This window comes from Panicum virgatum, chromosome 3N (assembly GCF_016808335.1).
Source record: "Panicum virgatum strain AP13 chromosome 3N, P.virgatum_v5, whole genome shotgun sequence".
NCBI classification, from domain to species: Eukaryota; Viridiplantae; Streptophyta; class Magnoliopsida; order Poales; family Poaceae; genus Panicum; species Panicum virgatum.
Window position 1 is genome coordinate 26346015 of NC_053147.1, and position 140334 is coordinate 26486348.

A 140334-nucleotide genomic window follows, 5' to 3' on the forward strand; every position below is an offset into this window, starting at 1 on the left:
TTATAACCGCGGACGGTCCGCCCCTAGGGCGCGGACGGTCCGCCAGGGCTCCAACGGCTAGTTCTGACACACAATCATTGCACTCTGACTCACTATTTTATAAGGGCGGACAGTCCATTTTTTGAATCGCGGACGGTCCGCGGTTACACAGAAAAGAGTGTAACGACTAGTTTTTGAGGGGATATCTCTATATACTCAATGCCCGGCCATTGGGAGGTCCTCTTGGCCATTTGGACTACATTCTTGACACTTCCGAACTGAGCCATCCCTCTCTCACACATTCTTGCTTAGAGATTGCATTCTTGTGAGTGTGAGAGCATCCTAGTGCATTGCATCAAGTGTTTGAGCTTTGTGCCACTAGGAAAACTTCAAACAAGCGTCATCGACTTGTTACTCTTGGGAGTTGCCGCTCCCTAGACAGCTTGGAGAAGTGGATTTCGTGGAGCACCTCCAAGGAGATTGTTGAGGAGCCCCGATTTTGGTTGTGAGAGGTCTTGTGCTCACCTCACCGGAGTGGTGAAGAGCAACTCTAGTGGAATCGAGGTGTGGAGTGGTTCCTTGATTCAAGCCGTCTCAAGATCAAGAGAGTTCTTGATAGAGGATCGGTTGATTCTTGGAATCCACCTCAACATGGATTAGGGGTGACCGGCAAGTCATCGACACCACGGGATAAATTCTTGTGTCAAGCTCGGTCATTTCTCTTGCTCAATTCAATTCTTGCATTTACTATGTGCAATTTACTTTCCTAGAGATTGTATTTTATCTTGTCATCCTAGGTTGGAAACCCAAACTAGAGGTAGTAGTAGTAAGACATAGGATTTTTCTTGTTTTACTAATTAAATTTATCTAGTGTTTGTGGCTTCAGTTTTTAAACCGCCTATTCACCCCCGCTCTAGTTGGTGTTCTTGATCCTACACTCCCGAGAATTATAGGAGTTGGATGCTTACTATACACTGCAATATAAGGTTGGGTGGGGTTGTGGTATTTGTGATACCCCGTCTGTTTAGTGAAAATGGATAAGGTCGCGATGTGTGATAGTGGTGGTTAAGCGTTTGAACGTACTAACCACATGCCGAGAAATATGGTAATCGGTAAGCTTAAGTACGGGATTGAACCGAGGCCGGAACATACTCCCCACTATCTTGAATTTGTTCTCATCTAGCTAATGACAAGTGCCGGGCCGGACGCGAGCCTTGTACTTGAGGGCGGTGGGTCTATTCCGTGAAGTGGGAATTGAAGGGAAAAGTTGCGTGGGTGACTTGATTCCCATGCGTGTGTTTAGGTCTGCCTTGCAAGGTTAAGAAACTCTATTCGAATCATCTGTTTCTCACGGTTTGGAACTGTTTAACCCTTTTGCCACATAGAGTAACAAGTGGAACATGTTGATGATGAATATTGTTGGATGATGAAAGATAATTGTTTTCCACCATGTATGCTATTGGATAGACGCTAATGTAGAAGGGTTAATTGAACTAGAACTTGAAAGCTAAAATCTGAAAATAAAGACTTACTCCTTGTTGCTTTTCGGCAAAAACAAACCCCTCAAGCCAAAAGCCTTGCATGTCTAGTTAGAGGACTAAGTATATCCTAGTCGGGTAAGCCTTGCTGAGTATTAGTATACTCAGTCTTGCTTGTGGCTCAATTTGTTTCAGGTGATGCATTCAAAGATATGGTTGCTAGCTTGACTTGGCCATGTACTCTGCCTCCTAGTTGGTCAGTTGAGTGGGATACGACACCGGCCAATGATGATAATAGCATGTGATGTCATGTACGGGCTTTATCATGATGTTTATATCGACATTTAGAACTATTGTTTATTTTTCGCGGTAAATCTGAACTCTGAACTACTTTATGTTTAAACTTCAAGTACCTTGCTGAATCTCGAACTTGGTTTCTAATATTTCCTTTCCGTTTTTCTTCCGCTGCAAAACCAAACTCTGTTGTACTTGCTGAATTTCAGAACTTGTTGAACTACCTTTTATGCACTTTAAACTTGGTCTGTAAATAAATTCAGTATACGACTCTGTGTTGTAAGAAATGATGAAATGTTGTAATCTCTGGTCCCGCCCTCGTGTGGGCTATGTTTGCTTTGCCGATCCTAGAAGCTAAGTGGTTTTTTATCGGGATTTTACCCGAGGGACTGCCGATATGAGCCGTCTGAGGTGCGAGTTAAACCCCATTTGCCTTTGCGATGATGGTTAGCGCACTTAAGCCGGTTTTGTCGGGCGGTTCTGCCACAATTACAAAGTTTTAAAACAAGAATCAAAGAGCAAAACCAGTCTTAAACAAGAGAAAATGAAACTAAAACAAATGGTAATTGTGCTTCCACCCTCCTTGAGCTTGTTCTAGAGCGACCATCTCAATCTTTGTGCTCAGTGAGGGGAGTGTGTTCCTGGCCTGCTCGTTACGCTGCAGTTGCGTCTAAAAATGTAACCAATACGTTCCCCTGAAAATAACCTACATAATCAAATTAAAAATAGTTCTGTTGAAAACAATGTCGTTCCGACTACGCCAGATAGCCCAGCAAACAGCAGCAACCCCTACCCAAATCTATTGTCTAGTCTTAATATGCTGATTAGAGAGTGAGAAACTAAACATCTGGCTGATTGATCTAGGCGGTGTTAAACCGGTAGCAAAAAAAGATAACCCTCCAAACCATCCTCGCATAATGGCAGTCCAAGAAGAGATGATTGATAGTCTCATTACTATTACATCCACAATATTTTTGACTTCCTGTCCAATTTTTCCTAGCGAGATTATCTTTAGTTAAGATTATGCCCCTTTGCAGATACCAGAGGAAAATCTTGATTTTTAGAGGGATCTTTAATTTCTAGATGATCTTATGTCTAAAAGGTGGTTGTCTATCGATAAGATGCAAATACCAAGATCGAATCGTGTATAATCCAGATTTGGTTAGGGTCCATCTAAAGGTATCTGATCCATCCACCAGATTTACATGAGCGATCTAGGCTACCAGATCCTGCCATTCGACAAGTTTATTATCCACCAGTGCCCTCCTGAAAGAAATATTCAGGGGTTGTGTAGCCATAACTTTTGCCACAGTAGCATGAGGATCACGTACAATATTATACAGGGATGGATATCTAACTCTGAATGGCAAAGTGCCTACCCAAATATCGTCCCAGAAACGAGTGTTGCTCCCATCTTTGATATCAAAGGAGCCGCTAGCCAAAACCTCATCTTTAATCATCATAAGACCCCTCCAAAAATGTGAGTCATAAGGTTTGGCCTTGACCTGAGTCAGAGATTTGGATTTTAGATATTTATTCGTCAGTAACTCTTGCCACATCCCATTGGTATTAAGCAGGTTCATTAGCCATTTAGCAAAAAGGCATTTATTTTGTAAACGAAGATCTAAAATCCCTAGCCCCCCTGTTCCTTTGGGCGACACAGGATGTCCCAGTTGGCAAGTCGATACTTATGATTTTCTGAGGATCCTTGCCAAAAAAATCTTGATCTAAAATGGTCAAAATTCTTAAGCACCCCTTTGGGGATCTCAAAAAAGGACATCATAAATATAGGTAAGCTACTAAGTACCGAATTCAGGAGAACAAGACGACCTCCACATGAAAGGTATTTAGCTTTCCAGCAAGAGAGCTTCTTCTCAAAGCGTTCTTCTATTTTGTGCCACTCAGAATTGAGGAGTTTTCTACGGCTACTATAAAAAATCTAGAGATTGATAAAATGGTTTTTTCTGCTAACCTTAAGAAGAATAAAAAATCTAGTAAAGTCCAAGAAATGAGTGATGACGAAAAAGAAGCTAGACTTGACGCGGTTCTCGGCCACATTAGTGGTAATCTAAATGAGAACTTGCAAGACCAGGAGATCGACCAAATCATTGATCTTTCCCCTGTCCATAGAAAGAAAAAAAACAATCTCTGTCAAGAATCTAAAGAAAGGAAAGCTTCCGAAAAAGCCAAAAACCCCTTCCAAAGTTGTTTTACAATGAAAGGGATATTCTGGAATAGAGAGGTCTTGCTGACTTGGCTAAGCATAGATTTTTGGCTGATTTGGTTAAGGAAGAGCAAATTAATTTCATAACTCTTTCGGAAACAGGTAGAGATGATTTTCCAGATCATATCCTAAAAAACTTGTGTGGAGGCGGAGATTTTCTCTGGCATAGTGTGGCTCCACATGGGAGATCTGGTGGCATTCAACTTGGTGTTGACTTGAATGTTTTTGATATTGGAGCCATTGCGGAGGGTGATTTTTATGTCAAATTTACCTTGCGCATTAAAAGTGATGGTTTCAAATTTGCGCTTTAGGTGGTCTATGGCCCGGCGCAGTATCAAAACAAACAAGCGTTCCTAGCAGAGATGGCCAATACGTGCTCAAAGGAATCTCTTCCTTATGTAATTGGAGGAGATTTTAATATCATGAGATATCCAAAGGATAAGAGTGCTGGAGATTTTGAGTATAAATGGCCGACTCTGTTTAATGCTGTCATAGATTCCCTTGACCTTAGGGAAATTGTCATGATTGATTGCCAATTTACCTGGGCAGGACCAGGTGACGATCTGACTTATGAGAAACTTGATAGGGTGATTGTTAGTACTGATTGGGAGAACAAGTTTCCTCTATCGACAGTTGAGGTAAGAGATAGGAACATTTCTGACCATACTCCATTAATCCTCAATACGGGAGCGTCCACACATCAGAATGGACAACATCCCTTTAAATTTGAGAGAGGGTGGTTAATCCGTGATGGTTTTTATGATATGGTTGCGAATATCTGGCAATCAAAAAATTCCGGACGAACACCGCTAGAGAGATTGCAGAATAAATTAAGAAGGCTCAGACAACATCTTCGAGGATGGGCCAAACATACAACAGGAACTTATAGGAAGGAAAAGAAGAAGCTATTAACTCTTTTAGAAAGTCTTGATAAAAAGGCTGAAAGTGTTCCTCTCTCTGACCAGGAGATTAATTTCAAACACTATCTAAAAGAGAGGCTGGTTCTTCTCTTGAGAGAAGAAGAGATTAAGTGGTATGAGAGAGCTAAAGTGAAGACTTTACTAGAAGGAGATGACAATACTAGGTTCTTCCATCTAGTGGCTAATGGGCGGCATTGAAAACAACATATCTATTGACTAGAAAATGATCATGGTGATGTAGTTGGAGATGCCCAGCTCAAAAGCCATATCACTCAGTACTACAAAAGTCTCTTTGGGACTCGAATACATGACGTTCCTCAAGTATCTCAAGAGGAAAATGATATTCTCATTTCAGTGTTTTCGGAGGCAGAAATCAGGGAGGATGTATTCCAGATGGAACACAATAAAGCTCCAGGTCCCGATGGTTTCCCTGCGGAATTCTATCAACTTTTCTGGGAAATCTTAAAAGAAGATCTTTTGGCTCTTTTTAGGGACTTCCATAGAGAGGATTTGAATCTCTTTAGCTTGAATTTTGGGATTATTACTCTGATTCCAAATGTCAAGATGCTACTAAAATTCAGCAATATAGACCATCTATGTTCTGAATGTTAGCTTTAAAATCATCACTAAAGTTGGCACGAATAGGTTAAATAGAGTAGCACAAACAATAGTAAGTCCTACTTAGACAATCTTCATACCAGGTAGGAATATCATGGAAGGTGTCGTAATTTTACATGAGACCATCCATGAACTTCATTTGGAAAAAAGAGACGGGTCATTATCAAGATTGATTTTGAAAAGGCCTACGACAAAGTTAAATGGTCATTCCTTCAACAAACCCTACGTATGAAAGGCTTCTCACCTAAATGGTGTAGGTGGGTTGAAGCAATGGTTTCTGGCGGGAGTGTGGGGATCAAAGTCAATGACGAAATTGGACCCTACTTCCAAACAAAAAGGGGGCTTCACCAGGGGGATCCTATGTCTCCAATCTTATTTAACTTTATTGCTGATATGCTAGCTCTCCTTATTAAGAGAGCAAAGGCAGATGATCAAATAAGAGGAGTCATCCCACACCTGGTTGATAATGGTCTCTCTATTCTCCAATATGCAGATGACACCATTATCTTCCTTGATCATGACCTGAAAAAAGCAAAGAATATGTAGTTGTTGCTTTCTGCTTTTGAGCATTTATTCGGGCTCAAGATCAATTTTTCATAAAAGTGAAATATTCTGCTATGGTGCAGCAAAAGAGATGGAGGAATCTTATATCGATCTTTTTGGATGTAATGCATTACTAGAAGGTTGATTAGAACTTGTGAAATTATAAAGGAAAATAAACAGTGAAACTAGAAGTCTAAACCTAGAAATCTAAGTATCCAACATAGTCACGAATTAACAAATTACTAGATTAGTTACTCACTGATTTGTTGTTGTTGATGGCAAAGTATTGTTGCGATGCAGGGGACGAGCCACGAGTGTAGAAGAAGGCCAGCAGCAGGCGATCACCACTTCACCAGGTACCAGAAACCAATCGCCGGATGCCGGGCGGGCAGGCGGGCGGCGGCGGCAGCCAAAAAAGGCAGGAGCGAAGTCTGCGATGATGCGATGACGGAAGACGCGGTGTTTCAGTTCTTTCCCCGTGTACGAGCCAAGCGATCGCTGATCGAGCCCCCTGCATACTGGAACTTTTTTTTTGAACGAACAAGCACGAGATTGTGCTTATTTCATTGATAGAGAAGAGTGAATACAAAGCTGGCTAGCCAGTATTTACAGCTCAAAGAGTTATTCTCTCATTAGGAAGGACGCAAAGCGGCTAGCCCCAGCTTGAGTCCAAGCAGTGGCCTTGTTTTTTATTTTGGCGAACAGGGAAAGCGCGCTGGACTCCTGCCGCTGGAAAACTCTAGAGTTTCTCTCCTTCCAGATCTCCCAGAGAATGAGCATGGTCAGTGTGCGCATTGCCTTACGCGGAATGGCTGGCGTCGTCGTGATGTTGTTCCACCACTCCAAGGTGGTGTTGCTCGGCCTCCAGTTTGAAGGTCGTAAACCCGGCTGTGCAGTCCAAGTGGTGACTAGGTCCCAGATGCGCCGTGTGTACCGGCACTCCGATGTTAGGTGAAGCGAAGTCTCGACTGTGGTTCTACAAAGTGGGCAGGAGGGGCTGTGATCCCACCCGCGACGGGCCAGCCTGTCCGAGGTCCAGACGCGGTCTTGCGTGATGAGCCAGGCGAAAAATTTGTATTTAGGCGGTGCCCAAGTCTTCCATATTGAGCCAATGCTTGGCGCTTTAACACATCCTAGAAATTGCGCTCTGTAGGCCGATGCCGCAGTATATTCCCCCGAGGGCGTGAACTTCCAAGTAATAGTGTCCTCCTGGTGGGTCTCCAGTCGGACATGGCGTATCAAGTTCCAGGGTATTGCGAACTGCATAAAAAGGTCAGTAGTGAAGCCCGTCCTGTGGTCAAGATCTCTGATCCATGTGTTATTATGCATACTGGAACCTCGTGCGCTAGCTAAACCAGGACGTGAGGCCGATCCCCGCACGACTCAACCATCAAAACACGACCTGCCGTCCCAACCCCCACACGCCTGCCATTCGGCAGCGTACAATGCATGACTGCCTTCCAAGTTCCAGCTGGAGGATCCCCCCGGTCTCGTCGCTGGCCGGCCGGCCTGCAACGACGCAAATGGGCGGCTGTTCATCAGCGACAGACTCATGATGGTGAGATCCCCGTCGTCTCATCATCCTCCACTCATGGTGGACGACCGACTCTCCTAGTCTCCTACCCTAGCTAACATACCACGTTTGAAGGGCGCGCATCTAGAGTGTCATTTGCACGTGTATATGATGGGGTGGCATTGGCACCGCCATGGTAAATGCTAAGTGCTCTGCCTCTGTTGTAAAGGAATGGATTGTGCAGACTGGACTCGGTGACCTAACAGAAAAGAAGAAGAAGAAGAAGAAGAAGAAGAGCAAACTGAAATCTCTAAAGAGTAACACAGAATAAAACTGGCAGACTGTAGCAAGTCGGCGGGCGTGCAAAAGCAAGAGTGACAACCAGGTATTCACAGGGAAAGAGTTATGCACCCTTAGAATTACAAGTGCGCCTCGCTGGAGGAGGGTGGCAGTTTGAGATGATGTCAGCATGCACCTTGCTGTCACATCCCCATCATCAGCGCCGTTCCTTCCAAATGTTCCAAGCGGTATGTATATATAGGTAACAATTCTGGCCAGTTCCTGCTATTTCCGAGCCAAGCACCCCTGACCACCATTTCTCTTTTCAGAGTGATGCCCGCTGGAGTTTTTAGATATCCTGTTCATCTTCCATGTTCATCAGACAGACTCAGAGAGGCAATCTGGCAAGCTTTGTATGGTCTTTTTAATTCATCTCTGGGATCTAAAAATGTTCACTCAACAAAACCATTAATCCCATTAATTACATTTGTCATCGATCACCAAAATCACTCAAAATGTGATGGATGATGCCATGTTCGTTGCACCCGGCCGTTAGTTTCTTCTGCTGCCTCCAGCTCCAGCCGGCAGGCAGGTACAACTGTACTAGTACAAGTAGAGCGAGCGGAAACCGCAAGGAACTGCCTCGGCGGGAGGGTCACAGCAGCCAGTCACCGGATCATTGAGGTTCGAGTACACCGAGAGAGAGTGAGCTAGAGAGATGGGCGGCGTTGCGGAGACGGCCGCCGCCGTGGCGGTGGTGCTTGTCGGGCTGGCGGCGGCGTGCACGGCATCGGCGACGGCGGCGGGGAGAGGACCGGCATGGAGCGAGGAGGGCTCGGGCGTGCCAGGGGAGGTGACGTACGACCACCGGGCCATGGTGCTGAACGGCACCAGGAGGATACTCTTCGCCGGGGAGATGCGCTATCCGAGGAGCACGCCTGAGGTACGGTAACGCGAATCCTCACCTCCATCTCGATCCGTCGCTAGCTTGCCCTCGTACATGCTGGCACGCTGTTGTTTATCTTTCTCGCGTGATCTTGATTACCTGAGCTGAGACGACGATCGATTTCATTTCGTCCCGTTGCGCGCGTGCCCTTCGTATTTGTCCCGGGCCATGGAGAAGGTACGATGGGTCCACAGGTGGTGAAGCCGATCGAAATGATTAGCAGATTGTGCTGGTGCCGGTCGCGCGCGTCGCGTCACGTTCACGGTTGGTCGTCGACTCGTCGGAGCAGCGACCGACGTGGTGACGTCGAAGCACGCTGAAGTGCATCTAGGCCGATAGATGTAATGGTAAGTTTCGGTGATTAATGACAACCATATGCGACTAACGTGTGTTTTGAAGAAAAAATTATTGTTTAATTTAGTCTCATATGAAATGTGAAAAGAGACCCCTCAATTCGGAACAATCATACGTGCCAAGGACTCAATTTCAAAGATTAAGGACTTTTCTAGCCTCAAGTGTCACAAGGAGATGAAGAACACTTAATTTAGATAGGGTTTATAGTTTTTAGTTCTTGACCGTACTATTAAGAGGGGTTCATGAGTTAGTAGCTTGATCAAAATTGAGTTGGCCTTAAAATCTTGCACACTCACTCAAAAACAGCTCAAGATGGTAAATAGAAGTTAACACAACACTTGGAAGAAGAAACAATCGAAGTTACTTTGAAATCCAAGTCAATCCATCTGAAAACCAGAAAAAAACAGCAGCACCGGTTGAACCGGTGCCCTAGCGTCGGAGCATCCGATGCTTGGCGGAAGGACCGATGCCCTATCGGTCTATCTTCTCTGGATGAAGGCACAAATCAAGTCTAGCACTGGTTGAACCGATGGTCAGAAAAGTAAGCACCGGTGCAATGGAAGTTCTTTGTTCCAGAGAGCATGTTTTGGTGGACTTCAACTTCTCTTAAGCACCGGTTGAACCGACGCTTCGGAATCAAAGCACCGGTGCATTAGAAGTCCTATGTTCCAGAGAGCTTGTTTGAATTGATCAGTGAAACTCTTCAGCACCGGTTGAACCGAAGCCCCTACGGAGCATGCACCGGTGCATTGAAGCAAGCCTGGACACTGTGTCAGAACCCCAACGGCTACAATTTGGACAAAGAGACCGGTTGAACCGACGCCTCAACACTGACACCCATCGGTTCTTCCGGTGCTCACGGTTTTTCTGCAGTGGACTTCCAACGGCTATGCAACTCCCTCCACTCTATATAAGGGCACCCCATGGCTCATTTCAGTTGCCTTTGACACCCTGAATACTTGAGGCCACACTTGAGAAGAAGAGAAAGTGCTTTGAGCAAACAAGAGAAGATCTAGCATTTTGTTTGTGCTTCAACCTTGAAGAATCCATCCTTTGCAAGTGTAGCAAGTGTGCTTGAGCTAGGGCCAACTGAGTGTAGGTCAAGTGAATGCTTAGGAGCTTGTTACTCTTGGTGTTTGATGGCACCTAGCCGGTCTTGGTGATTGGGAGGTTCTTGGTGAGCTCTTGTAGTTTGTGGGAGCCCCAAGACGAGAAGTTTGTTTACCTAGTGTGCATCCATCTGGGCAAAATGATCAGGATAGTGTGTTTACCTACCTAAGGACCCTTTGCTAGCATGCTCTAGTGACTAGGTTTCGAATTTATAGATTGGACAATACTAGTCTAGGTTAAGGACTAGTTAGAAATTCGAAAAAGTCCCAATTCAACCCCCCCTTCTTGGGCCACGATCTTTTCAATTGGTATCAGAGCGAGGGCTCTCTTTGTAGGCTTAAAATCCTAGAGAATGGCCGGGGGAAGTGGTGGTCCACCCAAGCTCGATGGGAGAAACTATGCTTATTGGAAAGCTCGCATGGCGGGTTACCTTAAGGCTATAAATCCCATCGCTTGGGCGGTCACGGAAAAACCTATTGTTGGTCCGTGGAATGAGGATCAAGTCAAATATGGTGCTAGAGCTAAGAATGCTTTATTTGATGCTCTTAGTGAGGAGATCTTTGCTCGTGTTCATAGCAAGAAGACCTCTCATGAAATTTGGGAAGCACTTGAAGCTATCTATGTTGGTTCTAAAAAGCTTCGTGAAGAAAAATATCAAGTGCTTAAGGAAAAACTTAATGAATTCAAAATGCTTCCAAATGAGTTGGTTGAACAAATGTTTGCTCGATTAAATGTGCTTATTGAGGACATTAACGCTCTTGAAATTTCTCCCTTGTCTAACAGTGACATCATACGGAAGATCCTACATTGTCTACACAAGCCCAAGTACAACATCGTCACCTCATTGCTCTATGAGAAGGATCTTGAAACGCTCGAAGTGAGTGATGTTGTTGGGAAGATTCGATCTCATGAGATGTTCCTCTTGGGAGAAGTTGATCCACCGCAAGACAAGAGAGATCTTGCACTCAAAGCTAAAAGTGATCACAAGTCCAAGAAAAAGAACAAGTGCAAAGTTCCATCACCAAGCTCAAGCGAAGATGAAGCTAATGAAGATTTAAGTGATGAAGATGGTGATGTTGAGCTAGCACTTCTCATGAGAAAGACCTCCAAGATGATGTTAAGATTGAACAAGAAAGGGTACAACTATGACCCTAAGAAAAATAAGTTTCGTACCCGGAAGAGCAAAGACAATGTCAAGAAAGTTTGTTACAATTGTGGCAAATATGGTCATCTCTCATATGATTGTCCGGAGCCTTCAAAGCTCAACAAGAAACAAGAAGATGGTGACAATCAATACAAGACTTCAAAGAAAAATCATGAGAAGAAGGACCACAAGAAGAAAGGGTCTTTCACAAGAAAAGAGAAGGTCAAGGCTTTTCTTAGAGAATGGATCACGGATGGTGAATCCTCAAATGATGACTCAAGTGATGAAGAATCAAATAAAAAGATTGTGGGGATTGCCATGCATAATGATGAAGATGATGGTGATGAGGCACCTCTACCTCCACCACCCATGTGCTTCATGGCAAGAGGTAACTCCAAGGTGAGTGATAATGATGACTCCTCTAGTGATGAAAGTGAACATTGCTTATCTCCTATTGAAGTGCAAAACATCCTAGAAGAGTACCAACAAGTGATCAAGAAGTACAAATCAAAATGTAAAGTTCTTGAAATTGAATATGCCAAACTTAAGGCCTCAAATAATGAGTTAATTGTTAGGCACAATGAGATAATAGAAACTCATGATACAAGCATTGTTCCTAGCAAACAACTTAAAGAGGAGCATGACAAGCTACTTGTTAAGCATGATGAATTAAATATTAAATATGAGAAAGTAGTTGTGCTTAACAAGTCACTTACTTCATGCAACAAAAAGCTTAAACTTGATTATGCTAATTTAAATATGAAGTATCAAGAACTTGACCTTGCCTTTGATGCTTTGGATGCAGAACTAAAAGAAACTCAAACAAAAATCATCAAAGTCAATATAGCTACTTCTTGTGATGATTTTGTGAAGTTGCCTCACCCTACTACTTGTCATCATGCTTCTCCTTCTTGTTCAAAGACTAACCATGATAGGGAGAAACAACTTGAGGAGGAACTTGAAAGCATGAGCAAATGCATGTTCAATGTGACAATAAGAGAATACTTGCATAAGGAGATTCTCTTCCACAATGAAAGGCACTACGGGACAAATGGACTTGTATCATTTCCCAACCCTCCAGAAAATTGTCCCAAGTCGGCAGAGCTCATGGCATGCTTCAACAAGGAAGTTGGCTCATATTGTCAACATTGTCAAGTCACCGGTGTAAGCATCTAGGCCCTCAAGGTATGTTTCGGTGATTAATGACAACCATTATTGTGACTAATGAGTTTGTGCAGCTTAATAGATCATTATCGCTCATTTGGTCATATGTCAAAAGAGGCCCCTCAATTTCATTATTCAAAAAGGCGATCTCAGTATTCAACTCAATTTTATGTCAAGACTAAGGATCTTTCTAGTCCTAAGTGTCATAAGGTTGAGAAGGACACTTAGGTTAGTATAGGTTTTATAGTTTTGTAGTGATCGCACTATTAAGAGGGGTTAAGGCTAAGTAACTTGAGCATGGACATGATCATTTGAAAATGGATGCACACTATGGTCACTCAGGTTTCTAGAAGTTCAAATAAGTGGTTCTCAAACTATATCTCAAGAATATTTGGATTTCATTCAAAACTCAAATCAGAAAAGACAAAATCAGAAAAAGTCTATACACCGGTTTAACCGACGCTCTCAATTTTCTATACGTCGGTTAAACGAAGTCAGCAGAGTCTGGACAAATTCAATACACCGGTTAAACCGACGTGTTTGAAATTAACGTCGGTGCATTAGTCCAGAGTTGGTTTTTCCAGGGTATTTCAAGTTCTATACACCGGTTAAACCGACGCTGTTTAAATCAAGACGTCGGTGCAATTGACCAGTGAGATGGTTTTTCAGAGGAATTCAAAAGTTGTACTCACCGGTTAAACCGACGATAGGTTTGAGTTAACGTCGGTGCAGTTGTCCAGAGACTTGGTTTTTCAGTGGATCAGTGGACAACTACACTCACCGGTTAAACCGATGGTACGTCGGTCAATCTGCTCAAGTTGTAACGGCTAGTTTTCAGAAGAGCCAGTTTACATTCACCGGTTAAACCGACGATGACAAATGGAGGGACGTCGGATTAACCGGCGCTACGCAGTTTTCTGGCAGCTTTTCTCCAACGGCTCTATTTGTGTGAGCTGCCTATATATACCCCTCCAATGGGTCATTTCGCCCACTCTTGACACCAGGCAACATCCATACACTCATACTATAGTCAAGAGCCACATTGAGCTTCATCATTCACATACTTGTGTTTTCAATCAATCAAGAAGCAAGATTAAGGACTTGAGTAGAGAGAAGCTAGTGTGCATTCGTTCTTGGTGATCGGTTCTTGCTCAAGTGGAGGCCTTAGCTTGTTACTCTTGGTGATTGGCATCACCTAGGCGATCTTGGTGATCGGGGTGTTTCTCGCGGAGCTTGCCAAGGATTGTGGGAGCCCGGAGAAGAAGATTGTACGTGGCTTGATCTCCACCACGCCGGGATGGTGAACGGAGACTCTTAGTGAGCGCCCTCGTCTCGGTGACTTGGGAGGTGACAAGACTCTTTGAGAGTGTCACAATGTGGATTAGGGGTGTGTGCCAACACATCGATACCACGGGAAAAAATCCGGTCGTCTCTTGTCCACTCTCTTTATTCAAGCATTTTCTTTCTTGCAATCTACTCATGTGCTTGACTTAGAGATCATAACTTAGCTCTACCTTGCTAGGCTTTACTTTGTTTTTATCTCTCTTAGCTTGTGTAGGTAGCTTAGTTATCCGGTTGGTGAATTGGTGCCCTACTAGCTTTGTATAGGTTAAGATTGCTTTACTTTGTTTTAGAAATTGAAAAAGGCCCAATTCACCCCCCCTCTTGGTCCATCGATCCTTACAATTGGTATCAGAGCCTCGTTGCTCATTTGGATCATTAGGCTTCACCGCCTAGAGCTATGGCCAAGATGGGTGGTTCGCCGCCCCACTTCGAGGGCAAGAACTTTGCTTATTGGAAAGTTCGCATGGCCGCATATCTTGATGCGATTGCCCCCGAAGTGTGGTTGGCCACTAAGACCGGATTCACCGGAACTCCCACCGCCGAACAATTAAAATGGAATGCCAAGGCTAGAAATGCAATTTTCGAAGCCATTAGTGAGGAAGTCTTTGCTAGAGTTAATGGCATGGACTTAGCAAGTGATATTTGGAAGGAGCTCATTGAAATTCATGAAGGCTCCACTAAAGTTCGTGAGCAAAAATATAATTTGTTTAGAGCTAATTATGATTCTTTTAAAATGCTACCTCATGAAAATTGCAATGATATGTACTCTCGCTTGAATGTCATTGTCAAGGACATTAATGCACTTGAAATATCCAAAATTGACAGTTCCTCCATCAATCGCAAGATTCTCATGCTCCTCCCGAGGCCCAAGTATAACATCATCAATGCTATGCTTCAAAAGGAGAATCTTGACACAATGTAAGTAGGAGAACTTGTGGGCGAAATTCGCGCTCATGAGATGAGTATCCTTGTTATGTCCGAAGAGCCAACTTCAAGCAAATCAATTGCTCTAAAGACCAAGGCAAACAAAGCCCGCAAGCTCAAGATGATAAAGCAAGATTCAAGCTCAAGCAATGAAGAAGATGATCATCATGAAAACTCATCCGATGTTGAAGATGATGGAGAGCTTGCTCTCATGATGAGGAAGTTCACCCGCTTGAATGACAAGATCAACAAGAAGGGTTTCAACTTTGACTCAAAAAAGAGAATGTTCCGGCCAATGGATGTAAAGAACAAAATTTGCTACAATTGTGGAGAAAAAGGTCACATCCGTCCAAATTGCCCCAAGCCGGACAAAAGAAACAAAGACAACAAGAGCAAGCATCGCCATGATTCAAGCGATGATGAAGAAGAAGAAAGGAAAAACAAGAACAAGAGACTTGGGAAGAAAAAAAAGCCATGACAAGAAGACCAAGCTCTTCCCAAAGAAGAAAGGGCACACCAAGAGAAGCTTCTTGGTGGAAAAACAAGAGTGGGTGACCGATGTCTCGTCAAGCGAAGAGTCAAGTGATGAAGAAGACATAGTCACCATCGCCCTCACAAATGAAGAACCATCACTACCTCCACCTCCAATGTGCCTCATGGCCAAAGGTAACTCTAAGGTATGTGAGAGTGAAGATGATAGTGATGATGAGCTTGACCCTAATGAGTTTGCTAACCTCATTAATGAGTATACATCCGTTATCAAGAGGGAAAAGGGCAAAGTCAAGGTTCTTGAGAGCACTCGTGCCAAGTTAGAGCTTGCCCACTCCGATTTGCTTAGCAAGTACAATGACTTGCTTAAAAAGCACAATGAGTCACTTGTACTTGCTAAGCAAGTTGAAGAGAGCCACAAAAAGCTTAAACAAGAGCATAGAGAGTTGGCTCACAAGTATCAAGAACTTGAATTTGCCTATGAAGCAATTGACCCAAGTCTTGAGAACTTTGCTCATGAAACTATTGAGAAGGTCAATGCTTCTACTTCATGTGATGACCTACTCATTAATGCAAATACTACTAATGTTTTGCCCGAGCTTGCACCTTCTAGGGAAAAGGAATTGATGGATCAAGTTGCAAGCCTCAAGAGTAGTGTGGAGAAGCTCTCAAGAGGAGAATACATCCACAAAGAGATTCTCTTCAACAATGCCTGTGACTATGGCAAAAGAGGTCTTGGTTCATTTCCGGAGCCAAATATAGCCACTACTCCTTCTCCGGAGATAAAGATTAGCTTCATCAAGGAAGTTGGATCATATTGCCAACATTGCCAAGTCACCGGGCACCACACTAGGGAGTGCACTTTACCATCACGTCCTCTTCCTAAATTACCCAAGAATTATTCTTCAATGTTTCAAAATAACCATTTTCTCTTGAGTAAAGTGAAGGGCAAGGTGAAGGCCAAATTCATTGGCAAACTCACTAAGGAGTCAAAGAAAAAGCTCCCCAAGCAACTTTGGGTCCCAAAAGCTCTTGTCACACATGTGCAAGGCCCAAAGCTTGTTTGGGTTCCTAAAACTCAAAAGTGAATTCTCATGTGTGTAGGTGAACTACAAAGCCGGTGGAAAACATTGGGTACTAGATAGAGGTTGCTCTCAACATATGACCGGCAATGATAGCATGTTCACCTCCCTTGAAGACCCCGGCGATCATGAACATGTCACCTATGGTGATAACTCAAGGGGAAAAGTTTTAGGTTTGGGTAGAATAGCTATCTCTAAAGATTTATCCATTTCTAATGTCTTGTTTGTAGAAGCACTTAGTTTTAATCTTATTTCTATTGCTCAATTGTGTGATCTTGGACTAACGTGTACCTTTGACAAGAATGGTGTTGTAGTAACTCTTGAAGAAGACAAGTCAATGGTATTCACGGGGTTTAGGCATGGCAACATCTATTTAGTGGACTTCTCTTCAAAGCAAACAAGCACCATGACATGCCTCTTCACCAAGTCTTCTCTTGGGTGGCTTTGGCATAGAAGAATTGCTCATATTGGCATGAGCAACCTCAAGAAAGCCCACAAGAGAGGGATGATCACCGGCTTGAAGGACGTCACCTTTGACAAGAACAAGCTATGTAAAGCATGTCAAGCCGGGAAGCAAGTTGCAACACATCATCCCATCAAGACGATGTTGTCTACCTCCAAGCCGCTCGAGCTACTACACATGGATCTCTTTGGTCCAACTACATACAAGAGCATTGGTGGTAACCTCTATTGCCTAGTAATCGTTGATGATTTTTTACGTTACACTTGGGTTATGTTTCTAGGCGATAAGGGTGAAACTCCGGAACTCTTCAAGACATTTGCAAGAAGAGCTCAAAGGGAGTACAACTCCCCAATTGTGAAGATCCGGAGTGACAACGGCACCGAGTTCAAGAACATGAAGATTGAAGAATGGTGCGATGAAGAGGGCATCAAGCATGAGTTTTCCGCCACCTACACGCCTCAACAAAATGGAGTGGTGGAAAGAAAGAACAAGACTCTCATCACCCTAGCTAGAGCAATGTTGGATGATTATGGCACGTCCGAGAAGTTTTGGGCGGAAGCAATCAACACGGCGTGTCATGCATCCAACCGAGTATATCCTCACCGACTCCTCAAGAAAACTCCATATGAGCTCATCACTGGGAAGAAACCAAATATATCATACTTTCGAGTCTTTGGTTGCAAATGCTTCATCTACAAGAAGAAAAGGCTCGGTAAGTTTGAAAGTAGATGTGATGAAGGTTTCTTTCTTGGTTATGCATCAAACTCCAAAGCATATAGAGTATTCAATCAAACCTCCGGGTTAGTTGAAGAAACATGTGATGTGGAGTTTGATGAATCTAATGGCTCCCAAGAGGAGGTTGTTGGCTATGAAAATGTAGGTGATGAGGAGATTGATGAAGCTTTGAAGAAGATGTCCATTGGGGATATCAAGCCGGAAGAGGTGCATGAAGGCAATGATCAAGGGGGAGGACCTTCCTCATCTACACCAAGCACCTCCACGGCGCCCCAAATGGATGAAGATCAAGAAAAAGATGATACACAACCTCAAGAAGATGTGCCAACGCCAACACCCCAAGTTCAAGAACAAGAAGAGCAAAGTGTTCCACCACAAGCACAAGTCACACATGATCCACCCCAACAAGCATCCACGCAAGTACCGCTAGTGAAGCATGGTCGCATCTCCAAGGATCATCCAATTGGTCAAATCATTGGTAGTCCATCAAAGGGAGTAAGAACTCGCTCTAAACATGCTTCATTTTGCGAATATCACTCGTTTGTTTCTTGTATTGAACCCACTAGAATAGAGGAAGCGCTTGAGGACTCGGATTGGGTGATGGCCATGCAAGATGAGTTGAACAACTTCACCCGCAATGAAGTTTGGGTCTTCGAAGCTCCTCCGAAAGACAAGAACATCATCGGCACCAAGTGGGTCTTTCGAAACAAACAAGATGAACATGGGGTGATGATACGCAACAAAGCAAGACTTGTGGCAAAAGGGTTTTCTCAAGTCGAAGGTTTGGATTTTGGTGAAACTTTTGCTCCGGTCGCAAGACTTGAAGCTATCCGTATCCTTCTTGCTTACTCTTCACATCATAACATTAAGTTTTATCAAATGGATGTGAAAAGTGCATTCTTAAATGGCGTTATTAACGAACTTGTTTATGTTGAGCAACCTCCCGGGTTTGAAGATCTGAGGAATCCTAACCATGTTTATAGGTTGCACAAGGCACTCTATGGGCTCAAACAAGCTCCAAGGGCTTGGTATGAGAGGCTTCGTGACTTCCTAATCATGCAAGGCTTCAAGATCGGGAGGGTGGACACCACGTTGTTCACAAAAGACGTCAACGGGGATCTTTTCATTTGTCAAATTTATGTTGACGATATTATCTTTGGCTCAACTAATGATTTACTAAGCCATGAGTTTGCTACCATGATGTCTAGGGAATTCGAGATGTCCATGATTGGCGAATTGACCTTCTTCCTTGGTTTTCAAGTCAAACAAATGAAGGAAGGGACATTCATCCATCAAGAAAAGTATACTAAAGATATCTTGAAGAAGTTCAAGATGGATGAGTGCAAGCCAATCAAGACACCCATGGCAACCAATGGGCATCTCGACTTGGATGTGGATGGTAAACCGGTTGATCAATCCCTCTATCGTTCTATGATAGGGTCTTTGCTTTACCTTACCGCATCTAGGCCCGATATAATGTTTAGTGTGTGCTTGTGTGCCCGCTTTCAAGCTAACCCAAAGGAGTCACACCTTTCGGCTGTGAATAGGATCCTTCGGTATCTCAAGCACACTCCTAGCATAGGCTTGTGGTACCCCAAAGGCGCTAGTTTAGATCTCTTGGGATACTCGGATTCGGATTTTGCCGGAAGCCGTGTGGATCGCAAGAGTACCTCCGGGGGTTGCCACTTGCTTGGGCGTTCTCTAGTTTCTTGGTCGAGTAAGAAGCAAAATTCCGTGGCTTTGTCCACCGCGGAAGCGGAATATATAGCGGCCGGTGCATGTTGTGCCCAAATCCTATATATGAAGCAAACCCTTTTGGACTTTGGTGTGAAACTAGATAGGATCCCACTCCTTTGTGACAATGAAAGTGCCGTAAAAATTGCCAAGAATCCGGTTCAACACTCTCGCACAAAGCACATTGATATTCGCCATCACTTCTTGCGTGATCACGAAGCCAAAGGAGACATATCTCTTCAAGGTGTGAGATCCGAGGAGCAATTGGCGGATATCTTCACAAAACCATTAGACGAGAGTACCTTTGTTAGGCTAAGGAATGAGCTTAATATGTTAGATGCGGCAAACGTCATGTAAGTTGCCATGTCATATAGAAAAATGCATACATATAGGACACTTGTCTAACTATGGTAAGATAGTGATGAGCAAGGGTTTAGCTAGAGGTGGTGGTCCACTTGTTTTCCTCTAGGCTTGTTGAAAGGCTCATCATGAAGAAGCTTCCCGTGGGTTCAAACTTGACAAGTAGATCTTAATTTCTTGTTATGCATTTCTTGTCATATAGATGTGCACTTCATGTTTATTTTACTTTCGCATGTGGTTGTAGTTTGCATCATCATTGCATGCGTAAGGGTCACAAAGGAGATCACTTGATGAAAATGAGACTTGTTTCATATACAAGATCTTAATTCATGAAAAGTGAAAAGAGCAAAGTGTTAGGTGCGTTATTGCCTAGTGAGCAATGTCATGATGAGTTTGAAGTTTTCTATCTTCAATATTCCTATGACATGGCTCATACATTTTATTTGGCGTTTTGTCTCTCTTGCGGCTTTTCCTTTTGTTTAAAAAGAAAATTATTTAAGCAAGTATGCTATCCTATTTATTTTGAGGGGTAAAGTCGCCTATGCAAGTCCATTAACTTGAGTTTATTTGAGTCTTATAAGTTTATTGGACTTAGCATAGAAGAGTGAGCTGAGTGTGGGGTTTTTGCCTTCACCGGTTAAACCGACGTTCAAAGGATCTATACCCATCGGATTAACCGGCGTTACTAAAGTTTGTCTCAGCTCAGTCAAGTTTCATGCGTTCAACCGGCGTATACAAAAGTCAGATCATCGGATCAACCGGTGATAGTAAATGCAAATCAGACCTAGCAATCAACCGGTGTTCTGATCAATCAACCGACGAGTACACTCTTGACAGCATCGGTTCAACCGGCGTTCAAAAACAGATCTGGTAGAGTCTCGGGTGAACTGCACCGACGCAATCAACCGGCGCTCAAACCCTAGGCGTCGGATCGACCGGCGTTAAGGAAAATCGCGGGTCCCACCTGTCATATATGAGTCGTGCACGAGCCGCCGCCTCTCTTTCCTCTCCGTTTTCGCCCGCATCCATCTCGAGCCGCCGCCGCCTTCCCTTCGCGCCGCCGCCGTCTCTCCACACTGCCGCCGTGCGCCCGCGCTGCCACCACCGTTCCACCTTGCCGCCGCCGTGCGCCGTCACTCCAAGTCGCCGCCGCGCACCCTCGCGCTCACCCAGCGCCGCCTGCGCGCGTAGCCGCCATCACCGCCACACTACACCTCGCCGCCGCCTGTGCCTCACGCCGCCACCACCGCTTTCCTCACAGCCCACGCAGCCTCGCCGCCGCTCCCACACGCCTTGCCGCCCACGCAGCCGTGCCTCCTCACCATTCACGCCGCAGCCGCAGCCGATCAGTGCACGCCAAGTGTTCGATCGTTTGTCTGATTGAGATGGGTCGCGAGAAGAGGAAGGGAAAGGAAGTTGTGGTCGACAAGCCCGCTCGGAAGCGGACTCGTGCAGAGAAGGAGGCCGAGAGGGCCGAGATGGTGGCCAAGGCCGCCGAGGAGCAGGCATCAGGCCGTGCTCGTCCGTTCCAGATCAGGGAGGACCCCAGAGGCAGAGGCAGAGGCAGAGGCAGGGGCATGGGTAGAGTGAGAGGTGCCAGGGCCACCAGAGCCGCGACGGCAGCAGCAGCAGAGTCAGATCAGTCAGATACAGCTGCAGATTTTGACTCAGAGGCAGCACAGTCAGAGGGGCAGAGTTCTCCACAGCAGTCGTCTGAGAGAGGTTCCCCGGCAGCGATAGAGCGTCACACTGGACCGAGGACTCGGGGAGGACACCAGCCACAGGAGCCCCGCAGGTCAGCAGCAGCAGCAGCAGCAGCTCGCAGAGCCGAGGCCCTAGAGGCCGAGCGCGCAGTGTTCCGTATGGACACTGTTATGCGTCTGGAGCCAGGTGTGATGCTCCAGAACTTGACCCGAGCCAATGCGGTCAAGGTCAAGAGGCTCAGGTGGAGTGTTGACGAGGAGGTCTGGTTCCCAGTGACCCGAGACAGCAGAGTCGACAGGAGGTTCTGGACTTTGCTACAGGCCAGCTTCTACGAGACTTTCCAGCGGAGGGGCCACCGGATCTTTCAGCACAGGGTTCTTGACTGGGTCTCACTGAGGACAGCCGCAGGGGGAGCAGATGTGAGAGCACACTTTGCTCACTTCAGAGGTCTGCCCAGACTGCTAGAGATGGAGCAGAACTGTTATATCGAGGACTGGGTCAGAGTGTTCTACGCTATAGCTTGGATAGCCCCCGAGCGCAGAGCCGTGCACTTCATGTTTGGAGGGCAGGACTTTGGTTTGTCGAGGGCGACCATTGCTGGTATTCTTGGAGTTGACCTGGTCGACGTCTCGCTGCACGAGAGGGTTTACGGGGACTCAGATCCACCCCGCAGGGCGATGGTTGGCGGGATTGCTCCTTCTCACGAGGCGATCACTCAGTGCTTCCGCCAGCCGTTCCCAGCCTCTTACGCCAGAGTGCCGAGCTTGCTGACCCCAGAGGCTTACGCTGTTCACATGGCACTCCGGAGGACTCTGTTACCGAGGAGTGGCTACCCAGAGGGGTTCACAGGTTTGCAGCAGCTCTTGCTCCTACACATTCTCACTCACGAGCCATTTGATATAGTTGACTTTATTCTGGCTGAGATCGAGGATGTGATCACTGATGGGATGGGTGTGGTGCGACAGTTTCCCTATGCGCACTGGATCAGTTACATTTGCTCTATGATAGTGCCAGCAGAGTCACCCATCAGTGCCCCTTACCGTCACGACGAGGCTCCCAGGTTCCCTGTCTACCGACCCACAGCTCCACAGGATAGGAGGAGGGGCAGACACGCAGATAGAGCAGCGATGGCTCGACTGTCACCGGAGGTTCAGGCACGAGTGGCAGAGGAGGATGAGGCACTCCTAGCAGCAGAGGCACAGTTTCCCGGGGGAGATGATGAGATTCCCTGGTCTGAGCTTGAGTCAGACTCCTCCGACGACGTTGAGTACTTTCCTTCAGCTGCCCTAGCCAGTCACGATCACGAGGCAGGAGGTTCAGGAGAGCCAGCTCCTCCGACTTCAGCAGCTGCTACAGTATCTGAGTCTCAGGTGACTCAGCCGTCCGAGCTCACTTCACTACTACAGCAGCTCGTGACCCAGCAGAGGGAGGACAGACTTGCTCAGTAGGAGGCCAGGAGAGCCCATGAGGCCCAGATTGCAGCTATTCAGAGAGAGGCAGCCCGAGAGCGTGCAGCGACAGAGGAGCGTTTTGTCGGCCTCATTGACAGAGTTTCACAGAGGACAGACGCTCAGTTCCAGCAGATGCAGCAGGGCATGATGGCGATGTTCGGGATGATCTCACAGCTTTACTCTCACTCCGGACTCGCCCCACTGCAGCCAGGACAGCCAGGCCTTCAGGGTGTTGGAGCACCTCAGCTTGCCGTTACACCAGCTCCAGCCCCTACTGCAGCTCCAATAACCTCAGCGACACCGGAGACCACGTTCTCGATGTCCGCATTACTTGGGTCTGCCGGTCGTCCACTGTTCTCTCCACTGCCAGCGACCACACTCTTTCAGGACTCACCGTCAGCGGTTCAGACGGTCGCCCTCCCTTCCTCACTTCAGGCAGCACCTTCAGGGGGAGGAGCAGTAGAGGAGTCCCTGCTTCCACAGTCGACGCAGCCGGCAGCTTCAGCGGTCACTTCTTCGGATATTGATACTTCTTCCGCTGGCCCGGTTACGACTTTTACGGATCCTCTACCAGGCAGTGCCAGCACGAGAGCCTCCACGACAGTTACTCCCCCAGTGAGCTCAGACCCAGACCAGCAGCTTCCGTCTGTCACTGAGGGTGAGAGTTCTCCGTCCGACGACGACGACCCGGACCGCTTCGTCGCCGTACCACGACAGCACGACCCGTAGCTCGCCTTTTGGTGCTTTGATGCCAAAGGGGGAGAGGTGTTAGGGGGAGCACCAGAGTTAGGGGGAGGGTAGAGCTAGAGAGAGCTCGTAGTTATCAGGACTTTGATTCTTTGTATCACATTTGGTGTTAATTCATGGATATGTACATTTGTCGCTTGAGTATGCCGTTCTTTGAGACATATCTATGGATTTCGTTTGAGCCGTTGAGCTCTTTGGTCCTTCTTTTCGAGTTCGCTTGTGTTTATCTTGCTTTATCTTTCTCGCTCTCTCGTTATTTATGTTTGTGTTGTCATCAATCACCAAAAAGGGGGAGATTGTAAGCATCTAGGCCCTCAAGGTATGTTTCGGTGATTAATGACAACCATTATTGTGACTAATGAGTTTGTGCAGCTTAATAGATCATTATCGCTCATTTGGTCATATGTCAAAAGAGGCCCCTCAATTTCATTATTCAAAAAGGCGATCTCGGTATTCAACTCAATTTTATGCCAAGACTAAGGATCTTTCTAGTCCTAAGTGTCATAAGGTTGAGAAGGACACTTAGGTTAGTATAGGTTTTATAGTTTTGTAGTGATCGCACTATTAAGAGGGGTTAAGGCTAAGTAACTTGAGCATGGACATGATCATTTGAAAATGGATGCACACTATGGTCACTCAGGTTTCTAGAAGTTCAAATAAGTGGTTCTCAAACTATATCTCAAGAATATTTGGATTTCATTCAAAACTCAAATCAGAAAAGACAAAATCAGAAAAAGTCTATACACCGGTTTAACCGACGCTCTCAATTTTCTATACGTCGGTTAAACGAAGTCAGCAGAGTCTGGACAAATTCAATACACCGGTTAAACCGACGTGTTTGAAATTAACGTCGGTGCATTAGTCCAGAGTTGGTTTTTCCAGGGTATTTCAAGTTCTATACACCGGTTAAACCGACGCTGTTTAAATCAAGACGTCGGTGCAATTGACCAGTGAGATGGTTTTTCAGAGGAATTCAAAAGTTGTACTCACCGGTTAAACCGACGATAGGTTTGAGTTAACGTCGGTGCAGTTGTCCAGAGACTTGGTTTTTCAGTGGATCAGTGGACAACTAAACTCACCGGTTAAACCGATGGTACGTCGGTCAATCTGCTCAAGTTGTAACGGCTAGTTTTCAGAAGAGGCAGTTTACATTCACCGGTTAAACCGACGATGACAAATGGAGGGACGTCGGATTAACCGGCGCTACGCAGTTTTCTGGCAGCTTTTCTCCAACGGCTCTATTTGTGTGAGCTGCCTATATATACCGCTCCAATGGGTCATTTCGCCCACTCTTGACACCAGGCAACATCCATACACTCATACTATAGTCAAGAGCCACATTGAGCTTCATCATTCACATACGTGTGTTTTCAATCAATCAAGAAGCAAGATTAAGGACTTGAGTAGAGAGAAGCTAGTGTGCATTCGTTCTTGGTGATCGGCTCTTGCTCAAGTGAAGGCCTTAGCTTGTTACTCTTGGTGATTGGCATCACCTAGGCGATCTTGGTGATCGGGGTGTTTCTCGCGGAGCTTGCCAAGGATTGTGGGAGCCCGGAGAAGAAGATTGTACGTGGCTTGATCTCCACCACGCCGGGATGGTGAACGGAGACTCTTAGTGAGCGCCCTCGTCTCGGTGACTTGGGAGGTGACAAGACTCTTTGAGAGTGTCACAACGTGGATTAGGGGTGTGTGCCAACACATCGATACCACGGGAAAAAATCCGGTCGTCTCTTATCCACTCTCTTTATTCAAGCATTTTCTTTCTTGCAATCTACTCATGTGCTTGACTTAGAGATCATAACTTAGCTCTACCTTGCTAGGCTTTACTTTGTTTTTATCTCTCTTAGCTTGTGTAGGTAGCTTAGTTATCCGGTTGGTGAATTGGTGCCCTACTAGCTTTGCATAGGTTAAGGTTGCTTTACTTTGTTTTAGAAATTGAAAAAGGCCCAATTCACCCCCCCCCCCCCCTCTTGGTCCATCGATCCTTACAACCGGGCATCACACAAGGGAGTGTCCAATTCCTACACGTCCACCTCCTACCTTGCCTCCTAATTACAAGTCTCAATTCAATGAAAATCATTTCTTGTTAAGCAAGCTTAAAAGTGGCAAGGTTAAGGCAAAGTTTATTGGCACTCAAATTAAGGGAAAGCTACCACACCAACTATGGGTTCCTAAAGCTTTAGTAACTCATGTCAAAGGACCCAAACTTGCATGGGTTCCCAAACCTCAAAAGTGATTCACTTGTGTGTAGGTGAACTACAAAGCCGGTGGCAATCATTGGGTGCTTGATAGCGGATGTACACAACACATGACCGGCTATGTAAAGATGTTCACCTCACTAGATGAAGATGTGGGCGATTATGAACATGTCACCTTTGGTGACAACTCAAAACGAAAAGTGGTAGGTTTGGGTAAGGTAGCCATAACCAAGGATCTCTCTATCTCTAATGTGTTGCTTGTTGAGTCGGTTAGTTTTAATTTGTTATCTATTGCTCAACTTTGTGATTTAGGACTAATATGCACCTTTAGTGATAGTGAGGTTGTAGTGACAAGAAAGGAGGATAAGAGCTTAATATTTAAAGGATTTCGACATGGTAACATCTACCTTGTTGACTTCTCATCTAATGATGCAAGATTGGCGACATGTCTCTTCTCCAAGAACTCCATGGGTTGGCTTTGGCATCGCCGCATTGCTCATATTGGTATGAGTCAACTCAAGAAGGCTTTCAAAAGAGGAATGGTGGTTGGTGTTAAAGATGTTACATTTGACAAAAACAAATTGTGTAGTGCTTGTCAAGCCGGGAAGCAATTTGCATCATCACATCCCATGAAGGCTTATTTGTCAACATCAAGAAGCTTGAAGCTACTACACATGGATCTCTTTGGACCAACCACCTACAAAAGTCTTGGCGATAACCTCTATTGTCTTGTAATTGTTGATGACTATTCAAGATACACTTGGACTTTCTTTTTAGAGGACAAGAGCAAGACTATGGGGATCTTCAAGATTTTTGCTTGATTTTTGTCAAGCAAGCTCAAAATGAATTTGAGTCAAGTGTTGTGAAGGTCCGGAGTGACAATGGCACGGAGTTTAGAAACACTCAAGTAGAAGAGCTTTGCAACGACTTGGGGATCAAGCATGAGTTTTCATCAACATACACACCCCAATAAAATGGAGTGGTGGAGAGGAAGAACAAGACATTGATCACTCTTGCAAGAGCAATGTTGGATGACTATGGCATCTCACAAAGATTTTGGGCGGAAGCCATCAACACCGCATGCCATGCATCCAACCGAGTTTATCTTCACCGCTTCTTGGGAAAGACACCCTATGAGCTTCTCATTGGGAGAAAGCCCAACATCTCCTACTTCCGGGTGTTTGGTTGCAAATGCTACATATTCAAGAAAAGGAAGCACCTAGGCAAGTTTGAAAGTAGATGTGATGTTGGTTTTCTTATTGGTTATTCATCAAACTCCAAAGCATATCGAGTATTCAATAGTGCTACAAGCAAAATTGAAGAAACTTGTGATGTGGAGTTTGATGAGACTAATGGCTCCCAAGGGGAAGTTTTCTCTTGTGATGATGTAGGTGATGAACCACTTCGAAAAGTTATGAAGAACCTCGCTATTGGGCAAGTCAAGCCAAAGGAGGAAGTAGAAGATCTACAAGTCTCATCCACTCAAGTTGAAGCCACTTCCAAGGATGACTCAAAGGATGAAGACAAGTCTACACCATCACATCACCGTGATGAGTCATCCGATGAAGAAGATGATGCCTCACCTCCTTTTCATGATGCCCAAGATGAACAAGTGGTTGAAGAACAACTTTCATTTGATGACACGCACATCACAAGTGAACAAGCCCAAGCTTAAGATCAAGATGATGAATCACTAGAAGAATCAACGTTTCAAGCACAAGAGAGGCTTACAAGAACTTCAAGGAATCATCCCATTGACTTGGTCATGGGTAACCCCTCTAGTGGAGTAAGAACTCGTAGACGTCAATATGCCTCTTTTTGTGAATATTACTCGTTTGTTTCTTGCTTGGAACCCACAATTATAGATGAAGCTCTTGAGGACCCGGATTGGGTGATGGCAATGCAAGAAGAGCTCAACAACTTCACCCGCAATGAAGTTTGGGTTCTTGAAGAACGTCCTCAAGACAAGAATATCATTGGTACTAAGTGGGTCTTCCGCAACAAACAAGATGAGCATGGTGTAGTGATTCGCAACAAGACAAGACTTGTGGCAAAGAGCTTTGCACAAGTTGAAGGGTTGGACTTTGGTGAAACATTTGCCCCCGTTGCAAGACTTGAAGCCATTCGTATCCTTTTAGCGTACGCTTCACATCATAACATGAAACTCTTTCAAATGGATGTGAAAAGTGCGTTCTTAAATGGCTTGATTAATGTGTTGGTTTTTGTTGAACAACCTACCGGGTTTGAGGACCCTAGATATCCTAATCATGTTTATAGGTTGCACAAGGCGCTCTACGGGCTCAAGCAAGCGCCAAGGGTTTGGTATGAACGCCTTCGTGACTTCCTTATCAACAAGGGCTTCAAGATCGGGAGGGTGGATACAACTCTATTCACAAAAATCATCAGTGAAGAGCTATTTGTATGTCAAATTTATGTTGATGATATCATTTTTGGTTCAACTAACCCCACTCTTTGCAAAGATTTTGGAGAAATAATGGCTAGGGAATTTGAGATGTCCATGATCGGTGAGCTCAATTTCTTCCTTGGGTTTCAAATCAAGCAATTGAAGGAAGGGACATTCATCCATCAAGAAAAGTATACAAAGGATATTCTCAAGAAATTCAAGATGGATGATTGCAAGCCGATCAAGACTCCAATGCCAACTAATGGACATCTTGACTTGGATGAGGGAGGTAAATCGGTTGACCAAACTCTCTATCGTTCTATGATTGGGTCACTTCTTTACCTAACCGCATCTAGACCCGATATCATGTTTAGCGTATGCATGTGTGCCCGCTTTCAAGCTAATCCTAAGGAATCACACATTAGTGCCGTTAAGAGGATCCTTAGATATCTCAAGCACACGCCGAGCATAGGCTTGTGGTACCCCAAAGGCGCTAGTTTTACACTTTTGGGATACTCGGATTCGAACTTTGCCGGATGCCGTGTGGATCGCAAGAGTACATCCGGTGGGTGCCACTTGCTAGGGCGTTCTTTAGTCTCTTGGTCGTCAAAGAAACAAAATTCTGTGGCCTTGTCAACCGCGGAGGCGGAATATATTGCCGTCGGGGCTTGTTGTGCTCAAATCCTTTACATGAAGCAAAGCCTCTTGGACTATGGTGTAGTATTAGATAGGATCCCGCTCCTTTGTGATAACGAGAGTGCCGTTAAAATTGCTAATAACCCGGTTCAACACTCTCGCACCAAGCACATAGATATTCGCCATCACTTTCTAAGAGATCATGTGGCAAGGAATGATATACTACTTTGTGGTGTTCGTTCCGAAGATCAATTGGCGGATATCTTCACCAAACCTCTAGATGAGAGCACCTTTTGTAGGTTGCGAAGTGAGCTTAACGTATTAGATGCTTCTAACGTCATTTAATTGCCTTGTCATACAGATGCATTTCATATGTACATGTGCTAGGGGCTTGTCTAACCTTGTCAAGATAGTGATGAACTTGGGTCTTGCATGAGCCGGTGGTCTTGGTTTTGCTCATGGCATGAAGAATGGTTCATCATGAAGAAACTTGCCGAGGGTTCAAACTTGACAAGATAGATTTAAATTTTTGCAATGCATGTGCTTGCCATATAGAATGCATCCATGTTTAATCTCTCGCTTTGCATTGGCATTGCATCACGTAAGTAGCATCACAAGGGAGCAAATCACACTTCGAGAAAGATATTCATGCTAAATATGATATATCATCTCCACAAGAGTGATAAGATCAATTTTGCGCTTTCATGCCTATTGAGTCACGTCCTATCGAACTTAAAGTTTCTATCTCTAAGTTCATAGGCAAAGTGGCTCATACATTTGGTTTTTGTGTTTAAACCTCGCTTGGATCTTATTTTGCCTATGTTAATATAAAAGCTTGTGAGCACTTAAAATGAGTGTTTGAGGGGTGAGGTTGTCTCTCGAAAATGATCCAACTTGAGTGTTTATGGCTTTGGTTTTGAAAATTTGGATCAGAAGTAGAGTTTGTAGTTCAGCAGAAAATTTCCTTAACCACCGGTTAAACCGACGCCTGGTTTTTCTCTGCATCGGTTCAACCGGTGCTTAAAGTCTTCGTGGCTCGGTTTCTGCATCGCCTCTGGAACAACCTCCGACCGTTACACCGATGGCCACCGGTGCTTCCGATGGTTGGCGGATGAACCGACGCCTAAGCATCGGTTCAACCGGTGCTACTGCGTGGAGTAAATGGCCCTTGCATAGCCTCTGGACCTTACTCCTGCCGATGCACCGACGCCCGTCGGATGTTCCGGTGCCTCATTAGCGGATCTTCCGGTGACCCTGTTGACCACGTTTCATTTTCGTTCAGATCCGGTCAACGTTGCTCCGATGGTTACACCGGCGCTATTTTCTCTGAACCATCGGACCTTCCGGTGCTTTAGGGTTGGCGGGCCCGCACGTGCTGTTTCACTTAACCGTTCCGCGGGCCCCGCGAGTCAGTCTCACGCTCATCCCCCTTCTTCCTCGCGAACCGCCGCTCCGCGCCCTCGCTCCGCCGCCATGCACCCACTCGCCGCCGCCGCTCCACACGCTCCGCCCCTGCGCCGCCGCACGCGCATAGCCCCTCCTCGCCCGCGCCTCGCCCGCTCCGCGCCTGCGCCGCCTGCTCCACGCCCTCGCCGCGCCTGTGCACCCGTGCTCCGACTGTTCCTCACCGCGCCGCCACTCATCACCGTCGCCAACGGACTCTTTTACGCGCGTAGCCCCTCCTGCTCCACTTCTTTGGAGTTTCCACCGCGATTCGAGCCCTGATTTGAGTTCCTTGCACCTTTGGTTCAAGCGCGCTCAAGGTGTTCGAGCTTTTGCTCCAAAGGGGTTTTCTTCAATCTTTGTCGAGTTCTCTTCTCTGATCCTCCAGGGTATGATCTTCACACTTCCTTGGCATGTGTCATATTTCCCTTTTCATATCTTTCACACATGACCACACATGATCTTAGCCTCTCACTCTCACACATAGGCTCTTAACTTGATGAGATCTACATTAGTGTGTTCCTTCTGAAGTTATCCACTAGAATTCATGTCATAGGCTCAAATCGAATTCTTGTTTTGCCTCTCTTTGTCAGATGGCCGGTGACAAGAAGGGCAAGGGTAAGATGGTTGTGCAGAAAAAGAAGAAGCGCACCCGTGAGGACCGCGAGCGAGAGCAGGCTGAGGCAGTTGCAGATGCAGCAGATAGGCAGGGATCGCTCAGGATCAGGGATCCTCAGGTTCAGGGGGAGCCACAGCAGCAGTTACGTCGCTCAGGACGTACTCAGACAGCTCAGGCCACACCTGAGTCCCGCTCACGTCCACGGACTCGAGGTGGTGGCACTCAGAGGGGAGCAGGTCATGCACCGCAGCAACACACCGACAGTCAGACTCAGACAGGAGGTCAGGACAGTGGTGAGGAGCTGCCCGAGGTTGAGCTCTTTGATCTCAGGGGTATTCCAGGACCGAGGGTCAAGCGACTGAGATATGTCACCCCGGAGCAGTGGTTTCCCGAGCAGAGAGATGTTGGAGTTGATCGTCGCTTTTACACTCTGCTTCAGGAGTCTTTTTACCACACCTACTGCCAGTTGGACATCAAGATCAGTGAGCACAAGATGCTCCACTGGGTAGCTATGCGTGTAGCAGCAGGTGGGACTCCAGTGCTTCCTCTCTTCGAGAGATATGTTGGATTGCCTGCTCTACTCAGTGAGAGGTCCAGATACATTCAAGAGTGGGTTCGAGTTTTCTACGCCACTCTGTTTATAGAGGAGGACCGGCAGTTTATTGACTTCATGTTCTAGGAGAGGCACTATCGTTTGACCCGAGCACGACTGGCTACCTTTCTTGGAGTTCAGATTGCCGAGGAGCCACACTTCATTCACTATCAGGCTTATGGCAGCACGGTACCTCCTCGACGTCGTCATGAGTCTCACGTTCCATCTGACGAGGAGATCAGTATTCTTTTTCAGCAGCCCTTCCTGCCTGGCACACCGAGGACTCCGGACAGGCTGACTCCCATGGCACACTCTATCCACCTAGCTCTGAGGAAGAGTCTGCTGTTCCGGATTGGATACAACGAGGGGATTACAGCTCTGCAGCAGTGGCTCTTGTTGTATATCATGACAGGACGAGACTTTGACCTCGTAGACTTCTTTATCTGCGAGCTTGAGGATGTGATTCTGGATGGGATGACAGTTCACCGTCGTCATCCGTTTGCTCATTGGATCTGTTGGATTATGGCTCAACTAAGTCAGAATGAGCATATGGATGAGCTAGAGCACTCGAGGACACACTTCAGTTTTTACTCACCAGCTACTCCTCGAGATGGTCGTCGTGGCTCGAGAGGCCAGCGCCGAGCACAGCGGGTTCTGAATGAGCGTTTCTTGGCTGAGGGCAGAGTTGCAGATGATCCGACAGCAGCCGAGGACGCTTCACTAGCAGCAGCAGAGGCCCAGCTCCCACACTACCTGATCACAGACTCGGAGGACTCGGAGGATGACGAGGATTTCATTCCCACTGTCACTATTCCTCGAGGTGCTCATGATGATGAGGCAGGATCTTCCGGTGCAGCACGTGCCCCTGCTCCTCCAGTTACCACTGCACAGGTCACACAGCCAGATTCTCTTGCAGCCATTCTTACTCGGCTATCAGATCAGCAGGATAGATTTGCTGCAGCTCAGCTGAGCATGCAGGCCGAGCAGGCTCGTCAGCAGGAGGCCCAGACACTTGTACTTGAGGGCATTCGGCAGCAGCAGGAGGCCATGAGGCTACAGCTACAGCAGCAGTCCCAGATACAGCAGCAGATGTTCACATTCTTCTCGGGATGCTTCGGTCAGCTGTATCGTCACACTGGACTGCCTGAGCCTCAGCTCCCTACACCCCAGCAGCTCCAGTTCGATCCTACTGCTCCCGCTCCTCCTGTTGGCGGATTTGTGCAGACACCCTTGTCATCTTTCCCGCTGTCACCATTTCTTCAGACCGGGTTGTTTGCCAGTCCTGTACCTACTGCTGCTCCGGCTCTGGCTCCACAGCCTAGTGTTTGGACTGCCGAGCACCGTGCAGAGTTTCTTAGACAGCAGCAGATCTTACACCAGCTCCAGCACCCCTCGGCTCAGTCACTCACGTTCGAGTCACCTTCACAGCCTGAGGTGCTCCGTCCGTCCGTCGTGCGCACCACTCAGCCAGACCTGACTCCTGTCACGTCTGCTCCTCCGACGGACTCCACGATCGTCGCCGCGCCAGCTTCTACCGCTACTCCAGCTATTTCTGCTACTCCGACGACTCCGGTCGAGCAGAAGTCTTCTTCGGTCGACGACGACTGGACGGACGACGACGCCGACGACTCCGCCGCTCAGTTTTCCACCGAACCCAGCAGGAAGACCCCGCCTTCTCCAGCTCAGGATTAGATCGCCTTCCTTTTTGGTGCTTTGTTGCCAAAGGGGGAGATAGATAGGGGGAGTAGAGATAGGGGGAGCTTGGTGGTTTGTGGCGTGATTGGATCTTCATGGATTTTGTGTATGGACATGTTATTTGGATATTATGTATGCTCTGTGTTGACATGTCCCTACATGTGCTTTCAAGTAATGCATGCTTGTTTATCGCTTTCAATTTCATATCTTGTGTATCTCTACTTTGTGTTGTCATCAATCACCAAAAAGGGGGAGATTGAAGTGCATCTAGGCCGATAGATGTAATGGTAAGTTTCGGTGATTAATGACAACCATATGCGACTAACGTGTATTTTGAAGGAAAAATTATTGTTTAATTTAGTCTCATATGAAATGTGAAAAGAGACCCCTCAATTCGGAACAATCATGCGTGCCAAGGACTCAATTTCAAAGATTAAGGACCTTTCTAGCCTCAAGTGTCACAAGGAGATGAAGGACACTTAATTTAGATAGGGTTTATAGTTTTTAGTTCTTGACCGTACTATTAAGAGGGGTTCATGAGTTAGTAGCTTGATCAAAATTGAGTTGGCCTTAGAAATCTTGCACACTCACTCAAAAACAGCTCAAGATGGTCAATAGAAGTTAACACAACACTTGGAAGAAAAAACAATCGAAGTTACTTTGAAATCCAAGTCAATCCATCTGAAAACCAGAAAAAAACAGCAGCACCGGTTGAACCGGTGCCCTAGCGTCGGAGCATCCGATGCTTGGCGGAAGGACCGATGCCCTATTGGTCTATCTTCTCTGGATGAAGGCACAAATCAAGTCTAGCACCGGTTGAACCGATGGTCAGAAAAGTAAGCACCGGTGCAATGGAAGTTCTTTGTTCCAGAGAGCATGTTTTGGTGGACTTCAACTTCTCTTAAGCACCGGTTGAACCGACGCTTCGGAATCAAAGCACCGGTGCATTAGAAGTCCTATGTTCCAGAGAGCTTGTTTGAATTGATCAGTGAAACTCTTCAGCACCGGTTGAACCGATGCCCCTACGGAGCATGCATCGGTGCATTGAAGCAAGCCTAGACACTGTGTCAGAACCCCAACGGCTACAATTTAGACACAGAGAGACCGGTTGAACCGACGCCTCAACACTGACACCCATCGGTTCTTCCGGTGCTCACGGTTTTTCTGCAGTGGACTTCCAACGGCTATGCAACTCCCTCCACTCTATATAAGGGCACCCCATGGCTCATTTCAGTTGCCTTTGACACCCTGAATACTTGAGGCCACCCTTGAGAAGAAGAGAAAGTGCTTTGAGCAAACAAGAGAAGATCTAGCATTTTGTTTGTGCTTTAACCTTGAAGAATCCATCCTTTGCAAGTGTAGCAAGTGTGCTTGAGCTAGGGCCAACTGAGTGTAGGTCAAGTGAAGGCTTAGGAGCTTGTTACTCTTGGTGTTTGACGGCACCTAGCCGGTCTTGGTGATCGGGAGGTTCTTGGTGAGCTCTTGGAGTTTGTGGGAGCCCCAAGACGAGAAGTTTGTACACGGTGTGAAGCTCGCCGTTCCGGAGATGGAGAAGGAGCATTCTTAGTGATCACTTGCTTCTTGGTGGAGCAAGGGAGCTATACCCTTGTGTGGGTGCTCCAACGTGGATTAGGGGGGAGCGTCAACTCCTCGAGACCACGGGAAAAAAATCTGGTTGTCTCGTGTCCTCTACTTTTACTTCAAGCATTTAACTCCTTCAGTTGCTTTTCTTGCTTGTAGTTTGACTAGGACAACTTGCTTGTTAGCGTGAGCTCTTACTTAGGATTTGATCTTGCTAGTGTGCATCCATCTAGGCAAAATGATCATGATAGTGTGTTTACCTACCTAAGGATCCTTTGCTAGCATGCTCTAGTGATTAGGTTTCGAATTTATAAATTAGGCAATACTAGTCTAGGTTAAAGACTAGTTAGAAATTCGAAAAAGTCCCAATTCAACCCCTTCTTCAACCACGATCCTTTCACACGCACGGCGCAGAGAAGCAGATGCTCCATCGTATCTGCTGCGCCGTCGTCAGCCCGATCGGTTCGCGCATCCGTCTGGCATGGCACCCGGCCTGCACTGGCGTCGGGGCGCTCCGCGTGACCCGCCGGCGCCGCGGCGCGCGCTCCACTGCCCGGGGTAGTGCTCAGGGCAAACGCGTTGCCGACGTGCATGCCGTCTCCTGCTGCTCGTTACGTGGCGAGCCCGTCCGCGGCGCCCCGCCGCCCGGTGGCCACGGTAGTAGCCACGGCGTCCCTTGCCACCCAGACGATCCGGGCTCGCGGCGCGGCGGCGGTGGTCCGACGACCCCTCTGCCGGCAGCCATCCCGGCAAATGATTAAACCATCGCGCACGATCGAGCGGTTAGTTCGTGCATGCTGACAGCTCGCTCGCTGGCTCTTCACTAGTGCCGCGCCCGCGTGCACGTTATCTAGTTGGACAGTGGACGATCACCCACTCGATGACGGACGACACTCACCTTTAATTTAACGGGAAAAAGGGGACGCCGCGGCGCAACTGCCTTGTCGGCCTCGTCGCCGATTAGACGGAAATGGTGCGTGATACCCGCAAAAGGCGCAAAAGGTAGCGTAGGTGCCCGGGCGCATCCCAACTTTCAGTTGGGTGCGGTGACCTGCTGCCCCTGCTCTCGTTGATCTCTCCACTCGTTCTCTGCTCATTTGCGCGTGCATGCGCTCGGTGAGCCAATAACCATCGATTCCAAGCTAGTATTCTCGAGATCAAGGCCAGCCAGCAAGTGTATGTCCTTCAAGCATGCGTGTCTTCGCATTGACAAGGGATACAAGAGTCGCCTGTCGCCCTGCGTTCGGTTTCGTCGGTGAGCTCACGGCTCTGCGCTTTGCGCGCAGGCTCCTTCCGGTGTCCGGGGACTCCGAGCGATGCCGGCACGGGCACGCATCGGTCATCCGGCCACACGCATCGCATCGAGATCGCTCTCCGGTCAAATGGCACACGGTCTTCCACGGCACCGCTCCCCATGGAACTACGACGCCAGTCCTGTCCAAGTCGCCGTTGGAAATGCCCGTGCTTTCCTTTTGTTTGGCTGTGTTTAGTTGCAAAAAAGATGCGAAAAGTGTTTGCGAAAAACACTATAGCACGTTTCGTTTGTATGTGGTAAATATTATCCTACCATAAGCTAACTAGGCTCAAAAGATTCGTCTCGCAACGTACATCAAAATTATGCAATTAGATTTTTATTTACCTACATTTAGTACTCCATGCATAGGTCATTTGTTATATTTAATGTTTCGATGTGATGGAAAGTTTGGAAAATTTGGAGGAATTGGGGGAACTAAACACAGGCTTGTTGGAAATTCTTCTTGTACTTCTTCTCCTCGTGTGCGTGTCAGTGTGTGTCAGTGCAAAGCAGTACCTCTAAGTAATTTCGATCATTTGTCGTCGCAACCAATGTAGTTAAGCACCTGCCGCATGTGGTTTGAGGATGCAAAGATATACCACTGGTGTGAGTGACACAGTCTGACCGTCCAAACTCCAAACTGATACAGTCACTGCCTTTGGCCGACCGACGTTCGTCTGGACCCAAAGTGACGCACAAGTGCGAAGTCATCTTTAAATTTTACCAGCACTGTGGATCGACACGCTGTACGTAGACATGTAGTGCTTGCTCTACATGAGTCAACGCAGGGTTCAGAGTTCTGAAGCTATACTCCTCGAGATTGCAACTGCAGGGGACAAGGTGTGTACCCATTTGCGAGCCTGTGGGATGGTAACGTGCTTAGCAATTTAGTCCTGTTGGTGGGTACGATGCTATACGAGACCCAGAGCCCAGAGATCTCTCTCGTTTTCCAAACACTTGTTTGAGATTCCGGCAAAACTCCTTCCCCGCGCAAAATATTTTGCCAAATCGTGACCTGCCAACCTGGATTGCAAACAACACATGCATGACCTTCCGACCACCATCTCCGCGTGCATTAGGCACGCGTTTCCCTTGGCTTCAAACTGCCTGCACGCCCTACCCAAGGCCCAATCATGCAGATGTCACCACGCCAGGCTCAGACTACTGCAAGCTCAGAACTATCCTAGTAATCTAGAGATGTCGTCGACAACCATGGCCGCCGCGACGGTGCTCGCCGTGCTGGCGGCCGTGTGCGTGCCGGCGGCGGCGGCGGCGGCGGAGGGAGGAGGCGCGGAGCGGAGGGAGGTGTCGCTGGATGCTAGGGCACTGGTGGTGGATGGCACGAGGAGGGTGCTGTTCGCCGGCGAGATGCACTACACCAGAAGCACCCCCGAGGTCAGTACGTGCACGTCTGTCCGGCCTTGCGGCGAGGTGGCTCAAAGGTTATTAGCTTCATCGTGTTTCTTTTGAAAAAAAGACCAAGAACGGGCTCCTTTCCTTTTTAAGAAACACAGTGTTCAGAGCAGTAAAGAGCTCACCGCAAGCAAAAGGGTGGTTTTGGATTCGTTTCTGTCGTAAAAGAGCATTGGCAAGAGCTCGCAATCAGAGAGAAACATTAGTTGTCTCCTATGCACTGCCACTGTAATTGCTTTCATTAATTGCCTAATTGGCCTGTATATATTGTCGAATTTTTACAAGCCAGCACATTTTTCAATGGCATGTTTTCCAATGGTGTCCAATTTTCGGAATCCTTATCCTTGTGCACCATTCAGAGGACGAGAGCAACCTTGAGCTTCTGAATTCTGAGACGTATCTTATAGCTGAAATGGCATAGAGATCAGTCATTTCAGAACTCAAATGCTCTGGGTGAGTTTACATGAGAAAACATGTAATGGAAAACAAGGGCACCTTTGACAAATTTCAAATATCAAAAATGAACTTGAACCGTTTTCTAGCTTCACTAAAAGTTTTCTTATGTACTGCATGTTTCTGGTAACCCTAATTTCATTTCCTTAAGTAGTTCTTGTTCTTTAGACCATTTTCCTAAGTTCTCGAATTATAACATTGCAGATGTGGCCAAAACTCATTGCTAAAGCGAAGGAAGGAGGCCTTGATGTGATACAGACCTACGTATTTTGGAATGTCCACGAGCCTGTCCAGGGCCAGGTACATGCTCTTTCCAGTTTCATGTAAATGCCGGTCAAATCACTTTGAAAATATCCTATATGTCAAAGATTAAAATAATGAGAGATGTGTACATTGTATCACTTTGACAGTACAACTTCGAGGGAAGATATGATCTTGTAAGATTCATCAAGGAAATTCAAGCTCAAGGTATCTATGTAAACCTCAGGATCGGTCCCTTCATCGAGGCCGAATGGAGATATGGGTACGAATGAATGAAAGCATAGATGTGTTCTAAAGAGTGGATCCTCACAGTGTCACTGAATTAAAGCACTGTATAACATCTATGTAAAATAAAACTAAAATATTATCTCAAAACGGTCTGAACATCTTTTGTTAATGCAGAGGCTTCCCGTTTTGGCTACACGATGTCCCAGATATTACCTTTCGAAGCGACAACGAACCCTTTAAGGTAAGCATGTGGTTGTGAGATTATTAAACTCAGTCACTTCATATCTGTGGCAGGTGAAATTCAGAGTAGAGTCATCTATCCTGATCCAAATGAAACACTATTGAAGTAGTTTCACCAGTAATTTAGCACAATCAAACCTCTTTTTAGGCATTATATTAACTAACTTCCATTTCATACGTGCAGCAACATATGCAAAGATTTGTTACCGATATAGTAAACATGATGAAACAGGAACGGCTGTATTACCCACAAGGAGGCCCAATTATAATTTCTCAGGTCAGCAAATAAATAGAAAAGGATCAAGTTCCTGTTTTTGACATGCACAACATTTAACCACATAAATTGTATGCAGATTGAGAATGAATACAAAATGGTTGAACCTGCATTTGGATCAAGTGGACAGCGTTACGTCAGCTGGGCAGCTGCGATGGCTGTGAACCTTCAGACTGGTGTACCGTGGACAATGTGCAAGCAAAATGATGCTCCAGATCCAGTTGTCGGTATTCATTTTCATACTATTTCACTTTATTTGCAATACGCCAGCCAAAAATTCAAACCAGTTTAATAACAATTTATGATTAGATAAATACCTGCAATGGGCTCATTTGTGGAGAAACATTTGTTGGACCAAACTCAGCTAACAAGCCTGCATTGTGGACAGAAAATTGGACCTCTCGGTATCTGACCTATAATACTTCTACTCTTCAGCCCTACTTTTTATACCATGATAGATAAAATGCCTAATGATAGATTGTTCATACACACAGCTATCTAATATATGGTAACGACACAAAGTTGAGATCTCCAGAAGATATCGCCTTTGCAGTTGCGTACTTTCTAGCAAGGAAGAATGGGAGTTATGTGAGCTACTATATGGTATGAACTTCGCATGAAAATACTTGAGCATTTAAAATCAGAACTTCTCAAAAACAATCCATTTCTATGTTGATTATGACACAGTACCATGGAGGAACAAACTTTGGGAGGTCTGCTTCTTCATATGTAACAACAAACTACTACGATGGAGCTCCTCTAGATGAATATGGTAAATCTTTACACAAAATGGAACTGAGTTAAATGTATGGGAAAATTGCAAGGTTACCCTTGTTTTGAAGTCTAACTACAAGTTTGCCCCTGATTTTTTAACTTTGCATGTTTGCCCCTGTTTTTAGTCTTTCAGTTGTAAGACTGCCCCTGTTTTATTGCAAAACTGACCCTATTTTGCACGTTATAGGGGCAGTTTTGCAATAAAACAGGAGCAGTCTTGCAACTGGAAGACTAAAAACAGGGGCAACACATGCAAAGTTAAAAAATCAAGGGCAAACGTGCAATTGGACCTAAAAACAAGGGCAGTTTTGCAAATGGCCCTAAATGTATTTACAGAAATCTACCATTCAACAGTGTGTCAATATATTTAACTTTACCTTTATCCAGGTTTGATATGGCAACCAACATGGGGCCATCTGGGAGAATTGCATACTGCAGTAAAACAGTCATCAGAACCATTACTATTTGGAACATACTCCAATTTTTCATTAGGTCAAGAACAAGAGGTAAAGTTACACAAAGCACACCTGGATGCTTATTTAAATATGTTTCAATAAGATAAAGACACAATCTATGATGTACTACAGGCACATGTTTTTGAAACAGAATCACGATGTGTTGCTTTCTTAGTGAACTTTAATCCGCACTGAGCATCAGAAGTAGTATTTCGTAATATATCATTGCAATTGGCCGCTAAATCAATCAGCATTCTCTCAGATTGCAAGATAGTAGTTTTTGAAACAGCTAAGGTGAGTAAACAGACTTACTGTCATGGAAAATCTTTCTCTCGTTTCCCTACCATAGGATAGAGGTAAATGTCATCAATTTTTTTTTGTCAAAGGTAAATGCTTAGCATGGTACAAGAACAACAGAAGAACTACAGTCTTTCAATGATATTAATACTTGGAAGGCATTCAAAGAATCAATTCCTCAAGATGTGACTAAAGCTATGCACACTGGAGACCATCTATTTGAACATCTGACAACCACTAAAGATGAGACAGACTATCTTTGGTACATTGTTGGGTAAGAAAAACTTTCCAAAGGTCGTTGCTCCAGCAGTTGAATTTGTGTACTTGTTTAAGTCACTGTCTTGGACGTGTATGATAAGAGAAATTTGCTCAAATGCAGCTATGAATATACACCAAGCGATGATAACCAGCTTGTGCTACTTAATGTTGAGTCACGGGCACATATGTTGCATGCTTTCGTCAACAATGAATATGTAGGTAAATACGAATTTTGCAATTGATGTGTTTATACTATTCTCCTTTAGCCAGATCAAACCATTCTCTCTGTTGAATTTTGCAATTGATGTGTTTATACTATTTTTTTTTTGTGTTTGACAACCTTCTCATCACATTTTTAGGTAGAGTACATGGGAGCCATGATGGACCTGCCAATATAATTCTTAGCGCAAATATTTCATTGAAGGAAGGACCCAACAGCATATCGTTGATAAGTGCTATGGTTGGATCACCGGTATAAATCATAGAACTCTACTATCTAGTGAGTTATAAAAAAACAACCCCAACTACAGAAAAATAGAAGTGGGATCAAAATTTCCTATAATGGGTCCTTTAAACACAAACTATATGGTGCAATGTGCCAGGCTTTTGTACTCATGTTGTATCCAAGTAACATTAATAGATGAGTCAAAGATAGTTCATCAAACTTTTGATAACCCTCCACTTACATATTAATTTCATAAAACATATATTGTTAAGAAAGAGGACCATAACTTTCAATACTTTGGATAGATTATTAGACATTCAACAAACTGAGATTTCATCCACTAACTTAAAGGACTCTGGTGCTCATATGGAAATAAGAGTCTTTGGAATCCGGAAAGTGAGCATACAGCAAGGATGGGAGCCAGAAAAAATTCTCAACAATGAGCTATGGGGATACGAAGTAAGTCCAAATCAATTTAATACTACAATGGAAATAGAGAGGCTAATGTTAATTAGATGCTTGATACTTAGCTTTCTGACTAAATGCAGGTTGGTTTATTTGGGGAAAGGAATCGCATCTACACACAAGAGGGATCAAACAATGTTGAATGGACAACTATCAACAATTTGACATATAGTTCGCTTACTTGGTACAAGGTATAAAAAGTACAGGACATTTAGTTCATAACTTTTGGTTATCTGTACAATTCACAGTAGTAAACAATACCAGTCATCATTTGTTCTATGGGCAGACAACATTTTCCACACCAGCAGGAAATGATGCGGTGGTACTGAACCTTACTAGCATGGGAAAAGGTGAAGTATGGATCAATGGAGAGAGCATTGGACGGTATTGGGTCTCCTTCAAGGCTCCTAGCGGCAATCCTTCACAATCGCTGTAAGTAGAAATAGCTCAAATTCTCATTCTCACCTCTGTCGCCACTATACCTTCTCTTCCAAATAACCTTACAAGCCACACTGGTCCGTCATTCCTTAGGTATCACATCCCACGGCAATTTCTAAACCCTCAAGACAATGTTCTAGTCCTTTTTGAGGAAATGGGCGGGGACCCACAACAGATAACAGTGAACACAGTTTCCATAACAAGAGTGTGTGGCAATGTGAATGAGCTCTCTGCACCATCGCTCCAGTCCCAGGATAAGGAACCAGCAGTGGATATCTCATGCCAGGAAGGCAAACAAATCTCGGCAATTGAGTTTGCGAGCTATGGGAATCCGATAGGGGACTGCGCAAGCTATGGCATCGGAAACTGTCATGCCAGATCATCAGAATGGGCAGTAAAGCAGGTAAAGAACACAGTTATCTACGCGAATGCAAATATATCAGAGCTTTTGCATTGTTAGCTAGATTAGTATTTAACTATTTCATTCACTGTTCCAGGATTGCGTGGGTAGGACTAGGTGCTCTATTCCTGTAACACCTGCCAAATTCGGAGGCGATCCGTGCCCTGGAATCCAAAAATCCCTTCTAGTTGTGGCTAGTTGCAGATGATACAAGAAAATCATACTAGTATACAACACAGAAAGAAATTAGGTGAATGACAGAATCAGATAGAGGAGAGTGAAATTCATACAATCAGAAAGAAATTAGTAGGCAAGAAGTTGATGATTGGAGGCATACTTCATAGACTACATCTACCCATTGCTTTGACCTCTGTACCTCACAGCATAGATTTGTGCAGATTTTAGCCGAGAGACAACTTATTAGTTTGTGATTCGAGATATCCTGACCAACTCATTTCTAGCGCAACATGTATCAGAGAACAGAAGGGCATTCGTTTCGGCACTCTTTCATATCAAACTATCATTTGTCAACGTGTTCTGAACAGGAGATTGCTTATCCAGCATGCAATCTACGGGGAAACAAGAATGGAAAGAAAAATGAACCTTTATTTTATTTTCTTTTATTTCTTTGTTGCTTTTTTTTTCCTCCCCCCAACTCGTTCGTGGTAAATCAGCCGCCGCTGATAGGCGGTATGACGGCGAGCTCGTCGCCGTCGGCGACCTTGGCGGAGTCTGGCGCGTACTCCTCGTTGAGCGCGAGCACCATGGAGCCACGGATCTCCTCCAGCCTGGGGAACTTGGCCAGCACCCGGGCGAGGCACTCCCCTGCGGTGCCCCCCGCCGGCACCTCCACCGACGACTCCGCCACGCCCGTCAGGTCCCGCGCGCGGGCGAAGAAGAGCACCTTCACCCTCGCCGCAGGCGCTGACGGCTCCCGCGGCGGCGCCCTCTTCCTCCGAGGGAGCAGCAGCATCTGGGGACACCACCAGGGGTGAGATGAGCGATTGGCTAGCGGTCAGTGGAGAAAATCGATAGGCGATGATGATTCGACGAGGGCAGGACTGGAAGTGATCGACCTTTGGCATCCTGCGTCGCCATGGCCGGAGGAGAGGAAGCTGTGTGCTAATCTGCTGCCGTGTTCAACCTGGCCGGAGAATTGGAGACGGCCGAAACAATCTACAGGAAAGAGCATGACCCTACTTTTAGAGGGTGAATTGAAACGCATAAGCAGGTGGTCGTGCCGGAGTGGTTATCGGGCATGACTAGAAATCATGTGGGCTTTGCCCGTGCAGGTTTGAATCCTGCCATCCGCTGCTGAACTCGTCACAGACGCTGAGACGCACAGGACGCTGAGACTAAGCATATCATAGACGCTGAACTAAATCACGAAACCATAGCTCCTTGCACCGCTGCAGCTACGGTCGGCAGGAGGACAGGGCCGCGGCATTGCTCCTGTTGGGGGAGAAGGCAGGGGCACCGACGCAGCTTGCTCTCGAGGGACGGAACGGCCGGCGCTGCTTGGTCTTGGCGAGGACAGGGCACGAATCATGTCAGTGGCGAAGCTAGAGCAGATTGAAGGGGTGGGTGCATATAGTTGAGTCATGGGGTGCAAATATGGTGAAAATTTGGACACGATCACTGGTTTTCCATTTTTTAGGGGGTGCATTAGCACCCGCTAATGTGTATGGAGCTTCGCCCCTGAATCAGGTGGCGGCGGCGCTGCTTCGGAGAAAAGAAAAAAAGGGCGGCGTGCGTACCTGGCGTACGGGCGGCGGCGGAGCGATTCCGAGCTCGCTCCAGACCACGCGCGAGAGGGGCCGCGTCACCCCGGCGGCGGCCCACTCTCCTCCTTCTCCTCTCTCTCTCTCTCGCGCGTCACTGTGCAGCCTCCGTTCGCACCCTCCCAGGCTCCCTCCACCGGAGTTGCTGCTCGAGCTCGAGAGCAGCTGCGGCGGCAGCCGGCTCCTGGCAGCGGCTGCTTCTGCAGGGCGGCCGTGGAGGAGGACCCCAGCGCAGCGACTCCCTGCTCGGTGCCGTCGCCAGGCCGCGCCGGTCGCACGTCTGAGGCGATGGACGGAGCGACAGGCAGAGGCGGTCGCCGGAATGACAAGGGCGAGGGAGGAGCGCGGGGCAAGGACGGCGGCAGCGGCGGAGGCGAAGGCGGCAGCAGGCTGCAGCAGCGTGGGCGACCCACGGTGGCAGCTACGCGTGGAAGACATGGCGCCCGCCCAAGGAACCACTCATCGGGAACACACACACACAACTGCAACAGCACGATGATAGTGCAGGCGAGGGGCAAGGTTAACAAGAGAGAAGAGAACGCGGCCAGCGGTGCTGCGGATGAAGCCGGGTAGTGTGCTTCATGGACCCGAACCGGGTGATGGAGATGGGCCTGCCCCTGTTGTCACCAGCAATCACTAAGCCGTGCCGGGCATGCCGGCCTGGTTCTACTCCTGTGCTCCGAGGTATGCTTTGCTACCTTTGTAGTGCTGCTCTAGCATGCGCTCCACCTGTTTGCTCAAATGCTTGTGAGAGATGGAAGTCCGTTCTGGCCTAGACATCTCTCTTGATTCTGACTGGCGATACAAGAGGTGCATACCGATGTATCCACGCTAATTGTAGCTGTAGTGAATGGTAATTAGCACATGCAAAGTATATAGGTTGAACATATCGGTCGAGTAACAGAGCTGTAATGAATGGTAATTAGCACATTTAAAGTATGCAGAGCAAGATTCGCGCAACCTGAGTATGAAAACTGTAATAAGAGGTTATTAATTGATATTCATCTTAAACATTAAGGTATGATTCTACAGTTTCATTTACCTATGCCGTTACTTTTTTGAGTCTGCTAGGCTTAACTGAAATGCAGGTAAATTAGAGCTAATCATCCACTAGAAAGCTTGGAGCATAGCTTAGTTGTTATTCTAAATGAACCTTTTTTTAAGTACAGATAAAGTTAACATTTGCCCAGTACTGTATTTAATAACTTGGAATTACAAAACTTTCACTTTCCTGAAGCCTAAAACGTTGCTCCAATATCTGTTCTTTGTAGTTCTGCTTTTCTTCACTTAGCAACAACTGGAATCATATGAGGAAGCAACTATACAATTTTTTAATATCTTTGCAAATTCTTTGATTTCTTGGCACTAATTTCCATTTAAAACACAACAGTAGGCTCAACAAACATCCCAATTTACCATGACTATTTCTGAAAATGGGTAGTCTGAGGTTACACAAATGTTTATGTCTCTGTTATCCTATATTTTCTAATTCTAACATCCTGTATGTAGCGTGCTCTCCTAGAAGTGATGATGTGGAATGTATCATCGTTATCTGCACATAGTTGAATCACAGCTTGAAAGCTACTATTATCTACCAAAGAATATGTTTTGGATGTCATTTAATTCCTGAAATTATTGTCTACTTGAGATGGCTGCCTCAACTGAAATTGTGCCCTTTAAGTATATCCATCTACACAAGACTGCAGGGTTGCTTGAAGCCTCTGTTATCATTGGGGGCAATCATCGGAGGTGCCATGGATGAGCAAATTAAGTGACTGAAAGTATTCAAGGTCACAGCCCCAGCCTCTGCACATTTGTGTGGGTAAGGCTTGGCGCTTAAAAACAACCCTTCCCCAGACCCCGCACAGTGCGGGAAGCCTACGGCACTGGGTACGCCCAAAATATTCAAGGTCACAATAACGCTATTGTTCCAAGTGGTTCGTAGCATGCTTGATGTGAAAATAGCAGGGAAAGACTAGGCAAGTGACAAAATCACATACCCCAAGTTACTGAAGTTAGAGATATCTCATGACTTTGCACAAGAGATACAACGAAGCAGCTTACTGGTTTCACCAGACAGGACCTCTGTTGCATTAAACGAATTAGATCGCCTTTATACACAGAACTAAGGTGATGTTTACCAGTGTTTGTAATTATCTCAATCATATTCTGTAGCTTTCTATCTTGGTGTGTAATGGGGATATTTATCAGTGACACCTAATCATTAATCGTATGAATGATCGTTGAAATGCTCCAAACAATCTTATCTAGAAAATATTCAGTTGCAAAGCACTTGTACAATCTGTTTTTTCTATGCAGCATCAGCTATTGGCCGCCTATAAAGGAAATATATCTCAGTACAGGATATCAAATGTTATGGAATGTTGTCGACTAAATAGAATTGACTGGTTGTATCCAATTGATGATAGTGTTAATAGGAAACGGCTGTTTATGACCCTGTACAGGTTATCCGTTAACCATAGAGAGAGTTCATAGACCAATAGAAAATTGGTCTATTGCATTGCGAATCACGGATTTTGTCAATTCATACCTTATTATTGTCATGTTTTGCATGAACTATACTTAATTGGAGCTATAATTTTGGATCTTGCTATGAGCTCAGAATTGTTTAATCATAAATTGAATCTTATTAGTATCAAATGGACAGTAAATAATGCAATTCTAAAGAATAATTGAATAGTAAATAACCCATTCACTGAAAGAATATGACAAAACCATCACCCACAGAGAGGATAGTACATATCCTAACTGAAATGTACTATGAAAAACAACGCATAACTCAAACGGCCACTTCACTGACCCCACGCGGCCGCGACCATTTCTAGTATCCACGATTTCAGGAGAAGGGGCGACACACGTAAGCGAAAAAATAAACAGATTGTTTGGATGGGATTGTAGATTATTTCCATCCATAATTAGATTATAAGCGAATACAAACACCCTTTTAGTTGGGCCGAAAGCAGTGATTCGGTCCAACTTGACTCCGTGAGTTAGCTGGTCAGTGCAGTGCTCGAATTAAATTTGCGGACAAGCCACTTAGCGATTCCGGCTGAAACAGACCGTCTTCTCGTAGCGGTTCGACTCGGCCATCTTCTCTCCTTTCTCTATATTTCTCCCGTTCTCTCTTCCCTTTTCCCTGTGTTGCTCTTTCTCTCTCTGCTCTCTGTTCCTCCCGTTCTCTCTTCCTATTTCCTTGTGTTGCACTCCCCTCCTCTTTCTCTCTCTGCTCTGTGGTCCTAGGGCGTCAGCACTATGGTTATCTCTGGCAAGCGGGTCCGTAGCTCTTTCCCTCTCTGCCAAGCTACCCCGCGCATCAGCTTCTCTCTTGCAAGTGGGTCCCGCTGGACATCACTCCCTCTCTCTTCACTTCCCTTCGTCCTTTCCTCTCTGATAGGGTTAGCCCGAGTGTCGGTCTCAGGTGGGATCTGGTGTGACGACCAGATTCGGTGCGGTGCCAAGTGTGTGTGCGCGTCAGGGCACTTGTGGTCGCCAGGTGTTCGACCGGAATGCCCGAAGGGGCTCAGCTTAGCACACGACGCGGCCTCTGGGTAGCGACGGGCTCGAACGTGTTCACGCGAGTGGCAGGGTCAAGGTCACCACAGTCGCGAGCTCGGCATGGCAACTTGGCAAGGAACGGCCTCGCGCAGTGCATTACTCGTGCACGGGGTCCGGCGATGTGCGCGGTCACCGCACAGGGTCAAGGACGGGTGACGAGTTCGGCTCGCTTCGCCAAGGCTTAGCCTTGAGCTTGCCTGAATAGGGCACGAACGCGTTTGCTGGCACCTGGAAAGCCAGGGTTGTGACACTGCCGGTAGCTTGAAACGAGAGTGAGGCGAGGCAGGGCATGGATGCACAAAGAAAAATACTTCTACTGTAAATATAGAGTTTTTGTAAATATAGAGTTTTTAGGGTGTTACACGCCACCTCTACCTCCTCTGCGACGCGCGATGAATAGACGTCCTTGTGATCGCCGCCACTATTAGGAATGACAAGGCCCATGATGGCCGTTTTGCTGTCCACGTGGTTATGGATGGGCTCAGGAGTAGATATGATGGGTAGGCCCGTGTGGTGGATAGTCCCAACGGCCCACGGCCAAACTCACCACGTCAGTTTGGGTAATGGCACGAAGTTTACTTCATAATTCTAATATGTAAACATTTCCGCCTAGTATGGTCTACACAAAACATTTTCTATGTTTTGACTCTGCTTAATTTCGTTCAGTTGATTTCAAACTCATTTCGTTTTTCTCACAGTTCGCTTGTCTGAGAGTGAGGGAACATGGTTAGATTTACCAAAAGTGTTCACCAAAGTGGAGAGGGTAGCAGCCACTCAACTTATCTGATTCTGAAAAATCTGATTTCACACTTATAAAGCTCTTATTTATTAATACGAGATTCCATGGCTCTGAATATTTTCCGATGTTCATGATTTTTTAAGAGATAACAATAATCCCAAACAAACAAATTATTGGATTCAAATTCAGACCTGAGCATGAACACAGTTTTGTGTTTGATGATGGCTTGCTCCCCTGCACTAGCGAGCCAAACCACGCAACGATCTCGGTTAACATAGGGGAGTAAAAAATGGAATCGTACGCAACAGGCAACACTGGAGTGTTTTCATGGATGATGAACAGTCAGGTTTTTGGATGGGACATTCTTGGTGATAATTGCTCCGTCCCAGGGGCGGAGCTAGCGTGGGGGCAAGGGGGGCTCAAGCCCCCCTACCCCCAAGAACTCCATTGGCAGCTCATGAAGTTTCCCTGCGACATGATCTTATCTAGCAGTCAACTGATAGAGTTTAGCTCCCCTAAACGCCATATCATATTGGCTCACTCAGCCCCCCCCCCCCCCCCCAGACTTCAGCTTGGCTCCGCCCCTGCTCCGTCCAACTAGAGTGTCTTCCTTGGCGATGATGAGCTCCTCTAGTGAGGCTGGGGTTGGAGTTTTTGAGGTTTTCGGGTTAAGATCAGAGGGCTTAGAGTTAAAGGGAAAGACATAATGGTGGGCCGGCATATATATCAAAGGTGGCGAGCATACATGCGGCGGTGACAACACCAGCCACCTGGGTGCCGCTAAATATTTGTTTTTTTACACACTTTTCCCAGGTTTTTCACCTTCTGCCGACACTCCAATGAATAACAACAAAACCATAGGCCTTAATCTGGTGATTCAGAATCAAAGATGGTGGCTCCGACCCACTCATTTTCGGAGGTGGTATCTTTCATGTTACATCAGGTCAATTCACTGATGCTAACAAAACTGGCAAAATATCAAAGACATCGAGGACGAGGAGAATCAAATTAGAGCATACAGAGAAAATGACCCATGGGCCATGGCTACTTGCTCTAGTTTCTCCACTAACTAATTCTTACCTAGAGGAGGTGATGGTGCTTTGCATGATTTTGACTGCCAGAGCGTGCTTGCTGGACAGTCATCACTCTCCTCGCATCTAACCTAGACCACCACACTGACCTGGAAATCATAATCAATTGGCAATATTTTAATTACCTGTTGTTATAATGTTGTCTATTTTATTTAGAGTTATTTGGATCGGTACCATTACAATTTTCACAAGTTAAAAATATACTACTACAATTCATCATATCGAAGATATACCATCAGTATACCTCTTTTCCTTCCTTGGGCCCACCTACAGTGTATTCATTCTCTGTATTTTCCCATATGGTCATTTTTACCCCTCTCAATCCGTCTAGTACCTGTCTTCCTGTCGACCCTGCCCAGGATTCCTGCCTGCCGCCGCTGCCGCCCAGGCTTGGTGCCCTTCCCGCCGGCTGCCGCGCGCCTCCCTGCAGCCCGCCCAGGCCGCACGCGCCTCCCTGCAGTATACCAACACCAAGTACACTGAGTGCTACGACCTGCCCTCCCCTGTGTACGCCTGCAAGACGCTTACCTCGCTGGATCTCTTCAACTGGCGGCTCCGGGTGCCCTGCAGAATCACCTGCATGCCTGCGCACTCTGCGGTTGCTCCGGCTTCACGGAGTGACCGCGACGGATGACGACCTTCGTCGCATCATCTCGTGGTGCAGCGCCATGGAGGATTTGGAGATCTTTAACATACACAAGGCACGGAACATCGTCATACGCGCGCCATGCCTTAAATAGCTGCTGATATACTCGTACCGCCAGCTCTGCGTCTCGTTGAAGAAGGCGCCGCAGCTGGACAAGGTGAGGCTGAGCTTTCTCCTACACCTACCCTGAACACTATTGGAGGCTCCAGGACACCATGGACTTCGATGAAGACTACTCGTTTTCTGAGATCGAGGAGATGCTTGATTACGAGAGGATGGCGAAGAGGGAGCACAGGAAGACGGACGAGATTAGGAATATGGTGATGTTTTCCTGCAGGGAAGCGTGCGCGGCCTGTGCGGGCTGCAGGGAGGCGCGCGGCAGCCGGCGGGAAGGGCACCAAGCCTGGGCGGCGGCGGCAGGCAAGAATCCTGGGCAGGGGCCAGGATGGATTGAGAGAGGGGTAAAAATGACTATACGGGAAAATTCAGGGAATGAATACATTACAGATGGGCCCAAAGAGGAGAAAGAGATATCCTGATGGTATATCTCTAATATGATGAATTGTATTAGTATATTTCCAACTTGTGAAAGTTGTAATGGTACTAATCCAAATAATCCTATTTCTTATAGGATATAGATGTGCTTATATGAAGGACAAGTTGATAAACGTTGGCACTTTGCAAAATTGAGAAGCACATCCTCACCTTTTGCATGGAGAAAGCAAAGAAAACGAAGCACAATGATTGGAAAATGCAGAGATCGAATGAATATGCACTTTCTGATTTTCTGCAAGCTTAGGGACACTGCCTAGATGGGTAGCTGTACAAATAATGTACCGGCTGCTCTCTGTGGGGTAGCATCCTTCCTTTCTGTGATCTCAACTAATTTTTCCCACTTGTTGTGCGTCCGCAATGGCTCCAGGAGATAAATGCACGACGTGTAAGCTGAAGACACCTCACGGATCTGGACCAAGAATCCTAAACTTTCATTTCTTCAAGATATTTCCTTTTGTTCATTTCGATTTTCACATTCTTGTGGGGCTGAAGTGACTCCCTACCTACAAGCAGTTCTACTCTCTTGGCCCTTGTAGAACAGTCACTATCTCCTTTGCTCTCTATGACTCTGACGTCCCATTTTTTCCAAGTGATTTTAAATATGCTCTAACATTCTGCATATTTCTTCCCTCCTCTACACTAGATTTTTGCTCTGCCCTACCTTTGCTTCAATTCTGGTGGCTCTGGGCTTAGAGTTAGGCCTGGGGAGGTAGGCCAATCGAGCGGTGGTGGCGGAAGTGAACCAGTTGGACTTAAAACTTCTTTTCCCTCTTAGTGAAAACGTACATAGGCACGGTTGCCAAAAAGAAGTGGACCAATTGGGAAGGATTATTAGCAGATCGTGTTAGAAACTATTTACACATCTAGGAGTAGATCGAGTGGGAGAGATCTTTACAGAGGGGAAAAAAAACATTGGCGACTTCCATGGCGCCTCCGTGTAGATCGGACTTCGCTAGAGTAGTCCAAGTAGTGGCGGCAGCGACGGTCGGTGTAGACATCGCCACGGGGCACCAGAGTTGGAGAGGATGACGACGGCTTGATGCAGAGGTGGCAGAGGTACGGTGCAGTGACGGCCAGTGGCGACGGCAAGTCGGTGGCGCTTCCCATCTCTCTCAGCCCCTCTATCGATCGAACTAGAGTTTGAGGTGGGGAGTTGTGGCAGCAGCAGTGAACCTCGTGTCATGTGCCACTGGTCCCCACCTCCTTTTATGGGGCTGCGTGATGGGGGCCCACCAACCACTTCTTGGGCTGTGCACCCCCGATCAGGGCACGAGTCAAGGGCCCAGGCATGGCCGTTGGGCCAAATCTGGTGGAGATCAACCTAACAGATCGAGGTGCACCACGGCAATCACCAGTGGAGCCGATCGAGTTCAGGGTTCACAATATCGCTCGAAATTTCGCGGTATACCCGATATTTCGGTTTTATCGGCGGGGTCCGATATTTTTTTTACCGGCCGAAATTGATTTTTTGAATATTTGTTTCACTAAAAAATAAATTTAAAAATAAACATAAAAAATAAAAAATAAAAATAAAAATAAAAAATCCCGATATTCCCGATATTTCGCCTATATCGGTGATGGCCGATTTTTTTTTCATACCGGAATTAAAAACCCTGATCGAGTTGCCACAGCGGCGGGAGCTGCCAGAGACGGGGGAGCAGCAGAGTTGAAGGGGGGCGTCGTGGGGTAGTCCGGTAATGGTTATTTATCAAGCATACAATGATCTTTTTATGAAAAATATTTGTTGTAGATTCTTGGTTGATAGCTTATTTTTTTCTCTTCTCAGTAGAATTGGTCATTTGATAAGAAGATCATGAAAAAAGAACTATAACCCCCTAGCCCTTTTGATTGGAACGCTCCAGCAGAAATATTCTATACGATGTAGCGCTAGTAACAATGCATTTAAGGAGAAACACCCAAACACAATGGTCCTATACACTCAGCAGGTGGGTCGTCAGAGATTTAGATGCCGACAAGTAATGATCATTTCAGGAGGTTCATTTTCCGCTCCCCTTGGTAATGCTTGTACCCCCACTTTGGACAGGCACACATGCGTGTCCGGATCTTGGCAGAAAGTTACAGTCACAGCTCTCAAGGTATAGTACCACTTGACAGCAAGCAGCAGAGCCACGACAGACACACAGTTCAAGTTACTGATCGAGACCGTGCGTGCATGTTTGGATGGGACGATCTGGATCTGAGGAAACCTACGATCGGCGCGTCATCGATCACGAGGGGAAGTCGTCGGAGGACTGCTGTACCTGTGTACGATACGAGCGCAGGCACGCGATTAGTACTTGCGCACGCCGCAGGTCGGCGACCGAGATCATGGTCGCGAGACCATGGCGCGGCCCTGCACGCATGAAGACGACCGAGCTGGCGGCCGTGGCGCCATCGCTGGCTGCCAGGCGCCCACTGTGTGCTCCATTTCCGGCGCCCATGGCAGCCAGGCTCCACACATGGTGGTGGTACCGCAGGGCCCCTCTCCGACCGATCCCTGCCGCCGCTGCCCTCGCGCCACACTAATTAATGTCGCCCAACCCAACCAATCCTCGCCAAGAACATTTGTAGGCCCTGCTCCCTCGCGCCAAAACCTTACCTGGTGCACAGCGAATGGCAATCAGGCAGTGGCGCGCGTCCGTCCTTCCCGCACGCTCCGACAAGGGACGACGCCGATCCTCCGTGTCGCTCCTCGTCCCCCGTGGCCTGCACGGACGTCGCGCAGGGAGCCACTTGCAGTTGTACCCGGCCTCGCGGCCTCGCACCAACCGCGCCCGCCGTCGCGCTCGACCTCTCCTCCTCCTCCCCTCGTCCTGCAGTCCAAGCACCCCCACCTGTCCACACCAAGCCGCCACGATCTCTCTCTCCCGCTTCCCCCGGCCCGTTTATAGCAGCGGCCGGACAGGTTGCCGCGCCTCCTGAATCCTCTCGCACTCGCTCGCTCTCAGCTGTCCGTTCCTTCCTCTCCGCGCGAGCACCGAGACCCGGACTAGCTCCACCGGCCGCCCATAATGGGGAACAAGCCGCCGCCGGAGCTCTACTACGAGATCCTTCACGTCGCCAGGGACGCCTCCCCGCAGGGGGTCCGGGCGGCGTACCGGAGCCTGGCCCGCCAGTGGCACCCCGACAAGCACCCGCCGGCGTCCAGGCCCGAGGCCGAGGCGCGTTTCAAGGCCATCACCGAGGCCTACGAGGTGTGTGACCAGTGACCGCCGCCGCCGCCGATACCCATCGGTCGTGATCCCCCGTTAATGGCCGGCCGGTCGTCGGTCCTTATATTACAGGGTTCGATGTGCGTTAATTCATGCACGGTGCTAGCTGATCCGAGCATCATCTCGCAGGCGCTGCTGGACAAGCAGGAGAACAGCAGGGCGGTGCTCGCCGCCGCGCGCGACGGCGGCGGCGGGGGAACGACTAGGCCTCCCGCCGGGAAGGACCGCGGCGGCGGCGGCGAGAACGTCGTCGCCACGCCGGTGGCGAGAGCGGCGCGGAGCGAGAAGCCCTGCCCCGGCGCCGTCGTCGCGCCCCGCGCCCCGGCGCGGGAGGCGGAGCCGGCCAGGCAGAAGGTGTACAGCGCCTGCAGCAGCGGCGGCGGCGGCGGCCGGCGCGCGTTCGCCGAGTTCTCCAGCTACGTCGTGCGCAAGGCGCCGCCGCTGGAGCGCAGGGTCGAGTGCACCCTCGAGGAGCTCTGCAGCGGGTGCAGCAAGGAGGTCAGGTACACCCGCGACGTCGTCACCAAGAACGGGTAAGCTGTCGCTCGCCTACGACAGATGACGTGCACGTAGAGCCAGCCGTACGTACGTCGATAGAGACAGCCGTGTGTGAGTGCAGTGCAGTCCTTTCAGTTTGTTTCTGACAGCGTTCGTCGCCATTTCACTGCACGTATATCTGCCGTATCCGAAGATACAGTTCAGGGCATTCTGGCGTTTGTCTATACGGAAATTGAATTAGCACATCGTTTTCATGAAGATACTACTATTTGATAAAATCATCCCAAACTATTTCCCTCCACAAGTCTGCAAACATGCAGAGCTTTGCATTCAGAGATCAGAACACAAGTCTTTTGTGTTCAGTCTGTCTGTATTCTAGTGCTAACAAAATATCGAGTTACATTTTGTCAGTTTTACTGCTACTTGCCTATTTCCGCCGTCTTAAGTTTTTTTAAGAATGAAGCTAAGTAATACAGTTAAGAATTAAGAACCTCTGTACAATTTAACTTCTTGACAAATCCATGTCTGAGAGCTCTAGTTTGTGCAAGCAGAGAGCTGATACTTTGGCATCAAATCCACTTTATGCTGAATTACGTGGTGTCCTTTATGGAACAAAATCTTCTCCACATTAAGGGAAACACTGAAGCAGTACACATTCGGTACAACCTTCAGGTTATGGGGGTTATTACTTTCCCCTGCCAGTCACATGCCACATTTATCATCAGAACATTCAGCTTGCTCTGCATCAGACATGAAATCCTTGGCCATGAGTCATTTGCCGTCCGGCTTGTCTCTGCTTCAACCATATAAATTGCAAGGCCATGTCGAGTCTAACACATGGACATATAGCAATACAATGCTCCTATCTCACAAAGAAGAACAAGATTCTGAAGCTGGGAAAAGGGTGGGGAATCAGTGTTCCAAACGTTTACCTTGAGTAGTCTATTTCCGAAAGCTCATGTTTGTTAGAAAGCCTTCCTTTTGGAGGCTACCGCCTAGTATCAGAATTCAGAAGTGGTCCTTTTGGGCATTAGGTGGTGTGTAATGCATGCTGCCTGCCTGCATGTGAGGATGCTGGCCGATGGATCGAGCAGGGATAAAAGCCCAGGGTACAGACAGTGACGCTGCACTTCCTGTATCACTAGCTGCTTGTGCCGCTGATTTGACCGACGGCTTACCACGCTCAGGTTTCACGCGACTGACCAACCAACCTACCTCGTACACCTCTGACAGGCTGATCACCAAGAAGGAGGTGACGCAGACCATCCGGGTGAGCCCCGGGATGAGGAAAGGCTCGACGGTGACGGTGGAGGGCGCCGGCGACGAGCGGCCGGGCTGCCTGACGGGCGACGCCGTGTTCGTCGTGTCGGAGAGGAAGCACAAGCGGTTCAAGCGGCTCGGCGATGACCTGGTGCTCCGGGCGCGGGTGCCGCTGGTGAGCGCGCTCACCGGGTGGCAGCTCTCGTTCCGGCTGCTCTGCGGCGACAAGTTCCGGTGCACGTTCCGGGACGAGGTCATCTGCCCCGGGTACGTCAAGGTCGTCAAGGGCCGGGGAATGCCCGTCGCCGGCGGGGAGAAGGGCGCGCGCGGGGACCTCATGGTGAAGTTCGAGGTCGTGTTCCCCGAGAACCTCACCGACGAGCAGCGGAAGGGGCTCGCCGAGATCCTGAGAGGCTGCGCCTGAAGTTTGCCGGGCACCTGACGATGGTGTGTTCTGTACGTGGCGACTTCTTGTCGTTGTAAAATTTTGTTACACTTGTGTTATAATAGATACTACTGTACTCAGAAAGGACTCTAGAGCACGTAAAGATCGATGTCCTTGTACATATGTCCTTTTAGTTTTTTCTTTTGTCCCAATACATGGTTTCAACTTGCAAGAGCTAGAGACGACGATCTTTGGGGTTCTGTTTCTTTCGCGTTGCTCCACTAATGTGGAATTTACTCCGCAACCTTCCATCCCCTCTCGAGAGGTTTTGGGTTCGAATTCCACGCACCGTAGGCGCGCATATTTCGCATGAAAAAACAAGTGATTCATGGCTTATGATGCGTGAAAAGACTGTGTGTAAGGCTTCCGGATATTTGAGATTTTTTTTCATAAATTCTAGCAAAATCAGATAAGTTTGACTTAGTAGGATAGCTGCATGAGCTTCAACCGTGGTGCCCTGATGCTATAGATCGGTCTGGTTTTCATACTAGGATCTATTATCTTAATACAACAGTGTTAAAAGAAGCCATCATGTTCGCCGAGAGCGTCTAGAAATTCCCACATTAATCTAAAAAATAGAAGAACCTACACCGTTGGATTTTATGAAGATCTAACGGTCCAAACTAACTCAAAGAGTCCATATCTGATACGATCAATAAATACATAAATTTGAAATTAAAAAATAAAAATATGAAAGTTGATTAACATACGAAGTAGGAACCAGAAAAGGAACCAAAATAGCTCAACGAAAGTATCATATGGATTATAAATATAATAAAAGGAAACATGATTCCATAACCCATAAAAGGAAACATGATCCAGTTATATATGTTTTTTTCTTAACGTGTTATAATGGCCTATCCATGGCTTTCAAGAGGACATGTACGTTCGTGATGCTTGAAGAGAGGAAGATCAAAGCAATATAAAAGCTAGATAGATATAGAAGGGAAAACATTATACCAAAGCAAGACAACGGCGAGATTGATCTGTTGGACCAATCTCCACGCACAAAAGGTCACCATGAACTCCAGCAAGATTGTTCCGCAGGACCAGTTATAAACTAACTTGGCCATAATGTTAAAAGAAGCCAATGTTCATTGAAAGCGTGTAGAAATTATGATGTTAATTAGAAAAACAAAAGTATATACACCATTGGATTTTATAGAGATATAACGGTTTAAACTAGCCTAATGTGTACTAAGTGCAACACTCATCTGTAAGGTTCCTTGTGATGGAACCAGTCCTGCCAGGTTCAATTTGACTCGGCACTAGAGCTCACATTTTTCTAGATTTATTCCCAAATTTAACTGATGTTATTTCTCAGTGATAGGCAATGTGCCCGTCAACAGCGAGGCGTTTATGCTGACTCGATCAATATCTCAGGAATCTGCCAGCTCAGCCTATTGAATATACTCAGGTGTAAGGTAGCGTGCATGTATACCAAGAAATTAAGTGAATTTCTAAGGGAATCAGAAGATGATTCTGATAAAGAACCAGCCAAGAGTCATAGAATGCAAGCTTCCATAGCAAAGAAGGTGATCGATAATAGATTGAACATGACGCCTTGAGAACATATTCCCTATGTATTTTTTTTTCAAATATTTAATATTGAAAACTAAATTAAGTAAAATTGAATATTCACATATAGAGTCCTACCAAATAATAAATTAGGTATATTAGCCATTAGTTTTTACATGGCTTCGGAAGTGAAATAATCAAATATGAGTGTATTTCAAATAGATGTTTGAAATAAAAATATAGAAGCGACCATAATTTGTATGTAAACAAAAGTGAAAAAAATCAAGACGCAAATTAATATTAATCACGTGGTTAGCATGTGGAGGAGCTTGTGAGTTTGCAAACTTTAAATTTTATAATGGAAAAATACAGCTAAAGAAAAAATAGTTATAATGTTTTCAATAAATACATAAAACCATACTTCTCCACAACTAATCTTCCCTTTATCATGAAAATGAATAGTTGAATACACATTCCACGTCATACAGTAGGATGATAGAAAAGAACAATGGTAATGAAAATAATATAATTTAATAAATTTATTTCCAAGTAAAATTTGTAAATGTTAGTATAAAAAACAATCTAGCTACCTGCGCTATTTGCGTAGGCAACCTTGCTAGTTGTATATATGACATAGTAAGCACAAAACACACACAAATTCAACGATATACCACATTTGCATGTACGAATAATCTATAACACCAATCCAGCTCTAGCAGCAATGAACAACTCGAAGAAGAAAATTGAAAAGGTTGTACTAGTACTTAGCCAAAAAAAGAAAAACAAATGCTAGGAGCTCTGCTTTGGAATTATAGTAACGAGTTAAAACGTCTAAGCCTCCTAGAGCCTAGCACTACCACCCTGACCCCATTCCTGACCCCATCCCCATCCCCACCGCCACACTCACACCCGTCGACGTTCCTCCGAGTCCCATCGCCGAATAGCCCAGAATCGGGGTGTGGCCGTAGAGCGAGCTCTGGGGATAAGCAGCACTGGCGGAGCTAAGTGTAGACAAAAGTGGGCCATGGCCCTCTTTGTCATGCAAAAACTCCATTAGATAAATAGTAATTTTAATACTTTTTATTAACTTAGCACCTCAATTACCAAGGCTGCCCCCCTAATTCTCAGTTCTAGCTCCGCCACTATTAAGCAGCTGCCCCCGCCTGCGCCGCTCCTTGGCTCGCCGCCACCGCGCGCATTCCGGCGCCGTCACCTTTGGTGGTCGAAGCCGTCGTCTTCGTGGTGGTGGGCGTCGGCTTTGCCTTCTTGGCCGTGGCCTTCTTGTCTGATGCCTTCTTGCAGCCGGAGGAGCAGAGGTTTCCCATGTCGGCGACTAGGCAAGGAATCCGCGATTGGTTGCGAGACTTGATTCGCCTATGGTAGGTAGCACGTTCGAGATCGGTTGGTTAGGCGCATGCATAGATACACACACATAGGACCTAGGTGTTCTGTTCTGTTCGGACGAGGATCCAGCCGGGCGCGTGAGCATTTCGACTCGGACAGAGGAATCCAAACCAGAGTGCGATTCAGGCGAGGAGATGCTTTGCAGGTGCAGGTGCTGAATTCCTTTTCGGCTAACAGGCTGTGACGGATTCAACTGTAGATGCACCTTGTCTTTTGGCGGCGCATCATGTATCGTTCAAACAGAAAATCAGTGCCATCTCAAAGATATATAGAAGATGCTGTGAAACGCCTCGATGCCTGAGGTTCAGTATTGCACGTCATCCAACTTGACCTGTCTTCTGCATTCGGGAAAAGAAAAACAATAGCATAGCAACGGTACAATCTTGCCCAATTACAACGGCAGAGAAAAAACGAAATCCATTCCCCATACAAAGAACGACCAAACTATGAAACTAAAGCCTTGGCAGGGTGCGTCACGGTTCGACATCAAAGGGGACGCACTTACAGACTTATGATTCCCGTTTTCTTTTGTGATGCAGGCCAGCACGTGCACATTTTGGTTCCAGACGCAGACGCAGACAGTCGTTAAAGAGTGTTGCTGCAGTGCGTGCTCCCTGTTCAGAAGAGGGTCAGCTACTGAGCTGCCATCTGTGTCTGAATCGCTCCAATTTTTGCGCGGCAGATCAGGAGTTGCACGCTAGTACGTTCCACTAGCAAGTCAGCGTGTTGATCAGCAGACAGTGAAAAGTGGACACCATTACTTTGCTGGCGCAGCAACACAGACCACCAAATGATCATACTCCCGGAGATTCAGTATGCACGCATCAGCAAACTTGACCCAAACTTGATGCCTGGGGTCTGGGGGAAAAAGTGCAACATTGCATCCATTACACCATCAACCAGTTTTAATACATCAATGCGAGATGAAAAACAAAATTTGGTACAGAGGAAATACCGAACTGCTTTTGCATGCTGTCTGTTAGTTCAACATCACTTACTCCTATACAAATGGTATTATTGAAGAGATCTTTCTGACAGACCCAATAACTCTAGCTGAGAAAAGCAAAATGCCCTGAACAATTTCACAGATGTGCAGATTTTACAAACCTCAAGTAGGGTATGAGAAAACCGCATCACCTTGTCTCACACATCCAGGCCAGCTGCAGGGTTCTTGTCTCCTGGGCAGAATGCTTTTAACCAGGGATTGCATGGGGATGATCAAAGCTCGGACCACATAAATCAGCAGGATGGCTTGAGCTACAACTTTAGATATGTCCTGCCAGCGATGTTTGCTCATCCACAACTGCATTGCAACCCGCAGACATATCGGAAATGCTAAATTTGACACCAGCCAAATAAGAATAGACTCGTCCCAGCTGTTTGCAGGGTCTAATGTTAGCCCTACTACTGTCGCAAATGCCGTTACCATGGACAGAACTGCTCCAAACACCAGTGCAGCAGACAAAATGAGGTAAAACCGGCGATGCCTTGTTAGTCTGGCAAACACAAACAGAAATATCGTGGTTGTGGAGAGATAGAACGACATGCTGTTTGCAATCACAAATACCCAGAAGCCAGTTCTCCCTCCGAATACTGGCTTACCAGCATCCTTGCCTTCTGCAATGTAGCCCCCCGGTGGCGTACAAGCAGCAGCGAGTGAGCCAACTACGATAAATACAGAGATGTATAAAATGCTCTGGGACACATTAGCGTAACTGCCTGGTTCCTTCTTTCCTTCTGAGCACCACTTATCTGACAGATTTCTAGCCTGGTGCCATGGGCTGCCTGAAGCTTCACAAAGGGTTAAGCATGTGATGACAGAAGTGTTTGTGAACTGTATGAAAAGAGAAACAAAAAGAGTAAAAAAAAATGAAATGTTGGAAGAGTGGAATGCAAACAATGGAGGAACTTACCGACGAAAATGTATAATCAGTGTGTATCTTACTGAAGGCAACATCTAGAGGTGTTAATCCTTCATTGTTCATAATGTTGAGGTTCAACCTAGCATCCATCATAAGAAAAGACAAGATTATTGTGTGCCCATGCTTTACAGCCAGATGTAGTGGTGTGTTTCCTTGACCATCCCTTGCATTCATCATCCTCACAAACTTTGAGCTTCTGCAGATGTGCCACACCACCTGAACCCTGCCGTGTTCAACAGCGCAATGTAGAATATTTTTGCGTTTGTTGTCAAGCAACTCATCGTAGTTCAGGCATATTTCCATGAACTTGCAGACAACATTGACATTGCCCGCTATAGCAGCGATGTGCACAGGATATAGACCCTCATTATCTGGAACGAATGCGAGCGAGCTGTTTGCTAATAAAAGTTTCACCGGTCCAAGATTTTTAGCTAATGCCGCATAGTGAAGGGCTGTTCTTCCATAATCATCGACCTCTCTTGAAAGTGTTTCTTTCCAACATTGCAGGGATTCACTTATTTCTAAAACAGAAAGAAGATAGCATTAACGTTTGACAAAACTCAGATTGCTCATCAAAATGAGACCCAAGTTGATGAACTAATCTGGCAATACATATCTACATTTTGTTCATAGGACCTGCCTTTAAGCATGCAGCGTGTTCTTTCCTAGTCAAATCTCACTGTTTAGGATCATCCTCTTTAACAAATTAAACAAGATTTGTGCCTTAGCGCCTAGAACTCCTTTTGCCTAGGTATTACAAAATGGGGCTCTTTATCAAAGCTCTGGAGATTGAAAGATATAAGCGACGAGCTTCTACTAACATTCAAATATTTGATTCTGAATAAAACAATGCGCATAATATAAGATATATGAATATTTAAAACATAAATATACATGAACATTTGCATAGCTTTGAAAAAAATTAATAAAGCTATGCAAATTCACTTCTAAACTAAGCATGGAAAATGCAATATAGGGAAAAGTTAACCTCAACACGATTAATCGTATCAGCTCTGCTCTGAGATACTAGTTACTACTCGGGGGCGTCTGTTCCTCAAGCACGTGAGCACGAGATGGACCATCGCTGAAGGAAGGCCCACGTCGCTCGCCCCCGTCGCCGGTCATCTTCCCTGTCTCCGACGGCTCCTGCCGCTAGATCCACTGCCTGGTGCTGCCCCCGCCCGAGTGAACGCCGAGCCCCTACATGGTCCCTGGCCCACCGGTTATCAAGCCGTCGTCCACCGCCGCCCCGCAATCCACCATCGCTGGTCTTCCCTACCACTCCCGCCCCCTCTTCTAAGACCATCGGCGCCCCGGCAACCCCGCTTCCCGAAGTCTGGGCTCCGCAGCTGTTATCGCCATAAATTAACCGAAAGCATGATGGGCTTAAAGCAGAAGAATAAGAAGGCTTGTAAATCGGCTCCTGCGTGAGCATTTGGGCCACATGGGCCATGTATGTTTAGATTTAGTTCAAGATTAGAGATAGAGTCCGATCGGGACAAAATTAGTTTAGATTGTTTCCCAAGTCTCCGGACTATAAATATGTACCCTATGTTATTCATGAAAAAAAACGTCATCACGTCTCGCAAACAACAATCTCGGCGCATCGCCACCCCTAATCTTAGGGTCTCATCCAAGTAAGCACAATGCTGCCCTGATCGCTCCTCGCGATCAGGGCAGCGTTGTTCTTACTTTTACCTTGGTATTACTCGTACTAAAGCGTTTTTGATGGCGAGTAATGCTAGTTATCCTGATGTTCGTAGCATGGCTTTAGTAGATCTATCGTGCTTTGTTGCTTATCATCTACGAATATCATGTTGTCTCCGTGCAGTCACATTTCAATCTTATGCTAACTCTTGTTACGTAGAGTTAGTTGCACGGAGACAACACTTTGCTTCTTTTCTATCTAATAGATCTAATCTATTATGGTTTGCTCTTATTCTTGAGAGTTGGCGTAATATCTGCTAGGTTAGGCCTTGCAAACGGATTGGATGATCCGGTGACGTGTTAGATGCTTTGCTCTAGTCTTAACAGGGAATTGATCCGGGAATCGGCTCTTGCTAGTTCTTAGGCCTCTGTTTTTTGTTATGGTTTAGTTATCTGTTACGTTTATTAGGCCCAATCACGTGTAGGATGTTCCGATCTAGCGGTGAAGCTTTTACCATTGTGGATTAGATTAGTTAGGTTTAATTGAAGCAGCTTTATACTTATTTTCTTTATTTTATCAATATCCGGATACATGCAGATCCAATCTGACACCGGGACTCGATCGGTTCCTTAAAGCCGATGCAAGAGTCGTCCCGGGGAGCCGACCACGGCTCGGACTTACGTTTCCACGTGTTTGTGTATACAGGCTAATCGTTGCAAGCACGTTCGCACCTTCCTGATCAGGTATAGGTCAGGATGCACACCCTGCGTCTTCACAAGCCGCGGCGTGTGCTGGAATTGCGGGCCGTCGACGAGGGAGCAGTGCCTGCCAGCGCCCCGGCGACCTCCCGGCTCTTCGTGTTGCCTGTCGCTGCTCGCCGGTGGGTTTCGACCGACAACAGCAGCTCCACGAGGAAGATGAAGAGCGCTGTCTGCAATGTCGCAAGTTCTACTCACGTGCGTGATAAATAGACGTAGTGTTAATACTCTGGGTAGCCTTCCAAAGTCATATTGGCTACCTTGGATCTCATAGTAGTTTGATAGGTCCAATTAGACAAGTTTAAGGTTTTAGAATAACAGTTAAATGCTAAGAACAAAGCTATATTATTAGATAATCAATTTAATCATAGATGTGATGATTATAATTTCAGTCCTACACAAGTAATACCCTATTGGAGGTAATAAAACTCTTTTATACGACCAGTTAGAACGTTGAACTTCAGGCGTCATTAAAACTTGTGTCCCCACCCAGGTTTGAAGCATGGCACCTTCGTAGAACAAAGCCCATAGAGCCCCCCCCCCCCCCCCCCCCCCCCCGGTCGAGTTTTTTATGACCTTAGGTATTGCTATTGACTATCAAACTATTCAGCAGTAAGCTGCTATCATTGAGCAATAAATTTCCGCTCATAGTCACGCAGTCATCCCCACCTCTAACAGAAGTAAAAAATTGCACAATTAGGCAAAACCGCAAAACTTCAAGTCACTAAGGCAATAGGGGAAACCCACAAAGTGTATATTGAGACTAAGTGGAGAGGCCCAGTAAATACGATGTTTCTATCCCAGAAAATCCACTTTGCAAATCATATCAAGGAGAACCGATGAGGGATCAACAGGGGCACTGAGGTGGGCCAGACTGGGCTGCTCAGTCCGCAATGGCAGTTTGCTTTCTCTTGTCCTTTTCTTTTCTATTTTCTTTTATTTCTATGTTGTCTTTTCTCACAAAAAAAATGAAAATAATAGGGAAACACCCTTAAATGGACAACCCCTAAGGTCATTCAGTGCCTAGTTAGAGCCACTTTCTCTTCCCATTGGATATGCTTCTATCCACTTTTCTCTACTTATTTATGTGCTACACTGCTACTTATTTGAGATTCTGTTGTAAGTCGGCCTATATATTTTTTGCGGGTCAGTGGACTTATATTTTGTTAACAGTAAATCAGATTTTCATTCACTAGATCAACATCCAGAAAATAACCAGTTAGGTTTCATTGAGATCCAACAGTCAGAACTCACAAGAAGAGGCTTAGATTTAAGAAAGAAAAACAGAGATGACAACTTATAGATATAAATTTTGTTTGAATTCATGCAGGAATTTATACTGTCAAAAATGCTATGCTAAATTTTGAATGCACAAAGCTCATGGCTCCAATACTTGTAAGATTTCAAGTTACCTCTGCTGACATAGACCGCAGCATGCAATGCAGTTTGTCCATCTGGCCCGGAGTAGCTAACATCATTCAAAGTTTCTCCAATCAAGACTCTGACCATGTCAGATCGATTGGATGCAACTGCCAAATAAAGCGGAGACACGCCATTCTCATCTACTACTGCAGCCAGCCCCCTATCCCTCGCCATGAGTCCCTGCAAGACGGGCAAATGGCCGTTCCTGACCGCCTCATGCATCGCAGTCTCCCCATCCAAATTCCTCGCCCTCAAATCTTGCTCATCTATAGCACAATCCATGAGGTAATTGGCCACATCTACATGCCCAGCCCTCGCGGCACAGATCAGAGGTGTATCAAGCATATTGTTCCTTGCCTTGATAAGCGAGATGTCCTGAGCGCAGACCATCTTGACGAGATCCAGGTACCCACAGCTGGCTGCAATGTGGAGAGGCGAGCTGCCCTCTGCAGTGACGCCTTTTAGGCAGCTTTCTTCTCCCTGCTCGGCTGTTGCTGAGGACTGCGAGCCCAGAACTTGTTCTAATAGGTTCGCGTCGCCTGTGGCAACAGCTTTGAGCAATCGATGTTCCATTGTGTGTGGATTGTGCCTTGCTGCCATGTATTCTGGCTGAATGAGTTGCAATGGAACACATTTGCACAGCTACCATAGCTAGGTTCCATCCTCAGCTCCTCATATATACACAGGGCCCTGGGTGCTAACGGAATTTCCTCGCAAGCTCCTTTTCGTTAGTAACGAAGTCAAACAATCGACAATATATTTTGCTGCAGTTATTCGGTTGCTTACTTGCTTAGGATACATGCCCACTATACATACAACCTGGCGGTTGAGACTTAGACTTGGGAGGCTACTAATTTACAGAGCAAAAGACAAACCCAGCAAGCCATGACGAACCACGCGCTTAAGCTCGTCAGCTGGATCTGGCTACACCAAACAAAAAATAATGCACCCAGAGCAACCTAATCTAGTATCATATTCCCTTGGCGATCCTACATGCAACCAGTGGAGGATTTACTAAAATGTCACCTCGGGGTGCACACAGACCCAGCTCAGCTGCAGGGGCAAGTTAATTGTTCTGTACAGCAGATCGATGACCAATACAATTTATTTAAGTCCGGAATCGGGCATAATTGCAACACAAATAGTTGAAATCAAGTGAGATCATAATACTCCCTCCATTTTTCAAATTTATAACTGGTACTAGTGTTTTAACGAAGTCCTTCCGCGTAATCCCAAATCCCCAACCAAAAGTTAAATAGATGAAATGACGAAGAGGATTGAAGGTTGATTACCAAAGCCACCTGCTCATCCACCAGCAGCAGCGCAACCACAGGAGTTGCCCCTCATCGCCCGCGCGCTGGGCACGGCGTCAGCCACACCATCCGCCCCCTCTCCCTCCTAGGGTTCCACGGTGCCAACAGGTAGTAGCATCCTTCACCATGCTGCTACTCTCTCTCTCTGTCTCTCTCTCTCTCCGAGCGGCAGCAAGGGCAAAGGGGCGCAGGGCCAAAGCCTGTATAGGAAGGCTGCATGGGCTGGGCTGGACATCGGCTGCCTGCAGAATTAGGTGGCCTGCCCAATGTCCTAAAAATCGGCCCAAAATCCAACCCCATCCATTAAAATAAATAGTTACTTCCCTCCGTTTGGAAATACTTTCACTTTTGACCAAGGCTCAAAAACCAATGCACTCATTTGTTTCTTTCTAAAATGATTAAAATGTCCCTTGTCACCTTATATGTACACGTAAGTAAGTTCTAGATTAATCTAAAAGGCTTGCACTTGGCGCTTTCAGATGGCTATTGGACCCCACACACAAGGACAAAATCGGAAATTTTATACTGCAGACTGTTGGGTGACAAGTATTTCCAAACAAAAAAAATAATCATTGGTGATAAGTATTTCCAAACCGAGGGAAGTATATTTTACTAGCATCGGTTTCCGTGCCCCTCTTTTCACCATCTCCGACGTGCAGCTGCAGGCTGCCCTGTGCCCCTGTCCATTCGTGGTGTGCGCTGCAGCGGCCGTCGATGTGACGGAGCAGCGGGCAGCCCGCGCTCACCGACTCGCGTTTGAACTAAATAATATATATGGAGGTTTTTATCTGGACCGTTCATCTTATACTAAGAATATGTGTTGTACTTCCAATTATCTGTTTTATATTCTGTTGTACTATATATATATGTATGTATTTTTGGGTTTTGTGCTGTAGGCATAGAGTGTATTATTCTGAACAGATCTGGTTAGTGGTACATTTCAAAATCATTTGAATCATCCGCCCTCCCTCTTCCTCTCCCTCTTCCTCGTCCTCTTCCGTCTGCCCTCCCTCATAGCAGACCGGCTGCCGGCGCAGATCTGCACCAGGTCCGGCGCCCTGGGCATCGCGGGTCAGCACGGAGCGGCGGCCCCGGCGTCGCTGTCCGGCGCGCGGAGGCCAGGGTACAGGACGGCGCGGCGGCTCAGCATCGCGGTCCGGCGCACGGAGGCCGGGGCACAAGACGGCGCGGCCGGAGCTCGACGAGGCCGCGCTCCTCTTCCGCGGCAGCCATGCCAAGCTCACCTTCCCCGAAGACGCGCGCCTCCACCCGGCGTCCACGGCGGCCAGGGCCGCACCGGCGCCGACGCCAGCGCCTCTCGCCGGCGTGGCGGCCTCGACCTCTCCCACCGGCTACCACGCCGGTGCCGCGCAGGGCACCGACTACCTGAGGTACCAGATGCCTCTTTTTAATCCACCAACTCTTCCCCCCTCTGGCGCCTCCGAATCTGAGTTCTGACCCCGCCAAAATCTTTCCGCCATGAAGCAGGAGCGGCGGAGGAGGCAGCAACCAAGGCCGCCGCCGCACGTCGAGCTGGCGATGGCGCACGCGCGGGACGGCGGGGTCAACGAGCGGGCGGAGGCGGCCGCCTGCCTGGAAGGCGACGCCGAGACCGGGGCCCGTACAAGGCCGCGGCGCGCGCATACGACGAGGCCGGGCACGGAGCAGCGGCCCCGGCGTCGCGGTCCGGCGCGCGGAGGCCAGGGTACAGGACGGCGCGGGGGCCAGCGTCATGGTCCGGCGCACGGAGGCCGGGGCACGACGAGGCCGCGCTTCGCCTGCGCAGGTAGCGCCCCGCGGCGGCGCGCCTCGGCCGTCAACACACCCGAAACTCCTCGCACAGCAGGAACTTCTCCAGCAGGCGCCGGATCCACGCGATGGGATCCAAGCGGCCGGCGGGGCAGCGTGTGGCGGCGGACCACGAGGGGAGGAAAGCTCGCAAGCATCTGCGGGGCGCGCGGCCACCGGTGCGGCATTGGCAGCAGGAGCGAGGCAATCGGTGTGGCAGCGCTCGCGACCTCGGCGATGGCGCGCTGGACGTCCTGCAACACCGCGGCCACCGAGAAGCAGTGCGACAACGAGGACGCGAGCAGGCCCTGTGGTCCCTGGCCGGCAGACACATCCGTGTCGGCCTTGCTTGCCGCCGAACCCTGCCGCCGGAAGCTCCACCGCCTCTTCTCCCTCACGGACGACGTCGCCGATGTCGTCGGCAGCGGCACCGACAACACCGACTGAGAGTGGCACTGACAGCGGCACCGCGCGCTCCGCGGCCGCGCCGTCGTCATCCTCTGTCCATGGGCGCGACCAGGTCCGGCGGGGCTGTGTGCGGCGGTGCTCCCAACGCGTCGCAGCTCGATGAGCGGCGCCACCGACTGCTCGTCTTCGCGCTCCAGTCGCCTGCATGGTCCTCCTGCTCCGAGCGGCGACGGCCAACACCTCGCTCTCCTCGCCGACTCCGCGGCCGCCGCGCTTGGCGGCATGGCCGGGGCCAGAACAAGAGCGGCGGCGGGGAGGCCGGAAGCAGCGGCACCGCGCGCTTTGTGGCCGTTCCGTCGTCCTCCTCTGGCGAGACAGCCTCTATCGTCCTCCAGCGAGGCCGCCGGCGTCTCGGCGCCCGACACACCGGCTGTCGCGGCCGCAGAGCAGGTCATCTGCAGCTGGGGCGGCTCCGTGCTCGTGAAGAAGACCAACCTTAAGTGTGTGATTGCAGCAAGGGCTCCGTGCTCGGGAAGAAGACCATCAGCAGCAGGGGCGGCTCAGTGCGGGCGGCCGCATGCTACCGATGACGACCAGCGGCCATTGCTGGGTATCCCGAAGTGCGGCGCGGCGGCCTGGTTACTCGACGCGGGTCCAGGCGCTCCACCCCCACGGCGACCGAGGCGGTGCTCATCACGCGCCACTTCACGAGGTCCGTCTCGTCCACATCACCGGCCGCTGGCCGGCAACAGCCGCGCTCGCCGCGGCTGGCCTCCACTCGTCGGCCACTTCCATCGTGTTCGGCTGGTGCACCAGCCTCCAGCCCTACAGTATTTCTCTCTCACATCGCTCCAGCACTAGCCTCCAGCCACCAATCAGGTAACAGTGTTTTTCTCTCACACCACTCCAACTCCAGCCTCCAGCTCCAGCCTGCCAAGCAGGCTGCTCCGGTCGCTGGGAGCAGGCTCCGCACCCGCTGCCGCAGGCACCCATGGGCGCAAGCTCAGCGACACCGCGAAGGAGAACGAGGAGGAGCAAAGCTGGTTTAGCTCCGAGGGCAGGGGCCGCCACCGCCGCGAGGCGTCGCGGTCTGCCTCGAGCTGTTTAATTAGCTGGTGTTTGTGTTCTTTGGAGAAAGAGATAGGAGATCCTGTTTAATTAGCTGGTGTTTGTGTTCTTCGGAGAAAGAGATAGGAGATCTGCACACTATCAAGTCACCTCTCGGTTTCCAATTTATTTTTTATTTCTCTTTTTTTATTTGCATCACATATGAAAAGACGAGAGAGAAAACGATTTTGCTAGTGGTGTGCGAGTTCTTGCTGTTCTTGCCTTTGTATTATTCTTTATTTGTATAAGATCTGCTAGTTTCTTCTCTTTTGACTATGTTTCCTGTTTTATTTTCTTTTTTGCGAGGTGGCCGCAAGGCGTCTTCTGTGGGCATCTCGTGGACGTACATGTTCTATATTGATAAATGTATAAGACTCATGTAAATTAAGTGTTGTATATTTTGATACATGTAATATCTTTACACTGTTATATCACTGAATCATTTTAACCTTTTTTTATGGTGTACCGGCATGTTCAAATAATACAGTCAGTTATTAGTGGTGTATATTGTTTATTGGTGGTGTATATTGTCTAAGGTACCTTATGTACATTTGAAATTGCAGTGGTATATATTTCAAAAAACAAGGTACACTTGAGTACCTAGAAGTACTTGTATCTAATGAAGATCATCAGTCTTATCGTGATTTGATTTTAGTTATTTCTATGTTAATATACATGGGATAACGGTACTATTTTAAGATTTGAATGAGTAATGCACATAGAGAGTGTGTGTATATATATATATATAGATATGTACATCACATATAAATTTATTTATTGAATGTTGGAGGTCTTCAAATATATTGTTGTGCAATTCCTAATCCATTATATTGATGAATCATGAGTTATTTGTAAATCACATGTTGAACATTATATTTGTAAATCAAATATACCATAGAGTAAAACGTGTACAAATAGTAAGCTGGTGGAGCTGAAACAGCAGATTAAAATATCACTATTTTTCAAAGAAAAAGATTCAAATATCACGTAGTGGGGCTGTCAGACTCCCATTTGGTCAAAATGAGGCATTGGTGACAAGCTGCAGGGGTGGGTCAAGGTACTACTTTGCATCACATGTCGCTGCAGAAAAGTAACTTTATGTCAACTGTTGATGCCTCATATACAATTCTTTCTCTGAACATATGTGTTGCCCTACAACTTTAGTGATCTTGAACTTTTCGGTGCCTTTTGTTTCCGAGCACATACCCTCCAATTGCAATCATCCTTCTCGCAAACAACTATGTACCGCTGCTCAACATATGAGTGAGTAACCTTGAACGGCCTCTTACGATTCATGGCATACTCTTGTAACCACCTTTTTAATGTAGTCAAGTCCTTAAAAACAAGACCCTTATGAACTTCCATGCTGTCCCCGACATCAGGAGCCTCCAAAAGCTCATCATCTCTACCTTCAGCATAAGCACCATCACATCCCTGAGATCACTAAATTCATGAACAAGTGGATCACGATTCGAACAAAAGCATCTCATTAGCTCAATATCTTCTTCACTCAATGGTGGTACAGGCCTGTCATCATCTAAATCAATGGCTCTTGCCGTCTCGTACGGCTCCTCGTCATCCTCAATCTGAACATCAACACTATTCGATGCCCACCCGGTATTGGAGGAGGGAGGCAAAGGACAAACACCACCATTTTCGGCATTGTCTCCTACAGTTGAACCACAATTAACAATGGCATTGGAAAAGTGCATTGGAATGAACAATGGCGAAGGTAATGAAACATTCTACTACGACACTTACTTGGATGGTTTTGGCTCAAAGGAATCTCCATAGGTGCCGTAAGAACATCTTGAGGACCATGTCAACCCCATTAGGAAGGGATTCTGCATCCGGGACCACAACCGTATCTTGCATATGTGTTGCATGGTCTCCGATTGGTGGAGGGTCATGAGGTGCTAGAATGTCTTGTGCTGGGGACACCTCACGACACAGTGAACTCCAATTACGAGGGGGAGAACAAACAAGAGGCTGTGGATTGGTTGTCAACTTGCGGACAATCACATCCAATCCTGAAATTTCATTGTTCTTTACCGTCTTGACGAACTTCTCCCATTGAACCTCTGACGCAATTTTGAGCAAGCGCCTATAGTAAACTTGACCCATTTTACCATACTAAAGAACCCCTTCAATTGGGACTGCTTCCTCATGTGAATTCCATTCAAGCTCATCTCGAACTCTTGCAGTCAGCTCACTAAACATCGGCCGCAAATCGAATATCAAAGGGACCATTTGCATTCCAAAAAAATCGACATTGCTAAACCGATCTAGCTTCACACTTCCTCCATGGTACAAGGTCACTACATTCTCCATCTAGTTAGTATACGCACAAGTTATTACCGGTACGTTATCAAAAAAAGAGATAAATAAAGTGTTTACTACATTTCCTAAGTTCATAGCTAAATTGCTAACTTGCTAATTATATTGCTAACTACATTGCACTAACTATATTGAAAACTATACCTTCAAACTAACTACATTGAACTAACTATATTCCAAACTATACAGCACAATATTGCAAACTAAATTGCAATAACTACATTTGCTAACTATATTGCAATAACTAAATACTCGAAATCCTACATACTCGAAATTGAGTAAAAAAATCTTTACCTTGCCATTTGGGGGCGCCGAGGGGGGGGCGATGGGGGCCTGGACGGGCAGGGCGCCGCGGCCGCAGCCGGATCACCCCCGAGCCACCCTAGTGCTGCGCCCGCCCCACGAGCTGGGCGCAGGGCTGAGCGCCGCGGCCCCGCCGCGCGCCAGCGGCCGGGCCAACTGCCGCCGCCGGATGAACAGGAGACGGGTCGGCGGCAGCAGACAGGATCGGCGGCATTAGGGCTGGCGCAGCAGGCACACGGCGGCGGGGCAGCAGGCGGGAGGGCGGCGACACGGCGCGAGGGAGCGGGTGAGTGAGGGGGTATCTACGCAACAGCTCTGAGCCGAGTAGTATATTTTAGGTCGGCGCCAAGATCTGTGGCGCCGAGCTCCCAGCCACATGGCACCAGCGTGGATGCCGCGCTGGAGGGGTGCCCTGACCTCGGCGCCACGACCTGTGGCGCCGAGATGTGTTACCTCGGCGTCATGACCACAAATGCAAATCGTTTCAAAAAGGGCCTGAATATGTAAATCTTTCCCAAAAAGGGCTAAAAAGCAAAAAAGATGAGATCCGCACCTTGCTAGATTCTGATAAGCAGGTTGTTGACAATCTTTAAGTCAGAAATAGAACCGTCAACTCTTGCATCTTTTCGTGATATTTAATCACCAAACATAGTTGTAGGGCTTAAGCTAACGAGTTCCACGAGTTTTGGTGAATTATGATTTGCAGGCACCCACTGGTGAAATATGAGGAAAACACAAGTAAACACAGAGAAAAACACACAGAAGATCTCGTCCCGCGTCTCACCTACAAAATGGGCCCATTTGACAGAGAAAACTGACGTACAAAGCCCCGGCACCGAGATACACAAGATGGGGGCCCACCTGGCAGTGTCCAGGACGAAAGGCGGCGCGAGGGGCGGCACCCGTGGGCCGGCCGAACCACAGGGTCGGCCGGTCCCATGTCGGCGCCATTCGGCCTCATCTTTGGCGAGAAACTTGATCTGATCCACTCCAAGGCGGTGCACTATGTTTTCATATTTATTGGTTGCGGGAACCGATCTATTAGGACTATAAAAGGGGCCTCCCTCACCCCTCTCAACACACACCATTCAAGAGTAGGAGTAGTGCCACATTGTAAAGGCGACGCGCTAGTTCGCTAGTGTTAGAATAAAGGAGGAGAGTGAGGAGTAGTTCGGGGAAGCGCCGACCTGTCGGTGTTCTTCTCCAAGCTGTACCTCTACGGATACTGGCTTCTTTCGGAGTAAAGTAAGTTGGTATTTGTGATTCTCTGTTCTTGCATAGTACTTATCTTTTGAGTGAGATCAGTTCTCTTACTCGCGGGTTCGTCGCTCTATATTTATACAGAGTGCCATAGTTTGCTACGGGGTACCAAACGTAGTTAGACTACGGTAGTAATCAGTAGCATAGACATGGTGTCTAGGCTAAGGGTTACCTTCATTTGCCTTATATCCCACGGTCTGTGAGGTAGTCCACAGGTGGTGATGAGGACATGCCCCTAGAGGCTACTTGAGTTACACATAAACATGTTTATGATGGACCAATTACACGAAGCCGTGCAAAACTACTCCAAAAAGAGGTGAACTCATTCATATCTGAAACTAACTTCAATATATTTGAGGATGTTATACTGCCTAAATGTTCTACTTTGATTCTACTTAGGCATATACATAAATAAGATTGGAACATCAAGCAATCAGGCAACCAATTCACATCAACCAGTTCGGACCAGTCCGAACCAGTTCAGACAGCCAGATCGGAACAACCAGATCAGACCAGCCAGTTCGGACCACCAGTTCCGACCACCAAAAGAAACACCCATAACTCTTGATTCCCGAAAGATCTGAAGGCCCATGAGTACCCATTGGAAAGCTTATGAAGTCTACTTTCCAACCCAACAAGTTTCATGTCATCGACTTCCCAATCAGGATTTATTGGTCGAATCATTGAAGACTGCTCAGAATGTCAAGAGTCTGCCCGAGGATTTATCTTGCTCAAACTTCCCGTGCAAGTCTGTACCATTCTACAATGTTTCATGGTGCATGCTACACATGCCTGGAAAGCTTATAAAGTCTAGTTTTACACCCAACAAACGGCTTATCGTTTCTACTTCCGAGTAGGGAGAAATGGACATTTTACTGAAGACGCGCGGGAATTGAAGATGATCTCGTGAATGCTTCACCTGTTGGCCTTCCATCTTCCAACGTGGAGACTTCAGTTCATACCTACCTAGGAGGGTTGTTCCTAGTATAAATATCCTCTATGTGTACTCAGAAAAGAACTTTTGATCATTTGATAAACCGATATGGTATTCCAGCTGATTTGCTGATGAGTGTCTTACACCTTTGTTCTTGCGAGTTCTTCTCGGACTTGTGAGGAAGATCTCTCTGAGGTCCCCTACTTCGTGCTCAATGGTTGCCAGCTTGGCTACGCCATTTTGTGTGGATTAGTCCCGGTTTGTGGTTCTGCGATCGTTCGGAGATCGAGTCGAAGTCCTCAAGGTTTCGGTGCCTTTCTCCCCGTCGCTTGGTCGCATCAAACCTTGGCAGGTATAAAGCTATTTACCCGCTATTCGCAGCAAACTTATCCTTGTTCTTGAACCTACTGTCGTGAAGATCGGGCCATCCTTGTGCTGGTTTGTATCGGCACCTATCATGTGGTAATCAGAGCTATTATTGTCACGGTAGGTTTGTTTATCTATCATTTGTTCCACTTATCTATTATTTGTTTACCATCTGTTACTGTTTTCATCCATCACATATATTTGTTTTGCCATATCCTATAGTCCGCTAAAAAGCCATACAAAAAAAATCCTATAGCCTTTTGTTGGTACTGATTATCTTGTGATGTTTGCACTCATCTTGTTGCTTGCTAGTCACCATCGTTGTTCTTCCACCGTACTCTTGTTAATTTTTTTTCCCACCCACCCTCCTCGTATGCTATCTTGTGTCTGCTGAAAAAGAAAGAGAAAGAAAACAAAAGAGAGATTAGAAAGAAAGAGTTGAAAAAAAAGTAAAAAAAGAAGAAGTTAAAAGGGGTTATATTGTGGATTGTGTAGCTGCAAATTTAATTTCAGATTCTCAAGTTTGTGGTGCCTGTGACAGCAACGTTTGCATCTTTTAAGGGCTTACACACTTGAATTTTTAGTACCATAATCCTCCCTTGAATAGCCACCTATAGCTCCACAAAAATCTGAAACCGGACCTCTCGTCTTGTATCCTTTCGATCACTTAATCACAGTTGCAGTACTGCCACATTAGCACACTCACAGTCCTTGAGAATGAGTAAGAACATTGGTAAGTAAGAGATGAGATTGTGTGACTCCACAAATTTTACCTATTCCACTTCCAATTGCATTTTTCTAACATGGCAGGATCTGATTCGAGTGTTCGTGGTGGTCATCATGGTTAGCAAGAACCTCCTGTTGCACGGGCTGAGCTACACCAACTACAAAACTCATTGTTGGAGGCCATAGAGAGGATGTTCAATGAACGTCTTCCCGCAGCGGGTGGTAGAGGTCCACATCAAGAAGAATCGGGAGATGAAAATTCTGGTTTTGGTAATGGATTTTATGACTGTTTCGGCAATGGTCATGGTGGTTGTGGTGGTGGACGGCGTGCTGATTTTCGTGATCAGCGCGGAGGAGGACATGGATGTGATCGTCATGTGCATTTTTGATGTTGAAAATTCAGGTTTTGGGGATGGATTTCATGATGATTTCAGAGGTCATGGTGGTGGTAGGCGTGCTGGTCACAATGATCGGCGTGCTGGAGGAGAATGCAGACATGGTCGTCGTGTTCACTTTGATGATGAAGAGGAAATTCATAGTGAATCTGAAAATAGGGAATATGGTGATAATGACAACCCTTTTGCTGACCATGGGCATTTTGGACAGCATCGTGATCGCCATCGAGGTGCTGGTCATGATGGAGGACATCATCGTGGTCGTCACAATAGGGATGATCCGGATAGCATTGCTCGAGTCAAGTTGAGTGTCTCTAAATTCAGTGGTAGAGAAGATGCAGATGCATATCTTGAGTGGGAAGAGCAATGTGATCAGATTTTCAGAGTGCATAATCTCTCTAATCAGAGATGTGTATATCTTGCTTCCGTTGAGTTCTCTGGTTATGCTCTCACTTGGTGGAATCAAATTTAAGAAAATCAGTTTGTGTTGGAACGTGAACATATCAACACAAGGGATGAGATGAAGAGAGTGATGAGAAGATGTTTTCTGCCATCAAATTATCAGCGTGACCTTCGCAATAGGTTGCAAAATCTGAAACAAGGATCAAAATCTATTGATGATTATTTCAAAGAGATGGAATTGCTCTTGGTGAGATATGGAATTAGAGAAGATGAAGAACCAAAAATGGCAAGATTTTTGAATGGTCTCAATGAAGAAATTTCAGGTTTTGTTGAGATGTTTCTATATAATAACTTGCAAGCTCTTGTGCAGCAAGCCATGCGCACTGAGAGAAAAATTTAGCAAGAGGGCCGACGGAGGTCATATGGTAGTCAATCTATTTCAGCTCCATGGCGTCGGCAGCAAGCTGGGACCTCTGTTGTTGGAGGCCGATCTCAAGGTGCTGCAGCAAGGCCTGCTCCATCTATTAGTGCTACAAAGATGGCGGTTTCTACTGCATCTTCACCTGCAATTCAGCAAGAAAAACGACGTTCTACTACAAGTACAGCAGCCCTCTCTGTTGCATCAGCGGCTGCATCATCTTCACATAGCCGAAGCATTGTTGGTCACAAGTGTCAAGGTCGTGGACATGTTGCTGCTCAAGGTCCTAGTCGAAGAACCATGGTTGTAAATGAGCTTGGTGAATGGGAATTTGGAAGTGAAGAAGAAGATGCACCACGCTATGATGAGGAAATTGAAAATGATGAGAATGAGATCCAACCTGAAGAAGGTGATGATAAATGCTTCATTTCTCGGGAAGTGCTTAGTGTTACTGCTGTGAAAGGAGAAGAATGGACAGCGGCACAATCTTTTCCATACTCGAGGCATGATCAAGGATAAATTATGCAGAATCATTGTTGATAATGGCAGCTGCAATAATATTGCAAGTCAAGAATTGGTTGAGAGAATGGGACTAAAACAACAACGCCATCCATCTCCATACAAAATGCAGTGGCTTAATGAGTGTGGTGTGTTGCGTGTGACCAATATGGTGACCGTTCCTTTCTCCATTGGAAGATACAATGATCAAGTCGAGTGTGATGTGGTGCCAATGCAAGCTTGTCAATTGTTATTGGGAAGACCTTGGTTGTATGATCGTGATGTTCAGATTTGTGGTCGATCCAATAAAGTTGTTCTCATGTACAAAGGAGACCGAATCACTTTGCTTCCTTTGCCACCGGAGGAGATTTCGAATGATGATCTGAAAAGAAAATAGCGAGAGAGTGAGAAACAATTACGAGTGACCCACAAACATAGTGAGGGAGTGTTTACAAAGCCAAACAAAACTCCACAGCTGCAAAGAACCGAGCCAAAGGGAAAAGAGGGTTTAGTGATGATGGCTAAGAAAGGGGATTTAAAAGAATTGAGTGAACCCAATACCATGTTCTTTGTACTCCTGTACAAGGACAATTTTCTTTCCACTAACGACTTACCCTCTACTTTACCTAGTGTTGTTTTTGATGTGTTACAGGATTATGAAGATGTGTTTCCAGAGGAAGTACCACCTGGGCTGCCACCAAATAGAGGGATTGAGCATCAAATCGATCTTGTTCCAGGTGCTTCACTCCCTAACCGTGCTCCTTATCGCACAAATCCAGAGGAGACAAAAGGAATTCAGCGCCAAGTGCAAGAGCTCATCAACAAAGGTTATGTGAAGGAAAGTCTCTCACCTTGTGTTGTTCCTATTCTTTTAGTTCCAAAGAAAGATGGTTCATGGAGAATGTGTGTTGATTGCCGAGCTATAAATAACATCACAATAAGGTATAGACACCCCATACCTAGGCTTGATGACATGCTTGATGAGCTTAGTGGTGCTATTATTTTTACAAAAATTGACTTAAGAAGTGGCTATCATCAAATCAGAATGAAAGGAGATGAGTGGAAAACAGCTTTCCAAACCAAGTTTGGGCTCTATGAATGGTTGGTAATGCCTTTTGGATTGACTAATGCACCTAGTACATTCAAGAGATTGATGAATCATGTGCTTAGGACTTTCATTGGAAAATTTGTTGTTGTTTACTTTGATGATATCTTGATTTACAGCAAGTCTCTTGATGAACATGTTGAACATATAAAATGTGTGTTTGTTGTTTTGAGGAAGGCATGATTTGTATGCTAACCTTGAAAAGTGCACATTTTGCACCGACATGGTAGTCTTTCTTGGCTTTGTTGTTTCAGCTCATGGCGTGAAGGTGGATGAGGAAAAGATCAAGGCTGTTCGTGAGTGGAAGCCTCCACAAAATGTGAGCCAAGTGCGAAGCTTCCTTGGACTCGCCGGCTTCTACCATCGGTTTGTGAAAGATTTCAGTTCCATTGCTGCCCCAATAAATGCGTTGACAAAGAAGGATGTACCATTCCAATGGGGTGAACCACTGAAGCGCCCCGATCCGAAGATCAAGGCTAAACCATGTATTAATTACCGAATAAGGTCTCCGGCATAATACATGTTACATCAAGTGGAGTCCAGAGTCATACAGAGCTTTATTTAACACGTACATGAGGAGTAAAGTGACAACACAAAGCTACACAGAACAACCATAGGATAACAACTAGCATAACGACATGCAGGACTAGCGCTTCATCCATCACGGCTCCACTCGATCAGCTTGGGTGCGGACACGATCTACTCGTAGTCTTCTGGCACAAAGTCAGGATCCTCTGGAGAGAAATCAACAGGGGTGAGTACAAAAGTACTCAGCAAGCTCCACCTCGCCCTACGGGAGGGGAAATGACATGCACGACGCACATTGAGCAAAATGCATTAGCAATACAACTAATGATATGCAACACCTTCCCAACACAACCCACAATAGGTAGCTCACTAGTTGTTAGGACCACACCGTAGCCTGCCCATACCGTGGACACGGACCATTCGAATGGATTATACACTCTGCAGAGGTCGTACACTGTACCCACACGCTCGGCTGCCCGAACGGACAACCGACATAGCCGACACCCAGCCGTGGCTCAACCCCGACTAGTCGCCCCCAAACCCTCGGGTCTGGACCAATCCAGGTCTCACCCCAAAACATATCCACCTCGGACGACTACCAAGTTAGCCAGTGGGATTAGGCTAGGGTTTGCCCATACAAACTCATGTGGTCGTACTGAAAATAAGCTAGGTGAGATGTCAAAACAACTCGGTCCTTATGGTTCACCAGGGCAGCAATCATCCCTCAACATATCAACTCGAGCCTACCACCACGGTAGCACTCACCTGCCAGTCTACCACCACGGTAGCGCCGGCTCCAGCATACCCAGCTGCCCTAGCCTCATCCAAAACCCTTCATATCCTAGTCTCAACTCTGGATATGCATAACTACTCATATGCATGTATGAGCACACTCAATCACTCAAGTACTGGTATATGTAATCGATCCTAGACCCAGGCTACAGCTAAACGTCCTCACATGGATGCAACCGCTCACGTAGGGGTCGATGAAACTTGCCTTCGCTTGCGTACGCGTCGGCGGCGGCGGCTTCCTGCTCGTGGTACGGGTCTTCTGGCTCCTTGGCAGGCTCCTCCTCGGTCACTCCGTGATCTACGGGCGAAAACGGCACAACCGGCAAACAAACACAAGCAAGCAATAAGCTCAAATGGAGATGAAAATAGGAGGAATAGATAATATATGATTTGGGGAGAGTTTAGGAAAAAGAGTTTCGTGAAAAGGAGTTGATATGAAGGAGATATTGAGTTTACAGTATTGATTGGTAGAATGATTTGGATTAAGTGCTCACGGCCTGGGGGTGTTTTGGGCCTTTATTAGTGGAGTTAATGGTCGGGGGAGCTGCCTGCCATCTCACCTTGGCGTGGAACAGCTCGAGGAAGAGGATCAATTATTGGAGCTTCGTTTCGTGAGTGAGCTGGGCTCGGGAGGAGTGGTTCAGCTGGTGGAGCGAAGCGGCTCGGTGCGCTTGGGCTGGTGACGGGGCTCGTCACGGCCTTGCTCCTTTTATAGGCGAGGAGAGCAGCGTGGGCTGCGGTAGCTCGCCGTCAACGCGAACAGTGGCAGCACTGAAGGCGCGAGCGCCGAGGCGGCAAAGCCGGCGAGGGCGCTGCAGCGGCGTGGGCGAGGTGGGGACGTGGGGGTGGGCGGCACGGCATGGTGCCGGCGGCAGTGCGCGGTCCCGTCGTGGGGCCGGCGTGTCGCGCGTGCGCGAGCGAGGGCGAGCGGGTGAGGCGGTTCGGCGGAAAAAAGATCTCGGCCAGCACTGTTCGTGGCGACCCCGATTTTTTTAGCGAGGTGGGTGCTGCCATGACGGGTCTTTTCAAGGTCAATGGTGTGGGTACTCTATGGTTTCCAGAGAATGATGAAGTTATGGCAAAGGAGGTAGGCGCTGTCATGATTGTCTGGGAATTATGGCATGGTACGGTGACTTGAGAGGCTTTTATGGAAAGAGACGAGATGATTTTTGTCGTGGGTGCAAGCATGCGTATGCTGGTTACTGGAGGGAACGAATGTACTAACGCAAGGCAAGAGTATAAAATAGTTTACCTAGTAGTTATGTAATACCTCGTATAACGTTAGTATTATTTTACGTTACTAGTTTAATTGCAACATAAGTTTTATTTTAGTGATTGTTGGAAATTGAGGTGGCCCTACTAAGTTGAGGATCTACACCAACTCACTTCAGAGTCGGTCAGCTTCTAGTTACTTAGTGTACCGGGTCCTTTTGACGGCAGAGCCACCTTTTGCTTCCGGGAGGCAGAGCCTACCAACAGATGAAGCTGGCTTCCGGGTGGCAGAGCCAACCTTCGATGAAGCCCAGACCCTTTTGTGATCCCGGGTGGCAGAGCCAATCTTCGATGGATCACAACTTATACACTAAGTACTTAAATTTAACCGGAAGACTAACACTTATAAGACGCTTACCTTATTGAAGGAACAAAGGAACACACACCTACATACTCTACCTATGCTCACTTCTACCATGCCCTTGGATGTGTGTGGGATGGAGTGGAGTAGTATGGCATGGCAAGGGGTGGCACCCTCCTTATATAGGCACCCATACCCTCTTGGATGAGTGACACATGTCACACTCTAGGAGGTTCCCTACAAATATCTAAGTTCCCTACAAATATCTAATTCTAGAAAATTCTAAATTTTACCATGGCAAGAAAATATCCAAGCTTCTTGTCTTCTTATGATTTTTGTGGAACATTCTAGAACCTTGTCATGGTGAACAAAATTACGCCATGGTTTATCCTTATTTTTATAGAACCTTCTAGAAGTTTGCATTATAAATTTCAACACTCCCCCTTAATCGTGATGAAAACTGGGATGTTACAAGCACAAGAGAAGGCATTTGAAGAGCTGAAAACGAAGTTGACAACAGCCCCACTACTTGCACTTCCAGATTTTGGTAAGACCTTTGAAATTGAATGTGATGCAAGTGGTGTAGGGATTGGAGGCGTGCTCATGCAGGAAGGAAGACCTATTGCATACTTCAGTGAAAAGCTAAGTGGTCAACTCTAAACTACTCCATTTATGATAAAGAATTGTATGTTCTTGTGAGGAGTTTGGAGACTTGGCAACACTATCTTTTATCTAAGGAATTTGTGATCCATTCAGACCATGAATCTTTGAAACATCTTAAAGGTCAACTAAAACTGAACCAAAGACATGCTAAATGGAGTGAACTCATTGAATCTTTTTCTTACATTGTCAAGTACAAGAAAAGAAAAGATAATGTTGTTGCTGATACTTTGTCTAGACGTCATGCTTTACTCTCACAACTTGATTCTAAAATTCTTGGGCTGGAAAGTATTAACAATTTGTGTGCAACTGACACATGCTTTGCTTAACCATTTTCGAAATGTTGTGATGGCAAGGACTGGGAAAAGTTCCATTTGCATGATGGATTTTTGTTTCGAGCTAACAAACTTTGCATTCCAGATTGCTCTGTTCGTCTAATGCTTTTGCAGGAAGCTCATGCCGGTGGACTTATGGGCCATTTTGGAGCGAAGAAAACGGAGCAAGTGTTAGCTGATCATTTCTTTTGGCCAAAGATGCGGCGAGATGTAGAGAGACATGTTCTTCACTGCGAAACCTGCCACAAAGCTAAGTCACGGTTGAACCCTCATGATTTATATACCCCATTGCCTATTCCTAGTGTTCCATGGGAAGACATTTCTATGGACTTTGTTCTTGGTTTACCTTGAACCAAGAGGGGGAGGGATTCAATCTTTGTTGTGGTTGATCATTTTAGCAAAATGGCACACTTTATTCCTTGTCATAAGAGCGATGATGCTTCACACATTGCTGAATTATTTTTCAGAGAAATTGTGCGTCTACATGGAGTGCCACGTACCATTGTATCGGATCGTGACACCAAGTTCTTGAGTTACTTTTGGAAGACTTTGTAGGGTAAACTTGGGACAAAGCTATTGTTCTCCACAACATGTCATCCACAAACTGATGGGCAAACCGAAGTTGTGAACCTCACGTTGTCAACAATGCTGCGAGCTGTTCTTAAGAACTTGAAACTATGGGAAGAAAGCTTGCCTCATGTGGAATTTGCATACAACGGGGCGGTACACTTGACCACTAAATTTTGTCCATTTGAGATTGTATATGGTTTCAAATCTACTGCTCCCATCGATTTTTTGCCTTTGCCTATGCAGGAACGTGTGAATTTTGATGCAAGCAAGAGAGCAGAATTTGTCAAGAATATTCATGATCGAGCTATAGCAAATATTGAGAAGATGACCAAGATGTATGAGAAGCGCGCCAACAAGGGTCGCAAGAAGATGTTAATTGAACCAGGAGATTTGGTTTGGGTGCCCCTACGGAAGGATCGCTTTCTTGAACAATGCAAGAGCAAGTTGCAGCCACGAGCTGATGGTCCATTCAAAGTGCTTCGCAAGATCAATGACAACGCATATGAGATTGATCTTTCCGGTTCTTATGGTGTGAGTTCAAGCTTCAATGTCGCCAATTTGTCTCCATTCTTTGGAGTAGAAGAGTCGAGGATGACTCCTTTTCAAGAGGGGGAGGATGTTGAGGACATGCCCCTAGAGGCTACTCAAGTTATACATAAACATGTTTATGATGGACTAATTACACGAAGCCGTGCAAAACTACTCCAAAAAGAGGTGAACTCACTCCTATCTGAAACTAACTTCAATATATTTGAGGATGTTATACTGCCTAAATATTCTACTTTGATTCTACTTAGGCATATACATAAGGAAGATTGGAACATCAAGCAATCAGGCAACCAATTCACGTCAACCAGTTCGGACTAGTCCGAACCTGTTCGGACAGCCAGATCGGAACAACCAGATCGGACCAGCCAATTCGGACCACCAGTTCGGATCACCAAAAGAAACACCCATAACTCTTGATTCCCGAAAGATCTGAAGGCCCATGAGTACCCGTTGGAAAGCTTATGAAGTCTACTTTCCAACCCAACAAGTTCCACGTCATTTTGACTTCCCAATCAGGATTTATGGTCGAATCATTGAAGACTGCTTAGAATGTCAAAAGTCTGTCCGAGGATTTATCTTGCTCAAATTTCCCGTACAAGTCTGTACCATTCTATAATGTTTCATGGTGCATGCTACACATGTCTGGAAAGCTTATAAAGTCTAGTTTCACACCCAATAAACGGCTTATTGTTTCGACTTCCGAGTAGGGAGAAATGATCATTTTACTGAAGACTGCGCAGAAGCCCAGGAGACGCGCGGGAATTGAAGATGATCTCGTGAATGCTTCACCTGTTGGCCTTCCATCTTCCAACGTGGAGACTTCAGTTCATACCTACCTAGGAGGGTTGTTCCTAGTATAAATATCCCCTATGTGTACTCAGAAAAAAAAACTTTTGATCATTTGATAAACCGATATGGTATTCCAGCTGATTTGCTGATGAGTGTCTTAAACCTTTGTTCTTGCGAGTTCTTCTCGGACTTGTGAGGAAGATCTCTCTGAGGTCCCTACTTCGTGCTCAACGGTTGCCAGTTCGGCTGCGCCGTTTTGTGTGGATTAGTCCCAGTTTGTGGTTCTGCGATTGTTCGGAGATCGAGTCGAAGTCCTCAAGGTTTCGGTGCCTCTATCCCCGTCGCTTGGTCGCATCCAATCTTGGCAGATATAAAGCTATTTACCCGCTGTTCGCTGCAAACTTATCCTTGTTCTTGAACCTACTGTCGTGAAGATCGGGCCATCCTTGTGCTGGTTTATATCGGCACCTATCAGGTGGTGACAACACTGTTGGTCCTTAGTAGCCCTCCACATTCGTATATAGCGTAGAGCCGTTGGTCGGAGTCTCCTGACTATTTCAGGGGTAAGCCGGTGCCCGAAGCGAGTATCTAGCCCGAGAGATCGACCTTAACTCATTTCTAGTACTACCTCAGGAATTCTCTCTATCCTCGCCACTTATTTTGGTGTGTCCTCGGACCGACTTAGATAGAAGTTAGTGCACACATGTTCTCTGTGGATACGATAACCCTTAAATACTCACGGGTGAAAGCTACAACGGAATTCGTGCGCTTGCGGATTTATTCGCAGTAGTTAAAATACTCAATACAGGTTCAATATAAGGAGTAAAAGCAGCCATAATGTTATTCAAAACTGGTCTATAAATCTTCTAAAATGGTTTATATATACTGTGAGCTAGTTTTAAAAGTAGTTCATAAGTCTAGCAGAGGTAAACGCTATGTTCGCTTGGCTGTAGCTGATGACTGGTGCTGATTTGTTATGAGAGAATAGTAGTGCTGACTGGCTAGTAGCTAGTGGCTGGTGCTGATTTAGTATGAGAGAACAATATTGCTGGTTGGTTGGCTGACAAGCCAAGCGAACACAGTGAAAATAGTCTATAGTGCTATTACCCACCCATAAGCTTAAAATATAATTTCTATCTCTCTCTTTTCTCCTCGCCAGCCTGGTTTATATGTATTCTGCATGGGTATGTATAAATATTACTATTTAACTCAATATTATTGGTGTTCTACTAGTTTATGGTCTGCTAGTAAAAGGCTTACCTTAAAGATTGGTTGGACCATATACATTGGTGTTGCCCTAAGATGATCCTAATTACAGTAACAAATATTTTTAATTATTTCAATTTTCATAAATATAGATTTGATCAAATTTAAAATTATTTGACAGAATACGAGAGTTGCATTTTTTCCGGAAGAATCTGGAGAGATTTTTTTGGTTCAATACGTCCTCTTTGCTGCGCCACCACAAAAGAGCAGAATATCTTCGGGAACCCAACCACCTCACACTGCCACCAGGGCCCGCCGCATCCGGTCCCACCGTCAGCCTCACGGGCCCTCCGCCGTCCCGGCGTCGGCAGCCGAGCCGCCTCCACAAATAGCCCCACCGCGCAGGCAGATCACACGGAACCGAACAATCTCTCCCCACTACCAACCTCTTCCCGTGCGCTCGCCTCATCGCCTGCCCTGCCAGTCGCTCCGGTTGCTCGTTTCGCCTGCCTCCCCACGTCTGGACTCCTCGTTCGCCGCGGCGTCAACGCGGCTTCCTTCCCGCGGTCTCTCCGCCTCCGCCTCCCAGATCCGGCGCCCATGGCGAGGAACCCGGGCTGCACCGTCTTCATAGGTGAGATCTCCCCACCCCACCCGCCGCTCCAGGCCCGAGTCGGCGGCTGCCGCGGCGACTCCCGCGTAGTTTCAGCTTCCTTCGAATTTTCCTTCTCCTCGAAATTTCCGGTGATTAGGTGTAGGTTTGCGGGGATTAGTGGCCTAACCTTCGCGAGGTCGCTGTCCACGCGCTTATCCCCTCGCGGACGGGGTGGCGGCGCCTTTTTTTTTTTACTCCCGCCCCCAAATTGGGACATTTCGTACTTGCTCCTCTGGTCTGCTATTGGTTTGATTCGATTAGTAGATTTTGTTCGCGTTGCCTTCGAGGTTCGGTCTCTGTCCCGCGCATGAGCTGGCAACTGTTTGTTAGGATAATATCGTGGGTTTCGCCTTGTAATTTGGGGCTCAATCAAATGAAATGGTGGTTTGCTACGGTAATCTGTTCCCTGGGTTCCGCGCTGCCCTCCCCGATTCTTTTATCCGCTAGGTGGTTGCGCACTTAAGAGTTAGGAATTAGGATCCCCGTATAACAAGAGCTTTGCCCCCAAACATGATTTAGATTTTATCTGGCTTAATTGTTTGAGCTTCGCTTTAAATTTGCCGATGAAAACGCCTAATGAACTTAGAAATCTCTTGCTTGTAAGTAAATGTTTCTTGGTGCGCATCACTGGAAGTTGTCATCAGGGTATTGGAGCTATTCTTGTTATGCCATCATGTTGCATTTCATTCTTTAGTTGTTGACCGTAGCCCATGAGTTGTAATCAGTTACAATGAAGATCTTAATCCTTGGACCCTTTGAAGGAATTGACAAACATTGCCTATTATGTTCTTTGTTTGACTAGCAGGTGTTCTCAGCCTGTTTGCTTGTTAGTTGCTTTGTCCTGTCTAGCATCTCTATGAATTCCTTTTTGCGATGCTATGGGTAGCTTCATGTCTATGTTATGCTATTTTTATCCTGGTATCCTACATGGTTGTTGCCTGTTATGCAGTGTTGTTGCCACTTTACCTATCGATTACTTTGTTACTCTACATGTTTTTGTTGTCGGACATGGTAGCTTACCCTCTTCATTGTATTTTCTTAAATAGGTAACTTGGATGACAGGGTTCCTGAGAGGGTTCTGTATGAGATTCTTATTCAGGTAGGTCGAGTTGTAGACCTACACATACCTCGTGACAAGGAAACTAGTCGGCCAAAAGGTTATGCTTTTGCTGAGTATGAATCAGAGGAGATTGCCCAGTATGCTGTTAAGCTATTTTCTGGCCTTGTTCGACTTCATAATAAAACACTTAGATTTGCGGTGCGTTTCTTTTTGCTCTCGCATTTTATATAAGTTATTGTAGTGTAGCTGAACTGTTGAATGTTATTGTTTTTTCATGGTATATATCTGTTATGCACTGAACATTAATTGTGTGTGTGTTGGGACTCAACCTTTGCCCAACCCAAGTTGGGGTTCTTGCTCTTACTATATTTCTGAATATTACCAAAAGACTAAGCTCTGAAATTGTTGTACTTTTTGGACAGATGTCTGGGCAAGACAAACCCTCATCAAATAGCAATATGCCTGTAACTCCTAGGTTAAACCCTCTACCAACACCAAAGCCTCCTCATCTTATGAGGTCTAGTGATACTCCTGCATCACAGCAAACAGTAGTGAATGGCAGGATTGCAGGGTATGGTATCTCACCAAGTCATTCATATGACACACATTCTCAAGGTGAGCAACTTCTTTTTTCGCATTTTTGGAACGTGAAACATTTAATGTTGAAATTCATGTTAAAAGCTTATAATTCCCTTTTCTACCAGCATCATCAAGTGGGTTACCAAGTAGAGGACTAAGCAATGGTACATATGAGAATAGTAGACGTGTATTGGATTCTGTTCTGAATGATGCTAGCCGTCAAGGTACCAGGGAACCAGTTCCATACCCGTCCTACTAGCAAGTTGAGGTCCAGTGACGGTAACTTGATATGCTGACAGAATAGGCCACTGAAGCCATTGTCTGTTGTCTCAGCCATCTATGAGGTTATCTCTGTACTCACCATTCCATGCCTGTAAATATGGGTTATGGTGGTAGGGCATATGCTTATCTTTTCGGTTGTTCTGTTGTGCTTTACATTGTGGTGAGAGTTTTGCCTGCTGAGGTTAGGTTCCATCTCGTACTCTAGTGATCAAGGTCTTACCTCCACAAATGTGATTGTACTAGGAATTACCATGTTTCTAGTTACATGAATAGGTGGCAAAACTTTGCAGTTCCTGTTTACATTAAATGTCGCTACCTGTTTCTCGTGTTATAGGAGTGTGTTTGTGTTTAAGATATGAGTATTTGGTGGATTTTGTTTATCACCCTGTTGAATCTGTATTATGTTGGACATCAGAAGGGGAAATGTTGTTTAAAAGAAAAGAAATCTACCCTCAAATTATGATGATGTCCGTTTATATGAATCTTTGGTTTATATATGATTTTTTTGCTTGAGCTGTGTGTCCGTGGCAGCAACAGGCTTTCATTAATTCACAACAGGCTCTTCGGTAATCAGGCCATACCTTCTCTGTTACATGGTTGCTTTGGTCCGGCATTTGCAAGTTGATCTGTTGTCACTTACAAGTTCAGTAGCGTAGCGTGGAAGTTGTTACTGCTGGACTCACTTAGCTGGTGAATTATCTAGCTATTGCATTGTTCCAATGTTACTGCATTCACTTGAGTTGTAATCTTGTTGGTGACCCTGCATTGTTGATCAAGATGGGTCAGATGCTATTCATTTCTTATCAGGTTGTCTTTGGAAGCTCCATGCATGTGGTTGTGAGTTCGACCACATGGAATTTAAAAGGAAATCTGCCCCGTTGGAGCTCCAAATTGCAGGCTACCAGATTTTCGAAGGATTTAATTTGTGATACTTTTTTTAGAATCAAGGTTTCCCCGCTTTATTTCAGAGAAACAAAGCGCACAGAAGAATTTGTCATACTGGAGGTCAGCCTATGAGATCAATTTGGGTTCAAGAATTGTAGTTGGACAATTATATGGCATAATGATACTACCTTACGGTGTAACTATGCCCCTTGCAATCGGCAAGTTCATTTGAACCTTCGTGCCGACCTCCACCTGCTGGTATGTCTTTTTCTGCAGTGGGGCTGCAGGCTGTCTTTTTGTTCTTGCACACTGAAGGATAGAATAGTCGTTGTGTGAACCAATTTTTACTGAGGTCGCTCTGCTACCTGCAATTTGGAGATCGTTTACACCCAACAGCCAAAGTTTGCTTGCAGTGAGCTGAGACCTTCGGCACGTTCTTTGGCAACGTTGGTGCAGGGCAGCACTTGATTGACTGCATTGAACTTTGGTAATGAGTTGGTATACTTGGGCGTGTGCCGCAAAGCTTCCCAGTATGCAGAGAATCTCATGAACGTCGTATTTAGTGTGCATTGTAAGTTATTTATTGCTAATACCACATCTGCCATTGAAATCTGATGTTTGACTGTCTGACATGCTATGTGAACTACTTGTAAAGTCCATCTATCCCAGTAGTGCGATGTCGTCCTTGCAGGCTTCTTTTTCTGCTTCTTCTGCCGATTCAGTTTCACCTGTGTTGATTGGATTATCTGGAAATAAATGCTTAACCGCTTATCCAGTACACCCTGATACACTGTCACGGCAGAAGCGCGGTCCGTGGAAGAATACTGGCAAGGCGTTCGATCACGAGACGAACCATCGATCATCTCCTGTGCCCCTGTGTCCTGGTAGCCTAATCGTGGCATCCTAAGCTAGCTCATACTCCCAGCATGAGTGACGAGCCGCCCCAAGTCCTCACGCCAAAGTGCCTTGCCAACTGAACCCGGTTCGCCGTGCAGGCAATGGCATCGGGAAGGCAGGTAGCCGGCGTGTTCCGCGCGCGATGATCCGAGCGCCTGCCCATTGCGCATTTCCCCGCCCCGCCCCCTCCGACAGCGCCAGCAGGCAGCAGGTCCTCGGATCCACCGCGCGCCTGCGAGCTTTGAGATTTCTAGAGCACCTGGGAACGAAGCCGCCGCGACCATGGTATGTAGCGCGTGAATGGAGTCGGCCTGAGATCCTGAGCGTCCCTCTCTGTGTATGTGTGCGTGCGTTCCTCATCAGACTGCTCGTGCCGGCGTTGCAGGCGCTGACGGAGAGGCAGCCGCAGCCGGAGAAGAAGGCGCCGCGGGCGAGGCTGATGTCCGGGAAGGCCGTCGTCATGCTGTGCGCCACGAGCTTCTTCGTCGGGCTGCTGCTCAGCGGCCGTACGGGGCTTCTGACGCCGCCGTCGAGCGACCCCTCCGGTCAGGGCTCCAGGATCCATCTCTTCGCCGACGACTGCGACCAAAGCAGGCGTGTAAGTCTGCAAGCTCGCGATGAACGCTCATAGTATCGTAACAATTCTTTTTCCTGGGCACCCAACCATACGCTGCGCATGAAATGGTTTAATTTTTGCTCCCCTTTCAGAAGCTGGAGGACGGCAAGCCGAACGACATCATGAAGGAGGTGTCAAGAACGCACCAAGCGATCCAGTGAGTCGCCCAGTAGTACAGTCTTATTTCTCCACTTGAAAGTTGAAATCAACGTGCCGGCCGTGCGTTTGGATGGATCCTGACCACCGTATGTACGTGCACCGCCGCGTGCGTGTGTGCCATGCCCAGGTCCCTGGACAAGTCGGTGTCGTCGCTGGAGATGGAGCTGGCCGTAGAGCGCGCCAGGCAGAACGGCGGCCTGGGCGTGGCGGCGCCGTCGAGGGGCCTCCCGAAGGCGTTCGTGGTGGTGGGCATCAACACGGCCTTCAGCAGCAAGAGGCGCCGCGACTCGCTGCGGGACACCTGGGTGCCCCGGGGCGACAGGCTGCGGCGGCTGGAGAAGGAGAAGGGCGTCGTGGTCCGCTTCGTGATCGGGCGCAGCGCGACGCCCGGCGGCGCGCTGGACCGCGCCGTCGACGCCGAGGCCGCGGCGACGGGGGACTTCCTGCGGCTGGACCACGTCGAGGGCTACCACGAGCTGTCCGGCAAGACGCGGGCCTACTTCGCCACCGCCGTCGCCACCTGGGACGCCGACTTCTACGTCAAGGTCGACGACGACGTGCACGTCAACCTGGGGATGCTGGCGGCCAGGCTCGCCAGGCACCGGGCCAGGCCCAGGGTCTACGTCGGCTGCATGAAGTCCGGCCCCGTCCTCTCGCAGAAGTAAGCTAGCCCACGATCGATCGAGCATCGTGATTGTTCCGACGAAAAATAAAAACAAAAAACGGACGCCGTGCACGGTTGCATATGCAGGGGCCTGAAGTACCACGAGCCGGAGTACTGGAAGTTCGGCGACGAGGGGAACAAGTACTTCCGCCACGCCACGGGCCAGATCTACGCCGTCTCCAGGGACCTCGCCTCCTACATCTCCATAAACCAGTAAGCGTGTCTCCATCAATATCTATGTGTCTGTCAGCATCGTCCCGGCCGTTTGGCGAGGGCCAACGGCGACGGCGACCGACCATGTGCGCGCGTGTGTGCTTACGCGCGGCGGAACGACGCGCAGGCCGATCCTGCACCGGTTCGCGAACGAGGACGTGTCGCTCGGCGCCTGGCTCCTCGGGCTGGAGGTCGAGCACGTCGACGACCGCAGCCTCTGCTGCGCCACGCCGCCAGGTACACAATAGCTTCTTGCATTAGCCACCTGATCTCGCCGCGCCTGCTGAGCCCATGCATGCGGCGGCGGGTGCCGCTGTACATGTTGGTTTTGGCTCTTGATCGATGCTCACACTGCAGACTGCGAGTGGAAGAAGCAGGCCGGGAACGTGTGCGCGGCGTCCTTCGACTGGCCGTGCAGCGGCATCTGCAAGTCGCCGGAGAGGATGAGGGCCATCCACAGCGCCTGCGGCGAGGGCGACGGCGCCGTCTGGAGCGCCGCCGCCGCCGCCATCTGATCCCGTCCCCGATGGTCCTGGTCCACCAACTGCATGATGAGCACCAGCTAGAGCCTTTTTTGCAAAGTTTTTCTTTTTGTTAATTTCCATCTAGAATTTTCTGGAACTCTCGGGTGGAACCCATGCGGCGCTGTCTGAGAATTCAGGATCATGTGATAGGCAAACAAACAGGTGGTGGTTGCAGCATGTTGCCTGCATGTGCTTGTGGAATCGATCAAAGGATTGAGTGCTGTTTCGCCCTGCTACATTGCAAGGGATTTTGCAAGGGTACGAGCTCAATCGCACTGCTCTGCCTCTGCTCCATCTGGTAGGAGGCTGCCTACCTGTAGGTCCTGCCAACCAATCGAAGCGTACGTGAAGTTTTTTCCCTCTCCAGGAATGGTGACGGCATCAAATGCCGAATTAGAGGTTGTATTATACCCAATGGTCAATGTCTGTAGGTTGCTTTCTCTTCAGGTCCCTCCTCACGGATCACCCTTCTCTTCTCTTACATGCAATAAAACAAAATTAATAATATCATTCTTATTACTATTACTAATTATAGACTCCTTTGACGCAAAATGCTTTAGTACCGAGTGGAAGCATCACCTGGTACTAAAACATGATTTTAGTACCGGGACATTTACCCATTTTTTTCTAATAGTGCAAACCTCCATATGAAGCTACCTAGGATCCCAAGTGAGCGCTCTAAAAAATAGAGAAATTCTAAAAATTATCACAAAAATTAGAAGCATCCGTCCATCAATCTGACAACTCTAATCATAGTAGTCATTGGATCGGTTATCTTTTCTAATAAATTACCAACCTCTATAGTTATGAAAATAGACTAAAATAAGCCCTAAACATGTATCTAAATTATCCACCAACCAATATAAAATAAATTTAAAGCAACAACATAATCTTCATGTAAATTACCCAGTGCCATTATGAAAATAATGCAAATAACCTCCTAAATTTGCATATAAATTATTCAATAACTATTCCCATAATTATATCATTATTTAAAATTAAAGTAACTTCTAACTCTGAATCTAAATTATATAATTATAACAAAGTATTAAAGTGCACAAATATAAAATTCTTAATTACTATTTATATTTTTATTAATATATTATTTATATTATTATTTAGATAAAAATACTACTCATGATACGTGTTACCATGTATCGATATATGATGGAAGAGATAAGAACATCTATTCACAAACAATAGTTCAACTAAATATATATTAAATACACATATAGATATATGACGCAAAATAGAGTATGTGTTAGAATATTGAATAGATGAAATAGGACGTGAGATAGATAATTGTAATTATTAGCTATAAATTTTATTTTTAAATTAATTGTAGTTAGTTCGTGCAGGAGTACAGATTGATAGGCTACTTTTCAAAATAGGGTAGACATGGAAGGTGTGCGATAAGTCACTTCCTACCTGCTAGACTGCATATAAGAGCAACTCCGGCGTACATAGCTAAGGGGGTGCTAGAAGTCTAGAACATGTCACAGAAAGATTCTCCAAAGCTACACACTTGGGAGCTCCATTTTGCACCGGGTGCTTCAATTAAAGTAGCACTTTTTTCGTCTATCACATCTTCACAAGAGTAGAATGCTATTGGTGGGAGGAAAGTTGGTAAGCATTATTTTTTTTATGGGATAGCGGTTGGTTTGTTCAGCTATACGTTGGAGCATTTTGTTCTAAGTAGCACCTGGATGATGCGTCCACCTTAGTAAGTTTTGAGAGGATTATACACCGGAGCTGCTCACATTCCCGCTTGACAAGCACTTTAGCACCCGGATCAGTCTTCTGACCGGGTATGTGAACAATGAGACCACTTCATCGCTTGAGTTGCTAGACTGCCCCTTCGCCCGGTGCTCATGGCATGCCGCTTTGGAATCCACTATGTTTTCACGCAAGGGCGGAGCTACATGTTAGCGTTGATGTCAGCTGAGGACGGCGATTTTTCTCAAAATTAGTGAGAAAACACTGTTCAACACTGTTTATTCACTACCCTGGCACCAATCTCTAATGAAGATGACATCAGTACCTCCTGCGTCTGGCTCCGCCCTTGTTTTCACGGTGTCGACAAACGCAACCAACAAGTGTAGTGTGTTATGGTCCAAATAATACTCTTTTACTGTAAATTAATTTTACTATTAGATTCAAGTTTCCAACTCAGCACGATTGTGCTCGCATTTACGGAAGAGAGCGACGTGCTTGTATTTCGTAGTGTGCTTTGAAATTGAAAAAACTGTAGTTTTCAAAAAAAATAACTGTTACCTTTCCCGTGTACTAAGATCTCGTTTAGTTGCTAGTCAAAAACTTTACACATTAATCACATCAATGTTTAGATTCATGCATGACATACTAAATGTAGACGAAAAAATCGATTTTCTCAGATTGCTTGTAAATTACGAGACGAATCTAATAAACTTAATTAGTTTATGATTAAACAACAAATTGCTACAGTAAACATGTGCTAATGACATATTAATTAGTTTAAATTTGTCTTGTAATTTACAAACGACTACTGTAATTAGTTTTGTTATTAGTCTATGTTTAATACTTTAAATGTGAAAAAAATCATTTTCAAAAACTTTACGCCAAGCAACTAAACAAGATCTAAATGTCCAAGCAGCTGACTTGACTAAATGTCCAATCATTTCCGTTTTTGTAAACCTAGCAAAACATGGTGAATCTAGGATCCAGCACTTGTTTGGCATTTATTTTGCCAATCTGTAGCATCTCCTCCCATCGCAGTACGGCGGGAGAGCACATGTAAATGCATCGGTCCAGGTCTTTATAAGTTCTGTCATATTGCTAAAAACTAATTAGAAATCGTGATTTAATCACGAAACGAATCTATTAAATCTAATTAGTCGATAATTTAACCATTAATTGCTACAGTAACAATCTACTAATTGTATATTAATTATACTTAATAGATTCTAACATCCGAACATTTGAATTGATATTCAAATATTGAATGTGACAGCTATTTCAAAAATCAAACAAGATCCTTAGCTGGTACAAACCTGCAAGGCAAGGTCTGGGGTCTCTATGTCAGCTGTGGGGATAAGCTGACGATCTACGGTGAACAACACCAAGACCAAGGGCGCGTTTAGTTCTCAAAAAATTTTGGACGATAATCTTTTATAACTATTACAACACTAATTAAAAGTATTAAATATAAATTAGTTATAAAACTAATAACACGGATGGACAGAAAATCGCGAGACGACTCCATTAAACCTAATTAATCCATAATTAGATATTGTTTTCTGTAGTACGATATTGTCTAATCATTTCATAATTAGATTCATTAGATTTGTCTCGTGATTTTACACAAGGTTTTAGATTAGGTTTATAAGTTACCACATTTAATACTTCTAATTAATGATCAAATGTTTAAAGTTACTGTAGTGTAATGGGAAAATTTTGGGAAGCCCCAGCAAACGCACAAACATGCTCAGCAATCAGCATGGACACAATCGCAACAGTTAAAACAAGGCCGCGTGCATCCATCCATCCGACCGTCTATTTACATCTCAAGTACATCGTACCACTCATCTCATTGCCCCTCGTACTGATGCAAAAAAAAAACAAAAAAACGTTACAGCAGGCTCCCTCCGGGCTCCGGCGGCCGGGTCAGTCCCATACGATCGCAGACTTCTTCGGCGTGACCATCTCGCTGTGCGGCGCCAATCCTCCCCTCGAGACCGGCCGGGAAGGAGGCGCCATCGGCGCCAGGTAGTTGCCCACCCGGACGCACCCGCGCGCGTCGTACCGCCCGGCATGGTGCGGCGCGGGCGCGGGCGTCGGCGCCTGCGCGTACTGGTGCTGGTACTGGTGGAAGCTGTTCGAGTGCAGCAGGAGGCGGCCCGCGCCGCCCGCGTGGGTCGGCGAGCCGCCCACGTAGCCCGGCACGCCGCCGCCGTCCGCCGCGTGCTGCTGCAGGTGCTGCGCGGCCGCATCCAGGGCGCCGAGGGTCGGCGTGCTCCGCACGCGCTGCATGCCGAGGCCGAAGACGGCGGGCGGCTCCGCGCCGTAAACGGCGTTGGCGCGCGGCGAGTTCCCCGCGGAGACGGCGCCGTGCGGCTGGGCCGGGAACGGCGGGCTCCCGTCCGGCGAGACGGGCACGGTGGCCACGTAGCGCTCCGTCTGGAAGTGGTGGTGCTGATGCTGGTGGTGGTGGTGATGCTGCGGGTGGAGGCGCGACAGGCCGGCGTGGCGGGCAGGCGCGGCGGCCGACAGGAGCGGCCCCGCGGGCTGCGGCGCGGAGACGTAGACGCGGAAGCGCGGGGACGCGGTCGGCGACCGCTTGGCCTCGAGGCGGTCGTACTCCTCCAGCATGTGGACCAGGTCCTCGTCGCAGGTGACGGAGACGAGCACGTCGAGGTCCTCGGCGAGGGAGAGGAGCTGGTACTTGATCGCGGCCACCTCCGTCTTGAACATCTCCTCAACCTTCTTCTTCATCTCTGCACAGGGTGGACGGGGGAAAAAGAATTGAGCATCTGACCGCCGACGACATAAAAAAGAAAAATCAACGCGCAGGGATGGAGAACGCACCGCGGAAGGGGGTGGATCGGGGCACGGCGAGGACGCGGGTCTCCCCGCCGACGTACTTGAGGACGCCGTCGTGTGGGCGGGGCACGATGCGGCCGCCGAAGCTGCAGAGGATCTTGATGCGGCCTCCGCGTCGGCCCCCGCCGCCGCAGGCGCAGGTCGGCGAGAGATGCTCGTCGTCTGTGGTGGTGCCCTCGGACTCCGTCGTTGGCGGCGCGCCCACCGCGTCTTCTACCTCAGCCATGGTCCGGCTCCACTCAACCCTCGCTCGCCGGAGGCAAGCTGAAGCAGAGCACGCGGAGAGGAAGATCGCCGAGTAGCAGAGACCTGCGCAAGAAACCGCCGGACGTTTCATCATCCTGCCCCAAAACCGCCCTCGAGAACGAATCCTAAAAGCAAACATGATTGGTGGAGTAATTCAGAGCACCCAACACCACGAAAGATTCAACTTTCTTTTTTTTTTGAAAAATCGAAAGACTCAATTTTACTATGCGGCTCAGTATGAACCCACATCTTGGGAACAGGCCCGCCTGACCAAGCGAATGCGAGACGCACGAACGCCACCAGAACGGTGAGAGAGGGAAGCAAATCTTTCTCTGCGACTAGGGAAAAGAGGATTCGGAAAGCAACAACCACTTCGCCACCAAGCGTAAGTTGGGCGACATGCCATGAGATGCCAGCCTTGCAAGTTATGGCCTTCGCCGCCGGCATTATCCCCAGAACAAACTAGCGAAAAAAAAATCCATTTTTATTCTCGAGAGCAAGGAATCGGAATGCGCCAGACCAGCCTACACGGTAATGCTACCAGATGGGGATGGAGGCGAAAAACCGCCTGGCTGACAATGACCTAGAAGATTCGGAAACCTGAACTGCCAGGCGGGGGGCGAATCCAGACGAGCAATCGGACGCGTCGCCAGATCGGAGGAACGAGCGAAGCGAATCGAATTCGGGTGGGGGGGAGGAGGAAGCATCCGCGGCGGGCGAGGAAAGAGAGCGAGACTCACCGAAGGGGACGGGAGGGACGCCGGATTGCAACCAGCCGCGGGCGGTGGCGGCGCGGCGATACGGGCGACGGAGACGGATAGCAGCCGGCGGGCGAAATTGCTCTGATCCGCGGACCAGATCGAACTGAGCAGCAACGACGAGGGGGGGGCAGCGAAGGGGGGAAGGCAGGCGAGGCGACCCCCGAGGAAAGCTAGTAGAACTAGTTATTCGTCCGGGGGCGATCGATCCTCCATGATCCCGGACCGGCTGATCAACGGTCGCCTCTCTGACGGTCTGACCCCCTCCCCGGCGGGCGTGGCCGGATTTAGGGAGGACCCCGACGGACGCGCGGCGCAGGCCGGGGCTCGCTCCTGGGTTCCTGGACCAGCCGCTCGCCTATTCTCGGGGGCCGGGGGTGCGGGCGTGAGCTGGAACTCGCTCGCTGGAACTCGCTCGCTCGCCGCCGCCCGCGAGTCGGGTTGTAAAATAAGGAGGCGGCGCGCCCGCCGAGCCGGGCCGCGGGGGGGACGCGCCCGCTCGGCCGGGGGTGCCGCGAATATTCGCGGGCGGCTCGCTTGGTGGGGTCGCGTCGCGTCGCGTCGCGTCGCGTCTTCCGCTCGGGACCGACTGGTAGTTCAGTTGGATGGCACTCTGGGGGTGGCGCGACGGCTCCGGCTCCGACTCCGGTCGGCGCTGCTGTTCATTCAGGCGCCCGGAACGCGCGCCCGCCGCGCGCTCGCTTGGAACTGGAACGTTCTGTGCACGGTGCAGCCATCGCATCGCGTAGATTTATTCGTTCTGGAGTGCCCTCGGCGGCCGTGAGTTGATCGTGTCTACGTCCTGGGGTAGAGGGCGCTGACGCTGCATCGGCGCGCGCCGTTTTCTTCTGGAGTGCCCTCGGCGGCCGTGAGTTGATCGTGTCTACGTCCTGGGGTAGAGGGCGCTGACGCTGCATCGGTGCGCGCCGGCGCGCCCGCGGCCGTGTGCCGTGTGCTTGGCAACGCAACGGTGGTCGACTGGTCGGCACCGGCGCGCAAGTCATCAACAGCCGTTTGTTTCATGGCACTTGACGGCGACACTCTACGGACTCCGGGCCGGTCCGGCTGCCAGCCCGCGTCCCCCGGCCGTTTGCCATCCTCAACGACGCCCCGCGCCGGCAGTCTTAAAATAGAGAAAAAAACGATCAGAGCACTAAAAAAATTTATGCTCCTGGCCATTGGTTTGCCGGATGCATGGCAGCTACGCTCGTGATTCCAGACTCCTGGGTCTTTGGGTTTCACATATTGTCTAGTAGGGATGTTAATTCGGATAGTTTTTCTCGAATATCCGGATATTGTTTCGAATATCGGATATTTAAAACGGATATCGAATTTGGATATAATATCATCAATATTCGGCGGATATCGGATATCCAATCGGATAACCCGGATCAGTGGCGGAACTGGAAAGAAATTTCAAGGGAGGCCGAGACTGAACAAATTTCAATAATATTTGTAGGTACAAAAATTTGACAATTTGCATTAACTTTTTATTAATTGTGCTAATATGCGCTAGTTAGTCATGGTATATATTATTTAATCATGCAATGACAAATTCACAAAACAAAATAGAAACATGAGCCAGTATATCTTGTTCATTTTAATTTTGTCTTGGTTTCCTACAAAGATTAGGCTTAATTTAAAAAATCAAAAATCTATTCTGGCAGGAGTATCATATCAATAATAATAAATTTGTATTGATTTAAATTGAAGAAGTATAGACAGAAGCCATGGATTTGATGCTAATGTGATCACATTAGTGGGGCAGGTGCGTTTGTTGTTGCCGTCCATCTCGGTTGTGGCTACCTGCCTACTTGCCATCGGCGCCTTGGTGTGCATTCACGTGATGCCAATCGTGAGACGTGAGTTCGGTGGCACCCTCCACTATGACACTGATGAGCTTAACTTGCGAGCAGCCACACACGGAGAACGGAAAGAACTTTCAAGGCTAGAGATCAAGGTGGATTGGGTGAAGTTACAAGAAACCGAATAATATTGTGGGCTTTTGTTGTGGGCTGAAGTGGGTTTAGAATAAAACGTACTTAAAAACTTAAGCTAAAATTAAGTTGAGATTAGAGAGTACATGGAAACTTAAGCTAAAATTAACTTGGATTAAAGAATATATAAAAACTAACTAGAATTAAGACAAGATTAGAAAATACTTAACAAAAATTATTTTGTTAGGGGGGCCATGGCCCCTGCCAACCCCCATCAGCTCCGCCACTGATCCGGATAGTCAATTCGGATACTAGATTCAGATAGTTTTATTATTCTAAACATATACACTAATAAAAATATGATTTGATCTAAAAATATTCATAAATAATTCATTTTGATAAAAACAATAAATTAGTACCAAAACTTTTCTAAAAATACAACCTATCTACTGATACTATATTGGAGTTGAATCTTATTTATTCTTAGTTTCAAAATTAATCTTGCACTTTGGGACTAATTCAACAATAAGAATTAGACTTGTTCTATCTTTTTCAAAAGACACTCAATAATGTATAATAATTTGACTGCTTCTACATATTTATGCATGTAATAATTTAGAGTGCCAATATCATGTAATTGAATGCTCAAAATGGTATGTGATCTTTGGTTAATTCGGTTAATCAAGCATGATTTTAGTTTGAATCTGGCCTTCTTGAACAGATGAATTGATTTGATTGCTTGTTAAGTATCATTAATGTGATAAATTATAATATCGTGAATTGAGTGCCTCCAATTTAAGGTATATTGCAAGTTAGAATATATCTCTCTCATCTACTTAGTATGTTAGAAAAATGCAATTGTTTGTTAGTTTTGTTAAGTATAATCCAGTTAAAATTTGGGTTCATAGGGTGTTCGAATGTTACAACACGTGTGATATGAGTAAATGTTGCCTTTACTCGATATCTGAAGAAATATCCGTATCTGATATTAACCACATCTGATTGGCTCTGTATACGATACACATCTATTCGTATTCGCAACCGAAGCAATCCGCATTCGTATATATTATTTTCTTTTCCCATGTTTTTCCAAAATTTATTATTTTCTATTTCTTTTACATATTTGACCAAATGATTTTCTTATTTTTATTTTTACAGTTCTTTTGTATTTGAATATTATTAGTGCAAGTAAATTGGTATGAATTATTTTCATGCGTATATAACTTTTTTATTTGAACAAGTTATATAACTTTCAATTTACCTAAACAACTATGATTTGGACCTCGTGTGATATTATTAGCAAATTTAAGGATCTGAATGAATGTGCATTTTGAAAATTTAGATACGGGATGACATCATGAGTAAGTTTAAGGACCGACGATATATTTACTTTTTTTTTTTGAGTTGGGAACTTGCGGACTCTGGTTGCAAGTTGTAGTTTCGAGTTGGGCCTCGCGTCGCGTATATAGTCGCCCAACTAAGCGATCCAGGCCCATCTTTGCACTTGGGCTGCCAGTCCGACGAACGTCTCTGTCCCCGAAGCAAAAGAGGTCGTCTTGATTCTATTTCACCGGGCGAGGAGGATCGCACGAGCGAACGGCACCTTGTTTGGTTTTCTCGAATTCCAGAAATAGTAATACTTTGACTGTTAATTACAGTATCAAATAAAATCAGTTTACAAAATTAACTCCCGAACTAGTTTATTGTAGCATGAGACGAATCTAATAAAATCTTTGATCGTGTGATTAGAGAATGGTTACTATAGCATCACTATAGCCAATCATCGATTAATTACTGTCATTAGATTTATCGCAAAAAATTATATCCATTCCTAAAAAGATTTTGCAAATAGACTTCATTTAGACCTTCGTATATGCAAAATTCTATTCTAGCACAAACCAAAAAGAATCAAGAAAAAGAAAAACAGCTGCGGCCCCATGGGGCCTGCCCGACAGTGAGATTGTGCACGAGCTCCAGGAGCACGCTTGACTCCCGTGATGGCATCTCAGACCACGACGTCGTCAGGTCTAAGCTGCTTCTTCTTGCTCGCTCGCAGTGGAGCACGCAGGCAGTGAGGCAGCCGGGCGCGCGAAAATTCACAGGAATACTGTAATACTGTATGGTGATCATCATTTTGGTTTTCTCCTCCTGATTACAAGACCAACAAGAAAAACTAAACGATAACGAGTACACGAACACGACAACGCCCAGTAACCACGAGATCAGGCAGCAGCAGCTAGCTCGCGACGGCATTGCAGTTGCAGCTCGACGTTGCAAAAATTAAGTACCCTTGCCGCAGGAGCTCGATCGAGAGGGGCGTATGTATCACTGTTGCCACACTATTTACAACCGGAAGAGCTTCTTGCACGCCTTGAAGATGCCACCCCGCTTCTTCTTCTTCGTCGTCGTCCTCGTCTTCCGCTCGGCGTCCTCCTTCCCTGCCGCAGTGTCCGCAGCAGCAGCAGCGTTTTCGTCTCGCTGCTCCGCCTGCTTCTTGCTGTCCGCCTCCTCGCGCGCCGCCTCCTCCTCGCCGTGCTCCTCGACCGTGTCGTCGCCACGGTCGCTGTCCCCGTCCATGTCGTGGATCCTCCAGTACCCGTCCCCGGCGCCGAAGCCGGGGCCCGCCGGGTGGTAGCGCCGCATGGAGAAGGCCCGCCTCAGCGCGCCAGGCAGGCCGCTCCGGCTCCGGCTCCAGCTCCTCCGCTCGCTGCCGGACCTGCGGAACCGGTGGGAGCCCGTGGAGAAGGTCCGGGCCAGCGTCACCGCGCCGATGGCCAGCCCCTCCCACGCCTTGGTCTCCTTGGTGTTGGTCAGCTCCATCGACGGCCGCCCCGACCTTGCCCCGTGCCCGTTCGCCGCCGCCGGAGGGGACGACGACGCGAGGTTGCTGTAGCCGTCCATGTCCCCCACGACCTCCCTCCTCTCTCTCTCTCCTGCGCTTCCTTGTTGCTCGGATCTGGTTGTGGAGAGCCTGCCTGGTGTGTGGCTAATTTTGGAGCAGTTCGCGGCTTGTAGGTTTCGCAAATGGAGCCGGTGGCGATCGGTCCTCAAGCGCTCGGCATGCAGGACACGGCCATGGACAACCGAGTAGGTGAGCCCTGTGGAAGCATCCAAGATTTGGCCAGAAATGTTTATTCCGCTCGTGCCCCTCTGATGGCGATGCAATGCCAATACAAGTAGAGTTTAGAGCTCTTGCTAAGTACTATGGTTAGATCTTAAATGAGTTTAGAGCTTGTTTTATTTTACTAATTTTTGCTACGATTCATCGGGTTGGTTAAAAATGGTGGCAATTAGAAGTGGACGGTGGGAGGGGGGTTTAATTGCGGGTGGATTCTACGAGAGCATTGAGCTCTGCCCTTGTCAGTTTATAATTTGTGGGTTGCAGAGATGTCTGTTGGAAGCTGGAGCAGATTTGGGCTGTGTTCCCTTCCCTCCAATTTCTTCAAACTTTCCAAACTTTCCATCACATCGAAATCATATCGAAACATTAAATATAGCAAATGACCCATGCATGGAGTATTAAATGTAGGTAAATAAAAAAACTAATTGCATAGTTTTGATGTACGTTGAGAGACAAATCTTTTGAGCCTAGTTAGCCTATAATAGGACAATATTTACCACAAACAAACGAAAAGTGCTACAATATACTACAGTTCTAATGTGATATTTTCTACCAGATTTTTGCGGATCTAAACACAGCCTTGCTCTATTTTAACTGACACAGTACAGTGCTCGTCAATCCCTGGCTATTTTGTAGCTGCTCATCACATGGTGCTAGAAGTTTTCAATAATTTTCTGATCATAGTGTCTTTGACTCCAGGCAGCGGTGCAGTCAGTACTCACATGAGAGGTGGGGGTGATATGTACTACTCATGTCAGGCAGGGAGCAGATGCAATGAACAATGGCATGTGGGATCACTTGAGGGTCATTGCTCAAAAGGGGAAGAAAAAACTTGGTGGTGGATTATGTACCCCGTCTGTGAACAGGTAAATTTTGAATCCAACAGTATATGGCTGACGGTTCAACATGGTAATGTGATCGAATGGCAAAGGATATTTTGACAGCGGTGTAGCACGGATTCTAGAATAGGGTGGTAACTTAACATAAAAGAAAATATTTAACACTATAAGTATAATATGGCAACATATAAGTATAGAATTTGTAGAATTTACCGAACACCATATGATCAAATCAAAAAGGTCTTACAAACGGTTATCTAAAATCAAACTGAAATATGAAAATTCAATGGCGATCAAAATCCTAAAACTGAATTCAAATTCAGGCCTATTTGAAATTCAGTGTGTGTCTAAATCCAAGTAATCCGAAGACGATTCAAAATCCTAAAAGCAAATGAAGTTAAACCTAAATCAATTCTTCCATACCTTTTTTTAGAGGAAATTATTCCATACCTTTTTTTTGAGTGGTTTCCATACCTAGCAGTCATGTTCGTGCGGTCAGAACATGTACAATCCGTCCAAATTGGCCCATGGACAGAATTTTTTTTGAGTGACTCTCATCTGGGTATAGCTGTAGTATCTGTTCATACACACGCACGCCCACTCCACACACGCACACCACACACACCACCCGTGTATAAACAGCCCTACAACTACACACAGATCTAATACCGCGTCCTTCTTGAGATCACCAGAATCCTCCGATTCCGTAGGCGACGGGCGCGTCGCATTCCCTTTGTGGCTCCACGCACGAGAGGTAGATACCTGAAATGATTTAGGGAACCACTGTTCCCGGTGGGAAAACCCCGCCCGAGCCAGCGCTCGAACGCGGGGCGGTGGGCGCTGCAGCCAACCGCTCCACCAACCGAGCTACCGCTCGTTCCCGGACAGAATTGGTTGCTTTAATACTGGATGCTTGTGAAAACTGGGCTTGAACTTGAAGAATGTGTTTGCCCTTATTTCCCTTTCAAAGATATTTTAGTTAGTTTATATCCTAGAATATGTACAATCGGCCCAAATTGACCCATGGACAGAATTGGTTGCTTTAATACTAGATGTTTGTGAAAACTGGGTTTGAACTTGAAAAATGCTTTGCCCTTATTTCCCTTTCAAAGATACTTTAGTTTGTTTATATCCTAGATTTGTTTTAAGTTATGCTGCAACATTTATCACACTTCTCCTTATATTTAACCCAAATCTTTTTGCAGTATGCTGCTTCATGTTTTTTTTTTACAAATATTGCATAGTTATTGTGAGATTGTGGCTTTCAGGTTTTTCATAGTTGATCTTTATTAGGTCTTTCGAAAACAATGCATGCCTCTCGAAATGTTACTAGAAAGCCTGGGGCGCGGCGTTGCCGCGCCACCCTTGAGATGACCAGTGGTGACCAATGTTTATACCAATATTGATGATGTGCTGGGTTCACGAGCTTCACAATTTTAGTTTGTTTAGATCATGGAATCTGTTAGCAAGTGTGAAAGAGAGATAGCCTAACAAAGCAATGGCAGTATTCATAGTTGTCGCGCAAGTGGAAGAATGCAATGCGTCTGATTGTATATGTCTTCTTATACATAAGTTAATAGAACAGTTAGTGATGGACTAAGTAAGAAAACAGATAGTTGCTTTTCCATTTTACATCAGAGAAATTCATAATGGAAACATTCATTTCTGCATTTTTTTTTGGTGATCTGCTCGCAAGTATCCTTCATCCTGAGAGCAGCAGGAGGGTGTGGAGCACTACCTGTCATGGCTATGCCGCACACAATGGAGGACTATGGAGGAGGGCGAAGGGTGGCACCTTAACCAGCTCCAGCCTCCAGGAGCTTATCAGGTTGATACTTAGAACATATATCTGCAACAAATGATTTCCATCCAATTTGCAGTGCCTTCCCAGCAACTCCAGATTATTAACTATCCCAAAGAAGATTTGATTTTGATAATTCAGCATCAATGCTTTAAAGAAAAGGATGCAGTATAGAAAAAGAGATACTCGAGTGAACAGGAGATACTTCAGCATTTGTATAATTGCAATAAATTTATATTTAGATTTGCATAAAGAACTGATTTTAATGGGCAGTCATAGAGATTAATGCGGGGATAGGCGATATGATATTATCAATTATGTTGGTGCTAGCTGTAACATAATTGATGAAAAACACGTGCAAAGAAATTGAATGAATCTCAACATGGAGCAATGGACTCTAATTGATCATTTAAATAAAGAACAAAGACGAAAGTATCGTCAGTGCCCAGAAGTCTTATCACCATAGATATGCCCGGGTACTCAGGTAGGAGCACAGGACACGTGTGAAACAACAATCAGATTGGGAGCTGCTAGTACTGAGACAATTTAGAACCACAAGCCAATTGCAGTGGGAACTGTTACTAAATATCTATGTGCAAATTTACTAAAATGTGAAATCAAGAAACATGTACATATTCTGATATTCATAATCTGCTGAGGTAATCTTTCGAAAAAAATAATCTGCTGAGGCAATTACTAATTTGATTCACAAAATGTCTTAAATAATTCAGTATTTACAGGATTAATTCATGAGTCCGTTTATAGTCACAGATATTCTATTGAATTAATTAAACAAATTAATTCATTTTTTGTGACAGGTATATTAAGTTAATAGGAAATGATGGCTCTGTTTAAGATTTAAGCCGATTCACTAAAATTTTGATAGGAAAATACAGCTTGGTAGACAAATGATCCGCACATACTCCATGATCTGAGAACATTGAGGTGGTGTGCATATGGACCACCAGATAGTAAATAAGGCAAGAATTATATCAGTGTAGCATGAGTAGTTGTCTGGACGAAATTTTACTTGTGTAAATAGTATCAAAGAAAAGAACCTTCGTGTTTTGCATAACCAATGCTATCCTACAAGGCTGAAGCATTCGAGCATTTTTTACAAACACGTTGCAAGCAAACAAACCTGCTAGGGAGGAGAAGCGGTCATGGGACTTGCACGTCGTAGCCAGCGGGTGGGAGAGGAAACGTCAGGGGCGGCTCTGGCAAGGTGACATAGGATGGGGGAAGAAGTGAAGGATAGCGACCAGATGGATACAGGATGCACGTAAGACAGTGGCCTTCGCTACCAAGAGGATGGAACGGAAGAGCACCCACACCGGCGGCTGGCCGTCGTCGTTGTTCGTCGTCGTCATGCACGTCTGCGGAGATCCCCTTCCCGTCCGCATCCTCGTCCTCGTGAGACCCGAGCCCGAGCCTGAGCCCGCCGACAAACTCGAGACCGTTCGACGGTTCAAGTACAGCGGGATGGAGGCCGCGGCCGGATCAACGCAGGGGGCGGTGTCGATGGTCACCTCCAATGGTTGCGCCCTCCGATCAGAGTTTTGCCTGGGAAGGGGAAGAGGAACCATCAAGGATGATTTTTAACTGACTGCGGCTGTTCGCGATGGCTGTAGAAATGGATGGAGGCATCTGGATTGGGGGCTGGCGGCACATGTTTAATATGCAGTGCTGAACTCCGTCCGATCTAAATTCAACGGCAGCCAAAAATTTGATGATGTGGCTTAATGAGAGCTTAGAGAATAACCCAGCTTTCGATTCTAAAGAAAGATTAGCAGAAATAGAATGTCTTTAAGAAATACTGGCATAAAGTACTCATGTATTGTTTAGTCCATGTCGAATGCTTATTTTTTTTCCTTTCGAACTATAGGAAGACTAAAATTAGAGAAATGGCAAAGGAATGTGAAGGAAAAACGTTAACAAAAACCACGAGCGCCCACATGCCTTTTGCGCACCGGGACACATAGGCACTGGACAGGGCCCCTCGGCAGAACATTCTGGCTTCACTGTCTAGTGGTGGATTATAAAAACTGAGACGTGAAGAAGGTTTATGTAACAATTCAAACTAAATTCAATTGAAAATTCAAAAATGTTTGAAGGAGCTTACACGTGGGCCCCACCTATCATTCTCTCACCCTCTCTTCTCCATGTGCCGCACAGTGCGTGGTATGGAGGCCGACGCCTCCGGAAGCTCCTCACGCCATGCGCTGTCCGTCGGAGAGCCTTCCCCGTTTTCCCGGCCGGCGACGTCGCCAAGTCGACCACGCCCTTTTTCCCGAGCTCGCCACCTGCATCACTTCCGTCTACGCCTCGCCCTCCTCTTCTTCTCCTTCCTCGGTTCGCCATGAACGGCGCTTGAAGCTGCTCGCGCTCGCCGGCCCGATTCGCGAGCTCCTCTCCATAGATTCCAAATCCACTTCACCCGAAGCTCCTCCACCTCTCTAGCGCCCTTCCCAACCCCACCAAACCTAGCCCCAAGTCTCATCTCGCCGGTAATCGGAGGTTCCCCAGCCGCCAGCCATTAAAGCCGCCCGAGCTCCACCTCAACGTCGAACTCCCACCTCCGGTCCCCGTTTTCTTCGCCCAGTAGCTCAAATCGACTCTAGGTGAGACACTAATGCTCGTGCTCTCCACGTTCCCTCGCGTTCGCATGATTTCCACGCTCGTTCCACGCCATGCCGCCGCCGGTCGAGGTGCTTGCCGCCGCCGTACGCTGCGCGCCACGCTCGCCCCCCCCCCGCCACGATTGCACGCGCACCGGAGCTGCACGGCCGCACTGGTGCTCGCCCCACCGCCGGGACAAGCGCGCCGCCGCCTCCCTTGCTTTGCGCCGCCGCTAGGGCACCGTCGTCGCCGGCCACCCCACCGCCTGGGGGCGCGCGCGCGGGCCCCACCGGGCCGCTGCTGCTGCGCCGCCGCGCGGACCGCCGCCGGCCAGCCGCCGCCGCGAGCCCCTTTTCCCCTGCGCCAGAGCGCCGCCGCACGCCGCGGCGTGCGTGGCCGGGCTGGGCAGACCGCCCCTCCCACTGACCAGTGGGGCCCGCTGGTCAGGGGAGGGAGTTAGGGGGGCTTTTCTTTATTTTGTTGTTTAATTTTGGTGTAATTTGTAAAATCCATATTAAATTAAGGAAAAATGTGAAAAAATATGAAATAAATTTTGTTGGATTTGTTAGAGTAAGATCTATGGAGGAAAAATATCCATGTTGGCAAAATAACCTTTTTACCCCTGCAAAAATTTAAATTGTGTTTAGTCTTGCTTAATTAGTTTCTATAGATCTGTTAATCTAAAAATTGTGAAATTTTTGCAGTAGCTTACTTTAAGTATTGTGATCCACCGTAAAATTTTCATATTCAGAGGACCTAGTTTAGTATATGAATATAAAATGTAACCAAACTTAAATATGTGTATAGGAATAATAATATTTTTACATGTAAAATTTTATACAAATTATAAGAGACAAGTAATAATGTCTTTGCTAGTCATGTTTTATTTTATAGTAAATCATGCTCTAATTGATAATTTGGCCTCTAATTGTTTCTAGCACTTAGGGTTAAAGTTAATTATCACCATACCTGCGTCATTTTATGTAAATTGTTAATTTGTTTAATGTTTATCTTCTAATGGAAAAGTCATGTTGGCATTTACTCATTGTCTCATATGCATGGCATTTACTCATTGTCTCATATGCATACATATAGAATCCGCGACCGAGGAAGTCGTGTACGAGGTGATCGCGGAGCCGCAGGAGCAGACGGAGCAAGCCCCGCAGGAGTTTCGTGACGACCCGGCCCAAGGCCCAGTGGACACTAGCACCGAGCAGCAGCCCGCAGGCAAGCCCCGGAGCATAATCTATTATTTTAACTTATGAAATGTTATATATATATATATACTTGATTATGCATTAAGTTTCTAGGTGTTGGATGAAATCCTAGTTGCATGATTCCTAGGTTCCATTGGTCGGAATACTAGTATGTGTATATCGTTATCCTTGCCATGCTAACAATAGGATTCGGTAGAAGTCGAGTAATTTCCTTATACTCGCGAGATATATGATGTCTTTATGATTTGATTATGGAATATTGGAATATGGAGGAAAGGAAAGAAATTGGAGACCGGCGGGAATTGTCTAGCCCCGTCTGTGTCGGTTAAGGACCGTACCATTGTCGGCCCTGCTGATCATATTTGAATTGTACTGACTGCATGCCGGGAGTAGGAGGCAGTCGAAACCGGTAAGCCTAGTACTGCCTTGTTTCGAAAGTACAGAACTTAGGGCAGTCGAGTGGCCGCGGAGAATTGGGATGCATATGTTTACTTTTGGTGGTCTCTCGTAGGGCTCGGTTGACTATATGCAGGTGGGGTGGTTCTGTAGTTCGAGGCGGGGAGAGGAATGGTTGGTTCGTATGGTCCGACGGGGCTAATACGTGCCGTGTTGGTTAGGTCCACCTTGCAAGGTTAAATCGGATCGATTCGCCGTCAGTCGCTCTCGGACATGAGCACCTTGATCTCCGAGTCACATCGTAGTAAGAACATGGAAGGGAATAAAATGATCAGTATAGTTGTACCTAATCAATTGTTTTTCCACACTGATTGGTATAGAAATGCAAACCGTAGAAAATAGGTACCCATTCCTAATCTTGAGCTAAAATATTAAAAGTAAGGACTCACTCTTATTTGCTTTTCCGCAAAATAACCCACAGCCAGAAAGCCGTGCATGTCTAGATAATGGGCGATATATACCCATAGTCGGGTAAGTCTTGCGGAGTATTAGTATACTCAGGGTTGTGGCTCAAACTATTTCAGGTCAGGATGAGATAGACTTCTGCCCTTGTTGTGCTAAGTTCATCCAGCTTGACGCGGATGGTTGGGAGGTGGCCGGACCAGATGCTTAGTCCTTACTAGTTACCAAATCACACACCTGTGGGCTGAGTGTGTGATTCGATACTGCGTTTCATGTATTATAGACGTCAGGTTTCCTATATCGGACTTTGTTTTAAAATAAAGTTGCTCTTGTATATTATTTATGTAATTAAATCAGGTTTGTAGAACTTAATGTACTCTACTCGGTATTGTAGTTGTATTTATATGTACTCGTTATGTTTGTACTGCCTGTGCTCACCTTCGCGTGAGATTACTGGTGTTTGTTTCGATCAGAAGGTTCGTTCCGAAAGAACTGTCAAATTAAATCGTTAAGCTAAATGTGTCTTATGTGTTTAAATGATGGTCATTTAGTGCAGCGTAGCGCTGGGCCCGGGGTTGCGGGTGCGTGCATTGTTTAACCGGAGCACGTCGAATTGATTGGTTTTAGTGCAGCGTAGCGCTGGGCCACCACCGGGGATGGCTGCTGCTGCCTGCATGCACCTTCCTGTTCGGCACGAGTCGGTGCTAAAATATTGTTTCCTCATTGATCCATGTCCATGCATGCATGCATGGCGCGCGGCGGCGGCCGGCGCGAGCTAGGAGTTGCGAAAAGGCCGCGGGGGTGGGGGTGGCTGCCGCCCGTGGAAGCTGGTGATCGGCGACCAACCCCCACGCCTCGCAGCTGCGAGGAAACGGGTCAGAGAGAGCCTGGCCAGCTGAGATCGAGGAGGCCCGCAGCCGCCGCGAGCAGTGTGTCTTCAGTGTTGTTCCTTTGCCTGTATGTAAGAAAAATGACCATTAGATCATTATTTTATGATTTTGATGATTAAGTAACAATTCAATCAATAGAATTAATGAGTTTATTAAGTGAACATTAATAGATCTCAGGGATGAAGCAAAAAGGCCAAACAAAACAAAACACGAAGAAAAAACTCAAAGAAACACTGAATTGGACGAGTTTTGGAGAAACAGTGTGTAACAACCCAGTTTTTATCACTATTGATGGAAATGCAAGACAACCCTCTAGAACATTCTCCACTAAACAAGAGTGGGATATTTTTCATGGAGTACTCTAGAATTGGTAAAATGTTAGAATATTTTGGAATTCTCTAGAAGGAGGACACTTGTCCTAATACCATGGCTCCCCTTGGCCTATAAATAGAGCCCCCCTCCTTGCCATGGCATCCATCCATGAGCAAGGTAGATGAGTTGTGGTAGGGCTAGAAGGGTGAGTGCTAGGCTAGCCACTTAAAGGTGTGTTCCTTTGTAACTTTGTTGCTCCAATAAGATAAGTGTCTTTATAAGTGTTAGTCTCCCGGTTAAATTTAAGTACTTAGTGTATAAGTTGTGATCCATCGAAGGTTGGCTCTGCCACCTGGGATCACAAAAGGGTCTGGGCTTCATCGAAGGTTGGCTCTGTCACCCGGAAGCCAGCTTCATCTGTTGGTAGGCTCTGCCTCCCGTAAGCAAAAGGCGGCTCTGCCGTCAAAAGGATCCGGTACACTAAGTAACTAGAAGCTGACCAACTCTGAAGTGAGTTGGTGTGTCATAGGGGTAGATCCTCAACTTAGTGGGTATTAGGGCCACCTCAATTTCCAACAATCACTAAAATAAAACTTATGTTGCAATTAAACTAGTAACGTAAAATAATACTAACATTATATGAGGTATTACATAACTATTAGGCAAACTATTTTATACTCTTGCCTTGCGTTAGTACATTCGTTCCCTTCAGTAACCAGCATATGCATGCTTACACCTACGACAAAAATCATCTCGTCTCTTTCCATAGAAGCCTCTCGAGTCACCGTACCACGCCATAATTCCCAGACAATCATGACAGCGCCTACCTCCTTCGCCATAACTTCATCATCCCCTGGAAGCCACAGAGTACCCACACCATTGACCTTGAAATGACCCGTCATGGCAGCACTCACTCCATTTCCTGGAAGCCGGCAAGAGTGCTCACAATATTAAATAATCCGTCATGCAAATATGGCGGCACCCACATCGCCATAAATCGGGGTCGTCGCGCACAGTGCCGGTTGAGATTTTTTCCCCGCCGCGCGAACCGCCTCACCTCGTCTATAAAAGAAGCCGACGCCCCCTCCCTGCCGTCCTCACCCGCGCTCGCTCTCGCTCGCTCACGCGCGACAGGCCGGCCCCACAACGGGACCGCGCACTGCCGTTGGCACCATGCCGTGTCGCCCACCTCCGCGTCCCCACCTCACCCACGCCGCTGTAGCGTCCTCGCCGGCTATGCCGCCTCGACGCTCGCGCCTTCAGCGCTGCCACTGTTCGCATTGACGACGAGCTGCCGCAGCCCACGCCGTCGCCCGTCCCTGCACGACGCCGCTGCTGCTCTCCTCGCCTATAAAAGGAGCGAGGCTGTGACGAGCCCCAACATCAGCCCAAGCACACCGAGCCGCTTCGCCCCGCTAGCTGAACCACTCCTCACGAGCCCAGCTCACTCACGAGACGAAGCCCCAACAGCTGACCCTCTTCCTCTAGCTGTTCCGCGCCAAGGTGAGATGGCAGGCAGCTCCCCGACCATTAACTCCGCAATACTAATAAAGGCCCAAAACACCCATCAGACCGTGTGCACTTAATCCAAATTATTTTATTTTCAGAATTGAATACCAACCAATATTGTAAACTCAATATCTCCTTCATATCAACTCCTTTTCACGTAACTCTTTTTCCTAAACTTTCCTCAAATCATATACTATCTATTCCTCCTATTTTCATCTCCATTTGAGCTTATTTTATAGCTTACTTGTGTTTGTTTGCCGGTTGTGCTGTTTTCGCCCGTAGATCACGGAGTGACCGAGGAGGAGCCTGCCAAGGAGTACGAAGGCCAGTACCGCGAGCCGGAGCCAGAAGACCCGTACCGCGAGCAGGAAGCCGCCGCCGCCGATGCGTACGTAAGCGAAGGCAAGTTTCATCGACCCCTACGTGAGCGGTTGCATCCATATGAGGACGTCTAGTTGTAGCCCTGGTTTAGGATTGATTACATATATCGGTACTTGAGTGATTGAGTGTGCTCATACATGCATATGAGTAGTTATGCATATCCAGAGTTGATACTAGGATATGAAGGGATTTGGCTGCGGCTAGGGCTGCTGGGTATGCTGGAGCCGGCGCTACCGTGGTGGTAGACTGGCAGGTGAGTGCTATCGTGGTGGTAGGCTCGAGTTGACATGTTGAGGGATGGTTGCTGCCCTGGTGAACCATAAGGACCGAGTTGTTTTGACATCTAACCTAGCTTACTTTAGTACGACCACAGGTTCCGGTATGGGCCGGACTTAGCCTAATCCCACTAGTTAGCCTGACGGTCGCAGGGATGGTTTATGGGTATAGACCATTGGGGTCAGGGCCCGAGGGTTTGTGCAGCCGGGCTGGGGCGTGACCACGGTTGGGTGTCGGCTATATCGGTTGTCCGTTCAGGCAGTCGATCGTGTGGGTACAGTGTACGACCTCTGCAGAGTGTACAATTCATTCGAATGGTCCGTGTCCACGGTATGAACATGCTATGGTGTGGTCCTGGCAACTAGTGAGCTACCTACTGGGGGCTGTGTCTGGAAGGGTTTGCATACTGTTAGTTGCATTTAAATTGTGTTTAATATGTGTCGTGCATGTCATCTCCCCTCCCGTAGGGCGAGGTGGAGCTTGCTGAGTACTTTTGTACTCACCCCTGTTGATTTTCTCAAGAGGATCCTGACTTTGTGCCGGAAGACTGCGAGTAGATCGTGCCCGCACCCAAGCTTTTCGAGTGGAGCCGTGATGGATGAAGAGCTAGTCCTGCATGTCGTTATGCTAGTTGTTATCTTATGGTTGTTCTGTGTAGCTTTGTGTTGTCACTTTACTCCTCATGTACGTGTTAAATAAAGCTCTGTATGACTCTGAACTCCACTTGATGTAACATGTATTGTGCCGGAGATTTAATTTGGTAAATAATATATGGTTTAGCCTTGATCTTCGGGTCGGGGCGCTTCACAGTGGCACCGGATACACCGGTGACACTGCACCGGTCTAACTGATAGGCAACGGATACACCAGTGCCATACCACCGGTGGAATGAGCCATGCAATGCTCAGGCTATGTGGAGAAAAGTAAGTATCACCGGATGCACCGGTGATGTTAAGTGGGAGCCTCGGTGCAACCACCATACTATCACTCAGAGAGCATGTCAAGTGGATGTGAAGAAGTTTCTTCAGCACCGGTTGAACCGGTGGTGCATTAGGCACGGCACCGGTGTAATTTCAAGACAGAAGCTGAAGATTTCTTCAGGACCGGATGAACCAGTGAAGCACCGGTGCATGGGACCGGTCTAACCGGTAACTGCCACGTTAGCTGTCAGAAGGCCAACGGATAGTGCAGAGCCGTGAGTGACCGGATGCACCGGTGCCCTACCACCGGTCTATCCGGTACCCACACAAAAAAGTGGCCAACGGCTTTTAACGGCTCTATATACTTGGAGGCCTATATATATGTGTTCCCCCGACTATTTTGGAGTTGCTGGAGTTCAGGAACATCACACCCACACCCAAAAATATCTACAAGCCATCCAAGAGCTTAGTGATCATATCTTTAGTTCTTAGCATACTTTAGAGAGTGTTGTGAAAGATTAGCTCTTTAGAGAGTGAGAGAGCAAGGCTTTGTGCCCTTGTGCTGTGGTTCTTTAGTGAACCAAAAGAAGATTTTGGTGCGCCGGCCCCTTAGAGCATTGATGGCTCGCCGGCACGTCATCGACCCTCCGACTTGGTGTGGAACGGCGACGACAATCTTGTGCGGGGGACGTGGAGACCCCCATCCTTTGGGAAGAAGTTTCTTAGTGGAAAACGAGATCAAGGTGACCGTGGTTGAGTCCGCGGAAGAGACTTGATTGCCGGGAAGCGATACTCTTTGTGAGTGCTTCAACAACGTGGATGTAGGTGTGCCTTTGTAGCTAACCGAACCACGGGATAAACACCCGTGTCAAGAGTTTGCTTTCTCCTATTCCGCTATTTACGTTTCCGCATTTCATACTTGTAATTCTTGTTTATTTTCATATAATAGTTTCTTGATAGAATAGGCTATAAATTGCTTAATTCTTTTAGGATATGGATTTCACATTAGAACAATCTTAGTTGCACATATAGATAGCATGTTTTAGTTTAATATTGTGCATTTTAGTTGGAGCCATAGATTAAGTTTTTAAGTTGACTAAACTCTCCCCCTCTTAGACTAGAGGACCCGATCCGGTCTTTCACCGTGCTTTGTTTGTTGGGAAGACTACACATACCTTGTTAATCTAGCTAGCTACTAGTCCGTGATTATGCAGGCGGAGAACAGCAGCAGGCCGCGAGAAAAGCACAGTATGGAGTCCATTTCGGAGTTAATGGACTCGCGCAGGCTCAACCAATCCATAAGCCCAGAAAAGCAAAGCCCAATCAGCCCAACTTGCAGCCGGCTAATCTTCTTTCGTGCCTCAGCACTCAGCAGTCAGGACACGGCGACCAAGTTAGTTAGCGCTCCACGAGCTTTTCTTTTTCCTTTTTCTTTATTTTATTTACTAGTTGAATTCTCGTTGCTACTACGGGAGCTAAATAGTTAAATTTAAAACGATGTAAATATGCTAACAAATAACAATATAATCTTATCGTTCCAAAAAGTATCGACTAAATTTGCGAACGTTTATGCTCCACGAGTTGACGAGATCACCGCGGCGCCAGTGCTTCCGTCTGGCTCGCCTTCTCACGCATCAACCTCAAGCCGTCCGTGGGAGATGGGAGTCCTCATCTCTACTGTTGCTTTATTTGCTGTCAGCTCAGTTTCCCGAATTTCAATTTAACTCCCATACCCTCTAATCTCTTTCTCATCTGCCGATCATAAATAATCAATTAGGATCAGGGGTCTTTGACTCAGGGCTCAAATAAGGTAGTTTGGGCTTCACAGTTATGCTAAGTCCATATCATCGCATCCAGGTTCGATCACAAAACAAATTTCCACTCTTCATTGGTTACTGTCAACATCTCTCACTAGCATCTTTGTTTCTTTATCAGTTTTGTTTTCTATTTGTGATTTGTGATACAGGTACGCCTACTTATTTCTCAACACTTCTAGAGTTAGAAAAATGATTGGAGAGATAATTGCACTTAAAAATACATGATGACATCGAGAAAAATGTTGATTTGTCATTTTCGTGGAGGATGGAGCTGTTACACTAGTACACCTGGGTGAACATATGCCACCACCCATAATTATAACCTCGGATACCGACTCGTCATGATGAGTTCTTACCCAGCATATCATTGCTATCGATTTTTTGCGGATGCACCCGCTTGGCATTTTGGCACAAATAACCTCTCTCTCTCTCTCTTTTTTTGAAAAATGAGCATATAAGTTGGGCCAGTTGAGAGATTATAAGCTCATTCCGGATGTGACATATTGACATGTCTGGTCTATGGTGGAGTCATGGAGAAGTAACTGAAAGACCAATTGTAGAATATGGCAGTTAACACTAGCATATCAGATGTTCATGCTCTAGTGAAGTACTCCTACCCCCTAGTGAAGTACTCTCTCCATCCCAAAATTCAAGTTATTTTAAAAATTCTATGACAGATTGAAATGGCCATTGTTACCGCTATTTATTATCTATATTTGTCACTAAATGATTCTTAACATGCATGTTATAAATAGGGCAAAATGGCTTGTTTTTGGATAAAATTTGAATTCTAAGATGACTTGTATTTTAGGACGGAGGGGAATATGTTGCAACGTGCAAGTCTTAGCACAGATGTTCCTAGCTCAGGTTGTATCATCTTCGTCATACTTTTTTATGTTAAGCTCGACAACTATTTTAGATTCATAAATGTGTTCCAATTTTATAAAACACATTCTATCTTATCATAAAAAAACATAGCATTTTAATTAAAATAAAAAACCAAATGGTTTATGACTCATTACTTTTTTAATTAGAAATTTGTGTATGAAATGTGATGTCATCAAGTCACGTGGGCTGTATCCAGCTAAATGGAAAATAAAAGGGGACAAGTTATGCACTTTCTGGATAACCATCACTTTCGTGATGTCTAATCGCGGCTAGAGCGAGATGTCTAATCGTGTGTTTAGATCACTTCGCAAAAAAAATTTGAATTTTTTTTTGTTAATTTAAAGTATTAAATAAAATCTATTTACAAAACTTTTTGCTCGGATGAGCTGTAAATCGCGAGACGAATCTAATGAGCCTAATTAATTCATAATTAATCCATAATTAGCAGGTGGTTACTGTAGCATCACTGTTATAAATCATAGACTAGTTAGGCTCATTAAATTTATCTCGTGATTTACAACCAATCCATGCGAAAATTTTTGTAAATAGATTTTATTTAGGAAAAATTAGATCTATACCATTAAAATATTCCAATGTTTGATATATATCATCGTGACCCACGTGTCATTGACTCCTGTGAACCCCACATGTCAGTGAGATAACGATGGTATATATCTAACTTTGAGATCTTTTAATGGTACAAATCCAAATTTCTCTATTATTTAATACTCCATGCATGTGTCTAGATATTCGATGTGTTGTTTTTTGGTGTAAAATTTTAGAATCTAAACTCACCCAATATAGAATCAGGATGAGATTGATAATATGCTGAAGATGTTTGTATCTCCGAAATGACAGTTTCAATATGATGGATAATCTGCTGAAGATGATTTGAGATAAGGATCTTACTAAGTCCAACATGTCCTTTTACAATTTTTAATATGGTGGGTGGCTTATTTACTTCCCTTTCCTCCACGGATATGCCGTGTCTCCAAGAAGTTATGCCTAAAGCAAAAACTTAGGCCCATAAATCAATCCATTTCGTTAGGTTGATTTGAAAATTATGTTTCATGTATATCTTCTTTTTATTTTTAAACTTACAACCAAAAAATGCCCGTTGCGGACTTGCGGTTGCGGGCGGGTCGGCACCCCGCACCCGTTTGAAATTTGAATGCACGACGAGCCCGAACCGAGCAAACAACAGAAAACGCAGGGGGCGCTCGAACACAAAAAGCAAAGCACACGGCCCATTGACATGCGGGCCCAACCGTACTGGGGTCCACGCGCCAGCGGGGCGATCCTTCGCCTGCCGTCCGTCGTGGGCTCGTGGCCCAGGCTGTCGTTCCGCTCTATAAAACGAGCAGAGTGGGAGAAGCCCAAACCCTAGCCGAGTTCCGCAGAGAAAGGCGTCTTCGTACTCGCCTCTCTCCGCGCTTCAAAGCTTCTCCTCCCATTTCCCACCGCCGCCGCCGCCCACCCTTCCGACGACACCATGAGGGAGTGCATCTCGATCCACATCGGCCAGGCCGGTATCCAGGTCGGAAACGCGTGCTGGGAGCTGTACTGCCTCGAGCATGGCATTCAGGTACAGATCCGTCCATTTCCCCTACCGTTCTCGCGCTGTAGCGGTAGATATGTGTTGGATCTTGGTGTTCTCGAGGTCGGCGCGTTCCCGAATTTGGTGGATCTGAGTGTGGGAGGGAATTGCATTTGGAGTCGTTTGAACTGTGTGCGGATCTGGTGACTGAAAATGTTCTGTTCGCGTAACTGCTGTCGATCTTGCCGGATTCGTCCTCCCCTTGTGGTAGATCTGAACAATGTAGCTTTCCATTCGAAAAAGGGCAGTTCCTTTGGTTCTGTTTGATTAGATGCGCCGTTAGTTTGTATCAGTTAACTTTAAACGCATGAGCAATGCATTCGTTCTTAACTGCTCTGTTCATATTTTCGAGGCTTTGCGTGCATGATGAAATTTCGCAGGTCATTGTTGTAGATCTGATAATACTGCGACGCGATTTCGAATTGTATGCTCGAGTCAGTTAGCTCGTCTTAGTTTTAATGTTCACCCCATGGATCTGTTTTAATGCAGTTATGGTTTCAATCAAGTGTGTCTAAATGTTAATGAGACAGTTTCAAAATAATGAGTCATAGGAAGCCTGAAGCTGATGTCATGGGATGAAATTTGTCTGCCAGTTGTAGGATTCAATTGTATCTTTTATCCATGTCTTGGTGGCAATGCCTGTACTAATATTCAAATAATTTAATGGGGATATGTCTTGCATACTTGTAAATATGTGCTGTTTAGATGTTCTTCAGGGTCATTTGTTTCCCTGTGTTAGGTGTGACATTAGCTTGTATCTGACCTGTTGATATTGTAGTGTAAGTTTCTGCATTTGAATTGTTTATTCTTTTGCATCACTAACTCTGATCTGTCTGTACCATTCAGCCTGATGGTCAAATGCCCAGTGACAAGACAGTTGGAGGAGGTGATGATGCATTCAACACCTTCTTCAGTGAGACTGGCGCTGGGAAGCATGTCCCCCGTGCTGTGTTTGTTGATCTTGAGCCCACTGTCATTGATGAGGTGAGGACTGGCACTTACCGCCAGCTTTTCCACCCTGAGCAGCTCATCAGTGGCAAGGAGGATGCTGCCAACAACTTTGCCCGTGGTCACTACACCAGTAAGTAATCTGAACTTGACTGACCATTGTTTCCAGTTGCGCATTCTTTAATGAACATCTGACTTAACTTTGCTTGTTGCTTGTCTTTCAGTTGGCAAGGAGATTGTTGACCTATGCCTTGACCGCATCAGGAAGCTTGCCGACAACTGCACTGGTCTCCAGGGCTTCCTCGTGTTCAATGCTGTTGGTGGAGGAACGGGCTCTGGCCTTGGTTCCCTCCTCCTTGAGCGCCTGTCTGTTGACTATGGCAAGAAGTCCAAGCTCGGGTTCACTGTGTACCCATCTCCCCAGGTCTCCACCTCAGTTGTTGAGCCATACAACAGTGTCCTGTCCACACACTCCCTCCTCGAGCACACTGATGTTGCTATCCTGCTTGACAATGAGGCCATCTACGACATCTGCCGCCGCTCCCTTGACATTGAGCGCCCAACCTACACTAACCTCAACAGGCTTGTGTCTCAGGTACATATATTTCCTTCTCTGATCATTGTGTTGTGGTAAAAGCTGTTATCTGAACTTGACTCCAAGACTAACAATATTGTTGTTACACTGTTATGCCACAGGTTATCTCATCTCTTACTGCCTCCCTGAGGTTCGATGGTGCTCTGAATGTTGATGTGAATGAGTTCCAGACCAACTTGGTGCCCTACCCAAGGATCCACTTCATGCTTTCATCCTATGCGCCAGTGATCTCTGCTGAGAAGGCCTACCATGAGCAGCTGTCAGTCGCTGAGATCACTAACAGTGCCTTCGAGCCATCCTCCATGATGGCCAAGTGTGACCCTCGCCATGGCAAGTACATGGCCTGCTGCCTCATGTACCGTGGAGATGTTGTGCCCAAGGACGTGAATGCTGCTGTGGCCACCATCAAGACCAAGCGCACCATCCAGTTTGTGGACTGGTGCCCGACTGGGTTCAAGTGCGGCATCAACTACCAGCCTCCCAGCGTGGTGCCTGGCGGTGATCTGGCCAAGGTGCAGCGCGCTGTGTGCATGATCTCCAACTCCACCAGTGTGGTTGAGGTGTTCTCCCGCATCGACCACAAGTTTGACCTCATGTACGCCAAGCGCGCCTTCGTGCACTGGTATGTGGGTGAGGGCATGGAGGAGGGTGAGTTCTCGGAGGCCCGTGAGGACCTTGCTGCGCTGGAGAAGGACTATGAGGAGGTTGGTGCTGAGTTTGACGATGGTGAGGAGGGTGACGAGGGCGATGAGTACTAGACGACCCTTCCTGGTGCTTCTCTGTCAGGCCTGCGTGCTGCTACTATCCAGTGATCTGCCTGAGTGGCTCGTACTATTGTGTTATGTTTTGTCTGTCTGTTTGAACTTTGAGTCGTTCATGTGTGGTTTACAACACCTGATGTTGTAAGAGTGTAAGACTCGAATGTTGGTTTTCCTTTTCGCTACTGGGTACTATGAATGTTTGTTATGATCAATAATAGTGTCTGTGCTGCTTCACTTATTATCTTGTCAGTTTCGTCACATCTGTAAATCTTTGTTTCGCTGTTGTTTGGGGAGTGCCTGATGCGTTTCTTGTAGTGTAGCTCTAGGAAAAATCTTACTTGGTAAAGCGTTTATCTCATGTTTGGTGCTGTGGAAAACCTTATCAACGCCGACGGCTGTTACACTTGCCAGGCTAGCTGTGGTCGATTTGCACTGCGTGCTGCTTGCAACTTTGCAAGCAAGCAGTGACCGGTGGGAGGGATTTGGATTGCAAGCAAGCAGTGACCGGTGGGAGGGATTTGGAAAACTGAAGGTGTCTGAACTCTGAACGTCCAAACCCCCTGTGGCCTACTGGCCTGTGCCATTTCTTCCCGAAAGTAGCTACAAGAAGCAGTTGCCCTATGAGTGGAATTACTTGCTTTGTGCGTCCTATGAGTGGATGTATGTGGCAACAGTGCTTGACTTAGGGTTAGTATGGTTCAACACTGCATTGGCTTTAGCCTCCAACAAAATAAAACTTTGTTGAAATGAGCTTACAAGTGGCGGAAAACATTTTCACATTTGCTTTCCAGAAAGGAAAAAAAAAGAGATTTACAAAGAATGACAAATTAAAAAAGTTACACATGAATCACCACAATTGATTGAAGAAAAAACGAAACACATCATACTGAACCAGCAGAGTCTTCAGTAGCCTTTGCCATTGACCCTCCGGCAATGTTTCCTAATCTCTCCATCCCTCCCTGTTAGGGGGCCGATGTTGCCCATCTTAATCATGGACGCCGCGAAGTTCCTGAAGAAATCCTTCTGGTTGCTTGCGAACCGATGAACAATGGGAGCAGTCGTCGGCGCCGCGGCAGGGCCGGACAGCATGACCTGGTCGGAGGGGAGCTGGGCGCGGCCTTCCAACAGGTTGCCGTAATACTTGTTGTCGAAGAGGTTGGGTGTGACCTCGTCCAGGTTCTCCAGTGTGCCCTCAGGTTGCCCGGCCGTGCAGTTCTGCCGTGTGAACTGACACTGCACTTTGACGAATGTGTGCGCTCCTGAATTAGGAAATTTTTTGTTGAAATCAGTATGCGCGTCGTAGAACGAGTTTTTGTCGAGGTTTGAATTGTCTTATTATTGGTTGAAATATGTTGAACAATTATGTGTTTACATTACCTTGGAGGGCGACGAGGTCAGTGTCGTCCAGGTTGACGTTCCTGAACTTCTCCTGGAGGACGTCCAGGGGGTCGAAGAAGTTGGGCAGGTTTCTGGCGCTCTCGATGTTGGTCGTCGTGCCGTCTCGCCGGCCGAGCAGCACACTCCATCGTGGCCCTCCAGCCTGCACGCAGAGTTCCATGATTTCGTCAGTTGAGGAAACACTAAACTAAGCTTGGACAAGGTCGGGAAGAAGCGAGAGATACGGGGCGCTTACGAGTTCGACGGAGATCTCCGCCGCGAGGGCAAGGATGTCGGCGCAGGAGACGATGCCGGGGCACGCGTGCTCGAGCGCGGCCTTCATGTCGTCGACGACGGGAAAGCCGCGCGCCGAGTTGTCGTTGGCGGGCACGGTCTTCTCGGTCTGGATCGCCGGGAGGTCGTCGTCCAGCAGAAGCGAGCCGTCGCAACCCTGAAACATTTGGCGTTCGTTGCATGTCAGATCAGTGATGCAATGCGGGTACCAATCATCAAGCACGGGCGGAGGCGGCGTTGGTGCTCACGTTGACGAAGCAGTCGTGGAAGTGGAGGCGGATGAGGCTGGCCGGGATGCGCGGGTCCGAGACGCGCGCGTCCTGGATGACGCGGCGGACGACGTCGTGGGCGCCGGGGCACGACGCGTCGTAGAACGCGGAGCTCAGCGCCACGCCGCCACCGGCGCTAGCGGCGCCGGCCAGGGCGAGCAGGAGGGCGCAGTGCGCGGCCAGCAGCAGCGCAAGAGAAGCGGAGCAAGACGAAGCCGCCGCCATGGGCGCGCGCGTATCCGTTTCCCGCTCTGAGTTGCCGCGTGAGCACTGGAGACTGAGGCTAGCCGCCCGTACTACTGACAAGCTCTGCCAAGCTGCTCTCCGGCGATGTCGCTCGTTGCAACTGTGATCGTGGAGAGAGTCGGAGGTGGATGTGTGTGGGGATTGTCGACGGGTGCGACATATTTATAGCTAGCCTGGCGCTCGGTTTGATTACTCATAAGGCGCCCGGACCTTTTCTGCTGGGACGGGGTCGGGTGCGCGTTTGACTGACACGTTCGATTCCGTACGCCGGAGCTGGGCGATCGGATTAGTTTAGCGGCGGCGGTGATGGCTGCGGCACGCGGTTGATGCTGGGTATTAAAAAATGGTTTCGATGTTGACGGGATGAGGCGATGAACGGCGGCGGCGAGGGGAGAAGCGGTCGCGCCGGGTGACGAGCGGTATGAAAACGAAAGGTGCGCGGAACCCTGCGCCATTCCTCTTCCCGAAAGTGGCAAAAGCGAAGCCGTGGGAGCGTAGGGCCAGCAGCGGGTGCCGCTGCCGATCGGCGACCAACCGAGCAAAGTGTGGCGGCGGCCTCCCAACGGCGTGTTAAATGTTGCAGACCTGCAGTTGTAGTATCTCGTTCAGCCCGTGCTTCTTTTTTGTTTTATAAGAACTCAACTCGTAGTTTCTTGGATGGATCATGCAGGTGCAATGATGCATGTATCTGTAGTCTATCTGGTGGTGGGTTGTTGCGATCCCTCCATTATACGAGTTTCTGCGGTCATACTTTTCGCAGCTAGCGTGCATTTTTTTCACAGGACGAGACGAAGTTCATTTTACCTTGTTCAACACAATTGCTCGAGTCAGGGTTTTTTCCCACTTAACTGCAATATCAGAATCAAGGCACTCTCAGAACAAATATACTATCGTATCCGTAATTTAAATATGAACGGATGATTTTATTTACCCTACCGGTTTGGAAGTTTTCTTTTTTCTTTTTACAGTGCTTAAAAACTCTAAATTTAGCTAGATTATACCTAGACTCTTAGATTTGCTCTTAGTGACATTATCTATAGGTTGGGTTTGGGATTTGGCACTGCCTTGCTCAAGTTTCAGCCTTATTTCCTTTCTTTTGAACTTTTATCTCTTGCAGTGGTTGGGTGCACTATCTTAACTATCACGTAAAAAGACCAAAATGGTTCCTCTCTAGGCATCTTTGGCGACGTTGTACCTCTTTTGCAGGTCCAGTTGTTAGGTTGGCCTTGGTTTGGGCTGCAGAGTTGGAGGTGTTCTGCTGCTGGGTGTTTTGGTTGTATTTTTTCAGTTTTTTTTTCTCTGTTTTTAGTTCTTTGTGATCTTGTGTTGGTCAAGCACTGTTTGGCCGCATCAAGAATTGTCTGTAAACTGTTTTCTTCTTAATGAAATACGTGCTCAGGCACGGTCGCGAAAAAAAAATCTTGAAATAAAGTTCCATCATCTAAAAAAACTATAAATTGCCCATAGTTTACATATCTACAGGTCTGAGGTAGTGTATTCGTGCATAGTCATTTGTACGATTTTGTGGATCATATTAAATCATCCATTTGTATTCAAAGACACAAGATACTAGATCATACTATCAATAACATCAAAATAACCCTAGGTTAATCAAAGCCAGTTTTGTGCAGAAATACTAGCGTTTTTAAAAGAGTTTGTTAAAAGACACACAAAATTCAAATGAGTTGTCAAATGTATCAAATGAACTTCAATAGTTTCGTCCGATGCTTCATGTTATGAGCTACATTAATAAATAATGTAGTATATCTATTACTACTTAATCATTTGTATTATATGCCTTTTATTATAAAAACATTTTAATGAAAATTTAAAAGTACTAGAAATTTTTACCAATATTTTAAAAATTCAGGGTACTTTGTATCACTTGCATTTTTTTTGAAGTTTTTAGTCATTCAACTTGCATCTCAGACAAAACTGGCCTACACAGCATACACCACATCAACAAAACTGCTTTCGACTTCGGTTTTACTTGTTTTGCTTTGCCGTTTGGCCCAATTCCCAGGAAGCGGTTTAAGTGAAAATGAATTATGTTTTCTATCCTAGTTTCGTATAGGAGCCCCACCATGAGTGGATTGTGTCAACTCGGCTTGAGGGGTACATTTCCCTTTGTATTTTTCTTGACCTCTTGATGTCCCAAAACTAGGTCTAAGTTCAACATATTTGATTTTGTGTTTTCTCATGAAGGAACGATGTTGAACGTGTTAAAAAAAGAATAAATACAAAATTGTTTGATTTATTTCTCCTGAATATGTTGGATTTCTATATATCGATTCATACGATATTTGCTAAAAGAAATGCAAAGAATAGTTATTGGAATGCGTATATGAGTCGAGTAAAAACATTTTTACACTTGCTTCACGAAATGGCATGAGCGGATCAGCTCATACTTTACAAAAAGGAACGAAAAACGAATCAGAAGAATGATTTGTGCATGCATTATAATTGGAAAAAAAACATCAGTCTGAATCAGAGTCTTCAATAGCCTTTGCTATTGACCCTCCGGCAGTTCTTCCTGATCTCCCCATCCTTCCCTGTCAGCGGGCTGATGTTCCCCATCTTAATCATGGACGCCGCGAAGTTCCTGAAGAAGTCCTTTTGGTTGCTCGCGAACCGATGAACAATGGGGGCGGTCGTCGTCGGCGCCACAGGGTCGGACAGCATGACCTGGTCGGACGGCAGCTGAGCTTGGCCGTGCAAGAGGTTGCCGTAATACTTGTTGTCGAACAGGTTGGGAGTGACCTGATCCAGGTTCTCCAGTGCACCCTCAGGCTGCCCGGCCGTGCAGTTCTCCCGCGTGAACTGGCACTGCACTTTGCCGAAAGTGTGCGCTCCTGGAGCAGCAGAAATTTGCTGTTGAAATCAGTGTGCACACGGCGTAGAACGAGCTTTCTAGGCTTGTGGTGTATACAAAATTACATTGCAGGAAACTGAGATGCTTTGACTCGGTGTGTTTGTTTGTGTTACCTTGGAGGGCGACGAGGTCAGTGTCGTCCAGGTTGACGTTTCTGAACTTCTCCTGGAGAACGTCCAGGGCGTCGAAGGGGCTCGGCAGGTTCTTGGCGCTCTCGATGTTGGTCGTCGTGCCGTCCCGCCGGCCGAGCAGCACCCTCCAGCGTGGCCCTCCAGCCTGTGTCCGTGTCCATGATCCCGTCAGTTCAGGTGAGGAAGAGAAACTCGGAAACTCTAGCTGCGCCGATCAATGCAGGCTCTTACGAGTTCGACGGAGATCTCGGCTGCGAGGGCGAGGATGTCAGCGCAGGAGACGACGCCCGGGCACGCGTGCTCCAGCGCGGCCTTGATGTCGTCGACCACCGGGAAGCCGCGCGCCGAGTTGTCGTTGGCGGGCACGGCCTTCTCGGTCCGGATCGTCGGGAGGTCGTCGTCCAGCAGAAGCGAGCCGTCGCAACCCTGAAACAATTCGGCGACGTTCATGTCAGATCGATGGTACAATGCGGGTACCAATTGGCATTGAACAAACATGGGCAGAGGAATTGGTGCTCACGTTGACGAAGCAGTCATGGAAGTGGAGGCGGATGAGGCTGGCCGGGATGCGGGGGTCGGAGACGCGCGCGTCCTGGATGACGCGGCGGACGACGTCGTGGGCGCCGGGGCACGACGCGTCGTAGAACGCGGAGCTCAGCGCGGAGCCGGCGGCGCTAGGTGGGTAGCCGTGAGCCGAGGCGAGCATCAGGAGCCCGCAGAGCGCCGCTAGCAGCAGCACGAGCGGCGAGAAGCAGGAGGAAGAGGCCATCGTACGTGCAAGACCGATCACTGGAGACGCTGGATGGTTGGCTGCTTGCTAAATGCTCAGCGATTGTGGTTGCCGCTCGAACGCTTGGCTGTTGCAAACAGAGGTTGCAGAGATGGATGAGAGGGCAGTGGCCGGTGGCGCAATACTTATAGCCTGTCTCGACTGGTAACCGCGGGGACTTTTCGCCGGAGCAGCATCATTGGCGCGGCGCGTTTGACATGGTCCGCACGCCGGAGCTTGTCAAGTTGATTTCGTGTTGGCAATGGCGATGGGGGCCGATGGCTGCTGGGCACCATCCGCTCCGTCCCGCACGCGCTCGCTCGCTGCTAAAATATTGCTTCCTTCCAGGGGCGAGTGGAGTGAGGCATGGTGGCGGCGCGAGGAGAAGCGGTCGCGTTGCCGTTGAATGATGATGATGAATTGATGATTGCTTGCGTGCGCCGCAACGCTTAGGAAGACTCCTACTTATAATAAAAAAAAGGAAGACTCCTACTATAATAAAAAGGCAGAGCACCTGCCTAAAGAACGCTTGGGAAGCCACCCTTCAAAATAAAAAGGCAGAGCACCTGCCATTTTCATAAAAAAAACTTGAGAAGACACCCTTAGAGTAAGTATTATATCAAGCTGTAAAAAAGCTGAATGTAGAGATAGAGTAGAGAGTAGAGAAGCGGACTATAACCTTACTGGCGGCTTCAACACAAGAATTACAAGAAACTTTGTCAGAGACAAATGAACCACATGTTAATGATGAAGAGCTAACTATAGTATGAATATAAGCTCAGAAATAGGCTACAAAGATCTTTGCAGCCAAACAGTTGGCTATATTATTAATTTGTCTCTTAAAAATGCTTGGAAAGACACCTATCATTGTCCTTTTCGGGAGGTATGGAAATGGAACTGCAGAATGCAGGGCAACAGTGGGTACTGATGATTGGCTACCAATCAAGGCATGCATCTGCGAGGAAACGGCTGATAGAGTGGTCGGGTCAGCGAGAGGTTACGTGCTTTAGCTCAGGAAGGAACTGTACATGTGCATTTGACGTTGCAATTGTTCGATAGGATATTCCTTTTTAATCCGAGTCCTCTTCGGGCATACGCAATGGTAATAGCTAGTACTAGCTATTTAGTCTGTTAATGTGGAAGTGAGAGAGAAAATAAAAGACTACTTTATACAATTGGACCCACATGCTCCTCTCACAGGTTTTTGGACTACGTAAAATAGATCAGCTATTTGCTTGTCGCTAGTGACTACTCTCTCTCCTACTTTTTTGTTGCCACATCAGATCTAGCTAGCTAAATAGCTAACTATTGCTGACGCCCTTCGTAGTTCCTCAAGCACAAGTAGGAAGTAACTTCGCCGGACCGTTAGGGTTTTAGGATTTGGGTTGGGTTAGAGAAAAGGAGAGACAAAATCAGTTGGACTTAAAAAGGAGGAGGTAGATCAGACCGGTGGGGTGGTGGGCGGTGGATGACATTTAGCAGGGAGGGATAGAGCAGGGACAGGAGATGACGAATGCTTATGAGCCGGCAGCATGGTGAGGGTAGGACGGGCCGGATGGGCGGTAGTGGTGTGAATTGAGGGCGCGGTTAGCTGCCGCCTACTGTGAGAGGCGGGTGGAGGCGGTGATAGGTACGATGTGAATGTAGGGAAACAGATAGACTACGCTAGCTATAGTAATTATTAAGGGCAGTCCCAACCCAGCTGACTAGGATAGTTTCTTGCAATTAATAGGACTGCCACATAAGCATTTTAGTGATGTGGCAGGTCAATTAAAGAGGAAAGAGGAGGAAACCGTTTCTTGATCAAGAAACGGTGTCCACACGCGCAACGAGGAGCGAAGAAACCACCTATTCCGCGCTGGGGCGAACAACCCGTTTCCATCCGTGTGGGGCTCACGCAGTAACGCTCGTCACCGCCGCAGTAGTCCAACACGAGCCCTCTGCCGTTCAGCACAAAGCTCACCGGCGACGCCCCGCGCCCACACGAGCTCTGCTCGGCACCCTACAACCTCCTCCGTCACCACCCGAGGCCAAGCTGTCGCCTGCTCGAATGCAGTACGCCGGCTCGCGGCTGTGGCCGCTGCCTGCACTCCCCGCGGCCGCCTGCTTGGTGCTCGAGCGCAGCCGCGTCAGTCCGCGGAGTTCCGCCGGCCGTTGTCGCCACCAGCGGGTGCACCAGCGCTTGTTGTAGTAATCCTGCTGATCGAGTCTTGTACATATCCTAGTTTGTAACTAAGTCAGTTAGAGTCCAGTTGCACGTTCGTGTGCATGTAGCGGTGCCTGACCGCATGCAAGTGTTCAGCGGGGGTGCGTCCGAGTCTTTAGGCGACGTGCGGTGGTGTGCGACGGCCATGGGATGGCGTGGTCCAGTAGATGCGGATGAATTGCACGTTCCCGGCAATCTAGTGCCGGTTTTGTTTCTTGTTTGCTTTATATACCGAAGTAATACAACATAAAATGCTGCCGCATTTTGCAGCACCAAACACCCGAGTTCATGTGTTCTTGAGTGCTCGCCGGAGAGCTCGCCGAGTTCATGTGTCATGCGTTGAGGAGATGGTTGGGTGGCTGCGTCAAGTCGAGGAGCGCAGGAAGAAGAAGGGCTCACCGGCGCCCACACCGGCGGACTCGATCAACGCAAGCAAGGCAGGCTTCTTCTCAGTGAGGAGGAGTGGCTCGTGAAGCTGAAGCTGCGTGGCGACGACGGCAGCAGCGGCAGCTCCAGCTCCGACAGCAAGAAGCGCGGCAAGGTCCGGCGCGGCCGCGGTGGCGGCGCGACACGCGACCCCAACAAGCCACCGAGCACTCCCTACTTCAAGTGCAAGAAGACCGGCCACTGGGCCTGCGACTGCCCCAACAAGCCCAAGAAGGGCCAGGCCCATGTGGCACAAGGTGAGGAAGACGACGCCACCTTGTTGATGGCTTTCGCCATTCCTGCCGCAGCCGCTGCCCCGCCGAGATTGACTCCACCGCCACGATGCCGCGTCGACATCCGTGAGGAGTGCGTCCTCGTCCAACTCGGCCCGCGCGCGAGTCCGGAGCCCCACCGTTGGGTTCTGGACACCGGAGCTACGAACCACATGACGGGCGAGCGCGGCGTCTTCTCCGAGCTGAACACCGACATCTACGGCACGGTTCGGTTCGGGGATGGCTCTGTGATGGAGATCGAGGGGAGCGGCACGATCGTCTTCAGCTGCAAGAATGGAGAGCATCGGGTGCTGACGAGGGTGTACTACCTTCCCCGACTCACTGCGAACATCATCTCCCTCGGGCAGCTGGAGGAGGCAGGGTGTCGGATCGTCATCGACCGCGGTGTCCTCAGCATCTTCGAGCAGGGCCGCAAGCTTCTGGCCCGCGTCAAGCGCTCCGCCTCATGCCTCTACACCCTCGATCTGAAGATCGGGCGCCCTGTGAGCCTGTCGGCCAGGAGTGAGGAGGCGGCGTGGCACTGGCATGCCCGCTTCGGCCATCTAAGCTTCCAGTCGCTGCGCCAGCTCGCACGCCATGGCATGGTGCGAGGCTTGCCTCCTTTGGAGCAGGTGGACCAGGTCTGCGACGCCTGCCTTGCCGGCAAGCAACGACGGGCTGCTTTCCCCGACCAGGCACGACGTCGTGCCGCGAACACCATCGAACTCGTCCACAGTGACATCTGCGGCCCGATCATGCCCACGACTCCGAGCAGGAACACCTACTTCCTTCTGCTGGTCGATGACATGAGTCATTTCATGTGGCTCGTGCTGCTTCCAGGCAAGGATCAGGCCGCGTCGGCCATCAAGAACTTCCAGGTAGCCGTCGAGGTCGAGACTGGCCGCAAGCTGAAGACCCTGCGCACCGATTGTGTGGGGGAGTTCAACTCCATCGAGTTCGGGCGCTACTGCGTAGAGCGCGGTGTTCACCGATAGCTCACCGCCCCCTATTCTCCGCAGCAGAATGGGGTGGCCAAGTGCCGCAACCAGAGCGTCGTGACCATGGCGCGCTGCATGCTAAAGGCAAAGTACCTGCCCGAGTACTTCTGGTGCGAGGCGGTCACGACGGTGGTCCATGTTCTGAACGGGGCGCCGACGCACGCGCTCGACGGGGTGACTCCCTATGAGGCCTGGCACGGTGTGCAACCACCGGTGCACTACTTCCGCACGTTCGGCTGCATCGGGCGTGTGAAGAACACCAAGACACACTCCAAGAAGTGCGATGATCGGAGCTCTTCGATGATCTTCGTCGGATACGAGAGTGGCTCCAAGGCGTGGAGGTTCTACGACCCGAGCACCAGGCGCGTCACCGTCTCCCATGATGTCGTGTTCGACGAATCGAGGAAGTGGAAGTGGGACGACCACGGCAATGACAACATCGACCCCGAGCCGTTCACCATCGAGTACACCGCGGCGTACACATCGGGCGCTCCAGTTGCAGAAGAGGTGGCACAGGAGACGCCGACGCCGGGCGCTTCCCCAACGCCTGCGCCAGCTTCTGCACCCCCGACTCCAGACCTCCGGTCATCTTCGCCTCTCCACCACCAGGTCACCTCGATAATCTTGACGCCGATCACGAGGAGGACGTACCGCTCAGGTTTTGCGCCCTCGACAATGTTCTCGGCCCAGCTTCCCCGCCCGGTCTCGCGGCCAGGATACTCGACAATGAGCTCCACTTCACATCAGCTGAGGAGCCCGGGTCCTTCCGTGAAGCTGAGCAAGAGGCGTGCTGGAGAGGGGCCATGATCGAGGAGATGCAGTCGATCACCGACAACAACACTTGGGACCTCATCTACCTCCCGCCTGGTCACCGAGCGATCGGACTCATGTGGGTCTACAAGGTGAAGTGCAACGAGAACGGCGACATCGTGCGACACAAGGCCCGACTGGTGGCAAAGGGCTACGTCTAGTGTGCCGGGATCGACTTCGATGAAGTTTTCGCGCTCGTGGCTCGCATCGAGTCAGTTCGGTTGCTGCTCGCGCTGGCGGCACACCGTGGATGGGAAGTCCACCACATGGACGTGAAGAGCGCCTTCCTCAACGGCGTGCTCAAGGAGGAAGTGTACGTCTCCTAGCCGGCGGGTTTCGTCGTCGACGGAGCGGAACACAAGGTGATGCATCTTCGCAAGGTGCTCTACGGCTTGAAGCAGGCGCCCAGGGCCTGGAATGCCAAGTTTGATGCCGCCATGGTGTCTCTTGGTTTCCAGAGGAGCAGCTCGGAGCACGGCGTGTACATGCGCACCAGGGGCGCATCTCGCCTCATAGTTGGTGTCTATGTTGATGACCTGGTGATCACCGGGCACGGGAACAACGAGATTCAGGCGTTCAAGTCAGAGATGAAGAGCATCTTCAAGATGAGCGACCTTGGCCTCTAGTCCTACTATCTTAGGATTGAGGTGAGCCAAGGATCAGCTGGCATCTCTCTCTGCCAGTGCGCCTACAACGACAAGCTTCTAGAGCGCAGTGGGTTGCTTGGCTGCAACGCTGCAGCAGCGCCCATGGAACCAATACTCAAGATGAGTAAAGAAAGCAACACTCAAGAGGTGAACGCCACCGAGTACAGGCTCATCATTGGTGGGCTTCGGTACTTTCACACAAGGCCGGACCTCGCGTTCTCGGTGGGCTTCTTGAGCGAGTTCATGGAGAGGCCTCATGAGGAGCATCTAGCTGCAGTGAAGCGGGTACTCCGGTACGTTGCTGGAACACACAACTATGGCCTCCACTACATTCGAGGAGAAGAGAACCAGCTAAAGCTGATCGGCTACAGCGACGCCGACCTGGCCGGCGACGTCGACCAACGCAAGAGCACCAGTGGCATCATCTTCTTTCTCGGCACCAACCCCATCACGTGGTAATCCTCCAAGCAGAAGGTGGTGGCACTCTCTTCATGCGAAGCGGAGTACATCGCAGCTGCGAACGCCGCGTGCCAGGGCATCTGGCTAGCTCGTCTCTTGAGCGACTTCGTCGGCTCGGAGTCTGGAGCGCCGGAGCTGAAGGTGGACAACATGTCTGCCATTGCACTGAGTAAGAACCCGATTTTCCATGATCGTTACAAGCATATAGATACACGCTATCACTACATCAGGGAATGCATCGATGGAAACCGCATCGTCATCGGACACACTTCAACAGAGGAGCAGCTCGCTGATGTTCTCACCAAGGCGCTTGGGCGCGTGCGCTTTCAGGAGCTGCGCGAAAAAATGGGCGTCATCAATCTTGCTGACAACTCGATCAAGGCTTAGGGGGGGGGGGAGAAATGTTGTAGTAATCCTGCTGATCGAGTCTTGTACATATCCTAGTTTGTAGCTAAGTCAGTTAGAGTCCAGTTGCATGTTCGTGTGCATGTATCGGTGCCTGACCGCATGCAAGTGTTCAGCGGGGGCGCGTCCGAGTCTTTAGGTGACATGCGGTGGTGTGCGACGGCCATGGGATGGCGTGGTCCAGTAGATGCAGACGCACTGCACGTTCCCGGCAATCTAGTGCCGGTTTTGTTTCTTGTTTGCTTTATATACCGAAGTAATACAACAGAAAACGCTGCCGCATTTTGCAGCACCAAACACCCAAGTTCGTGTGTTCTTGAGTGCTCGCCGGAGAACGGAATCCCCCGTATCTCCAACAGCACCGCTGCCGCCTCCTACCTGCAGGGGCACCGCTGTTGCTAGGATGCGCGGCACCCGCCAGCAGGTGCCGCTTGCCCGCCGCTGTTGCTGGCTGCGCACCAGCAAATGTCATTGTTGCCGGCATAGTTCCGGTCGAAAGAGAAGAGGATAGAAGCCACGGGACACAGCGGAGAGACCGGGAGAGAGTAGTAGTGGAGGGATTGGATGGAATTCCTTTTGGGCCCACATCAAGAAACGTTGCGTTGGGTGGATTAGTGTCTAGGTACAGTTTCTAGCTGATTTGGCAGCTGTAGAAACCGGGCTAAGGTTTCTGGGTTGGGACTGCCCTAACACTGCGTTCACCCATGAAGCTTGCGAGAAGGAGGTCATAGATCATTACCGCTAGAAGCGCAGCGCAGTGGAAGATACGCTGAAGTAGACTCGGTCCAACGTAGTCGCGCGTTGAGGTAGAGGAAGTAGTCGATCAAGCCACGAACGGATCGTCTCCTCCTTGCTGATCAGCACCGTAACAGTAGCAGTGCCTCCACTTAGTCCACAAATACAGGAGAGGGATCACCGTGCGCCGATGTGCTAGCACCGCGCGCAAGGCTGGAAGGGAGCCGCGGCCAGGAGGAGGGAGGGCGGCTAGGGTTTAAGGCGTGGCAAGGTGGTGGTATCCCTAGCCCTCTCCCACGTATATATAGAGTGCGCTAATGGGTCTGGACCATGTAGAGCAATTAGTAATCCTAATCGCTCATGGATCAATATCCATATGGACCTTTGATTCATATTGTTATGATTTCCTCTTAGGCATTTTACCAACAGTGCAAGGGGGCCATTAGTGTCTCCTTAGATTCGGATGGAGGTAGAAGTGGGAAGGGGGAGGGGAGGCGAGGGAGAAGGACGATCCTCGCCAGCGTCGGAGGATGACTGTGGAGGCGGGGCATGCTTGGGAGCTTCGCATGTGGGAGGAAGATGAAGACTACCCACTTTTATGATCTACTCCCTCCGTCTAAAAAAATAAGTCACTCTAGAATTCAAAATTTGTTCCAAAAAACAAGTCACTTTACCCTATTTAGGAAGTGTATGTGCATGTAAAAATCAATTACTACTACATATGAATAAAAAAATAGGGGCAAACATGGTTATTTTACATTCTTGTTAATATGTTCTAAAATTTCTAAAACGAATTGTATTTTGGGACGGAGGGAGTAGCGAATAGATAAGGCGCGGAGCTGGTGTTGGTGAGCTCTCGATGCAGCCTTATCCGGAGTGTCGTCTCAAATGAAGACTACTCGAGATACCTCCTTTTAAATAAAATGAATTCAATAGGATCTAAGATATAGTATTGTAGCACCAATATCTTATTTTTGCATTGCATCTAGATAATTAATAGTTTGTTGTTGCAAAACAAAAATGTGATTTCGATTTCCATTAGGAATACTCCCTCGGGCCAATTGGCGGTGAAAAGAATTAATGCTTTGTTCGGCTCTTGAGTGGAGTTTTTTTCCTTAAAATAAAGATAAAGGACTGGATGGATGTTTGTGGCACACTCCGTTAGAAGAGTATGACCGTAATTAATTTTGGAGGAAGCTAAAACCCACATGGCTATATTAGAGGCCATCCATTGTTGAAAATTTGAAGTGCAATAACAAGATTGTATCCATCTTTCTTTGAAATCTAAGAAGCCTCCACATGAGAAAGAGTATATGTATGTCCATCTTTCTCCATCCATTTAAGTTCCTATGTCGAACTGGTCGGTCATTGTCTTAAGCTTTTGAGTTTATTTTTCTCCATCCATTTAAGTTTGTGTTGCACCGGTCAGTCATTGGCATAAGGTTTTGGGTTTAATTTTGTAACTTAATACATACTCAAAATTGCAGCTAATGTTTAATCCATAACTTTATTTATGTTTCCACAAGGGTTTCTCTGCAATTTCAGTAAAATCTAACGAGGTTTCAAGGTGTTAAGGGTAGTGGGATAGTCTTGAGGAATAACCATTGGTTGTGGGAGGATTAAAGGTTTCAAGGTGTTAAAGGTGGAGGCTCAATGCTTCTAAAGGTAGTGGACTGTAGAAAGATAGTGGGCGTACGAGACTAGTTGGTTAGAGAGGAAATGAAACTAGGTTAGTATATTATACGCCTAGTTTTGGTAAGGTTTCTTATGTTGGAACTTGCCTATCAGGGTTCGAGCTCTCGACTCGGCACTGGTGCTCGCATTATTCATAGAGATGTGCGCGTGTTTGTGAGTGTCTGTATTTGTACTGTTTTTCAAAAAATGAGGTTAGTATATTATACGGATAGTGCACTCACCGCAGAATGCGTCATTGAGAAAATACATTCATTCATGTCAAGAAACACGTTTATGGATTCTTGATGAATTTAACTGAGATTTTAAATCCCCACCATAACCCAGCAAAAACAACTCCTGGAAAACTCCTGAAACTGTACTCCCCTTTCTATGACAAGTTATCTACCACCGAGTTATTAGTCATAAATATGTGCATTTATACTGAAACTAGGCGTAGAGCCCGCACATTTGCGCGGCTAGTATTGGAAATTCAAAAATTTGCATTGCGTTGTATCCTTACTTAAAGACTATACTATTTTTTTACCATACATCATCCTGTTTATTATCGTAAATTATGTCTTATTGTTGGTTGAATCAATTCAAATATAATCTACTTACTATAACAATTTGATTTGTTGAGCTTTAATAATATTATGCATACAATTATTCTTATTTTCATTTTTTGATTGATTGATGTTAGCCTTAATTTTTATTAATATTATATGTTTGTAATTGATACATAGTTAAATGGTATTCTATATTTAATTTTTCATAATGGTATTGATGGGTGATTTTTAATTAGACACAGGGGTATTTTAGGCTAATTTTTATTATAATGGCAGTGGTGGGTAATTTTTATTTTCTATTTTTTCGATTAATGTGTAAATTTTTAGGCCTTGAGAGCGAACGTGGAGGCTCCGTTTATTGACCAAATAATAAAATAAGATACTCAAATCCATGTGTGTAATAAGTTCCATCACGCGAGAAGCCTTATCAATCATCATCTTAGATGTAGAGTTTATGAGGCATGTAAAACATTTTTACATTTGCTTTCAAGAAAGGGAACCTACAAAGAATAAAAATCGAAAGAATGATTATTTACAGAAGCATAACTACAGTTGGTTAAACAAAAGGGAAATCATTTCTAAAAAAAAAAGGGAAATCAATCGCATGGAGGAAAAAGTGTCCTCTTCAGTAGCCTTTGCTGTTGATCCTCCGGCAGTTTTTTCGGATCTCTCCATCGTTCCCAGTTAGCGGGGCGATGTTGCCCATCTTAACCATGGACGCGGCGAAGTTCTTGAAGAAATCCTTTTGGTTGCTTGCAAACCGATGGACAATGGGAGCGGTGGTCGCCTCCGCGGCAGGGTCGGACAGCATGACCTGGTCGGACGGGAGCTTGGCGCGGCCGTGCAGGAGGTTGCCGTAATACTTGTTGTCGAACACCTTGGGTGTGACCTCATCCAGGTTCTCCAGTGCATCGTCGGGCTGCCCCGCTGCGCAGTTCTGCTGCGTGAATTGGCACTGCACCTTTCCGAATGTGTGCGCTCCTGGAGAAGAAATGAGTTGTTGAATTCATCAGCGTGTAAGCAATAATATAAAGATTCGTCGAGGGTTTGAACTTCATACGATTTGTTTATGAAATGTTTTAGTTATGTCAGTACGTTACCTTGGAGGGCGACGAGGTCAGTGTCGTCGAGGTTGAAGTTTCTGAACTTCTCCTGGAGCTTGTCCAGGGGGTCGAAAGGGCTCGGTAGGTTGTTGGCGCTCTCGATGTTAGTCGTGGTGCCGTCTCGCCGGCCGAGCAGCACGCTCCATCGTGGCCCTCCAGACTGCAAGCAGTTCCATGGTTCGTCAGTTAAGGAAAACTAGCTAAGCTGGAATAGCGTCGGCGCGCGGCGAGCGGCCGTTCAATGGAAGGAGTAAGACGTGTCTGGTGCTTACGAGTTCGACGGAGATCTCGGCTGCGAGGGCGAGGATGTCGGCGCAGGAGACGATGCCGGGGCACGCTTCCTCCAGCGCGCTCTTAATGTCGTCGACCACCTCGAAGCCGCGCGCCGAGTTGCTGTTGGCGGGCACGTCTTTCTCGGTCTGGATCGCCGGGAGGTCCTCGTCAAGGAGGAGCGAGCCGTCGCAGCCCTGAAACGAATCGGCACGCATTCCTGTCAGACGACGCAACCCTGAAGTATAATGATCTACTCGGTCAGGGGATGCCGGCGGCGGCACTCACGTTGACGAAGCAGTCGTGGAAGTGGAGGCGGATGAGGCTGGCCGGGATGCGCGGGTCGGAGGCGCGCGCGTCCCGGATGACGCGCCGGACGACGTCGTGGGTGCCGGGGCACGACGCGTCGTAGAACGCGGAGCTCAGCGCGTAGCCGGCTCCATGCGGATGGGCATGGGCAGCTCCGGCCAGAGCGAGTAACAGGACGGCCGAGCAAGCAGCTAACTGCAAGCCGAGGGGCAGGAATCGGGATGAACCGGCGGCGGCCGCGGCCATGCTCGTGCTTGTCCCTACCGCGTGCGGTTCTGAGTGGCTGCGGTGATGATCACTGACAGCGTTGGCAGGAGCAGGCAGCCAGCTAGGTGTGGCGGTGCTTGCTGCAGATGGATGGAGCTTGGCAGAGATGATGAGGGAGATGGGTGCGCGCGGCAGGTTTTATAGGCTGGCGGCATGGGCGGGCGCGGGGACTGCTTCCCTGGGATGGGATTATGGGAATTGGATATTTGGATTGGGTGCGCGTTTGACATGTTCCCTCCTGCGACGGAGGATGTCAAATTGAATAGCTTTAGGCTTTAGCAGCGGCGATGCTGCGGCACGCGTTGGATCCAAATATATTATTGTTGCAGTTGCAGCGTTGAACCATGCCGCGCCGCGACGAGAAATGGTCGCGCTGATGAGGGATGATGGCGTGCGAAGTAATCTTGGTTTGTTATGTCACGCTTACCTTCTGTGTGTTGTGAAAAATGCGTAGTCTTTGAACTATAAATAATTAGGTTACCCTAAATGTCGTACATTCTGAAACGGAGACAGTGTATTACATGGAGAAGAGAAATGGTACAACCTTAATATAGTAAAGGGTAAAGTCCATATTTGGACCCTATACTTGTCATGGGTGTCTAATTTGCAACCTAAAACACCAAAACCAGACAAAACACATACGTGAACTATTGAAACCGTTTAAAATTCAACCCTACGCCCATTTGATACCGATTTCTGGCCACGTGGACCCGGTTTCTGGCCACGTGGACCCTGGTTTTGGCCACGTCAGCCTTCTCTCCTCTCTCTCTCTCTCTCGGCCGTTCACTCTACACTCTTTCTTTCCTATGTCTCTCTCATCGTCGGCGGTAGCACGGAGGAAGAGGAGACGACGGCGCGGCACTACACGATCTCCATGGCCCACGGCGGCACGAAGGACGAGGAGGAGGCGGCGTGGCCTCCATACCCCGCGGCGATGCGGAGGAAGATGAGGTGGCGGCGCGGCCTTCATGACCCGCGGTGGCACGGAGGAAGAGAAGGCGGCGGCGTGGCCTCCATGGCTCACGGCGCGCGCGGAGGAAGAGGAGGCGGCGGCGCGGCCTCCATGGCCTGCGGCGACGCAGAGGAAGAGCAGGTGTGGAGCGGCCTCCATGGCCCGCGGCGCGAGCGGAGGAAGACGAGGCAGCGGCACGCGCGGAGGATGAGGAGGTAGCGGCGTGGCCTCCATGGCCCGTGGCGGCGTGGCCTCCATGGCCTGCGGCGGCGCGGAGGAAGAGCAGGAGGTGGCGCGACCTCCATGGCCCACGGCGCGCGCGAAGATAGACGAGGCGGCGGCACGCGCGGAGAAAGACGAGGCGGCGGCGCGGCCTCCATTGCCCACGGCGGCACAGAGGAAGACGAGGCGGCGGCATACGCGGAGGAAGAGGAGGCAGCAGCGTGGCCTCCATGGCCCGCGGTGACGCAGCCTCCATGGCCTGCGGTGGCGCGGAGGAAGAGCAGGAGGCAGCACGGCCTCCATGGCCCGCGGAGATAGACGAGGCGGTGGCACGCGCGGAGGAAGACGAGGCGGCGGCGCGGAAGAAGAGCAGGTGGCGGCGCGGCCTCCACAGCCCGCGGAGGAAGAGGAGGCGGCGGCGCGGCCTCCACGGCCCGCGGCGCGCGCAGAGGAAGAGGAGGCGGCGGCGCGGCCTCCGTGGATGGCATCGTGGCGGAGGCGGTGAAGGAGGCAGGGGGGCCTCCATGGCTGGCGGTGCAGCCTCCGTGGATGGCGTCGCGGCGGAGGAGGTAAGGAGGCCTCCATGGCCGACGGCGGGGCGGTGGAGTTGGCAGCGACGCGGAGGAGGAGGAGGTGGCCTCCGTGGCCGGCGTCGGGGTAGCGGAGGAGGAGGTGGAAGAGGAGGCGGCCTCCGTGCCCGGCATTGGTGCCACATCGGCGGAGGAGGAGGAGGTGGCCTCCGTGGCCGGCATTGGTGCGGCGGCGGCGTAGGAGGTGCAGAGGAGGCGGAGGCGGCGCTTGATTGGAAGAGAGCGACGGCGGTGGCGAGGGAGAGTTGAGAGAGAGGGGGCCGGGAGAAGAGGAGGGGTGGGACCACCTGTCAGTGCTGACATGTGGGTCCCACAGTGCCACGTCAGCGAAAACCATCCCAAAACCACTCAGGGTTGTGTTATGTCCGGTTTTGCACAATTGGAGGTGTTATTTGTCCGGTTTTGTAGTTGTAGGTCGTAAATTAGACAACCATGACAAGTATAGGGTCCAAAAATGGACTTTACCCTATAGTAAATGATACCATAGTATTGTCTATACTAGAAATCACAAAGTCATTCTCTAAAACGTACGCCTATAACAATCGGTCTAAAACATGTGTGTCGATTCTAAAAGTTGGTATTCATGCTCAAGCTATGTCCTCTTGATGATATTGCTTCTACCTCTCTCATATTTAATTGAGTACCACTATTACAGAACAGGCCTTTGATCCAGGCCAGTTGTACCGGCTACCTTTGGGCCCGGGACCAAAAGTGACTTTTGTTCCGGGTCCAACGGCTAGCCGGGCCAGCGGGGGATAGTGGCC

At 47.6% G+C, this 140334-nt stretch overlaps 10 protein-coding genes, 1 long non-coding RNA gene, 1 other non-coding gene and 2 pseudogenes across 17 annotated transcripts; 8 read left to right on the forward strand and 6 right to left on the reverse strand.

The window, feature by feature from the left end:
- Positions 1–8511: 8511 nt before the first annotated feature.
- Positions 8512–42916, forward strand: LOC120665391 (annotated as a pseudogene).
- A 23-nt stretch (positions 42917–42939) lies between these two features.
- LOC120665392 lies at positions 42940–44060 on the reverse strand (annotated as a pseudogene).
- On the forward strand, positions 43694–43775 carry TRNAS-AGA. The gene has a single exon. It is a non-coding gene; the product is annotated as a tRNA-Ser (tRNA).
- A 6604-nt stretch (positions 44061–50664) lies between the features above and the next one.
- LOC120665393 lies at positions 50665–51293 on the forward strand. The gene is made up of 2 exons (XR_005671156.1): positions 50665–50836; positions 50927–51293. It is a non-coding gene; the product is annotated as an uncharacterized LOC120665393 (long non-coding RNA).
- Positions 51294–53632: 2339 nt separating this feature from the next.
- On the forward strand, positions 53633–56417 carry LOC120665394 (dnaJ protein homolog 1-like). The gene is made up of 3 exons (XM_039944953.1): positions 53633–54044; positions 54192–54595; positions 55794–56417. The coding sequence occupies exons 1-3, from the start codon at positions 53862–53864 to the stop codon at positions 56242–56244; spliced, it is 1038 nt and encodes a 345-aa protein (XP_039800887.1). The 5' UTR covers positions 53633–53861; the 3' UTR covers positions 56245–56417.
- Positions 56418–60046: 3629 nt separating this feature from the next.
- On the reverse strand, positions 60047–66427 carry LOC120665395 (protein ACCELERATED CELL DEATH 6-like). The gene is made up of 3 exons (XM_039944954.1): positions 64928–66427; positions 61101–61630; positions 60047–61021 (listed from the first exon to the last, which is right to left on the reverse strand). Exons 1-3 carry the CDS (start codon positions 65535–65537, stop codon positions 60296–60298), a joined length of 1866 nt encoding a protein of 621 aa, XP_039800888.1. The 5' UTR covers positions 65538–66427; the 3' UTR covers positions 60047–60295.
- LOC120667705 lies at positions 65823–68485 on the forward strand. Its single transcript, XM_039947726.1, has 4 exons — positions 65823–65846; positions 67271–67641; positions 67739–68016; positions 68112–68485. Exons 1-4 carry the CDS (start codon positions 65823–65825, stop codon positions 68483–68485), a joined length of 1047 nt encoding a protein of 348 aa, XP_039803660.1.
- A 17214-nt stretch (positions 68486–85699) lies between these two features.
- Positions 85700–88997, forward strand: LOC120665398 (spliceosome-associated protein 49-like). Of its 2 annotated transcripts, none has more exons than XM_039944957.1 (4): positions 85700–85933; positions 87001–87053; positions 87437–87629; positions 87719–88997. In XM_039944957.1, exons 1-4 carry the CDS (start codon positions 85900–85902, stop codon positions 87850–87852), a joined length of 414 nt encoding a protein of 137 aa, XP_039800891.1. In that variant the 5' UTR covers positions 85700–85899; the 3' UTR covers positions 87853–88997. The 2 variants fall into 2 exon arrangements, with proteins under 2 accessions (XP_039800891.1, XP_039800890.1); XM_039944956.1 differs by having other exon boundaries at positions 85703–85933; positions 87001–87212.
- A 388-nt stretch (positions 88998–89385) lies between these two features.
- Positions 89386–92336, forward strand: LOC120665397 (probable beta-1,3-galactosyltransferase 8). Its single transcript, XM_039944955.1, has 7 exons — positions 89386–89942; positions 90043–90255; positions 90366–90430; positions 90560–91093; positions 91184–91309; positions 91437–91546; positions 91667–92336. Exons 1-7 carry the CDS (start codon positions 89940–89942, stop codon positions 91822–91824), a joined length of 1209 nt encoding a protein of 402 aa, XP_039800889.1. The 5' UTR covers positions 89386–89939; the 3' UTR covers positions 91825–92336.
- A 2927-nt stretch (positions 92337–95263) lies between these two features.
- On the reverse strand, positions 95264–98101 carry LOC120665399. 3 transcript variants are annotated; one of them, XM_039944959.1, is made up of 3 exons: positions 97398–98101; positions 96397–96720; positions 95264–96305 (listed from the first exon to the last, which is right to left on the reverse strand). In XM_039944959.1, the coding sequence occupies exons 2-3, from the start codon at positions 96635–96637 to the stop codon at positions 95476–95478; spliced, it is 1071 nt and encodes a 356-aa protein (XP_039800893.1). In that variant the 5' UTR covers positions 96638–96720; positions 97398–98101; the 3' UTR covers positions 95264–95475. The 3 variants fall into 3 exon arrangements, with proteins under 3 accessions (XP_039800893.1, XP_039800894.1, XP_039800892.1); XM_039944960.1 differs by lacking the exon at positions 97398–98101 and adding an exon at positions 96905–97376; XM_039944958.1 differs by lacking the exon at positions 97398–98101 and having other exon boundaries at positions 96397–97376.
- A 3356-nt stretch (positions 98102–101457) lies between these two features.
- On the reverse strand, positions 101458–102511 carry LOC120667461. The gene has a single exon (XM_039947528.1). It carries the CDS (start codon positions 102251–102253, stop codon positions 101696–101698), a length of 558 nt encoding a protein of 185 aa, XP_039803462.1. The 5' UTR covers positions 102254–102511; the 3' UTR covers positions 101458–101695.
- Positions 102512–118162: 15651 nt separating this feature from the next.
- On the forward strand, positions 118163–120942 carry LOC120665400 (tubulin alpha-3 chain-like). Its single transcript, XM_039944961.1, has 4 exons — positions 118163–118385; positions 119244–119478; positions 119570–119940; positions 120042–120942. Exons 1-4 carry the CDS (start codon positions 118293–118295, stop codon positions 120696–120698), a joined length of 1356 nt encoding a protein of 451 aa, XP_039800895.1. The 5' UTR covers positions 118163–118292; the 3' UTR covers positions 120699–120942.
- A 469-nt stretch (positions 120943–121411) lies between these two features.
- On the reverse strand, positions 121412–126946 carry LOC120665401 (peroxidase 2-like). Of its 3 annotated transcripts, none has more exons than XM_039944963.1 (4): positions 126411–126946; positions 122335–122529; positions 122079–122241; positions 121412–121960 (listed from the first exon to the last, which is right to left on the reverse strand). In XM_039944963.1, exons 1-4 carry the CDS (start codon positions 126657–126659, stop codon positions 121605–121607), a joined length of 963 nt encoding a protein of 320 aa, XP_039800897.1. In that variant the 5' UTR covers positions 126660–126946; the 3' UTR covers positions 121412–121604. The 3 variants fall into 3 exon arrangements, with proteins under 3 accessions (XP_039800897.1, XP_039800898.1, XP_039800896.1); XM_039944964.1 differs by lacking the exon at positions 126411–126946 and adding an exon at positions 122621–123005; XM_039944962.1 differs by lacking the exons at positions 121412–121960; positions 122079–122241; positions 122335–122529 and adding exons at positions 125219–125739; positions 125873–126035; positions 126122–126316 and having other exon boundaries at positions 126411–126934.
- A 9383-nt stretch (positions 126947–136329) lies between these two features.
- On the reverse strand, positions 136330–137898 carry LOC120667462 (peroxidase 2-like). The gene is made up of 4 exons (XM_039947529.1): positions 137519–137898; positions 137233–137427; positions 136958–137120; positions 136330–136838 (listed from the first exon to the last, which is right to left on the reverse strand). Exons 1-4 carry the CDS (start codon positions 137783–137785, stop codon positions 136483–136485), a joined length of 981 nt encoding a protein of 326 aa, XP_039803463.1. The 5' UTR covers positions 137786–137898; the 3' UTR covers positions 136330–136482.
- Between the last annotated feature and the right edge of the window lie 2436 nt (positions 137899–140334).

Bases quoted from the DNA above. Each gene is read 5' to 3' on its own strand.
- LOC120667705 (XM_039947726.1), top strand. From the start codon at position 65,823: ATGACGAACCACGCGCTTAAGCTC. The intron at 65,847-67,270 runs GTCAGCTGGATC...CCCTCATAGCAG, and splicing joins CGAACCACGCGCTTAAGCTC to ACCGGCTGCCGGCGCAGATC. The intron at 67,642-67,738 runs GTACCAGATGCC...GCCATGAAGCAG, and splicing joins CAGGGCACCGACTACCTGAG to GAGCGGCGGAGGAGGCAGCA.
- LOC120667461 (XM_039947528.1), bottom strand. From the start codon at position 102,253: ATGGACGGCTACAGCAACCTCGCGTCGTCGTCCCCTCCGGCGGCGGCG.
- LOC120665394 (XM_039944953.1), top strand. From the start codon at position 53,862: ATGGGGAACAAGCCGCCGCCGGAGCTCTACTACGAGATCCTTCACGTC. The intron at 54,045-54,191 runs GTGTGTGACCAG...ATCATCTCGCAG, and splicing joins CCATCACCGAGGCCTACGAG to GCGCTGCTGGACAAGCAGGA. The intron at 54,596-55,793 runs GTAAGCTGTCGC...CACCTCTGACAG, and splicing joins GACGTCGTCACCAAGAACGG to GCTGATCACCAAGAAGGAGG.
- LOC120665400 (XM_039944961.1), top strand. From the start codon at position 118,293: ATGAGGGAGTGCATCTCGATCCACATCGGCCAGGCCGGTATCCAGGTC. The intron at 119,479-119,569 runs GTAAGTAATCTG...CTTGTCTTTCAG, and splicing joins TGCCCGTGGTCACTACACCA to TTGGCAAGGAGATTGTTGAC. The intron at 119,941-120,041 runs GTACATATATTT...GTTATGCCACAG, and splicing joins TCAACAGGCTTGTGTCTCAG to GTTATCTCATCTCTTACTGC.
- LOC120665399 (XM_039944958.1), bottom strand. From the start codon at position 96,796: ATGTTTGCTTTTAGGATTCGTTCTCGAGGGCGGTTTTGGGGCAGGATG. The intron at 96,306-96,396 runs GTGCGTTCTCCA...CACCCTGTGCAG, and splicing joins CCGATCCACCCCCTTCCGCG to AGATGAAGAAGAAGGTTGAG.
- LOC120665395 (XM_039944954.1), bottom strand. From the start codon at position 65,537: ATGGCAGCAAGGCACAATCCACACACAATGGAACATCGATTGCTCAAA. The intron at 61,631-64,927 runs GTAACTTGAAAT...TTTCTGTTTTAG, and splicing joins TGCGGTCTATGTCAGCAGAG to AAATAAGTGAATCCCTGCAA. The intron at 61,022-61,100 runs GTAAGTTCCTCC...CTTTTCATACAG, and splicing joins CTGATTATACATTTTCGTCG to TTCACAAACACTTCTGTCAT.
- LOC120665397 (XM_039944955.1), top strand. The intron at 90,256-90,365 runs GTAAGTCTGCAA...CTCCCCTTTCAG, and splicing joins ACTGCGACCAAAGCAGGCGT to AAGCTGGAGGACGGCAAGCC. The intron at 90,431-90,559 runs GTGAGTCGCCCA...TGCCATGCCCAG, and splicing joins AGAACGCACCAAGCGATCCA to GTCCCTGGACAAGTCGGTGT.
- LOC120667462 (XM_039947529.1), bottom strand. From the start codon at position 137,785: ATGGCCGCGGCCGCCGCCGGTTCATCCCGATTCCTGCCCCTCGGCTTG. The intron at 137,121-137,232 runs GTAAGCACCAGA...AACTGCTTGCAG, and splicing joins CCGAGATCTCCGTCGAACTC to TCTGGAGGGCCACGATGGAG. The intron at 136,839-136,957 runs GTAACGTACTGA...TTTCTTCTCCAG, and splicing joins TGACCTCGTCGCCCTCCAAG to GAGCGCACACATTCGGAAAG.
- LOC120665401 (XM_039944963.1), bottom strand. From the start codon at position 126,659: ATGGCCTCTTCCTCCTGCTTCTCGCCGCTCGTGCTGCTGCTAGCGGCG. The intron at 122,530-126,410 runs GTGAGCACCAAT...CAAATGTTTCAG, and splicing joins TCCATGACTGCTTCGTCAAC to GGTTGCGACGGCTCGCTTCT. The intron at 121,961-122,078 runs GTAATGTAAACA...TTCCTAATTCAG, and splicing joins TGACCTCGTCGCCCTCCAAG to GAGCGCACACATTCGTCAAA.
- LOC120665398 (XM_039944956.1), top strand. From the start codon at position 85,900: ATGGCGAGGAACCCGGGCTGCACCGTCTTCATAG. The intron at 85,934-87,000 runs GTGAGATCTCCC...TTTCTTAAATAG, and splicing joins GGGCTGCACCGTCTTCATAG to GTAACTTGGATGACAGGGTT. The intron at 87,630-87,718 runs GTGAGCAACTTC...CTTTTCTACCAG, and splicing joins ATATGACACACATTCTCAAG to CATCATCAAGTGGGTTACCA.